Genomic DNA, 144,179 nt, shown 5'->3' on the forward strand with positions numbered 1-144,179 from the left:
AGAGAGAGAAAGAAAGTCAAACCAGGCAAAATTTGGGAGCACTGTTTATTTAGAGAGAAAGAAACCCTAACTGTACACTGTTTGTAGAGATTTTGGTACTCATTTTTAAGGCTCAAGCAAGATTTGGAAATGCAAGAAGAGGTGGTGCAGCTAATTTAGAGAATTTAGAGAGAGAAAGAAACCCTAACCGTATTCTGTTTGTAGTTGGGTACTCCTTTTTTGGGCTCGGGCAAGATTTGGAAAGGCAAGAAGAGATGGTGAGGCTGATTTTAGAGAGAGAAAAGGAAGAAGTGATTTTTTTATTATTTACAATTTGTAATTTTTCTATTTTTTATTCTTAACTATACATTTTTTTAGAAAGCATGAAAATTATTGTACACAATACAGGAAAAAAAAGTATCTTTCAAAAAAAAAATTATAGGTAAAAAAAGATACGATTTATTGGTCCCGCATTTTTAATGTTTTTCTTAAAAAACACGATTTTTTGCCAAACTTTTCAAAAGAGCGCAGTTTTTAAAGTTTATCATAAAAACTGTTTTTTTTTTTTGAAAAAAACAGCGTTTAATCGCCGATTTGCTAATTATGGAGCAACCTATTTAGACTCCTAAAGCTATACAATTCTAACGAAGCTCAGGTGCAGTTGTTACTCCAAAGCCTTAACATACTTTAATCAAAGAGTAATATTTTATCATTGATCATGTTAAAAAAGTGTATATAATCTACTAGGTTAATATAAAAGGTGTATATTGTAATCAGTGTGTATAGAGGAGGAAAGGTACAATATCTTGTATTTTATTGTAGATCTGAGCATAGTATATGTGTCTATGATTTATCTATATTATTGTCATATATAATTGTCTATTTAAGACAAGTTTTTATATTCATATTGATAAATGAACATAAAGAGTCTCTTCAAAGAAACCTAAGACTCTAACATAGTACTAAAGCAAGGTTCATCATTTCCCTACCCTAATCCATATCCTTTCACTTTGGTGAATGTTTGTTTTTGACAAAGATGGCGTCCTTGAGCAAATGTGCCCCGGAAAAGGCTATATCAACATGCCAACGGTGGATGCTTACCTTATTAAAGATCAACATCGTATGCTGCCTTTTGAAAACCGACACACTTTTATAGCATGTTTGATTCGCATGAAATTGTTTTCTAAAAAACATTTTCACATGAAAAATTTCTCTCATGTGGTAAGGTGTAGGAATATTTTTATATGAATTGATTTTAATGATGTTTTCACACCAATTAATTGATGTAAAAATATTCTCATATTTAACCGCATGAGAGTTTTTTTCATATGAAAATGTTTTTCGGAAAACAATTTCATGCGAACTAAACATGCCACTTTATAGATTATCATGAATTTTGAATTTTGTTTTTTGGATGATAGAAAAATGGGTGCGGTTTGTATAAAGCCGAGGATTTAAACAATCAAAGTAAAGCTCCTTCAAATAGTGTCAAGAAATGTGGTCTCAATATTGGAAATCTTTGTGATAACCTTAAAGTACTTTTTCATCTTTAATTCTAAAATTTAAAGCCTATAAAGCAATTTAGATCGAGCAGATCTATGAAAACTTGAAAATCTTAAAAATTGACAGTCCAAAAAGCGTTACAAGATGCACTATTTCTAAAACTTAAATTCTATTTTTTCCTATGTCCGTGCATCTTGATGTTGAGATGATCAATTTGAGGATATTTGGCAATCAAAACAACCTTTTCTAGTTAAATTTTTGAGATCGGCTCTAATATGATTGTTTGGAGCCTCGGCTCTATAGATACTTTTTCCTAAAAAATAAGTTGAATACCATTATTTTTGATAGGATCAGTTGAAAACCATCATCTTTGTTGTATCAATTTATTGAAGGTTTAGAACTTTCAGATAACGATAGCCATAACCATTAAGTCGTCCCTAAGAAGAAAAAAAAAGGGAGAAATGAAAAATCGTCAAGGCTCGTAGATCTAGAACAAAACCTGCTTTTTGACAATGTTATATATATATATATATATATATATATATATATTTATTTATTTTATTTTAATTTTTTTATTATAAAATTGGTTTTAATTACGTTAATCCTTACAATAACTGACTTATTTAGCAGTGTGCCTTATATCTGAGATAACCTATTGGTAATTTTAAGTATGTGTTCATATTTATGTAAAATTGCTTTTACTCTGTTGAAAGTAATTTGCTAAAAACCTTATATTTTTAGCCATAAATAGGTAAAAATAGCTGAAAGTAACTAAAAAATTTAAATAATTAAATAATATTACATATAATACAATATATGCACCAACAGCTAATAGACTTCTAGGTAATACTAACTTTAGATAAGCTATGCTCCCCTAGAGCATATTTTAAGAAAACTATCTTGGAAAGATTTTATTGATTCAAAATTAGGGGAACCACTTAAAATTTACTCCAATGATCATATTCAAAACAATAAAAATATGAAATTTGAGTTTTCCAGTAATATGATCTCATCCTTTATAAATTCATTGGCTTCTATTTAATCTTGAGGCATTGTTTTCTTATAAAATGTAATTTGAATCTAAAATTTGAGTTTTCCACTAAGGGCCCGTTTGGATTGACGGAAATTAAGAATCTTAGACATTTGAAATCCAAAAAACTCTATAGATTTTCAATATCAAAGATTTTTGTCATGGATTCATCAAATCTCTTAGTTTGGATAAACTATACAAAATTCATGGATTCCTTGCAAGCACTTCCATGTCCATTGTTTCGTAACTAAACTTGATACAATTTATCTTTCTAAAAATTTTATATACTCTCTCTCTCTAAAACTCAAAATTTAGGATAGTGTATCTATAAAAAATTTGAGATAGTTTCTCTCTTTAAAATTTGATATGGTTTCTCTCTCTAAAATTTAATATACTTTCTATCCAAAATTTAAAATTTGAAATTGTCAATCTAAAATTTTTGAGATAATTTATCTCTCTAAAATTTTTAGGTGCTTTACTCTCTCTAAAATTTAATATAGTTTATCTTTCTAAAATTTAATATAGTTTCTCTTTCTAAAATTTTAAGATACTCTCTCTCTCTAAAACTTAAAACTTGAGATAGTTCCCCTCTTCAATAATTTTGAGATAGTTTTTCTCTCTAAACATTTTTGAGTAGTTTCACTCTCTAAAATATGATATAGTTGTTCTCCCAAATTTTAAGGTACTTTCTCTTTTTAAAAACTAAAATTTGAGATAATTTATCTCTAAAAAATTTGTGATAGTTTCTTTTTCTAAAAATTTTTATGTACTTTCTCTCTCTAAATTTTGATATAGTTACTCTTTTAAATTTAAAGATGCTTTCTCTCTCTAAAATTTCAAGTTTGAGATAGTATCTCTCTCTAAAATTTTGAAGCAGTTTCTCTCTTGAAAATTTGATATAGTGTCTCTCTAAAATTTGATATACTTTCTCTTTCTTAGGTTTAAAAATTTGAGATACTTTCTCTCTCCAAAATTTTTGAGATAGTTTTTATCTCTAAAATTTTTTAAGTAATTTCTCTATCTAAAATTTGATATAATTTTTATCTTTACAAGTTTAATATATTTTTTTCCTAAAATTCCAAAATTGATATAGCTTTTCTCTAAACTAAAAAATTGAGATAGTTTCTCTCTCTAAAAAACGAGATATTTCTCTCTCAAAATTTTTTTTCGGCAGTTTCTCTTTCTAGATTTTATAATAATTTCTCTCTAAAAGTTTCATTATACTTTCTCTCTCTATAATTTTAAGAATACTTTCTCCTTCTAAATTTAAGACTTGATATAGTTTCTCTATCTAAAAATTATAATATGAGATTGTTTCTCTCTCTAAAACTTTTGAAATAGTTTTCTCTCTAAAAAATTGAGATAGTTTTTCTCTCTAAAAATTTACATGTACTTTCTCTCTCTAAAATATGATAGTTTCTCTTTAAAACTTAAAATCAGAGATTGCTTCTCTTTCTAAAATTTTGAGATAGTTTCTCTCTCTAAAATTTTTTGGTACTCTCTTTAAAATTTTAACATGCTTTCTCTCTCTAAATGTTAAGATTTGATATAGTTTCTTTCTCTAACATTTTGATATAGTTCAACTCTCTAAAAAAAATTAGTACTTTCTCTCTCTAAAATTTTAACATATTTTATCTCTCTAAAATTTTAACATACTTTCTCTCTCTAAAAGTTAAATTTTGAGATAGTTTTTATCTCTAAAATTTTGAGATAGTTTTTCTCTCTAAAATTTTGAGATAGTTCATTTCTATAAAAAAATTGGTACTTTCTCTATCTGAAATTTTAACATACTTTCTCTCTCTAAAAGTTAAAATTTGAGATAGTTTCTTTCTCTAAAAATTTATCTCTAAAAATTTTGAGATAGTTTCTCTCTTTAAAAATGTAGATCCTTTCTCTCTCTAAGATTTTCATACCTACCAAATACTCTATGTTTCGGGTCGAGGGAGCCAATGAATGAAATGCATGGGCTTCGGAAATGCAAAACAACCGGTTTTGGTGTGGAAATGAAAATATGGAAAAGTAGGTCATATTTTCATGATTTTGTTTTTCTTGATTTTAAGTATCCTAGTCATTAAGCAAGTCAAACGGTGAATTTTGGCAAATTTTAAGATATTAGGAATCCATACTTTAAAATCTCTTTACCCAAATAGACCCTAATTTTGATATCATCTTTTACAAATTCGTTGGTTTTTATTTAATATTGAGGCATTATTTTCTTATAGCCTGTAGGGAACGTAATTTCGAAATTCTTTTAATTGAATATAACATTGGGTTGAAGAGGATATATCCCCAAAATTTAGAGTCCAAAATGTACTCCTAGTACCGTGGGAGCATTTTTACACATTTAGTCCCTCAGGCAAAATACTAAGGAAATTTATTTGATTTGAAATTTTCAAAAACACTTAAAAGTCACTAGATGAAAATATTCAAAAGCATTTTTACACACTTACTCCTTCTAGCCAAAGACTAACTCAGGAAAGTTATTTGATCTGAAATTTCAAAAGCACTTAAAAATCATTAGATGAAATATTCAAAAGAACAAAATTTGAACTGTAGTTTTCGAACACTAAAATCTCGCCCTTCAAAAATTAAAGGGCTTCTATTTAATCTTGAGGCTTATTTTTTTACGGCCCCATAAATAATGCAATTTGGGATTTTTTTGTTTGTTAATCTCATGTACCTTGAAAGGCTATATCCCTAAAATTATTTAATTTTGATCTAGAGAGTAAATGAACACCATGATCCCTTGGTAGCAGGAAATGTTTTGTCATGAATACTGCATGGAAGTGACACGAGGTCCGTGCCCACCTGGGGCATGGATTTCCAAAGATGACCGTTGGATCAGATGCATGTTGACCGTTGATGGACCCCAATGTGACCGTTGGGATCTCAAAGATAGCCTATAAAACCTTCCACATCTCCCTCAATCAAATCCTTTCTGAAATTACTCTCAGTTTATTCGCACTCAAAGTGCGTTATTCTCTCTGCAACTCGTCTCTCCTCTCTCTCAGTTAACTTTCTCCTGGTGGCAAGGAGCTTCTCGCTACAACCAGGGAAGAGGATTCCCTTTCCCTCTCTAAAATTAATTTTGAAGGAGTGTCTCTCTCTAAAACCAGGCCATGCATGATAGGAACTGGAAATCACTTCCTATAACAGGTAATTTCTCTCTCTAAATCCCTCTTTCTTCGCTCCCATCATCTGTTTTTGTTTCTTGCCCATCTCTCTCTCTCTCCGTCAACCGATTTCTCTCCTTCTCCTCCACCGACCATTTTTTTCCCTAAATTCCTCTTTCTTCTTTTTTCTCTCCCATCGCTAATTCACTCTCTCTCTACATATACTGATCTCTCTCCCTCTTCCCCACCGATCATTTTTTTCAATTTAAATGGAGGTGGAGAATCCCTTCTGCCCCGCCCTCTCTACACCTTCCCTCTCCCTCTTCTCCTCTCTGCAGTCTCCCTTTCCCTCTCCCTCTCTCTCCTGATCTTTGAATCTGCCTCTCTCTTTCCCCCTTTTGTCTGCAACCTCTTGATCTGTCTCTCTCTACAGGAAAAGAAGCCCTAATCCCTCGCAGCCCTAAAACCAGGAAGCCCAAATATATATATATATATATATATATATATATAAAGTAATATTGATTTACCTTGTAGTTACTGAGAAAACCCTATCTTGACTCTCGACTATCCCTTTGAGTGTAGGCCATTTGGCACAATAGTTAGTGCTTTCAATTATTTGTGTTATGGTACATGGAAACAGAATATCCTAGGTTGAGCTGAAAATGAAAACTGAAGAAAACGAGATTCATATGAATATGATTTTTAATGTCAAATTGGGGGCTGTAGAATTTAAAGAAACAAGAAAATATAGAAGATTTGTGAAATCTAAGGACATAGGTGTGCATGTTAAATTTGAAATGTATTGATAAATTTTGAGAATTCCATCTTTCTATTAAGCCCAAGAATATTCCTTCCCATATATTATTATTCTCAAGAATATCCTAGGATCAACTCATGATCTCCTGCCGGTATTATGGTTGTCTTCCTAGCGTAAATTATTCCACTCTAAAGGTGAGAATTAGGGTTATTACCAGCAATAGTCATTTGAGGCCTAAGATACCCAAATATATGACATGGAAGTGAGGACTAGTGATAGGAATCTACAATTTTCAAAATCCAAGATGCATGCTGATACAAGTTTTCCCTTTCGACTTACATGATATAATGGAAACATATATGTTCTGTTTTTGTTATATGTTTATATTTGTGTCTTTTTATACTAAAAGTACCTTGGATTGTCTTTTTTTGGGTATCAGTGTTGTATTGTGTCGACACCCATGAATTAAGCATGTACAAGTATCCAATAGTGGAACTGTTGAATATACCTTTCTCAAGAAAATGTCCCTTTAGACATGTTTGATGAAGAATTAAATACTCACTAGCTCTAGGGAATGGTACCGAGTTTTGGAATTGATATCTTTTTTTTTTGAGGTAAATTTTTTATTTTGGAATTGATATCTAAAGGTGATTTCAGTGACTTAGCATGTTGTTAGGAAGCTTGTCTTGTGAACCTTTTTATTATGGTTGATGGTTTCTGCAATCATGTTAGATGAACATCTTATGGGGATGTAATTTTGGGAGACAAATTGTAAGTGAATTTTAGAATTAAACTGCCATGTTTAAAAAGCCTAAAGTGGGTATCATTCCTAAGTATTAAGCTAGGAATTATGATCCTTTTCTTGTAGTTTTATTTTTTTGAAAGCTAAGTTAAGGGAAACGGATGCACCAAGTTGCTCCCGGAGTTGCAAACAAAGGAAAGGAAGACGCATAGTACAGGAAGAAGGGGAGGTGAAATGGGAGGAGTAGTTATGCATTGGGGCAACCCCCACTCACTAGCTCTAGGGAATGGTACCAAGTTTTGGAATTGATATCTTTTTTTTTTGAGGTAATTTTTTTTCTTTGGAATTGATATTTAAAGGTGATTTCAGTGACTTAGCATGTTGTTCGGAAGCTTGTCTTGTGAACCTTTTTATTATGGTTGATGGTTTCTGCAATCATGTTAGATGAACATCTCATGGGGATGTAATTTTGGGAGACAAATTGTAAGTGAATTTTAGAATTAAACTGCTATGTTTAAAAAGCCTAAAGTTGGGTATCATTCCTAAGTATTAAGCTAGGAATTATGATCCTTTTCTTTTAGTTTTATTTTTTTGAAAGCTAAGTTAAGGGAAACGGATGCACCAAGTTGCTCCCGGAGTTGCAAACAGAGGAAAGGAAGACACTTAGTACAGGGAGAAGGGGAGGTGAAATGGGAGGAGTAGTTATGCATTGGGGCAACCCCCATGAAAAACATGTATGGGATGGCTCTAGATTTATTTATTTGAATTGTCAACTAATGCTAGGTAGAGAAGAATAAGCCCTGTAATGGGCTACATAGCTGCATTTATAAAAGGGAGACATATAGTAGATAATGTTTTGTGAGCTAAAAGTGTAAAGCTAGGGGGGAGGCAGACTTAACATCTAAAATTGATTTGGAAAAGGCCTATGTCAAGGTAGACTGGGGTGTGCTTCTGAAAGTAATTGATGCAATGGGTTTTCGGGTTAAATGGATAACTTGGATTGAGGAGTGTTTTAGTTTTGCCCATTTTTCAGTTTTGATATCAAAAGCCTTTTTCAAAGCAACAAGATGTGCAAGACATGGTGATCCACTATCCCCTTTTTTTTGTTTACCTTAATGGCTGAAATATTTAGTGTTATGCTTAGAGTGGAGGCTGGACGTAAGGAAGTTTTATCTGGGGTTACCTCTGATTGAGTCAAGGGCTCTTAGATCTAGGACCCTGTGATCCAAAGAGTATAGTTTAAGCTTGACTTATGGGAAGTTTCCTGTTAAAGTATTTGGGATTACCTCTAATTGAGTCAGGGGCTCCTAGATCCAGGACCCTGTGATCCTAAGAGTACAGTTTAAGCTTGACTTATGGAAAGCTAAATTTTTTTCCATGGGAGGGAGATTGACTTTAATTAAGTCGACTTTGTCTAACTTACCAGTTTACTATGTCTTTGTTTAGAATACCAAGAGATATTTGTTTAGAATAAATACCAAGAGATATTGCCAAGTCCGTGAAAAGTGGTTTTTGTGGGGAGAAAAAGAAAGGAAAAAAAACATCTGTTTGGTGGCTTGTGTTAAGGTTTGTATCCCTGTGAAGCTAGGTGGAACGGGTTTGAGACATGGGAAAGACCTACAACGTAATATGGTAGTTTAGGATTTAAACAAGAAAGGTATAACTCAGATTTGGAAGAGATGGGGAACAAAACAGATTCTGGCAACAGAAGTGGATGGGGGACATTTATACAAAGGTATACAGTTCCCAGCTTTGTTTGAAAAAGTGACTTCAAACAATTCAAATATTAAAGAAATGGTCACTTGATATGGATATGATGCCATCCGGAATATTACTCGCATCTACAACACGATTGTGAAAGTGGAGGTGGACCAATATTTTAGGTGTTTGCAGATGTCATAAGAGTTCAATAACTGTCCAAGAAAAAGAGATAGGATCATTTGGGAACCAAAGAAGGGGCTTTTACTGTTAGTTAGGCATATGTCTTGCTCTTTACCGATAGAAGAAGATGGACGAGGTGGGCCAATTTGGAAGTTGCCAATTCCAATGAAATTAAAATGTTTTATTTGGTAGCTTAGCATTACCAGGCTGCTGATTATTCATTTGCTTAGAAAAAGGGGGAGAATTTTAACAAATATATGTATTCTTTGTAAACAGGATGAAGAGCACAATGGCCATCTGTTTTTGCATTTGTGAGTATCATGGAAAATATGGAATTTGATATTGATGGAAGAGGTGCTACAGTAGATGTTACAGTGCATGTGTGTAATATTTTCACACAATGGCATCTTCAAGGGTGAATGAAATTCACTTTGAAAAGTCATTAAAGGGGCTCTTGTGTGGGAACTTTGGAAGGAGAGGAATTGAAGATGTTTTGAGGGGAAGGGGATGGAGTGGATGGATTCAATGGAGAACATAAGTTAGCTGAGTGGGTATCGGTTGGGTCACTGAACAATGATGAGATCTAATGTTACCATAGAGATGCTGGCATTGAAGGGGTAGTTAGGGATCGTATTGGGACAATTTTAGAGAGATATTGTGGGCTTGTGGATATTATTACAACAAATGAGGCTGAAATGAGATCAGTGTTGCAAGGGATTAAATTGGCTGAGCAATTTGGTGATAAGTAGATCATTTAGGGTGATTCCATGAATGCGATTTGTTGCTGTAAGAAGGAAATGGATCGAATGTTACCCTAGAGATGCTGGTATTGAAGGGGTAGTTAGGGATCGTATTGGGACAATTTTAGAGAGAGATTGTGGGCATGTGGATATTATTACAATAAATGAGGCTGAAATGAGATCAATATTACAAGGGATTAAATTGGCTGAGCAATTTGGTGATAAGTGGTTCATTTAGGGTGATTCCATGAATGTGATTTGTTGGTGTAAGAAGGAAATGGAGGTTCCATGGTCTCTTATGGTGCTTTGGGATAAGGTGGATCATTCTGCTGATAAAGATGTTAGGTTCATGCATGTATATAGGGAAAAAACTCAGCCGCATTTGACTAAAGATGGAGTCCAGGCGCAAGTGTTAGCAGTGACATATAGATGTGTCTGGAGTTAGGGGAAAAAAGGTAGTTTTTTTTTTTTTCTGTAATGTTGTAATGTTGTATATTATGATGGAAATTTTATAAATTGCATTACTGCTGTATTTTGTTGATATACTTTGTTATTTTGTGAATGAATGAATAATTAAATGTATAAGTTTAATAACAGGGTACACTGAGAAGTATGTTTGACACTTCTTTTATGTTTATTAAATAAGCATTAGTATGCATGTCGAACAAAATGGGCTATTACTTCATAGAATATTTTAATAAAGACAAGTGGCATCTGAAAAATTTCATGTTACCATTGTAAAAATAAAAAATAAAAAAAATAGCCCTGTAATTTGTGCGGTTAAAACCTAGTGGCATATGAAAAATTTCACTTTCGAACCTTTTTACTTAATTGTAAGTTTTGGTAGCTTTCTTTTACGAGTTTACTTGAGAAATTGAAGATGATAAATGCTCTAATTTGTTTTTTTGTTGTTTCATCAGGATGAAAGGTGCATTCTTACAACATAAATGGTTTTTGTATCTTAGCTTTTACGAATCATCATTACGCTTTGTGTTGTGCGTTCTGTATTCTTCTCTGATTTCTATTTGGTTTTAGGCTATTAGCTATCTGTTTCTGGTTCATTCAGCTTGCGTATTAAGCCTTGGCTTTTACGAATCATCATTACCCCATGTTGTGCGTTCTCTATACTCTGATTTCTATTTGGTTTTAGGCTATTAGCTATCTGTTTCTGCTTCATTCAGCTTCAACCATTTGCATATTTCCTTACTGGATTATGTTCTAGCGATACATAGTCAATTACTTACATAGTTGTTGTTTTGAGTTTACTTGAGAAATTGAATATGATAAATGCTGTAATTTTTTTTGTTGTTTCATAAGGACACAAGGTGCATTCTTACAACAGAAATGGTCTGCTGTGCCTTGGCTTTTACGAATCATCATTGCCCCGTCTTTTGTGTGTTCTCTATTCTCTGATTTCTATTTGGTTTTAGGCTATTAGCTATCTGTTTTTGCTTCATGCAGCTACAACCATTGTGTATTACCTTACTGGATTATGGTTCTAGCGGTACATATTCAATTATTTACAGTCGTTGTTTTGAGCTTTGAAAAGCAAAATCTTAGTGTTTTAATGATTCATGAACTTGATTTCAATTGACTTTTGGTGATAACCAAAAAAAGGTGACTCGGTAACTTTTTTAATGATTTGTGAACTTCATTAGGAACTTTGTCTCTCACATTTTTCTCTCACTTGGGTAACTTTCCTTCTCTCTCTCTCACCCCCTCTCTTATTTCCTTTCACCCACTCTCTTTAACCAGGTACCTATCTCCCTCTCTCTCTCTCTCTCTCTCTCTCTCTCTCTCTTTCATCCACTGTATTTGACTTGGTAATTTCCATTCACTCTCATGATGGGTTCTCTGTCGGGCATTTTACCTGATGACTTGACCTGCTCAAGTTGCTTGTTCCTTATATCTTGGGTGTCAAGAGCGTCTCAACACGGGTCCACTCTATCTTTCTCCCATTCTCCCACACCAAGAAACGTCTCCAATTTTCACCATCTCCCTCAAACATGATAACATAATTCAACTGCATGACCTCTCCCATCTCCCATAAAATCATGCTCTTCTTGGATGCCAAGAAAATCGAACATGAGGTGGGATGCAGAAATGGAATCCTTTGTACCTCGATAGATTGGTGTTATCTACCCTACAACCGACCAATCCACCCACCTTCTTCCTGTTCCTAGATCCCCGGATTCTCTTTCAAATGCTCCCATCATTGCAAATTTAAGGTGTTGGCTGAAGTGTCAGATGAGTTTGCATGGAAGCCCATTCAAGAGTACCAGCTCTTTGACTCGTCGACGGGATAGTGGAGGCGCCTTGAAGGCATGACATTCAAGAACGTGAGGTGGGTTGCAGTGTCAGATGAGTTTGCATGGAAGCCCGTTCAAGAGTACCAACTCTTTGACTCGTCGATGGGATAGTGGAGGCGCCTTGAAGGCATGACATTCAAGGACATGAGGTGGGATGCAGAAATGACTTCCTTTGTACCTTGACAGGTGGGGGTTGTCAACCCTGCAACTGGCCAATCCATCTCTTTGACTCGTCGATTGGACAGTGGAGGTGCCTTGAAGGCATGCCATTCAAGAAATTGAGGTGGGACGCAGAAATGACATCCTTTGTGCCTTGACAGGTGGGGGTTGTCAACCCTGCAACTGGCCAATCCAGCTCTTTGACTCGTCGATTGGACAGTGGAGGTGCCTTGAAGGCATGCCATTCATGAAATTGAGGTGGGATGCAGAAATGACATCCTTTGTACCTTGACAGGTGGGGTTGTCAAACTTGCATCTAGCCAAGCTAAGCCACCTGCCTTCCTATTCCTAGCCTTCCTCCTATTCCTAGATCCTCATATTCTCTTTTGACCCCTATCATTGCAAATTTAGGGGGTTGGCTGTGGTGTCGGATGAGTTTGCATGGCAGCCAAGTATACCAGCTCTTTGACTTGTTGATTGGACATTGAAGGAATGCCAAAAAATGATGATCTTTAGCTGAAGAATCTCATCATATCTATTGGCTATACATGTGATCGAGCAAGGCAACAAATTCATGGTGGGGATGACTTGACCCTGTGCCATCCCTAGCGTGACAACGAATGAAGGCCTGCCTGGCTCCTTGACATGAATTCACTAGATGTGATGGTGGGGTGGCGGTCCTGATGCTGCATTGTTGTGTCCCCGACTTGCGATGGGCCAACCACTACAGCGGATGAAGGCCCGCATCCCCCCTAGACATGATTTGCTCTAGGTGATGGTGGGGTGGCAGTCTCAAATGCTACGCCTTTGCGTCTCAGACACAACATGGCACTACGACATTCTGCATTGCGAGTTGTTTGGCTTAGACATGGTGAGAGGCAGTAGAGGTTATACTTGCGCCTTTGGAGCTCCAAAGTGGATTATGACTCTCGGTGTGGGATTTATGTTGCAGTCTTGGATTTATACTTGAGCCTTTGCAGTCTTGCGCCTTTGGAGCTCCAAAGTGGACTATGACTCTCGGTGTGGGATTTATGTTGCAGTCTTGGATTGGAATGGTCGTGTTTCTCTTGTGGCTATAGGGCCCAGTGATTTTAAAAAACAGTCAGTCGAGCGCTAGGCGGGTTTCTTGGGCTAGGTGAGTCTTGGTCCAAGCCTTCCCTTCAATTTTAGATCCATCGGAGTTAGATTTTACCACGTGGACCTTCCTTGTTGTTCTTTCTTCTTTGGCCTCCGGAAAATACACGATCTCGTCAAACGCCAGCTGTGTCTCATGGCCCACCAGGTTAGAGAGAAAAATATAGGGTGGTTTGGGTTGGAGCATCGAAAATCATCTTAGCTGCGTCCAGCTCGCGAATCATCGCACATGGTCTCCCACCGTCCACTGCTCTGGCATGCGGAAGTCTAGTAATTGCTTCATTACGAGAACCTTTCGGTTTTGTGAAGGCGTATCATATGCTTTCTTGAGGCTATCCATTATTTCTTTCACTATCCTACACACCTCATACTCTCTTGCATATGTCTCAGTCATTGTGTTCATCGCAGTGCGATTCTTAGAGACCTAGGTGGCATAGGCATCTCTAGTGGCCTGAGCGGCATTCCCATTATGACTGTGAGTGATTACAATGAGTTAGGGTTTTGGCTCTTGTTCTCTCAAAGCCTAGTTCACTCACACTGGGCAAACTAAAACACAGAGCACAATCCATTCACAAACGCCGTGGCTACAAATTTCATGAGGCATCCATATCGAGGGAACCCATAAACCTCTCGGTCTAAAGAAAAAATGGCTTCTCTCAATCGCCTCACGAGCCGGGGTTTTTGGGCTTTAACCGAATCCCCGTTCACACAAACATAATTCCAACATTTCCACTTGGCCTTTTGAGGCTTTGAGAAGAGGTAGGAGCGAAACTAGGTCTTTGAGCAATCAACATGCTCACCCAGCCGTCTGGTTGCATTCTTTTGAGAAACTTCTTTTGCGGATATGGTTATGTTCATGTAAAATGACACAACACATGGTATTACATGGTGCAACTTTATTATCTTTCTTGAGGGTATAGATCGATAAATAAAAATTGGCCTCTATGCAATTTTACTATGCTTGCTGAGTTGTGACTGTCCTTAAAGGCACTTATTGCCTTAGAGAGACTTTATTTTGGATATCAGACTACCTGGTCATGCTATCATCTAATAGTCTAAATTAGTCTTGTCACAATTCTTTCTTGTAATGATAATTGAGCGATTTGTTTAAAAGTAATGTGCCACTCCCACTGATGTAATTAGAGGTTTGAATGAAAATCATTTTTCTTTTGATAAAGAATGAAAATCATTCTTTTGATAAAAATATGAAAACAGTACTATCATGCAGAGTTCGGGAAGCATCCCCTCTTGCCTCTTCTTTTAGGGTTCTAAGTTTTGTTAGAGTTCGAACGATCCTTAGTAATGATATCTAGCCTTTTGGCTTTGTTTTCTTTCTTGTGATCCTTTATGCTTACCAAACCCTGATACCCGTATGCTCTGTGAGTGCCACTCTGAGTGGGTCCTTCAAAAGGGTTTAGGGTTTTCAAGTTTTAAGTTTAAGGTTTTGTTTTCAAAATTTGCTAGGGTTCCAGGGTGTTGCTATTATCCTAAATTTCAAGTTTTCAGTTTAGGGTTTTGTTTTCGAAAGGGTTTTCAAAAGTTAGGGTTCAGGGTGCTGCTGTTATCTTAAATTGGTATTAGAGCCTAAGGTGTAAATCCCATAGCAGAGGTGCGCAGAGGTAACTATTAAACAGCTCGAGATAACATGGAGTTAAGCAGAGAGACCTTCAACCTTATTGCCCCTTCGTCTTCCCTTCGAAGGTGGCTTGCTTTGGTTGGGTTGTTACCTTCATTTTTCTTGAATGGGAGTTGAACAAAGTATTTGGGGTTATTCCAAGGAGGATTTTGTCATTTGGTATGGAACTGTGTTTGGCATTCCGCACAGGAGGTTTTTATGATGTTAGTCTGGATATCAACAAGTAGGTAAAGGTTTGGGGTGGATGTCCAGAGAAGAAGGTGGTTGTGGTATTTCAATCCATCATCTATCCATTTGAGTATTGGGAGTAGTGAATGTAGGACATCATATCCTATCAGTAAATCTTTACTTGGTAAATGGAGAACCCTATGGTGGAATGTGAATTTTGGCAAAATTTTATGGTGATTGGTTTACGGATTTTGTTAATCATGAAGTTTTCACCATTTGCAGCTCTGAAGGTTTGGTCATAAGGCTTCCAATGGGTTGGGGGTAGAACTTCTAGATTTAATATTGATACTGCTGCTCTAGTATCGAAAAAGGCTATGGTTGGGATTGGCTTGGAATATTTCTCTGACAAGATTTGGACTTTGGATAAATGGCATTTGGTATTTGGTGGCGATTTTGATTTCTGGGTCTGGATTTGGAAGGGGTTTTAAAGCATTCAATTCTTCAAACTCAGGCTCTGAGTCTGGGTCAGATGAGTATCCAATTACAAGGAAAGAGTCTGAGTAGGTCTCATCATATAATGAAAAAATTTACTTGAGGTCTGCATTTGAATTTGACATATATTTAAGAAACTTGGTGAAGAACCTTGTTTTCTTTCGGCTTTCTGGGACAATTTGTGGCGTAATGCCCTTTCTTCTTACAGATGAAACACCTGTCATTGGTCCTTTTCTTTGCTTTTTTCTTAGGAATTTCGATCTGCATTTCCCTAGTTTCTTTTCCCTTTTGAAGTGGGATTTCTTATTTGTGGGGCATGAGCACTGAGGCTCATCTTTGCACTTAATCTGCAAATCCTTTCGAGCACAGGCATGAGCCCTAAGAGCTTTCTTGTTTTTGAATCTGCTCAAGGAATTTCTTTTGATTGCATAACTTCTTCTCAAGGGCTAGAAAAGCATTTTGGTATAGTTCTTCAAGGGATGCTGCTTGAAGGGGGATGTTTTTTGTTGCTAAGATCTTTGAAACTTCTTCTCCTAAAGGTTGTGGGACGGTTTATCTACTTGAGGTTCACATCATCATGTCCTCTTAGGGTATTGGGATATTTGCTCAGTTTGCCTTTCAAGGTCTTTCTTGGTGAAGGAGCAACATTTTGCTCTATGATATTCTTCTCTTGCTTGGGAGACAAAATGTTGGGAGTTCCCTAAGAGGTATGAATATGAGCCATAAAGGTTTCTAAGGAATCCGACTGGATCAGTTGGAGTTGTATAACGACCTAAACCCTAAACTTAAACAATTTTATAACAATAAAGCGACCCTAAACCCTAACCTAAACAATTTTAAAACAAACCCTAAACTCTAAGGAGAACGAAACCCTAACCTTTTGATGTGAAAGATCCATAAAATGACGATCACAGAGCATACGGACGTGTAAGGCAATCAACAAGAAGACATAGAGAGTGGAGAGATGAAATATCAAAGTAAAAAACCAAGAAAAGATTATGCACACAATACACATGAATATCTTATTGGTTTAGTAGAATCTGGGCCTTTATTGGTATCAGAGCTCAAGGAATTTCTTTTGATTGCATAACTTCTTCTCAAGGGCTAGAAAAGCATTTTGGTATAGTTCTTCAAGGGATGCTGCTTGAAGGGGGATGTTTTTTGTTGCTAAGATCTTTGAAACTTCTTCTCCTAAAGGTTGTGGGACGGTTTATCTACTTGAGGTTCACATCATCATGTCCTCCTAGGGTATTGGGATATTTGCTCAGTTTGCCTTTCAAGGTCTTTCTTGGTGAAGGAGCAACATTTTGCTCTATGATATTCTTCTCTTGCTTGGGAGACAAAATGTTGGGAGTTCCCTAAGAGGTATGAATATGAGCCATAAAGGTTTCTAAGGAATCCGACTGGATCAGTTGGAGTTGTATAACGACCTAAACCCTAAACTTAAACAATTTTATAACAATAAAGCGACCCTAAACCCTAACCTAAACAATTTTAAAACAAACCCTAAACTCTAAGGAGAACGAAACCCTAACCTTTTGATGTGAAAGATCCATAAAATGACGATCACAGAGCATACGGACGTGTAAGGCAATCAACAAGAAGACATAGAGAGTGGAGAGATGAAATATCAAAGTAAAAAACCAAGAAAAGATTATGCACACAATACACATGAATATCTTATTGGTTTAGTAGAATCTGGGCCTTTATTGGTATCAGAGCCAAGTAAGTCTTCCATAAGCCGAGAGTAAGTGCGTCGGGTATCTGAAAGGCTTAGGATAACAATGAGTACTAGAAGACTGTCCAATACTTCTGAATCCTTAAGCTCTACTTTCTCATTAGTTAGATCTAGTTCGGTTTCAGAATTAAAAAGCCTATACCAAATAGATCATATCCCTGAAGCCTCAACCAACACTCCCAGAATTATGCATCCTATCATATATTTAAAGGACCTTCACCATCAGTCAGCAAAACCTTACGAACGCTAATTAAAAGAAAAGCACTAGAGTCTATAAAACAATTCCTCCAAACCTTTGCTTTTGACCAGTATCCTATAACTGCTACAGGTGAAGAACAACTCTTTACCTTGACTTTGCCAGAACATCTTCCAAACCTTAAGAATGAAAAATATTCACATATCCATTTTGGAGTAGTAAGACTTGCATTAACATTTCATGGAAGAGATGGTCTTCCAGTCTCATCCAGAATAACTTTATTAGACACAAGGTTCTTGAAATATAAGCATGCTTGCATTGCCACTATTTCGGCCACCTTAAATTGTGGAACAATATTCATAAACTCTTTTCCCAAATTCCTCAATGATAGTTGCAGATCCAAGTATGCTGAAAGCTTTAAAAGTCCAAATACAAATAACCGGTACCCCAATGGTCTCAGATTCACGCATTGCAACCCTTTACCAAATGTTTTATAGAGTCTAAAACCATGCCCTAAAACTACCAATACCAAAGAAGCTTAATCCAAAATAAAGCTTTGTTCATCAATATAAGTGAAACATGAGCTCCTTGCCACACTCATATATCTAATCAAATTCCTAGGGAAGAACTATTACAACTACTTCCAAACAAAGGGGTCACTTGTTATGAAAAATTAAGATAACCTGTTGAAAAACCTATCTAAGCAACAAACCTTGTATACGTTGCAATGGACGACGGAACTGTAGAAATTAGATTTCCAACCAACCTTCCAATAAACCCTACATAATCAATATTCCCAGCACTAATTATAATAACTCCAATCATAGCCTTCAAAAATGATGGAACACCCATACATGAAGAAAAGACTAAAGCAAGACACAAACCATTTGACCCCTTGTGTAATAGTGTTGGGTGTGTTCATGACCAGTTTGATCTAATGGATGAAGATATGAACGAAACAAAAAGATCAAATAACTGAACTAAAACATACAGAAAGATATGACAATGGAGATCCCACGGTAGGAACCCTAAGTGGACCGAGAGGAAGGTATGAATATTTAGTTGAATATGGACAACCCAATCCAGTTCAACCAAACCCCGCTCTAGAAGAACGCCAAACAGCCTATCAGCCACCAGGACCATCATCACCACCTACCCTACCCTTAATGCCATACAATCAAAAGGCTCTAAAATTTATAGAGCCCCAACAAAAATTTTGAACTTAGCCCGTAGAATGTTATATGTTTGACCCCCTCCTCTTCAAAGTAATATGAGCAATTCCCTCCATTAAAAATCTTTGAAAATACAGTTGGAGTTTATAGTCATACTTGGAAAATTAGAAAAAACCTAAATGTCCATGCCCAAGGCTAAAATCAACCCTTAGCTATAGAAGCGGCTTTAAATTGGCAATATGAAAATGAGTATATGTAAAACAAAGCCTTAGTGCAAATCCTTGAAAACCAAAAATCACAAAGCACAAATCATTTTTGAATTAAAAACAAGAATTCAAAATCTTCATGACCAATTACTTGAAAAATATCATCAGCTAAATATCATGAAGATCTCCAGAAAGAAAACAAACTATTAGTTGTCAAAGAAGAAGGAAAAAGAAAACCCAAATCATTACAATATACTTCTCACAATAGTGCACTTCACATAATGGTACTATGAAATTACAGTAATGAAGATGAGAAAGGAGTAGAGAAGAGGAAGACTCTTTTTAAAACTTGATCCTTCTGAGAACCAATCTGGTTCCTCTTATAGTCTTTCTGAGGCTTTGGATTTCAAACTCGTATAATTCTGCACAATAGAAAGTTGGATGCTTTCTTATCTTTAATAGTAAAAGCAAGTTATTTTGTACTGTGTAATACTGAAAAGTTGTTTTAATAGTGAAAAGTTGATTCTTTTCGTACTGTCGGCAACACAATAAAAGTAGATTGTTGTACAATCCTTCTTCTTTTGTCTTGACACGTGCTGAAAAAAGCTGCAGTCGATCCGTCCAGTATCCTTATTTGTCTAGTAAGTTTTAGTGGCGTGGTTTCACTACGTTTCTATCCATCTATCATGTTATGAATATTGGATTCTCCAATACTATCAAAACTATAATCACTTACATCATCTTGTGGACCACGCGGTTCCCTTTCAAGATAAGCATTTTCGAAATCTTCTTCAAAAATGTCATTTGCTTCCATGATGAATTCAAGTGGCAGGTCTAGCCTGTAGGCCTTTCACATAGGGTCATAAATTCTTCTGTCTCTCTTACTTGTTTAGCAATAGGACAGCCAAAGGTGTGACAAATAATCTTCTTTTATCACTAATTTTGAAAGAATGATTATATCCCAGGGTACAAATTTCTTGGCTTAATGAAACAATATTTTTTAACATTCAGACCAGAAATTTCTTCGTATTTTACAAAAGTTTTTTCAGCAAGAGTGAAATCACTGTTTGTGGTTTCTTTTAAATACCAAATTTGATAAGGTTGATAAAATCTTTCTTTAAATCTCCAACCAATTGTGTTTATAATATAAAAAGAAAGATCTTTATTGAATTTTCAGGACTTGAAAACTTTATAGAGCATACTTCTTATAAAATTAGCGAAATGTCTAATTCGCATCCATTCTAAATGCTCTAAGGCTAATCTACCCATAATTTTGCAATCAATTGCATCATAACACCATTCTTCATGATTAATGTATATATATGATGGTTTTAATATTGTTTCGGGACTCTTTGAATAAACTAGAATAATACAGTTTTAGTAGATCCGGAATTTTGAAAGCTTGTTCAGAATTAACAAGTTTAGTTATTTTTTTGAAGACTTCAAAAGGTAAGACCGTTTTTGCATTTTCGTATAAACATATTTTTTTGATTTCTTCAAATATTGGCTCATTAGTTTGATTATCTATGAGAAAAGCAACTTCTAAACACGAATTGATTTTATAAAAAGAAAGTTCTTCATTCCAGTCCATTGTTTGAAGGGTTCAAATACCTTTTCTTTTAATTTTGAAATTCTAAACTCTAATTTGCTATTAGGTCTGACAATTTTCCCATATGCTTTCGAAATTTTGATATGTTTTCGATAATATGGTTTTTTCAGCCCTCCTTTAGTTCTTCATAAATCTCATTGGGTATTTTTGGATTTAGATAAAAACTGGAAACTTGTTTAGTTTCACTTGGAATGAATTCTTGAATCTGTTTTTTGTAGTTTTACAATGTCTTTGTAAGATAATGGTTCAGAACTTTGAGATTGAGCAAAGTGAGAATATAGAGGGGTTTCTCTAGTTTTCTCTTTTTGGCTATATCTCAAGTTTAATTCTCATTTGTTTAGGGGATTCTACATTTTTCTCTTTGCCTAGGAGTGATTTCGTACTTTTGTTCATCTGGCTAGTCTGTATTCCTGCTGAGAAAATCTTCAAGAACATCATTAGTTCCTTTAATATATTCAACCTTAAAATTATAGTGATGAATTTGATTAGACTATCAAATTTTTTTGGGATCTTCCTTTTTTGTATTTGTTAGAAAATCTTTTACCGTTTTATTATATGTTTTGATAATGAATTCTTCTGGTTCCAAATAATTGGAATCTCTTTATTCCTCTAAGAAGTGCTAGAAATTCTTTTTCATATGTGATATAATTTTTTTTCATTTGGTTTAAATTTGCCTAAATTATATCCACATATAAGTTGTTCTTTATTTACCACACCTTTCATAGTTGCGCCCCAATTTTCATTTGAAGCATCAGTTTTAAGGATAACTTTATCCCTTTCTCTAGGAATATAAACAGTTGGTATATTTTCAAGATCTGTTTTAATTTTTTTGATTCTTTATATGTCGTTAGTATCTAAGTGAATTCTTCATCTTTTTTGAGCTTCTCTAGTAAAGATTTTTCATGTTTTAGAGAGATTTGGAATAAAATTTCTTCCGTAGCAAAGAATTCCTAAGGAACTTTACAAATGTATTTTTTCCACAAGTTTGTCGGGAAATTTTTTTATTTTAGCAACAATATGCTCTGGTAAACTAATACTTTTATGGTCTAAGATTATTCCTAAAAATTCAATTGTCGTTTTTTCAAGTTCATCCTTTCTAGGGCTTAAGATAATTCCATTGTGTAGGAACTTATCGCATATTATTTTTGAATGTTTTTTATGATCTTCTAGTGTTTTAGAAAATACAAAAACATCATTATTGTAAACTACACAAAAATCTTTTATGTTTGAAAAGTTTTTGTCCATCCAGTTTTGAAAAATTTTAGGAGCATTACGCAATCCAAAAGGCGTAACCCTCCATTGGTAATGACTGTAGGGTGCACCAAAAGGAGTCAATGGCTTTGACACTTCTGTTAACATTATTTTCCAAAAACTTGATTTACAATCAAACTTACTAGGTATAAAATAGTTTGAATTCTTTGTTTGATGAATTAATACCTTTTTTCTAGGTATAAAATATTCGTTAAATTCCAGGTTTTGATTTAGTTTTGGGTAATTTATAACCATTAAAGCTTTGTCTCATTTTCTTCATTATGGTTTCTTACCATAAAAGCAGCGCTAGAATGAGGACTTGTAATTGGATCTATATGTCTTTTTTCAAAAAGTTCTTTTACTTGTACAGAAAGTTCGTCTATATCTTTTTCAGTATAGACCATAGGCTTAGCTCTAATGATCCTGTTTGGATCATAGTATCTAGGGTTTCTAACTTATGGCTTTCGGGGATTATCACTGAAATTTGGTTCAAGAGTTTTATATACCCAGTTATTTTTATTAAATTCTTTTACTTAATTGATTTTTTTGATAAAATCACCATGCTTTTGCTGCAAGAATCCTATTTGACATCGATACTTGTGTTATAGGAATTAATATATTTTCTCCTTTTTGAGTAAGGACCAATTTGTCGTCATGGATTTCTATTGGATAGTGATTTTGAAGGAAATTGTTTCCCAGAATAAAGTCACCATGTATGAATGGAAAAAAAAAAATATTTGGAACAAGAAATTTTTTATTTCCTAACCATACTCAAACATTTTTGGCTTTATACTCTATTTCGGTTGCATGTGTAGGAGTATTCATTTTTTCCCATTTTTCTAATGCTAGGGCAGTTAACTACAGACACATGTTGTTGCTCGTGTATCTATTAAAATATCTAGATGATATGGTTTATATCCTGAAAATTAAATTCATCCAATCAATGACCCTAGTTATATCTCATTATAAAGGTGTTTGGTCTAAAGAAATTTTTTTAGACTATCTAGCAGGAACATTGCAAGGAGATATATCCCTGCAATTTTTTAGAAAATAGGAGAATTCAACTAGAGGACAAGTAAAAAAATCTACTTTACTCTCAGATAAAGATAAGAAAATGGAAGATATTCTAAAAGATTTCACAAAAATCTTAAAGGAAAAATTTTGTGGACATGTTGATTTGTATAGTTTCCAAAATGATGTAGATTATACATTGTCAAAATTAAAAATCTTTAAGATTCAAGAATTCAAATCATTTGCTAAAGAATATACCAAAAGTGGTATCAAATTTTAGACGATGTTAAGACAGATTTATGGAAAAACAAATTTTCCATAAATTACCATTTCAATGGGATGAAATTTGTGGAACTGCTCTGTAAAATATGTCAGTGAAACAACATCAAAAGAAACCCTCGGAAATAGAATAAAATTTGTTTTTTTAAATTTTGAAAAACAATGTCTAAACCTAGAAGCTGCAAAGCAAGTCAAGAAAGGACTTGGCTTGAAAGACTGTAGCTGAATTCTTAAAAATAATTTTGAATTTGGCTGCGAAAAGAAATTTTTCATAAGAAAAAAATTCAAATGGAAAAAGTGGAATAAAAGAAAAAATTTCAGTCGTAAAAAACGCTATGTTGTTAAGAAAAACAACAATAAACCAAAAAGGGGTTGTCAATTGTTTTATATGTAATAGAGAAGGACATATTGCTCCTAATTGTCCTTAAAAAGGAAAAAATATCAAGAAAATGATAAAAATCCTTGAAGAAAATTACTTAGAGATTACTTTCGAAGAAGAAATCTCTAATATTGAATCAATTATATTTGCTGTAGAAATTGAATAAGAAAACAGTGATTCAGATTTAGAATTAGTCTTCATGATGAATGAAGAGAATCTAATTGAAGTTTCTAATAATGAAGAACATCGAGTTCTTAAATTAGGGGATGTAATTCATTAAGAATTTACAATCGACGAATCTAAGTTAGAATAGTTAAAGGTTCTCGAAAAAGAAGAAATATATGAGCTGTCTAAATTCCAATTCTGGAGTGGAAGACACTTTGAGCACTTTAGTGGAATCACATCTGCTAAAGCCTCAGAAAATGGCTCTGTTGAAATAGCTATTTTTGACAAAGCTAAAGTTGCAAGGATGATAAAGCAGTATCCATAACTTAGATATATGCATATTGGTGTAATTCTAATCGAAATAACGGCCTTATTTCGACACGACAAGGAATAGATACTCCAATGTTGGTTGTTTCCTTGGATAAGAGATTTAAAGATCTTATTACGGCAATAAAAGGAGGACTACAATCTAATTTAGTTACTGAAAAAGTTTGGTTTAAAATAAAACCTAATTATTTTATCTCAGTACAAGATAAAAATATCCATGATACCGTTAAAATAATCTTTCAAACAAAAAAGTTGGAATGAAAGAAGATAGTTTTGATTTTGCAATTGAATAAAAGGTAATCCATGAATTGACAAGTACTACAAAAACATCTACGAACGACAGACAATAGATTTGTAGAAGTGTTTGAACCTAATAATTTTGATACAAAGATTCAAACAAAATTAATCAATTCATGCGATCTAGAAATCTCGACAAATTGGTTGATTGAAAACATTACTATTAAAACTTGTGAAAAGGACGTACATGCTGTTACTTTCCAAGCCCCTGGAAATAGCATATATTTTAATGATCAACGATTCTTAAATAGAAGATTGAGTTTTCATAAATCTAGAAATATCATTGAAAAAAGCAGAAATCCCTAATGATCCCAAAACCCTTGGGCTTTCAAAAATATCCAAATACCTCTTTTTCCAAGATCCTCTTCAGAATATCTGAAAAATGAAACGAATGAACAGCAAGAAGAAATGCAGCAGTCTCTTACTGGTTCTAGAATATAACTCGAAGAAGATGAAAAAATTATTTTTTCTCATAACTAGAAAAGAAAAAGATATTTATTTTGGGTGAATTTAATTTTTTAAGATATAAACCGTATCATCTAGATATTTTATTAGATACAAGAACAACATGTGCCCGTAGTCCAAGTTCCCCATCAGTAAAAATAACGGAAAAATGAATACTCCTATACACGCAACTGGAATAGAGTATAAAGCCAAAAATGTTTGAGTCTGGTTAAGAAATATAAAATTTCTTGTTCCAAATGTTTTATGTTTTTCTTTCATGCATGGTTATTTTATTATGGGAAACAATTTCCTTCAAAATCGCTATCCAATAGAAATCCATGACGACAAATTAGTCCTTACTCAAAAACGAGAACTTTTAGAAAAAGGACTTATAGATCCTATTACAAGTTAACATTCTAGCGCTGCTTTTATGGTTAGAAACCATAATGCAGAAAATGAGACAAAGCCATAATGGTTATAAATTACCCAAGACTAAATCAAAACCTGGAATTTGACGAATATTTTATACCTAAAAAAAACTGTATTAATTCATTAAGCAAAGAATTCAAACTATTTCATAGCTAGTAAGTTTGATTTTAAATCAAGTTTTTGGCAAATAATGTTAACAGAAGTGTCAAAGCCATTGACTGCTTTTGGTGCACCCTATAGTCATTACCAATGGAGGGTTACGCCTTTTGGATTGTGTAATGCTCGTCAAATTTTTCAAAGATGGATGGTCAAAGTCTTTTGACCTAAAGGATTCTCTTTTGTGCAGTTTACATTGATGATGTTTTGGTATTTTCTAAAACGCTAGAAGATCATAAAAAACATCTAGGAATAATAATATGCGATAATTTCTTAAAGAATGGAATTATCTTAAGCCCTTAAAAAGATTGAAGTTAAAAAAATGACAATTGAATATTTAGGAATAATCTTAGACCAGAAAGGTATAAGATTACAAGATTATGTAGTTGCCAAAATCAAAACGTTTCCTGACAAACTTTTGGATAAAAAAACATTTGCAAAGTTTTCAAGGAATTCTTTACTACGGAAGAAATTTTAATCGAAATCTTTCTAAAAAGGAGAAACCATTACTAGAGAAGCTCAAAAAAGATAAAGAATTCACTTGGTTACTAAAGACTCAGAAATGGTTTGAAAAATTTAAGCTGATCTTGAAAATGTACCAACTGTTTATTTTCTTAGGGAAGGGGATAAATTTATCCTTGAAACTGATGCTTCAAATGAAAGTTGGGGCGCAGTTTTGAAAGCTGTGGTGGATAAAGAAGAACTTATATGCGGATATAATTCCGTAAAATGAAAAAGAACTTCTGACACTTTTTAAAGGAATAAAGAGATTTCACATATATTTGGCACCAGAAGAATTCATTATCAGAACAGATAATAAAACGGTTAAAGATTTTCTCACAAATAAAAACGGGGAAGATAATCCCAAAAAAATTCGATGGTCTAATCATATTCATCATTATAATTTTCAGGTCGAATGTATTAAAGGAACTAATAATATTCTAGCAGATTTTCTCAGTAGGAATACAGACAAGCCAGATGAACAAAAGCAAGAAGGCACTCCTAGGTAAGGAGAAAAATGAGGAATTCCCTAAGCAAACAAGAGAATTCAACTGGAGATATAGCCAAAAAGAGAAAACTAGAGAAACCCCTCTATATTCTCGCTTTGCTCAGTCTCAATGTTTTGAACCATTATCTTACAAAGATATTATAAAAATACAAAAACAGATTAGAAAATTTATTCCAGTTGAAACTAAACAAGTTTCTAATTTTTAGCAAAATCCTAAAATACCCAATGAGATTTTTGGAAAAACCATATTCTCGAAAGCAGATCAAAATTTCTAAAGCATGTGGGACAATTATTAGAACTGATAGCTAATCAGAGTTTAGAATTTTCAAAATTGAAAGAAAAGGTATTTGAGTCTTTTAAACAAATGGACTGGATTGAAGAATTTCTTTTGATAAAATCTGTTTGTTTTTAGAAGTTGCTTATCTCATAGATAATCAAACTAATAAGCCAATATTTGAAAAAATCAAAAGAATGGGTTTATACGCAAAGGCAAGAACTGTCTTACCTTTTGAAGTCTTTGAAAAAATATCTAAAATTGTTGATTCTGAACAAGCTTTCAAAATTCCGGATGTACTAAAACATTATTATCCTGATTTGTTCAAAGATTCCTGAAATAATATTAAAACCATCATATATAAATCAATCATGAAGAATGATGTTATAATGCAATTGATTGAATGGTTTCGGGAAGATTAGTCTTTGAGCATCTAAAATGGATGCGAATTAGACATTTCTCAAATTTTATAAAAAGTATGCGATATAAAGTTTTCAAGTCCTGAAAATTCAATAAATATCTTATTTTGCATATTATAAGCACAATTGGTTGGAGATCAAATTTGGCATTTGAAAGAAACCACAAACAATGATTTCATTCTTGCTAAAGAAACTTCTGTAAAAGAAGAAGAAGTTTTTGGTTTGAATGTGAAAGACTGTTATAAAAAATATTATTTCATTTAGCAATGAAATTTGTTCCCTGGCGTATGATCATTCTTTCAAAATTAGTGATGGAAGAAGATTATGTCACATCTTTGCCAACAAGCCACTATCCTACTGCTAAACAAGTAAGAGAGAAAAGAATTTATGACCTTATGTGAAAGGCCTGCAAGGCTTGACTTGCCACTCGAATTTATCATGAAAGCAAATGATATTTTTGAAGAAGAATTCGAAAATGCTTATCGTGAATGGGAAACGCGTGGTCCACAAGATGATTTTAAGTGATTATAGTTTTGATAGTATTGTAGAATCCAATATTCAGAACATAATAGAAGTGTAGTGGGACCTTGCCACAAAAACTTACTAGACAAGTAAGGGTATTGGACGGATCGACCGCAGCGTTTTTCAGCACGTGTTCATACAAAAGAAGATGATTGTATAAGAATCTACTTTTATTGTGTTGCCGACAATATGAAAACAACTTGGCACTGTTGAAACAACTTTTTAATATTCCACAGTACAAGGTAATCTGCTTTTACTATTAAAGATAAGAAATCATCCATCTTTTTGCTGTGCGGAATTAAACGAGCTTGAAATCCGAAGCCTCAGAAAGATTAAAGAAGGAACCAGATAGGTCCTTAGAAGGATCAAGTTTTAGAAACAGTCTTCCATCTTCTCTACTTCTCCTTCTTTCTCATCTTCATTATTGTAATTTCATTATACTAGTGTGTGAATTACACTATTGTGTGAAGTATACTGTAATGATTTTGGTTTTCTTCTTTCTTTTTCTTTGAGGACTAGTAGTTTGTTTGCTTTTTGGAGATCTTCATGGTATTTAGCTGATGATATTTTTCAAGTAATTGGTCATGAAGATTTTGAATTCTTGTTTTTAATTCTAAAATGATTTGTGGTTTGTGATTTTGGTTTTCAAGAATTTGCACTAAGGCTTTGTTTTAGATATACGCATTTTCATATTGCCAATTTAAAGCCGCTTCTGCAGCTAAGAGTTGGTTTTGGCCTTGGGCATGGACATTTGGGTTTTTTCTGATTTTCCAAGTATAACTATAAACTTCAACTGGATTTTCAAAGGTTTTTAATGTGAGGGAGTTGCTCATATAGTTTGAAGCGGACGGGGTCAAACATACAATGTTCTACGGGTTGAGTTTTAAATTTTTGTTGGGGCTTTTTAAATTTTAGAGCCTTTTGATAATATGGCATTATGGGTAGGGTAGGTGGTGATGATGGTCCTGGTGGCTGATAGGGTGTGGGACGTTCTTCTGTGTGAAAATGAGACCATTGGGGTACCGGTTGTTTTGTATTTGGACTTTTTAAAGCTTTCAGCATATTTGGATCTGCAAGGGTCATTGTGGAATTTGGGAAAAGATTTTATGTATTGTTCCACAATTTAAGGTGGTCGAAATAGTGGCAATGCAAGCATGCTAATATTTCAATAACCTTGTCTATTCTCGATCATACTGGAAGGCCATCTCTTCTATGAATTGTTAATGCGAGTATTACTGCTCCAAAGTTGATATGTGAATATTTTTCATTATTAAGGTTTGGAAGATTTTCTGGCAAAGTCAAGGTAAAGAGTTGTGCTTCACCTGTAGCAAGTATAGGACAGTGGTCAAAAGCAGAGGTTTGGTGGAAATGTTTTATAGACTCTAGTGCTTTTCTTTTAAATAACGTTCGTATAGTTTTGTTGACTAATGGTATTAGGAGGCGTAATTATGGGAGAGTGTTGGTTGAGGCTTCAAGGATATTACCTATTTGGTATAGGCTTTCAAATTTCAAAACAGAACTGGATCTAACTAATGAGCAAGAAGAGCTTAGGGATTCAGTCGTATTGGACAGTCTTCTGATACTCATTGTTATCTTAAGCCTTTCAGATACACGACACACTTCCTCTCGTCTTATGGAAGACTTACTTGGCTCTGATGCCAATAAAGGCGCAGATACTTCTAAACTAATAAACTAAACCGATAAGATATTCATGTGTTTTGTGTGCTTAATCTTTTCTTGGTTTTTTACTTTGATATTTCACCTCTCTACTCTCTGTGTTTTCTTGTTGATTGCCCTTACACGCCCGTATGTATGTGATCGCCATTCTATGGATCTTTCGCATCAAAAGGTTAGTGTTTTGTTCTCCTTAAAGTTGCCTAAGTTTAGGGTTTGTTTTAAAACTGTTTAGGTTTAGGGCTTAGGGTCGCTTTATTGTTTAAAAATTGTATAGGTTTAGGGTCACTTTGCAACTCTAGTTGATCCAGTCAGATTCACTAGAAGCCTTTGTGGTTCATATTCATATCTCTTAGGGAACTCCCAACATTTTGTCTCCCAAGTAAGAGAAGAATGTCATAGAGAAAAATATTGCTCCTTCACCAAGAAAGACCTTGAAAGGCATAATGAGCAAATGTCCCAATACCCTTAGAGGACATGATGATGTGAACCTTCCCAAAACCTTTAGGAGATGAAGTTTCAAAGATCTTTGCAACAAAAAACATCGCCTTTCAGGCAGCATCCCTTGAAGAATTATACCAAAATGCTTTTCTATCCTTAGAGAAGAAGCTATGCAATCAAAAGAAATTTCTTTAGCAGATTGAAAAAACAATCAAGCTCTTAGGGTTCATGCCTGTGCTCGAAAGGATTTGCAGATTAAGTGCAAAGATGAGTCTCAGTGCTCATGCCCCACAAATAAGAAATCCCACTTCAAAAGGGAAAAGATTCCTGGGAAACACAGATGGAAATGGCTCTTAAAAAAGCAAAGAAAAGGATCAATGACAGGTGTTTCATCTGTAAGAAGAAATGGCACTATGCCAAAAATTGTTCCAGAAAGCCGAAAAGAAACAAGGTTCTTCACCAAGTTTCTTAATATATGTCAAATTGAGATGCAGACCTCGAGGCAATTTTTTCATTAGATGATGAGACCTGCTCAGACTCTATCCTTGCAATTGGATACTCATTTGACCCAAACTCAGAGCTTGAGTTTGAAGAATTGTTTGCTTTAGAACTCCTTTCAAATCCAGACCCTAAATTCAAAATCGCCCCCAAATACCAATTGCCATTTATCCATATTCCATGTCTTGCCAGAGAAATATTCCAAGCCAATCCTAGCCTTAACCTTTTTCGATACTGAAGCATCAATATTAGTCTTAAATCTAGACCTTCTACCCCCAACCCTTTCGAAGCCTTATGACCAAACCTTCAGAGCCTCAAATGGTGAAAAATTCATGGATAACAAAATCAGTAAATCAGTCACCATGATATGTAATTTGACCAACCCTTTGAAACTGTCGTAAAAAAATGGCTAGCAAGATTGTAGTGGTATATTAAAAGATTGAATCGTAGCAATTGGGCCATGTAGACTACGAATTCTATATCTAGCCCCAGACTTTGAAACATTCATAGGATATGTTCATTCCCAATTTTTAGGACAAGCAGAACACCAGGTTGAAGAAGCCAGAAAATAATATCGTGCTTCGAAATGTTGCTCATTTAATAAGACTGATATTGAAATCCTTTAGAAACGAATGCTTAAATTTTTTTTCAAAATAGCCGGATTTGACAATACAAATGTCAAACAAACATTTGTAAGCTCCTTACCAAAACCCATAGTTGATGAAGTACCTAACATAATAAAATCCCTTAATCCACCCTAGAAGACACTACAATAGAACTATTCCTATCAGCCATAGAGGCCTTAAACGAGCAATGTGCTCACAAAACAACTGCAAATAGAAACAAAAATCGTAAGAAAAAATCAACATTCAAACACCTCCACAAGAAAAATAAAAAGTGGAAATTCTTTAGAAAGAAAAAATATCGCAAAAAATCCACTGATCGATGTTCTATTTGCAATAAAAAGATCATTTTGCCAAAAATTCTCTCAAGAACAAAAAAAGAAAGATCTTATGCACCAAATCTCTAAATCTATATCAGAAGATGATGCTGATATAGAATCGTTATTTTCATTAGATAATGAGATAAACGCCGAATCCATTTTACTGATGAAAAATGATTCAGATACTGAGTCAGATACTTTAGGATCAGAAATTTACAAAATGGAACCAATATTAGAAGGGCAAGCTTTCTATGCTTTCCCTACAATATAAAACTTATAAACCTCCCCTTATCCAACCGTTCATTTTGAATGGAGGGCTAAGATTTCCCTAATCACAATGTCACATCTCTACACTATTTTATTTTTAATCTATTTTCTATAAACTATTTTGACACCAAAGTTTTGACGTCTAATCCTCTATTAAACTCGCACTAGCGAAAAATATAAAAACAATATTTCCAATAAAATAAAATGACCAAAATACCCCTGAAAACAAGGATTTTGGTCATTATATTATATCGAAAAATTATTTTTAATATTTTTTATAAGTGCGCCTCAATGAGAAGATGGCACGTACCAAATTTCATATTCATGCAATTTGTATAAAAAGCACTAAATAAAGTACTTTGAGACGTCAGATCTAAGATCAAACGGTGAGTGACTCTTCTGATCAAAATTGGATGACTGGATGGTAGGGGAAGCATAGATCTTCTATGCTGTAGGGGAAGTATAGAGACCTTTCCCATAATAGAAATGAGTTTTGTGTCAATTTTTGCACCCTTAGTATCCGTCCAAATAATCTCTAGAGAAAAAGAAGAACCCATAACAATCATAGCTTTTTTTGACACAGGGGCAGCAGTAACAATATTAAACCCAGATATCCTTTCAGAAAAGTATTGGAACCCTTATTATCAAACCTTCAAGGCAACAAATGGACAATATTTTAAAATCGCAAAAATAAGTGATCCAATAGCCATAAAACTCTTCCCAGATTTCACCATCAAAACCAGAGTTTTTGGCTTCCATCTCCCAGGAAAAGATCTGCTTATAAGATATGATATCCTACATACAAACATGCCCTTGCTAGCTTGGACACAAAAAGAACTCAGTTACCGAGATAATTTGCTACCCTAGACAAAAACACCAATTCTTTTTGAAACCTTGTCTGATATCCAATATAGAATTATAATCACATTGGGTGATGGATCTCATATAGAGTTTGCACAAAAAAATGCAACCATCCATTATGAAAAAACGAGAAATTCTTCATCTACCTACCTTTTAAGAAAAAAGAAAATATAAATCCCACAAAGCCAGCCATTTAGGCATGAAACCCGACCATTTCCACCTTGTTGTACAAGAGCTGTCTCAACTAAAAGCACAAGGCCTAATAGAAGACACCAATTCTCCATGGGTACGTGAAGCATTCTATGTCAACAAAAGAGCGGAGAAAAAACCAGGAAAATCAAGAATGGTTATCAATTGTTAACCGCTCAATAAATTCCTTGAAGAAGACAAATTCCCTTTACCTCATAAAACCTCTTTATTTCAAAATCTTACCCAAGCAAAGTAATTTCAAAATTTGATTTGAAAGCTGGCTTTTTGCAATTAGGGATACACCCAGAAGAACAATACAAATAGTTTTTGTATTCCAAACCGCCATTATCAATGGACTATCATGTCATTCGGTTTAAATAATGCACCATCACAATTTCCAAAAACAATGCTTGCTATTTGTCAACCATTATTAGCTAATATATGTTAAGCTATATTGACGATATATTACTATTTTCAAAAGATAGATTCTCATGGGCACCTCCTTTTCCAGTTCCATGAGATGGTGCAAAATTATGAAAAAAGATGAATGGACAATTAGGAAAATCTGAACTTGACTTCCTTGGAATGAAAATCACCTACAACCCCATATTGCACAAACCCTTGATTTTCCTGACGTCCTAAATTCCATAAAACAAGCTCAACAATTATTTAGGAATAGTTAATACGTGTCAAATTTAATATCCAAACTTAGTGAATACACTATCAATTTATTCCCACAACTCAAAAAAGATCCATTCCGATGGACTTCATTCCAAACCAAAGTTATCCAAGAACTTAAGACTTTAGCAATGAAGCTTCCACCTCTACAAATTCCATCACATGGAATAAGAATTCTTTAGACAGATGCTAGTGATGAACAATCGACAATAGTTTTATATGAAGAGATTGATGGAGAAAGATATGTTTGTGCAGACAAGAGTAGTGTGTTCAAGCCATCGGAATAGCACTTCAATTCAACGTTCAAAGAAATTTTAGCAGTCAAAAGTGGCATTGAGAAGTTCCAATTTTACTCTGCAGGATACCATTTTAAAGTTGAAATAGGTATGTTTGCATTTCCAAGAATGCTCGAAATTAGGCAAAAGATATTACCACACAACCAATTACTCAAATGGGCCAATGGGTTTTACATAATGGTCATTTGAAGTAAAATACATCAAGGACATCAACAACTTCTTTGCACATTTCTTGTCAAGAACAAAAAAGAACTCTATCAAACCTCCTTGCAGATCTTGTCAAAGACAAAAAGCAAATTCTACTAGTTCTTTGCAAACCAAAAGCAGAAAGTCCCTTTGCTTTATCCCTTGTGTACATGTTTTCTCCAGAATCATCCAATCAAGATCCTCCACCACCCAAGCCAATAACTATGCTTGACATACCACCATATATAGAAGAAGAAACCATCCTAAAAACAGTCTTTGAAGCCAGAAAGAAAAAACATGCATATATCCATCTACGCACTACTTTTGAAAGAAATGGAATATCCTTCCCAAGAATAAAACTCCACCATGATTAGTCTTTCCTTGTCTTTCAGATACATTACCCACGAGACTTCCCTAAAGGTGCACTATAACTATTTTGGTACTGGTTAGAAAATATTGTTTAGGATTCCAATTTTATGCCTGACTTATAGCTTTGCAGTACCTTTGCGTGATAGAGTTAGGGATTCACTGACAAATCTTTCATGATATGACTCATCACTGACAAAGCTTACATGACATGACTCATGATTGACAAAGCTTACATGACATGACTCATGACTGATAAAGCTTACATGACATGACTCATCATTGACAAAGTTTACATGACTTATTACTGACAAAGCTTACATGATAGACATGAGGTGACATGACTCAACACTTACATGACATGACTCAATACTGACAAAGTAAAAGATTCATTGACATAGCATGATTCGTAGTTGACTAGTAGGTGTCTGAGAACTCGAACAATTCTTCATCCGACGAGTTGTTGCTCAAGTTTTTGAGTCTTTCATTCTTCAGATCATCTGCTGTAATAGCTGAATAAGTGTTCCTGTAACTGTTCCATTATTGGGTGCTGTATATTGTCCCAATGATTTTCGATATTATGGAGTATTAATTCTTGTGGGATAGTTCCTCGATCAATGTTGTTTGGTGATGCACATTCTAACTTTATATTCCTGAAATTCTTGTTCATGGAGGTTGTCTACCATATTATAATTTTTAAAACTGAGAACTTGCATTTGAGTGTAATGGACAAGATATTGGTTTTGTTGTTCTTCAGAGGGATGCACAAGGTTGTAAGTTATGAAGTCTGTTGGACGGTGTAGGTGAACAATATGTATTTGTTTAGATGGGGTGTTAGTAGTTCTTGCCATTGTTGTATTGTTTTGAATTTGAGGAGGATTTTGACAAGATACATTTCAGGAGGAATATTTGAAATTTGAGTGTAGCTCACAACATATTGGTAGAGGGTTAAGGCATAAGATTAGAAACGTAAATGATATTTTTCTAACCATTATACCAAAATAGGCACAATGCTTCGTGAGGGAAGTCTTGAGGGTAGTGTATCTGAAAGTGGAAGAGGAAAGGATAATCAGGGTGCAGTTTTAGTCCTGAGAAAGCACAACGCATGTTTCTTTCTTCTGGCTTCAAGGACTGTTTCTAGGATGATTTCCTGTATATTTGGTGGTATGTCAGCATATTGGTTTTCTTGGGTAGTGGAGGTTCTGGGTTTGGTGGTTCTGCTTAGAATATGTATATTAGGGGTAAGGAAAAAGGAGTTATTCGCTTTGGTTTGCTAAGGACTGCCGAGAGTTTTGCTACAAGGCTTGTTAGGTTGTTTTTTCTTTTTTGTTCTTCGCAAGAAATCTGCAAGGAAGATATTGGTCCCTTGATATGTTTTACCTCAAATGACCATTGTGTAAACCAATTGGCCCATTTGAGTAATTGACTGTTTGGTAATATGTTTTGGTTGAATTTGAGCATCCTTGGGATTGAGGCTATGTCTATTTCAATATTGAAATGGTATCTTGTGAGATGAAATTGGAACTTTTCAAAGCCTCGCTTTATTGCCAGTATTTCCTTGAATGTCGAGTGGTAATGCATTTTTTGTTGGTTTGAAAATGCCGCTCTTGTATGCACACACAAGTCTTTTACCTGCAATTTCTTCTTATAGCACTGCTGCCCACTGTTCATCACTAGCATCTATTTGAAGAATTCTGGTTCCATCTGATGGGATTTGAGAGGTGGAAGCGTTATTGTTAAAATCTTAAGTTCTTGGACAGCTTTGGTTTGGACGGAAGTCCATGGAGGGGGGTTTTTTTTGAGTTGTGGGAATAAATGGATAGTATATTGATTTAGTTTGTGTATAAAATCTGAAATGTAATTTACAATTCTTAATAATTGTTGGACATGTTTTTTGGAGTTTAGAACATCTAGGAAATCAAGTAGTGTTTGTGCAACTTGTGGTTGTAGGTGGTACTGGCCATTTGAAATTTTCATTCAAAGAAATTCAATTTCAGATTTTCCTAATTGCATCTTTTCTCGGATAACATGATCCTATAGTTTTGAACAATCTCATGGAATTGGGTAAGAAGATGACCATGGGTCTTCATATCTTTTGAAAACATAAATATGTCATCGATATAAATTAACATAATTGACAGCAAAGGTTGGAAAATAGTGACCATGGTTTATTGAAATTGTAATGGTGCATGTTTTAGGCCAAATGGCATTACAGTCCATTGACCAATTCTTCCAAACCTCTGCTTTTGACCAATATCAGATACCTGCTACAGGGGAAGAACAACTCCTTACCTTAAGTTGACTTGAACATCTACCTACCCTTGAAAATGAAAACTATTCTCATATCCACTTCGGAGCCATAAGACTTGCTTTAACATTTCATGGAAGAGATTGCCTTCCAGTCTCATCCATAATAGCTCTACTTGATACAAGATTTTTAAAATATGAACATGCCTGCATAGCTACTATTTCAACCACCTTAAATTGTGGAACAATATTCATAACTCTATTCCCAAATTTCACTATGACTCCAACATACCCAAACATGCTGAAAGTTTTAAAATTGCAAATACGGTACGCCAGAACCCGAATGGTTTCAGATTCTCATATTGAGATCCTTCAGTACCAAATGGCCTATAGGGTCCAAAACCATGCACTACAACTACGCATCCCAAAAGAACTTAACCCAAATAAAGCTCTATTTATCAATCTAAGTGAAACAGGAGCACCCTATCACACTTCTGTTCCAAAGCAAATTCCTAAAGAGGAATTGCTACAGCTTCTCCCTAAGAGAATTTGTTGAAATATATGTTGCCATGGAAGACGGATCTATAGAAATCAGATTCTTGACAAATCTCCCAATAAATCCTACACAATCAATATTCCCAACAATGATGATAACCCTAATTATAGCCTTCCAAAGTGATAGATCCCACCCCCATCTATGAAGGAAAAACAAAAGATGGCCACGAACCTTTTGCTTTTTGCGAATGCTCTAGGTGTATCCAAGACCAATTTGATTTAATGGACGAAGATATGAATAAGCCTCCAAAGAAAAATACCAAAAAGAAATCTAAGGAACAACAACTTAGGGAATGATACAAACATGGAGATCCCACTGTAGGGACTCTCAGTGAACCAACAGGAAGATATGAATTCCCAATAATATGGAAATCCCACCTCCACCCAACCAAATGGCACGACAGAAGAATGCCACCCACCCTACCAGCCACCAAAACCGCCATTAACACCTACCCCACCTTTAATATCATACTACCAAGAAGCTTTAAAATTTATTGAGCCGCAGCAAAAGATTGAAGCCCCGTAGCCCAAAGAATGTTATATGTTTGACCCCTTCTCTTCAAATTATGCAGACCAATTCCCCCCATTAAAAACTTTTGAAATTCCAGCGGGAGTCTATTTTCACACATGGAAAATTAGGAAAAATCCCAATGTAAATGGCCAAGGTCAAAACCATACATCAGCAGCCAAGGCGGCCTTAAATTGGCAATTTGAAAATGCCCACATCCAAAATAAAGCCTTAGTACAAATCCTAGAAAACTAGAAATCGCAAACCACAAAACTAGATTCTGTACAAAAAATGTTAGGTATTTCTGTCCAAAATCTTCATGAACAGTTGCTTGAAATATCATCAGCCAAATATCATGAAGACCTTCAAAAGGCAAACAAGTTGCTAGTTCTCAAAGAAGAAGACAAAAGAAATCTCGAAGCCCAATTATGAACAATAGAAAAAGGTCTAATCCCTCTACCTAAACCCGAAAAATTAGGCAGCTTTAAAACTTTCTTTAACAGTCCAACACCCGTATTACTAACATTAAATGTTCCTAAAACCAATTATATGCAACCCCTAAATCCATTAAAACCCTCTTCATCATATACACCCTTTGACCCTTCGTTTTACAAAACCATTTCATCACCAGGAAGACTGAGAACCCGACCGAAAACACCAAAAAAAACCAAAACAACAAGAAATAAAAGAAGCAGCAAAATTCCCATCATCCAGTAACCGAGAAAAGTCAACAGTCAGAACAATAGAATATGAAAACCCTATTTAGGCCTTCCTAGAAAATCATGTTACTCAAGAAAGCAAACTAGAAATAAAAATTGTTGACGGCCTATCTATGATAATTCAGGTTCTGAAGAATCACTAAATAGTTCTTCAAAGGAATCCATAGAGAGTTTTATAACAGAAACATTTACTGAATCGTCACCAACATATAATATTTTCTTAATGGATGGAAATCAGCCATATCCCCATTTCGTAGACCATAATCCCCAATTCCCGAACCCAAATCAGCAACCACTGCCAATCCCGAAAACCAGGATGAGGAAATGTTCTTCGATGAAAGTGTATATCCCATTTAAGATAAAAAGAAATTATTTACAATTGATGGCATCCTTTCAAGCCAATATAAAGAACGATTTGACGATATGTACTCTTGGTGCTAGGTAGGATTGTTTGATCAACCTCTTGAAATTGTCATAAAAAATGCCTAGCAAGATGTATTGGTATATTACGAGATTGGATAGTGGCAATTGGCCCATTCAGACAAAGAATCCTATATCAAGCCCCAGATCTTGAAACTTTCATAGGATATGTTCATTCCCAATTTCTAGGACAAGCAGAACACCAAGTAGAACAAGCCAGGAAAGAGTATCATGCTTCAAAATGTTGCTCATTCAATAAAAAAGATATCGAAATCCATTATAAACGAAGGGTGCGCGAAATATGGTTTAAATATTGGAAAGTTTTGTGATGGCCTTAAATTATATTTTTACCTTTAGTTATAAAATTTAAAGCTTCAAAAATAGTGTAGATCGAGTAGATCTATGAAAACTTGAAAATCTTGAAAATTGACGGTTCAAAAATGCTTTACAAGTTGCACTATTTCCAAAACTTGAAATCAATTTTTTTCTCATGTCCATGCATATTAATGTCGAGATGATGAATTTGATGATATTTGGGCAACAAAACAACCTCTTCTAGTGAAAGTTTTGAGGTAGGCTCTAATTTGATTGTTTAGTGCTTAAGCTCATAACTTTTCCCATCAACGAATGCTTGAAAACGTTATCAAAATAGGCGGGTTTGACAATGCAAATGTCAAGCAAACATTTGTAAGCTTCTTGTCAAAACCCATAGTTGACGAAATACCTAAAATAATAAAAGACAGTTACTCTACCCTAGAAGACACCACAGTAGGATAATTATACCAATTAGCCATAGAAGCTTCAGACCGACCATGTTCTCACAAACAGTTTATAGAAAATTTCGGAGAACTCGGCTTCAAATTTAGGATTAGCTTGCAACCTGCCAAATCTTAAAATAAAATGTTCACCTGAAAGTAGTTGAGTATTGTACTATGAAGTACTCAAAAGAATGAAACCACAAAAATGAAACCACAAACACAAGTATCGTAAGAAAAAATCAAAATTTAAAAACCTCCACAAGAAAACAAAAAATGGAAGTTTTTTCGAAAGAAAAAGTATCACAAGAAATCCAATGATCGATGTTTTATTTGCAACAAAAAAGGGGCATTTTGCCAAGAAATGCCCCAAAAAGAAGAAAAGAAAATACCTAGTACCCCAAATCTCTAAATATATGGCTGTTATTGATGCCGATATAGAATCAGTATTTTCATTAGATGATGACTTAAATTCAGAATCTAACTTATTAATGAAAGATGACTCCGATATTGTTTCAAGCCCCTCAGATTCAGAAGTCTACAGAATTGAGCCAATATTGGCCATAAATTCCTTAGAAATTACCGCACCTTTAGCTCCAGTAAAAATAATTCCTAAAGAAAAAGAAAAACCCATAACAGTCATAGCCTTTTTCGATACAGGAGTAGTAGTAACCATCATAAACCTTGATATCCTCTCAGAAAAATATTTTAACCCACATAATGAAGCCTTCAAAGCGGCAAATGTCTAGAAATTCAAAGTCGCAAAAATTAGTGATCCAATTGCCATTATGCTCTTCTCAAATTTTACCATTAAAACCCGAGTTTTAGGTTCCTATCTCCCAGGAAAGGATCTGCTTAGGATATGACGTACTGCATACAAGAATGCCCATGATAGGATGGACACAAGAAGGTCTCAAATACCAAGAAAATTTGCTATCCTGGACTCGAACACCAAATTTTTATCTTTTTGAAACCTTATCAGATATTAAGTCCAGAATCATAGGCACATCTTATGCTGAATGACACATAAAATTTGCACAGAAATGCGACCATCCTCTATGGAAAAACCAGAGATTCTTTATTTCGAAAAATGAAAATATTAACCCCTCAAAAGCCAGCCATTTAGGTATGAAGCCTGATCATCTCCACATTGCTGTACAAGAATTGTCTCAACTAAAAACACAAGGTCTGATAGAGGACACCTCCTCTCTCTGGGCATGTTAAGCATTTTATGTTAACAAAAGAGCGGAACAAAAACGAGGAAAATTAAGATTGGATATTAATTACCAACCACTAAATAAATTCCTTGAAGATTGGTTTCAAAATTTGATTTGGAAACTAGATTTTGCCAATTGGGAATACTCCCAGAAGAACAATACAAAACAACATTTTGTATTTCAAACCATCATTATCAATGGACTGTCGTGCCATTTGGCCTAAAAAATGCACCATAACAATTTCAAAAAACCATAATCACTATTTTCCAATCTTTGTTGTCAAATATGTCAATTTATATCGATGACATATTATTATTTTCAAAAGACATAAATGCCCATGGTCGTATTCTTACCAATTCTATGAGATTGCTCAAAACTATGGGATTATGTTATCCGAGAAAAAGATGCAGTAAGGAAAATCTGAAATTGAATTTCTTGGAATGAAAAATTCAAATGGCCAGTACCACCTACAACCACATGTTGCACAAACACTACTTGATTTCCCAGATGTTCTAAACTCCAAAAAACAAGTCCAACAATTCTAAGGGATTGTAAATTACATGCCATATTTCATAGATGTACTTTGTCAATACGCTATCCATTTATTCCCACAACTCAAAAAAGACCCCCTCATGGATTTTCGTCCAAACCAAAGTTGTCTAAGAACTTAAGATTTTAGCAGTCAACCTCTACAAATCCCTTCAGATGGAACCAAAATTCTTCAAACAGATGCTAATGATGAACAGTGGGCAGCAATGCTATATGAAGAAATTGAAGGTAAAAGACCTTTGCGTGAATACAAGAGCGGCATTTTCAAACCAGCACAAATGCATTAGCACCGACATTTAAGGAAATACTGGCAGTAAAACGAGGCATTGAATAGTTCTAGTTTCATCTCTTAGGATACCATTTCAATATTGAAATGGGGATGTCCTCATTCCCAAGGATGCTCGAATTCAAGCAAAAAATACTACCAAATAGCCAATTACTCAAATGGGCCATTTGGTTTACACGATGGTCATTTGAGGTAAAACATATCAAGGGCAGCAATAACTTCGTTGCATATTTCATGTCAAGAACAAAAAAGAAAACCCTATCAAACCTTGTAGCAAAACTCCTGCCAGTCCTTTACTAACCAAAACGAATAACTCCTTTTTCCTTACCCCTAGTATACATGTTCTTAGTAGGACCATCAAACCCAGAACCTTCACCACCCAAGTTGATCAATATGCTTGACATACCACCAAATATACAGGAAACCATCCTAGAAACAGTCTTTGAAGCCAGAAGAAAGAAACATGCGTTGTGCTTTCCCAGGATTAAAACTCCACCCGGATTACCCTTTCCTCTCCCTCTTTCAGATACAATACCCTCGAGAAAAATTGTGCCTATTTTGGTTTATTAGCTAGAAAAATACCATTTAGGTTTCCAATCTTATGCCTTAACCCTCTACCAGTATGTTGTGAGCTACACTCAAATTCCAAATATTCCTCTAGAAACATTGTATCTTACCAAAATCCTCCTCAAATTCAAAGCAATACAACAGTGGCAAGAAGTATTAACACCCCATCTAAACAAATATATCATGTTCACCCTATATCGTCCAACAGACTTCATAACTTACAGCCTTGTGTATTCCCTTGAAGAACAACAAAACCAACATCTTGTCCATTACACTCAAACGCAAGTTCTCACTTTTAAAAATTATAATAATGCAGACAACCTCCATGAATAAGAATTTCAAGAATACAAAGTTAGAATGAGCGTCACAAAACAACATTGATCCAGGAACATCCCACAAGAATTAATACTTTATGATATCGCAAATTATTGGGAAAATATATAGCACCCATTAATGGAACAGTTACAAGAACACTTATTCAGCTATTACCACATAATTTGTGAAGAATGAAGACTCAAAAACTTGAGAAACGACTCGTCGGATGAAGAATTGTTCGGGTTCTCAGACCCAAAAACCGACTAGTCAACTACGAGTCATGCCATGTCAGTGAATCTTTTACTTTGTTAGTATTGAAGATGTGAAGAATGTAGACTCAGGAACTTGAGAAACGACTCATCGGATGAAGAATTGTTCGAGTTCTTCCATGTCAGTGAATCTTTTACTTTGTCAATATTGAGTCATGTCATGTAAGTGTTGAGTCATGTCTTGTAAGTGTTGAGTCTTGTCATCTTTACTTTGTCAGTGTAGAGTTAGGTCATGTTAGCAATAAGTCATATCAGGTGAGCTTTGTCAGTAATAAGTCATGTAGGCTTTGTCAGTGATGCGTCATGTCATATCAGGTGAGCTTTTGTTTAATAATATGTGGTTTTCCTTCAAGCTTGGCCATATTATGGTCAGCTTCTTTAGGACCTATTTTAAAGGGTGAAGCTTTAACTTCAATTTTCTCCCTGAACATTTCTCCCTTAAGTTGTAAGCTAGTCTCAGGGGATGAATAGATTCAATTATCTCTAATCTTGTGGTTTGAAAAGTCTGAAAAGATTTTTCAACCGTATTTATTTCAAATTTTGGAATTTTTATTCCATAGTCTTTAGCTATGTATTTTAACCATTTAAAGAATTTGACATTTGCCTTATGTTTTATCATGAACCTGTTAAATTTTAAATGGAAGGCATCCCGAAGAGGTTCTTTAAACTCTTTGAAGAACCATTCTCTTATTTGCCTATTGTCTTCAGAGAAGAAATTCTTTTTGATCCATTCTTTATCAATTTTGAATTCTTCTTCCTTCTGTACCACACATATATCAAAATCAAGATCAGAAGGTGTCGGTTCTCCTAATTTAGAAGATTCTGGAGTGTCCACTCTGTAGACTGGTTGTTGAACTTGGTTTGGAGTTCTATGGAGTCTTTCAATAATAGTTTTCGTATGAGTGGATATTCTTTCATATTCAGATTGTGGAACTGAAGAGGTTGAACTTCTAGGAGGATCTCTAATATTTGAATTATCAATCCTTAGTGTAGTCTTTCTTGAAGATGGAAAATGGATTTCTATTTCTGCGTCAGTGTATTCTATTATTTGTTCTGGATCTTTATTTTCAGGAACTTTAATTTGAGTTTCAGATTGTAAAACCCAACGCTCTGGTAGTCTTACTGAGACCGTGCCACTGATTTGGGTATGACTAAATTTGATTTTTCCATATTTGTCTGGAAAAATATAGTTTGTCCTTTTAAATTCATTTGTCTGGCATTTGGGCATAAAGTATTCATTACTTTATAATAGATCCTATAAACAAATGCTAAGTTTTGAGAACTAGGGTCCATATCAAAACTTTGAGTTTTTAGGTTTAGAGTTAGGACTTTTAACAGATTTGGATCGGTTAAGGCTACAAAGAAATTTGGAAAACAATTAAAGTATATTGGGCCATTTTAGAGACTAGATTCGACTATTCTTAATAAAGAATCAATGAATCTTTTGTGTCGGCTATATCTTAAATAGAGTAGAACATAATTATTTAATCCTGTTCTCTTTAATGGTTTGACAGCTATTTGAACTAATCCAATATGCATATATTTATAATCTTTCTTTTTATGATCTTCGATCATTCTTTCTGAAAGTAATTGAAATTGGTCTTGTGTTTCCATAACATAAATACCTTTTTCAATTGTTTTTATGGAAAAACTGCTTTTGAAGTCAAAGGTCCCCTTATGGTGGGACAGTTATAAAAATGAATCCCTAAGTCCAGACAAAATAAAGATAAAACTTATACCTTCAGTTTCATCTCAAAAGAAAAAAATAGAAATAGCAGAATATGTTGCAATCTTACAGCAACAAAACCGTAAACTATCTAAAGAAGAGTTTAAAAGGAAGCTCTGGAGTGCTATAGAGGACAATGAAAAAATGTCCACCTCTACTCAGAGTGATGAACAAGAAGACTACAGTCCAATGAACGGTGATGACTGTGCAGGCATTGAATTTTCTTCAAAGTAAAGAAAATTCACAGAGGGACCTGGACGACTCCACCCATATCCAAGACACGTGTCCCTTCACCGACAAAACCGACTTTCTAGGAGGATCTCTAATATTTGACTTATCAATCCTTTGTGTAGTCCTTCTTGAAGATGGAAAACGGATTTCTATTTCTCCTCAGTGTATTCTATTATTTGTTCTGGATCTTTATTTTCAGGAACTTTAATCTTAGTTTCAGATTGTAAAACCCAACGCTCTGATAGTCTTACCTGAGACCATGCCACTGATTTGGGTATGACTAAATTTGATTTTTCCATATTTGTCTTGAAAAATATAGTTTGTCCATTTAAATCCATTTGTCTAGTATTCATTACTTTATAATAGATCCTATAAACAAATGGTAAGTTTTGAGAACTAGGGTCCATATCAAAACCTTGAGTTTTTAGGTTTAGAGTTAGGACTTTTAACAGATTTGGATCGATTAAGGCTACAGAGAAATTTGGAAAACAATAAAGTATATTGGGCCATTACAGAGACTAGATTCGACTATTCCTAATAAAGAATTAGTGAAGCTTTTGTGTCGGCTATCTGTTAAACAGAGTAGAACATAATTATTTAATTTCGTTCTTGTCAATGGTTTAACAACTATTTGAACTAATCTAATATGCAAATATTTATAATCTTTCTTTTTATGATATTCGATCATTCTTTTTGAAAGTAATTGAAATTTGTCTCGAGTTTCCATAACAGAAATACTTTTTTCAATTGTTTTTATGGAAAAACTACTTTTGAAGTCAAAAGTCCCCTTATGGTGGGACAGTTATAAAAATGAATCCCTAAGTCCAGACAAAATAAAAATGAAACTTATACCTTCAGGTTCATCTCAAAAGGAAAAAATGGAAATAGCAGAATATGTTGCAATATTACAGCAACAAACCCTAAACTATCTAAAGAAGAGCTCAAAAGGAAGCTCTGGAGTGCTCTTGAGGACATTGAAAAAATGTCCACCTCTACTCAAAGTGATGAACAAGAAGACTACAGTCCAATGAATGGTGATGACTATGCAGCCATTGAATTTTCTTCAAAGTAAAGAAAATTCACAAAGGGATCTGGACGACTCCACCCATATCCAAGACACGTGTCCCTTCACCGATAAAACCGACTTTCTACTGTAGCCACCACCGACATAATCTACTTTTTACTGTAGCCACTACAAAAAGCTGACTAAAGCAGCTGTAGCCACCACCGACAGAATCTACTTTTTACTGTAGCCCCTACAAAAAGCTGACTAAAGCAGATAAGCATCTTGAAAAAGATTGTCGGTGCGGATTTCAAAGAGATTTCAAATCCACCTAACTCCTCTAGATATAAGAAGAAGAAACCCTCTCCCATTTATCATCGGGAGTTTGAGCCTTGAAGAGCGGAGTTGTTTACTTCCAACTTGTATTATTCTTTTGTGTCCTCTTCATTTTTTCTCTCTCTCTTAGTTGATATATCTGGTGGTGTATCCAACCACTCAGTTTCTTTTCTGAAGTCTGTAATTGTGTGAGAGATTGATGAGTGCTTAAGTATATGCATGATTCCTCTTGGAGTTCAAGCAGTTAAGATTAGCAGTTAAAGTCTTGTTGTAGCATATTCTCTTCGGACCTCTGTATCTCGAAAATGTAAGTTTTTATAGTTATTCATTGTGCTGATACATTTAAAGCCTGTTCATGTTATATTTGTTTACAGTTTAAGTTTATGACAGTTTATAGTAGCCTATATTCTCATATGCTGCTTTTGCATCAAAAAGACACCCAAATGGTATCAAAATTGAAAAAAGAGAATTGTTCTTCAAAGAGTAGATATATATATATATATATATATATATATATACCATAACAACCAAGATCTATTTTCAAGCTATATTTTAGGCTATTTTAGGCAACTATTTTATACAAACTTATTAGTACATAATTTTAACGAGTAGATAAGCAGTTAAACAGGTAAGAAATAACAATAGAGATATATCAATAACAAACCAATTTATGTAAGTAGTTTTCCTAAAAATTTTAAACAAAATATCAACTTAACTTGCATAATAATAGAAATCTTACAAAGGGAAACACTTACATTAAACACTTGCAATAACTAGAGAATATTTTCCGCTCCTCTGGGCAGTAGCTCGATAGAGTGTTTAAGTTACAATCACACATATACAAAGCTTTACAATCACTCAGAAAGTATTCGGTGTGGTTAGACACACCACCCGATATACAGTAATGAGAAAGAAAATAACACAGAGTAATAGGAGTATAAGAAGGAAATAATAATAAGGGGCAGTAATATCAGAAATTTCAAAGAGCAGGAATAAAACGATGAAGAACAGAAGAGAGAGAGAAACTTAGAATAAGAGAACAGTAGATAGCAAGGAATGCATAGCAGAGAGTAGAGAGTTTTTGAGAATATTTGAGAGTATCTGAGAGTACAAAGAGATGTCTAATATAGAGAGATAAGAGAGCTTACTGACAATTGCTCAGAGCAGAGAGAAAATAGAGCCTCAAAACTTCAGTGTTCTATTGGTGAGGCGAAGAGATAGCAGAGCTGCAGGGTTTTAAAGGAGAGAAGAGAAGAAAGCAGAACTTGAGAGCTTTAGAGGAGAGAAGAGAGCAGAACTTGAGAGCTTTAAAGGAGAGAAGATTGAGAGCTTTAGAGGAGAGAAGAGAACAGAGCTTGAGAGCTTTAGAGGAGAGAAGAGAACAAAGCAGACGGCACTGGGGGAGAGCACTCGGATGCCCCCCTTCGATGAGTTGATCCTCCATTTATAGGCCGCGAGCTTTAGGGCTTAATAATTGTAGGGCCAGCTCAAAAGTAGAACACAATGTTTGGAGATGACAAAAAGGCGGCATAATGTCGGTGGCACAATATTTTGATAACATAAAGGTGGCACAGTGTCAGTGGCATAGTGAAAAGGTGTCGGTAGAGTTGACAGTGGCATCTAGCAATAGCGACAGATGTCGGTGGATCTGACAGGTGGTATCTTGCAACAATGACACATGTCAGTGGATCTGACAAGTGGTATCTAGCAACAGTGATAGATGTCGGTAGGTCTTTATTTGCTGTCAGCAGGCTTTTGGCAGTATTTATTGGGATATGTATTTTATTCGGGCCTTTTCAGGAAAAGTCGGGCCGTGGTTGTGAGAGTCCACAATCTTCAGTTTTGTGGGCGTAATCTTCACAATTTTGTGTTGATATAGACATTGCTTCTTCTTCTTCATCGAATAGTTGGAGCAGCTTGTTCTTCCACTCTTCCTTAGTAGCCATTGGATTTTGTTGTCTTATCTTATTTAAATAGTCACACATATTTTTGACTTCTATTTCTGGTGTTTGGATTGGGACTTTTCTCAATTTTATATTCTCTGGTTCAATGGTTTTATTCTCATTTTTGTCCCACCACTTTATATATACTTGTTTTCCCAGTTTGGGGATGTATTCCCTATCATCAGTATAATTATCAAATATATTGCGGGACCATTTCATGATCCAAGGTATTTGGTAAAAGGCCATAAAATACATATACAAGTCTATTTGGGCATTATTATTGTTGTATTCCACAAATTTATTTTGAGAGGCCTGTATTTTTGGTGGTAATATTTCAATTCCAGATCCCCATATTTGAAACCAATTCCTAAACCAATTAGGAAACCCTTCAATCGCTGGTATTTTTATTTGCAAAAACTAAGTATGAGAATTATTGCTATTTTGGAAAAAGAAGACTTTATGCCAGGCATCAACATATTCGGCATATCTATAGTTTTTATTATTGAATCCTTCTGCTTGTAAATTCTTGGTTTTTACAGGATCCATACCCCTATCCTTATATAATATTATCTTTTGGATTTGAAATTCGGAGTATGTAATTGTCTTTGAATTCTTTTTGAAAAAATGGACCAATGATATTGATCCAGTCTCCAAGAGGATGGTTTCATACCATTCTCGTGTCTTATTACTATTAGAAGGATGTAAATGGTTATTCAAATAAATATTTGCTATTTCTTCTGGATTTCTATCCAGATGGATATCATCTATAATTATTTCAGCTATAAAAGTAGTCTCAGTAAATCTGAATTTTCTTCTCCTGTGGTATTTATTGATATTGGTTCAGGAGAGGATATTATTTCCTAGGCTTGTCTTTTTATTACTTGATTTGGAGTTATAGGGGAAGATACTATAGATCTTTCTGATTTCCAGATGCTATAACTATTTCCATTTTTTCTTTCCTTTATTATTCCTTTATTTGGTATTGGTATTACCCTCCTGTCCCCCCTGCAAAAATTCACGGGTTAAAAAGTCAGGAAGATAGTTAGTATTGCCCTTGATATGTTCTATGTCAAATTCAAAAGAGGATAATATTGCTTGCCATCGTTCAAAAATTTGTTTTGAAACAAGAGTTTTGACATCTTTATTAAGAATATCTTTGGCTACTTTACAACCAGTTCGTATAAGGAACTTTTGGTTTAAAAGATCACTTTGGAATTTAGTAACGCAATGAACTGTAGCCAAAATTTCCTTTTTAACCGTTGAATAGTTTTGCTGAGTTTGGTTCCAAGCTTTTGAAGTGAAACGAACCAATTGTTCTTTTTCTGAAATTTTTTGTTTTAGGATTCCTCCTAATCCTATTTCGGAGGCGTCACATTCAATTATTTTAAATGCATCAGGATTTGCAAGTCTATGGCAAGGTAATTCCTTAGCCTTAGCTTTTATTTTCTTTACAGCCAAGGTATGCTCATCTGTCCATTTTGGCAGATTCTTTTTTAACATTTGAAACAAAGGTTTAGCATCAATGGCTAAATTTTTATAAAAATCGGCAATATAATTAAGACATCTTAAAAACCTTTGGAATTCAGTTTTATCCAGGATAGTATCTGGAAATTTATCAACAAATTATATTGCTGTATCAATTGGTACTATACTTCCTTGGAAGATATTATGACTAAGAAACCTTTTTTTTTTTTGGCAGACACTGATTTTCCTGACTGATACAGCTAATCCTGCTGCCTTTATTGCTTTAATGAAAACGTTTATGTGTTTGAAATGTTGTTCAATATTTTAAGAGAAAATAAGAACATCATCAATATATACAATCATAAATTTCATATAAAGATTAAATATGTCATTCATAATATTTTGGAATTCAAAAGGAGCATTTTTAAGTCCAAAAGGCATTACGTTACATTCATATTGTCCAAAGGGAACATTGAAAGCAGTTTTATATCTATTTACTTGATAGATTAACTAATCTATCAAGTAAATATTTTTTATTAGGAATATGGTATACCTTATCCATTTAAGGACTTCATTGAGAGGTTTATAATTTATTACCAACCACGGAGCTCCCCATTCCTTTTCAGAGGCTTTCTCGACGTAAAATGCTGAGCAGCTCCATGGTGATGAGCTTTTTCTGATGAGCTTTTTCTGTAATAAGTCATCAATTTATTTTTTGCATATTTCTAAATGTCTAGGATTTATTTGTATTGGCCTTGCTTTTGTAGGTATCTTATTTTCATGGAAATCTATTTGATATGGTTGAGTTACAATGTGTTTCTTTCTATTCCAGAAAACACTTGGTAATTCTGCACAAATTTCAATTTCTTTTTTTCTTTTAATTTCTTCAATAAACTTTATATTCTCAGGCAAAGAAAGCGTTTCTTCAATTCTCTTATATTTTATTTCTTCTTTTAAATGGCAAAGAAATTTTTCTTTATTGGATATAACTTGTTTAACATTACTAACTTCCCAAATTGTTGGTTTATCTACAAATTCAAATTTTACATTGTGGCCTTCTATGCTGGCTTCAATCTCTGAGCTATCTATTTTTAATGGATGTAACAAGTTCAAGAATGGAGGCTCAAGGATTACAATCTGACTTAATCCTTTTACCATAATAAATGACATTTCAAAGCAATTCCCGTTATTACATACTACAGTATTGGATAGTTTATAATTTATAACCAATCTACTACCATCTGCTGTATTTGGGTTGTTTTATTAAAGTATTTAGTTGGCACTAATCTTTCATTAATTCAATTTAAATCTGTTCTTGAGTCAATTAATGCCAAGGATTGAAAACTGTATTCTTTATGTACTATTATTCTTATTAGGGTAAACCATTTTTGAGTGATTACTTTATCAATTAGGTTTACATAGTTATCTGTTTGTATAGTACTGGAGGATGCTGGAGCTTCTTCAATCGGGGATATAGGTCTTTTATAATTATTTATAATGTTGTCAAATTCTAATTCTTCATCCGTATTTTCAGAGGTATTTTGAAGATTAGATGCTAGCTCCAAAACTTGTATTCTATTTTTTAGAATTATTAATTCATTTCGTACCTCATTTATTTCATGTTCTAATTCGGCTACAGATGGTTCCTTATAGTCATTAGTTCTATTATCGATTTTAAGAATTTTTTCAAAGCTATAATCTTCTTGAGTTTTGATAAGAGGAGGAGGTTTTTTGTTTGTTTTGGCAAGTTGAATGTATTGAACTAAGGTTTCTCTTTTTGCTTCTGGATCTGTTATTTTGTCAATTATTTCTTAAATCAAATTCTCTTCTTTTGAAAGTGTATTCCAGAAGCAACCATCTATGTGCTCCTCTAAATCAGAACTACTAAATATTAGTGTTTCTTCCTCTATTTCTCCAACAATTGGGTCTGTATTAGAACTAGTAGAATCTATATCAGATCCTTGTTCTAATTGTAATATTTGATATAATTGATTCTTGATATTTTCTTCTAATTGTAATGTATTAATCCTTTTCTTTCTTGGCATTTATTCTTATAATGCCCCACTTTTCCACAGTTATAGCAAACATGGATTTTTCTCTTCCCCCTTGATTTTTTGAAGGTATTTTTGAGATAGAATTTTTTGATAAATTTTTCTATATTACTTCTGCTATGGCTAGATTTGTATTTTTTATTCTTCTTTTTATCAGTTTTATTAGTCAAAGGTAGTGTATTATATCCAAACTGCTCATAGAAATCACCTAATTCCTTCTTGGCTGTCACTCTCTGTTTATCTAATTAACTTTTTAGTTTCAGATCAATGCATAAGGCAAGTTCTTCTGAGCATATTTCAGCATATAGTTCTCTTAATGTATAAAGACAGTACTGAATTATTCCTCCATGTTTATTCTTCAATCTCGTCTTTACTTTTTCGGCAAAACGATGAGGTAAGCCAGCTATAAATTTTTCTTTCCAATGATTAGATTTACTATCTTCTCTTGAAAGAATCCGAGAGAAGAATACATTTTTATACTATTTATAATGAGACAAAGTCAGACATCTTAGGTTTAAAAGAAGATCTTCAGATCTAGCATCAAGCAAAGTAGTAGTTCCTACAAAGTGTAGAGTTATTGTATATATTAGGGTATTTACTGCATGACTTTCACTATTAGGTACATCGTGACCAAATTCATTTTTTATTGTCCATTGTCTTGTAGCTCCTAGTATTTCTCTTTTGGTGGTCTCATCAATATGAAAGTCCCATCCTCTCAACCATCTACATACAATTGCTTTAGCTATTTCTTGATCATGATTTCCACTTATTTTGCACGCTGTTGCGTACATAGTCCTATGTTTCATTGTATCCAATATTTGATGATCTGAAATACCATCTATTTTCCAATTTACTATTGTTCTACCTTAGTATGATGCAGTATTTGAGATTAAGTCTTCTTCAAACTGGATATCTATTGGTGTAGGTCTAGGATGATACATTTTGGTCTGAGAAGTTACTCTAAATTTTTTACTATTGTCTATTCTATTTATATCAAGACTCTCTTCTTTGAAAGCTTCCTCCATTTCACATATATCATTATTGGCTACTTATTCCTTTTCTAGAACCATTGCTTGTGGTTTTATGAGCACTCTTTTTTCTTTTACACTTAGTTTAGCTAATTTATTTGCTAATTCATCAATCAATTCTTTATTCTCTTCTTTCTTCTTTATTCCATCCAGGCTAAACTGTTCTTTGTTAAGTTCTGACGGTGGTTTAAATAGAACAACCTTCCTTTCGTCAACTATTCTCTCTTTACTCTGGGTTTTATTAACTATATTTTCTATTATGGTGGTTTGTTTTCCAATAGTCTGTAGACAAAGATTTGTATAGTTATTTTGTTCAATTATGTGTGGTATAACATTTATTTTAGTAGTATGATGATTTTTTTTTCGAATTATTGTATAACGAGAGGCTTTAGTTTCTGGCTTTTCTTCTGATGATCCTTTTAGCTGGATACTTTTTTTAGGAGGGTGTATACTATATATTTCTTCTCCTTCAATAGTATGAAATGCCTAATATTTTCTATGGCATTAAGACCAAAATTCGGAATCGGAATGTCTTTTGCTTTTAGAGTAGGTCTTAACCAGTCAAAAAATCCTATCTGTTTATTTTTCTTTATAAACTTATTAAATCTTTTGTGAAGGGCATTTAGCAGTTCCTAGGGAAAATCTGCTAAGTACCAATCACGAATTTCTTTATTTTCATCAGATAAATAATCATTCTTGAGTGCTTCTATATCTATTTTAAATCTTTCTTCCTTCTGAAGGGTTAAGATATTAAAATCCAAATCTGAAAAATGTAGGTTCATTATTATCAGAAGAACTGGATTCATCTACTTTATAGATTGGTTTATGGATATTACTATTAGTTCTCATTAGACTATCTATTATAGGTTTTTTAGGTATGGATGAGGTAGAATGTCTAGAAGGTACTGTAGTTCTTGATGGGGTGTAAGCAAATCTTTCTGAAAGGTTTATTCTAACACGTCTATTAGAATTAAATTGTTTTTTTATATTTCCATCGGGATATTGAATAATTTGGTCTGGGTCTCTGTTAATTGGAGTTTTATATTGCTGGTTTTCATTTCGTAAGGACCAATTTTTAGGGAAATATATCTGGGACCAACTTATTGATTTAGGTATAACTGTATTAGATTTTTCCATATTTGTTTGAAAGAACACTGTTTTTTCTTTTGTGTCCATTTGCAGAGCATTAGGACATAAGGTATTCATAACTTTAGAACAAATTCTGTGTACTAATGCAATATTATGAGATTAGAGTAAGAACTTTTCGAAGATTAGGGCCGGCTAAGGAAACAGAGAAGTTTGGGAAGCAATTAAAGTAGATGGGTCCGTTACAAAGGCTGGATTCAATTATTCCTAATAGTGAATCTGAAACTTTATTATGTCGACTGTCACTTTAGGCAAGATAAGACAGAGTTATTCAAACCTAGCCGGGTTAACGGTTTTATTGCTATTTGTATAAGTCTTATATGAAGATATTTATGTTCTTTATCTTTACGATTCTGAACCATTTTTTCAGATAAAAGTTGGAAACTTTACTGTTCATTAGTAATGGATATATTTTGTTCTATTGTTTTTATAGCATAGCAAGACCTAAACTCAAATGTGCCCTTTTAATATATATCTGTTATAGGAACTCTTGGTATGTTCCAATTTTGTATTTGTTTTTCAATATTATCTATAATTATTTCTTCCTTATTTTTTACTCGTAATGTACTGTTTGATGAAGATGTTGTTTTATTGGATAGCGTCTTTATAAAATTTGCCATTTCAAGATAACGGATGAACACTTGAGTCAGTCGGAAACAGTCCCTGTGCCTTTTTCAGCGGCTCTTCCTGGCCTTTTTCGGCAGTACGGGTCACGACGACTTTTAAGTTTCAACTCTCGGACTTATCTTGATTGATAAATGTTATAAAGCTTTTAGCCTTTAGAACAATATCTTCAACTACAGTTCACTACTAGCTCTGATACCGTAAGTACCAAGATCTATTTTCAAGTTATATCTTAGGCTATTTTAGGCAACTATTTTATACAAACTTATGAGTAGATAATTTTAATGAGTAGATAAACAGTTAAACAGGTAAGAAATAACAATAGAGATATATCAATAACAAACCAATTTATGTAAGTAGTATTTCTAAATTTTAATTAAAATATCAACTTAACTTGCATAATAATAGAAATCTTACAAAGGGAAACACTTACATTAAACACTTGCAATAAGTAGAGAATATTTTCCACTCCTTTCGGCAGTAGCTAGGTAGAGTGTTTAAGTTACAATCACACATATACAAAGATTTACAATCACTCAGAAAGTATTCGGTGTGGCTAGACACACCACCCGATATACAGTAATGAGAAAGAAAATAACACAGAGTAATAGGAGTATAAGAAGGAAATAATAATAAGGGGCAGTAATATCAGAAATTTCAGAGAGCAGACATAAAACGAGGAAGAACAGAAGAGAGAGAGAAACTTTGAATAAGAGAACAGTAGATAGCAAGGAATGCATAGCAGAGAGTAGAGAGTTTTTGGGAATATTTGAGAGTATCTGAGAGTACAAAGAGATGTCTAATATAGATAGATAAGAGAGCTTACTGATAATTGCTCAAAGCAGAGAGAAAACAGAGCCTCAAAACTTTAGTGTTCTAAAGGAGAGGCGAAGAGAGAGCAGAGCTTCAGGGTTTTAGGGGAGAGAAGAGAAGAGAGCAGAACTTGAGAGCTTTAGAGGAGAGAAGAGAGCAGAACTCGAGAGCTTCAGAGGAGAAAAGAGAACAGAACTTGAGAGCTTTAGAGGAGAGAAGAGAACAGAGCTTGAGAGCTTTAGAGGAGAGAAGAGAACAGAACTTGAAAGCTTTAGAGGAGAGAAGAGAACAGAGCTTGAGAGCTTTAGAGGAGAGAAGAGAACAGAGCTTGAGAGCTTTAGAGGAGAGAAGAGAACAGAACTTGAGAGCTTTAGAGGAGAGAAGAGAACAGAGCTTGAGAGCTTTAGAGGAGAGAAGAGAACAGAGCTTGAGAGCTTTAGAGGAGAGAAGAGAACAGAACTTGAGAGCTTTAGAGGAGAGAAGAGAACAGAGCTTGAGAGCTTTAGAGGAGAGAAGAGAACAGAGCTTGAGAGCTTTAGAGGAGAGAAGAGAACAGAGCAGAAGGTACTGGGGGAGAGCACTCGGATGCCCCCCTTCGATGAGTTGATCCTCCATTTATAGGCCGCGAGCTTCAGGGCTTAATAAGTGCAGGGCCAGCTCAAAAGTAGAACACAGTGTTTGGAGATGACAAAAAGGCGGCATAATGTCGGTGGCACAATATTTTGATAACATAAAGGTGGCACAGTGTCGGTGGCATAGTGAAAAGGTGTCGGTAGAGTTGACATGTGGCATCTAGCAATAGCGGCAGATGTTGGTGGATCTGACAGGTGGTATCTTGCAACAGTGACAAATGTCAGTGGATCTGACAAGTGGTATCTAGCAATAGTGGTAGATGTCGGTAGGTCTTTATTTGCTGTCAGCAGGCTTTTGGCAGTATTTATTGGGATATGTATTTTATTCGGACCTTTTCAGGAAAAGTCGGGCCGTGGTTGTGAGAGTCCACAATCTTCAGTTTCGTGGGCGTAATCTTCATCATTTTGTGTTGATATAGACGTTGTTTCTTCTTCTTCATCGAATAGTTGGAGCAGCTTTTTCTTCCACTCTTCCTTAGTAGCCATTGGATTTTGTTGTCTTATCTTATTTATAATGGTATCAGAGCTTTCTAAAGGCTAAAAGCTTTATAAAATTTATCATTCAAGATAAGTCCGAGAGTTGAAACTTAAAAGTCGTCGTGACCCGTACTGCCGAAAAAAGGCCAGGAAGAGCCACTGAAAAAGGCACAGGGACTGTTTCCGACTGACTCAAGTGTTCATCCGTTATCCTGAAATGGCAAATTTTATAAGGACGCTATCCAATAGAACAACATCTTCATCAAACAGTACATTACGAATAAAAAATAAGGAAGAAATAATTATAGATAATATTGAAAACAAATACAAAATTGGAATATACCAAGAGTTCCTATAACAGATATATAGTAAAAGGGCACATTTGAGTTTAGGTCTTGCTATGCTATAAAAACAATAGAGCAAAATATATCCATTACTAATGAACAATAAAGTTTCCAACTTTTATCTGAAAAAATGGTTCAGAATCGTAAAGATAAAGAATATAAATATCTTCATATAGGACTTATACAAATAGCAATAAAACCGTTAACCCGGCTAGGTTTGAATAACTCTATCGTGTCTTGCCTAAGGGAGAGTCGTCATAATAAATTTTCAGATTCACTATTAGGAATAATTGAATCCAGCCTCTGTAACGGACCCATCTACTTTAATTGCTTCATTAAATTCTTTGTTTCCTTAGCCGACCCTAGTCTTCTAAAAGTTCTTACTTTGAATAGAAAAACTCAAGGGTTTGATATGAACCCTGGATCTCAGAATATTGCATTAGTATACAGAATTTGTTATAATGTTATGAATACCTTATGTCTTAATGCTATGCAAATGGACACAAAAGGACAAACGGTGTTCTTTCAAACAAATATGGAAAAATCTATTACAGTTATACCTAAATCAATAAGTTGGTCCCAGATAATTCTCCTTGAAAATTGGTCTTTACGAAATGAAAACCGGCTATATAAAACTCCAATTAACAGAGACCCAGACCAAATTATTCAATATCCCGATGGAGATATAAAAATACAATTTAATTCTAATAGACGTACAAGAATAAACCTTTCAGAAAGATTTGCTTACACCCCATCCAGAACTATAGTACCTTCTAGACATTCTACCTCATCCATACCTAAAAAACCTATAATAGATAGTCTAGTGAGAACTAATAGTAATATCCATAAACCAGTCTATAAAGTAGATGAATCCATTTCTTCTGATAATAATGAACCTACATTTTCAGATTTGGATTTTAATATCTTAACCCTTCAGAAGGAAGAAAGATTTAAAATAGATATAGAAGCACTCAAGAATGATTATCTATCTGATGAAAATAAAGAAATTTGTGATTGGTACTTAGCAGATTTTCCCCAGGAGCTGTTAGATGCCCTTCACAAAAGATTTAATAAGTTTATAAAGAAAAATAAACAGAATATAGGATTTTTTGACTGGTTAAGACCTACTCTAAAAGCAAAAGACATTCCGATTCCGAGTTTGGGTCTTAATGCCATAGAAAATCAATATCAGGCTTTTCATACTATTGAAGGAGAAAAAATATATAGTATACACCCTCCTGAAAAAAGTATTAGCTAAAAGGATCATTAGAAGAAAAGCCAGAAACTAAAGCCTCTCGTTATACAATAATTCGAAAAGAAAATCATCATCATACTAATAAAATAAATGTTATACTGCACATAATTGAGCAAAATAACTATACAAATCTTTGTCTACAGACTATTGGAAAACAAACCACCAGAATAGAAAATATAGTTAATAAAACTCAGAGTAAAGAGAAAATAGTTGACGAAAGAAAGGTTGTGCTATTTAAACCACCATCAGAACTGAACGAAGAACAGTTTAGCCTGGATGGAATAAAGAAGAAAGAAGAGAATAAAGAATTGATTGATGAATTAGTAAATAAATTAGCTAAACTAAGTATAAAAGGAAAAGGAGCGGGTCATAGAACCACATGCAACGGTTCTACTAAAGGAATAAATAGCCAATAATGATATACATGAAATGGAGGAAGCTTTCAAAGAAGAGAGTCTTGATATAAATAGAATAGACTATGGTAAAAAATTTAGAGTAACTTCTCAAACCAGAATGTATCATCCTAACCTACCCCTGTAGATATCTAGTTTGAAGAAGACTTAATCTCAAATACTGCATCATTCTAAGGTAGGACATTAGTAAACTGAAGAATAGATGGTATGTCAGATCATCAAATATTGGATACAATGAAACATAGGACTATGTACGCAACAGCGTGCAAAATAAGTGGAAATCATGATCAAGAAATAGCTAATGCTATTGTATGTGGCTTTACTGGATGGTTGAGAGGGATGGTGGGACTTTCATATAGACGAGACCACCAAAAGAGAAATATTAGGAGCCACAAGATAATGGACAATAAAAAATGAATTTGGTCAATATGTACCTAATAGTGAAAGTGATGCAGTAAATACCCTAATATATACAATAACTCTACAGTTTGTAGGAAGTACTGTATTGCTTGATGCTAGATCTGAAGATCTTTTAAACCTAAGATGTCCGACTTTGTCCCATTATAAATGGTATAAAGATGTGTTCTTCTCTCAGCTTCTTTCAGGAGAAGATAGTAAATCTAATCATTGGAAAGAAAAATTTATAGCTGGATTACCTCATCTTTTTGCCGAAAAAGTAAAGACGAGATTGAAGAATAAACATGGAGGAATAATTCAGTACTCTCTTTATACATTAGGAGAACTATCTGCTGAAATATGCTCAAAAGGACTTGCCTTATGTACTGATCTGAAACTAAAAAGTCAATTAGATAAACAGAGAATGACAGGCAAGAAGGAATTAGGTGATTTCTATGAGCAGTTTGGATATAATACACTGCCTTTGACTAATAGAACTGATAAAAAGAAGAATAAAAAATACAAATCTAGCCATAACAGAAGTAATAAAGAAAAATTTATCAAAAAATTTTATCCCAAAAATACCTTCAAAAAATCAAGGTGGAAGAGAAAAATCCCTGTTTGCTATAACTGTGGAAAAGTGGGGCATTATAAGAATAAATGCCAAGAAAGAAAAGGATTAATACATTACAATTAGAAGAAATATCAAGAATCAATTATATCAAATATTACAATTAGAAGAAGGATCTGATATAGATTCTACTAGTTCTAATACAGACCCAATTGTTGGAGAAATAGAGGATGAAACATTAATATTTAGTAGTTCTGATTCAGAGGAGAACATAGATGGTTGCTTTTGTAATACACTTTCAAAAGAAGAGAATTTGATTATAGAAATAATTGACAAAATAACAGATCCAGAAGCAAAAAGAGAAGCCTTAGTTCAATACATTCAACTTGCCAAATCAAACAAAAAACCTCCACCTCTTATCAAAACTCAAGAAGATTATAGCTTTGCAAAAATTCTTATAAGAATCGATAATAGAACTAATGACTATAAGGAACCATCTGTAGCCGAATTAAAACATAAATTAAATGAGGTACGAAATGAAATAATAATTCTAAAAAATAGAATACAAGTTTTGGGGCTAGCATCTAAACTTCAAAATACCCCTGAAAATACGGATGAAGAATTAGAATTGGACAACATTATAAATAAATATAAAAGACCTATATCCCCCATTGAAGAAGCTCCAGAATCCTCCACGTACTATACAAACAGATAACTATGTAAACCTAATTGATAAAGTAATCACTCAAAAATGGTTTACCCTAATAAGAATAATAGTACATAAAGAATACAGTTTTCAATCCTTGGCATTAATTGACTCAGGAGCAGATTTAAATTGTATTAATGAGGGATTAATGCCAACTAAATACTTTAATAAAACAACCCAAATATTAATTACAGCAGATGGTAGTAGATTGGTTATAAATTATAAACTATCCAATACTGTAGTATGTAATAACGAGAATTGCTTTGAAATGCCATTTATTATGGTAAACGGATTAAGTTAGGCTGTAATCCTTGGGACTCCATTCTTGAACTTGTTATATCCTTTAAAAATAGATAGCTCAACGATTGAGGCCAGTATAGAAGGCCCCAATGTAAAATTTGAATTTGTAGATAAACAAAAAATTTGGGAAGTTAATAATGTTGAAGAAGTTATATCCAATAAAGAAAAATTTCTTTGCCATTTTAAAGAAGAAATAAAATATAAGACAATTGAAGAAAAGCTTTCTTTGCCTGAGAATATAAAGTTTGTTGAAGAAATTAAAAGTAAAATAGAAATTGAAATTTGTGCAGAATTACCAAGCGTTTTTTGAAATAGAAAGAAACACATTGTAACTCTACCATATGAAATAGATTTCCATGAAAATAAGAAACCTACAAAAGCAAGGCCAATACAAATGAATCCTAGACTTTTAGAAATGTGCAAAAAGTAAATTGATGACTTATTACAGAAAAAGCTCATCAGAAAAAGTTTATCTCCATGGAGCTGCTCAGCATTTTACGTCGAGAAAGCCTGTGAAAAGGAACGGGGAGCTCCGCGGTTGGTAATAAATTATAAACCTCTCAATAAAGTCCTTAAATGGATAAGGTATACCCTATTTCTAATAAAAACTGTTTACTTGATAGATTAGTTAATGCTTGCATTTTTTCTAAATTCGATTTGAATCAGGATATTGGCAGATTCAGATTTCTAAACAAGATAGATATAAAACTGCTTTCAATGTTCCCTTTGGACAATATGAATGGAATGTAATGCCTTTTGGACTTAAAAATGCTCTTTCTGAATTCCAAAATATTATGAATGACATATTTAATCCTTATATGAAATTCATGATTGTACATATTGATGATGTTCTTAGTTTTTCTAAAAATATTGAACAACATTTCAAACACATAAATGTTTTCATTAGAGCAATAAAGGCAGCAGGAATAGTTGTATCAGTCAGGAAAATCAGCCTCTGCCAAACAAAAATAAGGTTTCTTGGTCATAATATCTTTCAAGGAAGTATAGTCCCAATTGATAGTGCAATAGAATTTGTTGATAAAATTTCCAGATATTATCCTGGATAAAACTGAACTCCAAAGGTTTTTAGGATGTCTTAATTATATTGCCGCTTTTTATAAAAATGTAGCCATTGATGCTAAACCTTTGTTTCAAAGGTTAAGAAAGAATCTGCCAAAATGGACAGATGAGCATACCTTAGCTGTAAAGAAAATAAAAGCCAAGGCTAAGGAATTACCTTGCCTTACACTTGCAAATCCTGATGCATTTAACATAATTGAATGTGACGCCTCCGAAATAGGATTAGGCGGAATCCTAAAACAAAAAATTTCAGAAAAAGAACAATTGGTTCGTTTCACTTCAAAAGCTTGGAACCAAACTCAGCAAAACTATTTAACGGTTAAAAATGAAATTTTTGCTATAGCTCATTGCGTTATTAAATTCCAACGTGATCTTTTAAACCAAAAGTTCCTTATACGAACTGATTGTAAAGCGGCCAAAGATATTCTTAATGATGATGTCAAAAATCTTGTTTCAAAACAAATTTTTGAACGATGGCAAGCAATATTATCCTCTTTTGTATTTGACATAGAACATATCAAGGGCAATACTAACTATCTTCCTGACTTTTTAACCAGTGAATTTTTGCAGGGGGGACAGGAGGGTAATACTAATACCAAATAAAGGGAGTAATAAAGGAAAAGAAAAAATCGAAATAGTTATAGCATCTGGAAAATCAGAAAGATCTATAGTATCTTCCCCTATAACTCCAAATCAAGTAAAAAAATGACAAGCCAAGGAAATAATATCCTTTTTTGAACCAGTATCAATAAATACCACAGGAGAAGAAAAATCCAGATTTATTGAGACTACTATTATAGCCGAAGTAATCATAGATGATATCCATCTGAATAGAAATCCAAAAGAAATAGCAAATATTTATTTGAATAATCATTTACATCCTTCTAATAGTAATAAGACACGAGAATGGTATGAAGCCATCCTCTTGGAGACTGGATCGATATCATTGGTCCATTTTTTCAAAAAGAATACAAATACAATTGCATATTTCAAATTTCAAATCCGAAAAATAATATCATATAAGGATTGGGGTATGGATCCTGTAAAAACCAAGAGATTACAAGCAGAAGGATTTAGTAATTAAAACTATAGATATGCCGAATATGTTGATGCCTTGCATAAAGTATTCTCTTTTCAAAATAGCAATAATTCTCGTACTTGGTTTTTGCAAATAAAAATACCAGTGATTGAAGGGTTTCCTAATTGGTTTAGGAATTGGTTTCAAATATGGGGATCTGGAATTGACTTGCATATGTATTTTATGGCCTTTGACCAAATACCTTGGATCATGAAAGGGTCCTACAATATTTCTGATAATTATACTGATGATTGAGAATATATCCCCAAACTGGGAAAACAAGTATATATAAAGTGGTGGGTCGTATATGAGAATAAAACCAATGAACCAGAGAATATAAAATTGAGAAAAGTCCCAATCCAAACACCAGAAACAGAAGTCAAAAATATGAGTGACTATATAAATAAGATAAGACAACAAAATCCAATGGCTACTAAGGAAGAGTTGAAGAAAAAACTGCTCCAACTATTCGATGATCAAGAAGAAGCAATGTCTACATCAACACAAAATGATGAAGATTACGCCCAAGAAAATGAAGATTGTGGACTCTCAGAGCCACGGCCCGATTTTTACTGAAAAGGTTCGAATAAAATACATATCCCAATAAATACTGCCAAACGCCTGCTGACAGCAAATAAAGACCTACCGACATCTATCACTGTTGCAAGATACCACTTGTCAGATCCATCGACATCTGTCACTGTTGCTATATACCACGTGTCAGATCCACCGACATCTGTCACTATTGCTAGATGCCACCTGTCAACTCTACCAACACCTTTTCACTATGCCACCGACACTGTGCCACCTTTATGTTATCAAAATATTGTGCCACCGACATTATGCCGCTTTTTTGTCATCTCCAAACACTGTGTTCTACTTTTGAGCTGGCCCTGCAATTATTAAGCCCTGAAGCTCGCGGCCTATAAATGGAGGATCAACTCATCGAAGGGGGCCATCCGAGTGCTCTCTCCCAGTGCCTTCTGCTCTGTTCTCTTCTCTCCTCTAAAGCTCTCAAGCTCTGTTCTCTTCTCTCCTCTAATGCTCTCAAGTTCTGTTCTGTTCTCTTCTCTCCTCTAAAGCTCTCAAGTTTTGTTCTCTTCTCTCCTCTAAAGCTCTCAAGTTCTGCTCTCTTCTCTTCTCTAAAGCTCTCAAGTTTTGCTCTCGTTTCTTCTCTCCTTTAAAACCCTGGAGCTCTGCCCTCTCTTCGCCTCTCCTTTAGAACACTGAAGTTTTGAGGCTCTGTTTTCTCTCTGCTCTGAGCAATTATCAGTAAGCTCTCTTATCTCTTTATATTAGACATCTCTTTGTACTCTCAGATACTTTCAAATATTCCCAAAAACTCTCTACTCTCTGCTATGCATTCCTTGCTATCTACTGTTCTCTTATTCTAAGTTTCTCTCTCTCTTCTGTTCTTCCTCGTTTTATTCCTGCTCTTTGAAATTTCTGATATTACTGTCCCTTATTATTATTTCCTTCTTATACTCCTATTACTCTGTGCTATTTTCTTTCTCATTGCTGTATATCGGGTGGTGTGTCTAGCCACATCGAATACTTTTTGAGTGATTGTAAAGCTTTGTATATGTGTGATTGTAACTTAAACACTCTACCGAGCTACTGCTTAGAGGAGTGGAAACTATTCTCTAGTTATTGCAAGTGTTTAATGTAAGTGTTTCCCTTTGTAAGATTTCTATTATTATGCAAGTTAAGTTGATATTTTGTTTAAAATTTAGGAGTACTACTTACATAAATTGGTTTGTTATTGATATATCTCTATTGTTATTTCTTACCTGTTTAACTGCTTATCTACTCGTTAAAGTTGTACTAATAAGTTTGTATAAAATAGTTGCCTAAAATAGCCTAATATATATCGTGAAAATAGATCTTGGTTGTTTATATATATATATATATATATATATATGTGTGTGTGTGTGTGTGTGTGTGTGTGTGTGTGTGTGTGTGTTTAGAATTAGGGGGAAACGGTAGGTTTTCTTCTTTTTCTTTTTTTTTTTCTGTAATGTTGTATATTGTGATGGCAATTTTTGTAAATTGCATTACGGATGTATTTTGTTGATGTATTTTATTATTTTGTGAATGAATGAATAATTAAATATATAAAGTTAATAACAGAGTACGCTGAGAAGTATGTTTGATACTTCTTTTATGTTTATTAAATAGGCATTAGTATGCATGTCGAACAAAATGGGCTATTATTTCATAGAATATTTTAATAAAGACGAGGCATCTGAAAATTTCACGTTACCATTGTAAAAAAAAAAAAAAAATAGCCCTGTAATTTTTGTATGGTTAAAACCTAGTGGCATATGAAAAATTTCACTTTCGAACCCTTTTACTTAATTGTAAGTTTTGGTAGCTTTCTGTTACGAGTTTACTTGAGAAATTGAAGATGATAAACGCTATAATTTGTTTTTTTGTTGTTTCATCTGGATATAAGTTGCATTCTTACAATAGAAATGGTTTTTGTACCTTGGCTTCTACGAATCATCATTACATTGTGTTTTGTGCGTTCTGTATTCTTCTTTGATTTCTATCTTGTTTTAGGCTATTAGCTATCTGTTTCTGGTTCATTCAGCTTGCGTATTAAGCCTAGTCTTTTACGAATCATCATTGCCCAGTATGTTGTGTGTTCTCTTTATTCTATTTTCTATTTGGTTTTAAGCTATTAGCTATCTGTTTTTCTTCATTCAGCTTCAACCATTTGCATATTACCTTGTTGGATTATAGTTCTAGTGGTGCATATTCAATTACTTACATAGTCGTTGTTTTGAGTTTACTTGAGAAATTTAATATGATAAATGCTGTAATTTTTTTTGTTGTTTCATCGGGGCACAAGGTGCATTCTTACAACATAAATGGTCTTTTGTGCCTTAGCTTTTACGAATCATCATTGCCCCATTTGTTGTGTGTTCTCTATTCTCTTATTTCTATTTGGTTTTAGGCTATAAGCTATCTATTTTGGCTTCATGCAGCTACAACCATTTGCATATTACCTTACTGGATTGTGGTTCTAGCGGTAGATATTCAATTACTTACATAGTCATCGTTTTGAGCTTTGAAAAGCAAAATCTAAGTGTTTTAATGATTCATAAACTTGATTTCAATTGACTTTTGGTGATAACCAAAAAAAGGTGACTAGGTAACTTTTTAATGATTTGTGAACTTCATTAGGAACTTTGTCTCTCACATTTTTCTCTCACTTAGGTAACTTTCCTTCTCTCTCTCACCACCACTCTTATTTCTTTTCACCCACTCTCTTTAACCATACCTATATATCCCTATCTCTCTCTTTCTCATCCACTCTATTTGACCTGGTAATTTCCATTCACTCTCATGCTGGGTTCTCTGTCTTCTTCCGATTCGCCCACGTCAAGAAACATTTTGCTTGATGACTTGACCTGCTCAAGTTGCTTGTCCCTTGTATCTTGGGTCTCAAGAGCGTCTCAACATGGGTCCACTCTATCTTCTTCCCATTCGCCCACACCAAGAAACATCTCCAATTTTCACCATCTCCCTCAACTGCATGACCTCTCCCATACAATCATGCTCTTCTTGGATGCCAAGAAAATTGAACATGAGGTGAGATGCAGAAATGGAATCCTTGAATCCTTTATACCTACAACCAACCAATCCACCCACCTTCTTCCTGTTCTTAGATCCCCGGATTCTCTTTCGATCACCCCCATCATTGCAAATTTTAGGTGTTGGCTGCAGTGTCAGATGAGTTTGCATGGAAGCCCATTCAAGAGTACCAGCTCTTTGACTCATCGATGGGATAGTGGAGGCGCCTTGAAGGCATGGCATTCAAGAACATGAGGTGAGATGCAGAAACGACATCCTTAGTACCTTGACAGGTGGGGATTGTCAACCCTGCAACTGGCCAATCCAGCTCTTTTGACTTGTTGATTGGACAGTGGGGATGCCTTGAAGGCATGCCATTTAAGAAGTCGAGGTAGGACGCAGAAATGGCATCCTTTGTACCTTGACAGGTGTGGTGTTGTCAAACCTGCATCTAGCCAAGCTAATCCACCCACCTTCCTCTTATTCGTAGCCTTCCTCTTATTCCTAGATCGTCATATTCTCTTTTGACCCCCCATCATTGCAAATTTAGGGGGTTGGCTGTGGTGTCGGATGAGTTTGCATGGCAGCCAAGTATACCAGCTCTTTGACTCGTCGATTGGACATTGAAGGAAAGCCAAAAGATGTTTATCTTTAGTTAAAGAATCTCGTCATATCTGTTGGTTATACACGTGATCTAGCAAGGCAGCAAATTCTCATGGTGGTGATGACTTGACGCTGTGCCATCCCTAGTGTGACAATGGATGAAGGCCTGCCTCCCTCCTTGACATAACTTCGCTGTCGGTGATGGTGGGGTGGCAGTCCTGATGCTGCGCTGTTGTGTCGCAGGCACAACATGGCATGTCCTAATCGAAGGCAGTGGATGATGGTGGGGGTGGAAGTCCTGATGCTGTATCGTTGCATCTAAGGCGCAACATGGCACGTCTTGATCAAAGCTAAGGCAGTGGATGACATGAATTTGCTCTCGGTGATGGTGGGGGTGGCAGTCCTGAAGCTACGCTGTTGCGTCGCAGGCACAACAAGAAGCTGATCTTTAGCTGAAGAATCTCGTCATATCTATTGGCTATACACGTGATTGAGCAAGGCAGCAAATTCATGGTGGGGATGACTTGACGCTGTGCCATCCTCAGCATGACAGCAGATGAAGGCCCGCCTCCCTCCCTAACATGAATTCACTAGAGGTAAAATGTCATATCACGATACAACACATGGTATTATATCAGATGCAACTTTATTATCTTTGTTGAGGCTATAGATCGATAAATGAAAATTGACCTCTATGCAATTTTATTATGCTTGCTGAGTTATGACCGTCCTTAAACACTCTCATTGCCTTAAAGAGAGACTTTATTTTGGATATCACACTACCTGGTCATGCTGTCATTCAGCAGTCTAAATTAGTCTTGTCATAATTCTTTCTTGTGATGACAAATGAGCGATTTGTTTAAAAGTAATGTGCCACTCCCACTGATGTAATTAAAGGTTTGAATAAAAATCATTTTTCTTTTGATAAAGAATGAAAATCATTCTTTTGATAAAAAAATGAAAACATTACTATCATGCAAAGTTTAGGAAGCATCCCCTCTTGCCTCTTCTTTTAGGGTTCTAAGTTTTGTTAAAGTCCAACTATCCTTAGTAATAATATCTAGCTTTTTGGCTTTGTGTTCTTTCTTGTGATCCTTTATGCCAACCATAGCCTGATACCTATATGCTCTGTGATTGCCACTCTGAGTGGATCCTTCACATCAAAAGGGCTTAGGGTTTTCAAGTTTTCAGTTTAAGGTTTTGTTTTCAAAAGGGTTTAGAGTTTGCTAGGGTTCAGGGTGCTGTTATTATCCTAAATTTCAAGTTTTTAGTTTAAGGTTTTATTTTCAAAAGGTAGGGTTCAGGATGCCGCTGTTATCAAAATTGGTATCAGATCCTAAGGTGTAAATCCCATAGCAGAGGTGCGCAGAGGTAAGCGTTAAACAACTCGAGATAACATGGAGTTAAGCAGAGAGACCTTCAACCTTGTTGCCCCTTCATCTTCCCTTCGAAGGTGGCTTGCTTTGGTTGGGTTTTTTTCTTTAATGAGATTTGAACAAAGTATAGGGGATTCTTGCATTTGGTAAGGAATTGTGTATGGGATTCCGCACAGGAGGTTTTTATGATGATGGTCTGGATATCAACAAGTAGGTAAAGGTTTGGGGTGGATGTCCAGGGAAGAAGGTGGTTGTGGTATTTCAATCTATCATCTATCCATTTGAGCATTGGTAGTTGTGAATGTAGGACATCATATCCTATCGGTAAATCTTTGCTTGGTAAATGGAGCCCAAAAACCCCTATGGTGGATTTTGAATTTTGGGAAAAGTTTTGTGGTGATTGGTTTACTGATTTTGTTAATCATGAATTTTTCACAATTTGCAACTCTGAAGGTTTGGTCATAAGGATTCCAATGGGTTGGGGGTAGAAGGTCTAAATTTAAGATTTATATTGCTGCTCCAATAACGAAAAGGCTCTGGCTGGGATTGGCTTAGAATATTTCTCTGGCGAGATTTGGATTTTGGATAAATAGCATTTGGTATTTGATCGCGATTTTGATTTCTGGGTCTAGATTTGGAAGGAGTTCTAAAGCAAACAATTCTTCAAACTCAAGCTCTAAGTCTGGGTCAGATGAGTATCCAATTGCAAGGATAGAGTGTGAGCAGGTCTCATCATCTAATGAAAAAATTGACTCGAGGTCGGCATCTGAATTTGACATATATTTAGAAACTTGGTGAAGAACCTTGTTTCTTTTCGGCTTTCTGGGACAATTTTTGGTGTAATGCCCTTTCTTCTTGCAGATGAAACACCTGTCATTGGTCCTTTTCTTTGTTTTTTTATGCGGAATTTCCATTTGCATTTCCCTGGTTTCTTTTCCCTTTTGAAGTAGGATTTCTTATTTGTGGGGCATGAGCATTGAGACTCATCTTTGACATAATCTGCAAATCCTTTCAAGCATAACCATGAGCTCTAAGAGCTTGCTTGTTTTTTCAATCTGCTCAAGGAATTTCTTTTGATTGCATAGCTTCTTCTCTAGGGCTAGAAAAGCATTTTGGTATAATTCTCCAAGGGATGTTGCTTGAGGGGGATGTTTTTTGTTGCCAAGATCTTACAAATCCTTTCAAGTACAGGCATGAGCTCTGAGAGCTTGCTTGTTTTTTCAATCTGCTTAAGGAATTTATTTTGATTGCATAGCTTCTTCTCTAGGGCTAGAAAGCATTTTGGTATGATTCTTTCAAATCATTTCAAGCACAGGCATGAGCTCTAAGAGCTTGCTTGTTTTTTCAATCTGCTCAAGGAATTTCTTTTGATTGCATAGCTTATTCTCTAGAGCTAGAAAAGCATTTTGGTATAATTCTCCAAGGGATGCTGCCTGAGAGGGATGTTTTTTGTTGCCAAGATCTTTGAAACTTCATCTCTTAAAGGTTTTGGGAAGGTATGTCTACTTGAGGTTCACATCATCGTGTCCTCCTAAGGTATTGGGACATTTGCTCATTATGCCTTTCAAGGTCTTTCTTGGTGAAGGAGCAACATGTTGCTCTATGATATCCTTCTCTTGCTTGGGAGACAAAATGTTGGGAGTTCCCTAAGAGGTATGAATATGAGTCATGAAGGTTTCTAGTGAATCCGACTGGATCAATTGAAGTTGTAAAGCGACCCTTAACCCTAAACCTAAACAATTTTAAAACAATAAAGCGACCCTAAACCCTAAACCCTAAACCTAAACAGTTTTAAAACAAACCCTAACTTAGGTAACTTTAAGGCAAATGAGACCCAGATCCTAACCTTTTGATGTGAAAGATCCATAGAATGGCGATCACAGAGCATACGGGCATGTAAGGGCAATCAACAAGAAAACATAGAGAGTGGAGAGATGAAATATCAAAGTGAAAAACAAAGAAAAGATTCACACAAAACACATGAATATCTTATTTGTTTAGTTTATTGGTTTAGTAGTATCTGCGCCTTTATTGGTATCAAAGCTAGGTAAGTCTTCCATAAGCCGAGAGTAAGTGCGTCGGTATTTGAAAGGCTTAAGATAACAATGAGTATCAGAAGACTATCCAATACGTTTGAATCCTTAAGCTCTTCTTGCTCATCAGTTAGATCCAGTTCTGTTTCAGAATTAGAAAGCCTATACCAAATAGATTATATCCCTGAAGCCTCAACCAACACTCTCCCAGAATTACGTCTCCTAAACCCCCTATCATATATTTAAAGGACCTTAACCGTCAGCCAACAAAACCATACGAATGCTTTTTGAAAGAAAAGCACCATTGCCGATAAACAATTCCTCCAAACGTTTGCTTTTTACCAGTATCCTATACCTACTATAGGTGAAGAACAACTTTTTACCTTGACTTTGCCAGAACATCGTCCAAACCTTAAGAATGAAAAATATTCACCAATCCATTTTGGAGCAGTAAGACTTGTATTAACATTTCATGGAAGAGATGGCTTTCCAGTCTCATCCAGAATAGCTTTATTTGACACAAGGTTCTTGAAAAATGAGCAGACTTGCATTGCCACTATTTCGACTACCTTAAATTGTGGAACAATATTCATAAACTCTTTTCCCAAATTCCACAAGGACCCTTGCAGATCCAAATATGCTGAAAGCTTTAAAAGTCCAAATACAAATAACCGGTACCAATGGTCTCAGATTCACACATTGCAACCTTTTACCAAATGGCCTATAGAGTCCAAAACCATGCCCTACAACTATTAATACGAAAGAAGCTTAATCCAAATAAAGCTTTATTCATCAATGTAAGTGAAACAGGAACTCCTTGCCACACCCATGTACCCAATCAAATTCCTAGGTAAGAACTATTACAACTACTTCCAAAAAAAGGCGTCACTTTTTATGAAAAATTAAAATAACCAGTTGAAAAACATATCCAAGCAACAAACCTATATATGTTGCAATGGACGACGGAACTGTAGAAATCAGATTTCCAACCAATCTTCCTATAAACCCTCCACACTCGATATTCCCAATACAAATGATAATAACTTTGATCATAGCTTTCAAAAATGATGGAACACTCATCCATGAAGGAAAGACCAAAGAAGGAGACAAACCATTTCACCCCTTCTGTAATAATGTTGGGTGTATTCATGACCAGTTTGATTTAATGGATGAAGATATGAACGAACCAAAAAGATCAAATGAAAAGAAATTTTCTGAACTAAAACATAAAGAAAGATATGAAAATGAGATCCCACAGTAGGAACCGTACGTGAACCAACAGGAAGCTATGAATTTTTAGTAGAATATAGAAAGCCCAATTCAATTCAACCAAACCCTACTCTAGAAGAACGCCCCACACCTTATCAGCCACGAGGACCATCATCACCACCTACCCTACCATTAATGCCATATTATCAAAAGGCTGTAAAATTTATAGAGCCCCAACAAAAATTTGAAACTCAACCCGTAGAATTTTATATGTTTGACCCCCTCCTCTTCAAACTACGATGAGCAATTCCCTCCATCAAAAACCTTTGAAAATCCAGCTGGAGTTTATAGTCATACTTGGAAAATCAGAAAAAACCCAAATGTCCATGCCCAAGGCCAAAACCAGCCCTTAGCTGCAGAAGCGGCTTTAAATTGGCAAAATGAAAATGCCAATATCCAAAACAAAGCCTTAGTGCAAATCCTTGAAAACCAAAAATCACAAACCACAAATCATTTTAGAATTAAGAACAAGAATTCAAAATCTTCATGAGCAATTACTTGGAAAAATATTATCAGCTAAATGCCTTGAAGATCTTCAGAAAGCAAACAAACTATTAATCCTCAAAGAAGAAGAAAAAATAAAACCCAAATCATTACAGTATACTTCACACAATAGTACTATGAAATTACAGTAATGAAGATGAGAAAGGAGGAGTAGAGAAGATGGAACTCTTTCTAAAACTTAATGCTTCTGAGGACCTGTCTGGTTCCTTCTATAGTCTTTCCGAGGATTCGGATTTCAAACTCGTTTAATTCCACACAATAGAAAGTTGGATGCTTTCTTATCTTTAATAGTAAAAGCAGATTATTTTGTACTGTGGAGTAGTGAAAAGTTGTTTCAACAGTGAAAAGTTGATTCTTTTCGTACTGTCAACAACATAGTAAAAGTAGATTCTTTTACAATCTTCTTTTTTTGTATGGACACGTGTGCTGAAAAAAACTGCAGTCGATCCGTCCAGTTTCCTTACTTGTCCAGTAAGTTTTAGTGGCATGGTCCCACTATGCTTTTATCCCTCCATCATGTTTTGAATATTGGATTCTCCAATATTATCAAAACTATAATCACTTAAATCTTGTGGACTACGCGCTTCCCATTCACAATAAGCATTTTCGAATTCTTCTTCAAAAATATCATTTGCTTCCATGATAAATTCAAGTGGCAGGTCTAGCCTTGCAGGCCTTTCACAAAGGGTCATAATTCTTTTATCTCTCTTACTTGTTGGGTGTATTCATGAAGGAAAGACCAAAGAAGGAGACAAACCATTTCACCCCTTCTGTAATAATGTTGGGTGTATTCATGACCAGTTTGATTTAATGGATGAAGATATGAACGAACCAAAAAGATCAAATGAAAAGAAATTTTCTGAACTAAAACATAAAGAAAGATATGAAAATGAGATCCCACAGTAGGAACCGTACGTGAACCAACAGGAAGCTATGAATTTTTAGTAGAATATGGAAAGCCCAATTCAATTCAACCAAACCCTACTCTAGAAGAACGCCCCACACCTTATCAGCCACGAGGACCATCATCACCACCTACCCTACCATTAATGCCATATTATCAAAAGGCTGTAAAATTTATAGAGCCCCAACAAAAATTTGAAACTCAACCCGTAGAATTTTATATGTTTGACCCCCTCCTCTTCAAACTACGATGAGCAATTCCCTCCATCAAAAACCTTTGAAAATCCAGCTGGAGTTTATAGTCATACTTGGAAAATCAGAAAAAACCCAAATGTCCATGCCCAAGGCCAAAACCAGCCCTTAGCTGTAGAAGCGGCTTTAAATTGGCAAAATGAAAATGCCAATATCCAAAACAAAGCCTTAGTGCAAATCCTTGAAAACCAAAAATCACAAACCACAAATCATTTTAGAATTAAGAACAAGAATTCAAAATCTTCATGAGCAATTACTTGGAAAAATATTATCAGCTAAATGCCTTGAAGATCTTCAGAAAGCAAACAAACTATTAATCCTCAAAGAAGAAGAAAAAATAAAACCCAAATCATTACAGTATACTTCACACAATAGTACTATGAAATTACAGTAATGAAGATGAGAAAGGAGGAGTAGAGAAGATGGAACTCTTTCTAAAACTTAATGCTTCTGAGGACCTGTCTGGTTCCTTCTATAGTCTTTCCGAGGATTCGGATTTCAAACTCGTTTAATTCCACACAATAGAAAGTTGGATGCTTTCTTATCTTTAATAGTAAAAGCAGATTATTTTGTACTGTGGAGTAGTGAAAAGTTGTTTCAACAGTGAAAAGTTGATTCTTTTCGTACTGTCAACAACATAGTAAAAGTAGATTCTTTTACAATCTTCTTTTTTTGTATGGACACGTGTGCTGAAAAAAACTGCAGTCGATCCGTCCAGTTTCCTTACTTGTCCAGTAAGTTTTAGTGGCATGGTCCCACTATGCTTTTATCCCTCCATCATGTTTTGAATATTGGATTCTCCAATATTATCAAAACTATAATCACTTAAATCTTGTGGACTACGCGCTTCCCATTCACAATAAGCATTTTCGAATTCTTCTTCAAAAATATCATTTGCTTCCATGATAAATTCAAGTGGCAGGTCTAGCCTTGCAGGCCTTTCACAAAGGGTCATAATTCTTTTATCTCTCTTACTTGTTTAGCTATAGGACAGTGGCTTGTTAGCAAAGATGTGACAAATAATCTTCTTCTGTCACTAATTTTACAAAATGATCTTATGACAGGAAACAAATTTCTTGGCTAAATGAAACAATATTTTTTATCGTATATTTTTTAACATTCAGGCCAAAAATTTCTTCTTTTACAGAAGTTTCTTTTGCAAGAATGAAATCATTGTTTGTGGTTTCTTTCAAATACCAAATTTCATAAGGTTGATAAAATCTTTCTCTAGATCTCCAACCAATTGTGCTTATAATATGACCAGTAAGATATTTATTAAATATTCAGGACTTGGAAACTTTATATAACATATTTATTATAAAATTTGGCAAATATCTAATTCGCATCCATTCTAGATGCTCAAAGACTAATCTTCCCATAATTCTCCAATCAATTGCATCATAACACTATTTTTCATGATTAATGTATATAATGATGGTTTTAATATTATTTCGTGAATCTTTGGACAAATCAGGATAATACTGTTTTAGTAGATCCGGAATTTTGAATGCTTGTTCGGAATCAACAATTTTAGATATTTTTTCTAAAGGTAAGAGTTCTTGCCTTTTCCTATAAACATATTTTTCTGAATTTTTGGAATACTGGCTCATTAGTTTGATTATCTATGAGATGAGCAATGTTTAAAAACAAATTGATTTTATCAAAAGAAAATTCTTCATTCCAGTCCATTTGTTTAAAGGACTTAAATACCTTTTCTTTTAATTTTGAAAATTCTAAACTGTGATTTGCTATCAAGTATGACAATTTTCCCATATGCTTTCAAAATTTTGATATGTTTTCGAGAATATGGTTTTCCATGCCTCGTTTAGTTCTATCTCATTGGGTATTTTAGGATTTTGATAAAAATTGGAAACTTGTTTAGTTTGAACTGGAATAAATTCCTGAATCTGGTTTTGTAATTTTACAATGTCTTCGTAAGATAGGTTCAAAACTTTTAGATTGAGCAAAGTGAGAATATATAGGGGTTTCTCTAGTTTTCTCTTTTTGACTGTATCTCAAGTTTAATCCTCTCATTTGTTTAGGGAATTCTTCATTTTTCCTCTTGCCTAGGAGTGCCTTCTTACTTTGTCCATCTGGCTAGTCTATATTCCTACTGAGAAAATCTGCGAGAACATTATTACTTTCTTTAATATATTTGACCTGAAAATTATAATGTTGAATTTTATTGGACCATCGATTTTTTTTGAGATCATCTTACCCTTTTTTATTTGTGAGAAAATCTTTTATTGCTTTATTATATGTTCTGATAATAAATTCTTCTGGTGCCAAATATATATAAAATCTCTTTATTCCTTTAAGAACTGTCAAAAGTTCTTTTTCATATGTGATATAATTTTTCTCATTTGGTTTAAATTTTACTGAATTATATCCACATATAAGTTCTTTATTCACCACATCTTTCAAAACTGCGCCCCAATTTTCATTTGAAGCATCAGTTTCAAAGATAAGTTTATCCTCTTCCCTAGGAAAATAAACAGTTGGTACATTTTCAAGATCAGCTTTAATTTTTCTAACTATTTGTGAGTCTATAGTATCCAAGTGAATTCCTTATCTTTTTTGAGCTTCTCTAGTAAAGGTTTCTTCTTTTTGGCGAGTTTTAGAATAAAATTTCTTTCGCAGCAAAGAATTCCTAAGAAACTTTGCAAATGTTTTTTATCCACAAGTTTGTCAGGAAAATTTTTTATTTTGGCAACAATATGCTTTTTGTAATCCTATACCTTTCAGGTCTAGATTATTCCTAAAAATTCAATTGTCGTTTTTCCAACTTTAATCTTTTTAGGGCTTAAGATAATTCCATTGTTTAGGAATTTATCGCTTATTATTTTTAGATGTTTTTTATGATCTCCTAGTGTTTTAGAAATTACCAAAACATCATCAATGTAAACTGCACAAAAATCTTTTAGGTTTGAGAAGATTTTGTCCATCCATCTTTGAAAAGTTTGAGCATTACACAATCCAAATGGCATAACCCTCCATTGGTAATGACTGTAGGGTGCACTAAAAGCAGTCAATAGCTTTGAGTCTTCTGTTAACATAATTTGTCAAAAACCTAATTTACAATCAAACTTACCATAATATTTTGAATTCTTTGTTTGATGGATTAATACATCTTTTCTAGGTACAAAATATCCGTCAAATTTCAGGTTTTGATTTAGTGTTTGGTAATTTATAACCATTATTGCTTTCTCTCTTTTTTCTTCATTGTGGTTTCTTATCGTAAAGGCAGGGCTAGAATGTGGACTTGTAGTTGGTTCTATAAGTCCTTTTTCTAAAAGTTCTTTTATCTGTATAGAAAATTCGTCTATATCTTTTTTAGTATTGATCATAGGCTTAACTCTAATAATTCTTTTTGGATCACAATATTTCGGGTTTTTGAACCATAGCTTTAGAGGATTATCACTGAAATTTAGTGAAAGAGTTTTACATACCCAATGAGTTTCATTAAGTTATTTTATTTCATTGATTTTTTGGATAAAATCACCATGCTTTTGCGACGAGAATCCTATTTGGCAACGATACTTGTGTTCTAGAAGTATAGGAATTTATACCTTTTCTTCTTGAGTAAGGACCAATTTGTCATCATAGATTTCTATTAGATAGTGATTTTGATGGAAATTGTTTCCCAGAATAAAATCACCATGCATGAAAGGAAAACATAAAATTTTTGGAACAAGAAATTTTTTATTTCCTAACAAGACTGAAACATTTTTGGCTTTATACTCTATTCCAATTGCGTATATGGAGTATTCATTTTTTCCATTTATCTAATAGAAGGGCAGTTAGACTAGAGGCACATGTTGTTGCTTCGGTATCTATTGAAATATCCAGATGATATGGTTTATATATTGAAAAATTAAATCACCAAATCAAAGACCGTAGTTATATCTCATTATAAAGGTAAGAAAATGGAAGATATTCTAGAAAAGCTGCTATGTAAGTCAAGAAAGGACTTGGCTACAAAGACTGTAGCCAAATTCTTAAAAATAATTTTGAATTTGGTCACGAAGAGAAAAACAAAAGAAATTTTTCAAAAGAAAAAAAACTCAAATGGAAAAAGTGGAATAAAAGATAAACTTTCAATCGTAAAAACTGCTATGTAGTTAAGAAAAACAACAATTAACCAAAAAAGGCTTGTCATTGTTATATATGTAATGAAGGACATATTGCTCTTAATTGTCCTTAAAAAGGAAAAAAATCAAGAAATTGATAAAAATCTTTGAAAAAATGAACTTTGAGATTTGTTTCAGAGAAGAAATATCTGATAATGAATCAATTATATTTGAAGTAGAAACTGAATATGAAAACAGTGATTCAGATTCAGAATTAGTCTTCATGATGAATGAAGAAAATCTAATTGAAGTTTCTAATGATGAAGAACATCAAGTTCTTAAATTTGGGGATGTAATTCATGAAGAATTTACAATTGACGAATCTAAATTAGAAAAATTAGAGGTTCTCAAAAGAGAAGAAATATATAAACTATCTAAATTCCAATTCTAGAATGCAAGACACTTTGAGCCCTTTAGTGGAAATACATCTCTGCTAAAGCCTCAAAAATGGCTCTGTTCAGAAAATGGCTCTCTTGAAATAGCTATTTTTGACAACGCTAAAGTTGCAAGGATGATAAAGCAATATCCAAAACTTAGATATATGTATATTGGTGAAATTCTAATTGAAATAACGGCCTTATTTCGACAAGGAATAGATACTCCAATGTTGGTTGTTGTGTTGGATAAGAGATTTAAAGATCCTATTAAGGCAATAATAGGAAGTCTACAATCTAATTTTGTTACTGAAAAAGTTTGGTTCAAAACAAAACCTAATTATTTTATCTCAGTACAAGGTTAAAATATCTAGGATACCGTTAAAATAATCATTCAAACAAAACATGTTAGAATGAAAGAAGATAGTTTTGATCTTGCAATTGCACGGAAAGCAATCCATGAATTGACAGGTACTACAAAAACATCTACAAAAGACATAGATAACAGATTTGTAGAAGTGTTTGAACCTCATAATTATGATATAGAGATTCAACTAAAATTAATCAATTAACGCGATCTAGAAATCTCAGCAAATTGGTTGCTTGAAAATTTTACTGATAAAACTTCTAAAAAGGAAGTACATTTTGTTACTTTACTGATAAAACTTCTAAAAAGAAATAACAAATTTCTTGTTCCAAAAAGTTTATGGTTTCCTTTCATGCACGATGATTTTATTCTAGGAAACAATTTCCTTCAAAATCACTATCCAATAGAAATCCATGACGACAAATTGGTCCTTACTCAAAAAGGAGAAAATGTATCAATTCTTATACTTCTATTGCACAAGTATTGTAGAAGTGTTTGAACCTCATAATTATGATATAGAGATTCAACTAAAATTAACCAATTAACGCGATCTAGAAATCTCAACAAATTGGTTGCTTGAAAATTTTACTGATAAAACTTCTAAAAAGGAAGTACATTTTGTTACTTTACTGATAAAACTTCTAAAAAGAAATAACAAATTTCTTGTTCCAAAAAGTTTATGGTTTCCTTTCATGCATGGTGATTTTATTCTAGGAAACAATTTCCTTCAAAATTACTATCCAATAGAAATCCATGACGACAAATTGGTCCTTACTCAAAAAGGAGAAAATGTATCAATTCTTATACTTCTATTGCACAAGTATCGTTGTCAAATAGGATACTCACTGTAAAAGCATGGTGATTTTATCCAAAAAATCAATAAAATAAAGAACTTAATGAAAATCACTTGGTATATAAAACTCTTGAACCAAATTTTAGTGATAATCCTCTAAAGCTATGGTCTAGAAACCCTAGATATTGTGATCCAAACATAATTATTAGAGTTAAACCTGTGGTCTATACTGAAAAAGTTATAGACAAATTTTCTAAACAAAGAGAACTTATAAAAAATGACTTATAGACCCAACATTAAGTCCATATTCTAGCCCTGCTTTTATGGTAAGAAACCATAATAAAGAAAAAGAGGCAAAACCAGAATGGTTATAAACTTTCAAAGACTAAATCAAAACCTAGAATTTGACGGATATTTTATAGTTAGAAAAGATGTATTAATCCATCAAACTAAGAATTCAAAATATTATAGTAAGTTTGATTGTAAATCAAGCTTTTGGCAAATTATGTTAAAAAAAGAGTCAAAGCCATTGATTGCTTTTAGTGCACCCTACAGTCATTACCAATGGAGGGTTACCTCTTTTGGATTGTGTAATTCTCCTCAAAATTTTCAAAGTTGGATGGACAAAATCTTTTCAGACTTAAAAGATTTTTGTGTAGTTTACATTGATGATGTTTTGATATTTTCTAAAACACTAGAAGATCATAAAAAACATGTAAAAATAATATGCGATAAATTCCTAGATAATGTAATTATCTTAAGCCCATAAAAAGACTGAAGTTGAAAAAATAACAATTGAATTTTTATGAATAATCTTAGACCAGAAAGGTATAAGATTACAAGAGCATATTGTTGGCAAAATAAAAATTTTCCTGACCAACTTGTGAATAAAAAACATTTGCAAAGTTTTCTAGGAATTCTTTACTACGGAAGAAATTTTATTCAAAATCTCTCTAAAAAGGAGAAACGTTTACTAGAGAAGCTAAACAAAGATAAAGAATTTACTTGGGCACTAAATAGCGACTCATAAATAGTCAAAAAAATTAAAGCTGATCTTAAAAATGTACCAACTGTTTATTTTCTTAGGGAAGGGTATAAACTTATCCTTGAAATTGATACTTCAAATGAAATTCAAGCGTAGTTTTGAAGGTTGTGGTGAATAAATAAGAATTTATATGTTGATATAATTCCGGCAAATTTAAACCAAATGAGAAAAATTAGCACATATGAAAAAGAATTTCTGGCAATTCTTAGCGGAATAAAGAGATTTCACATATATTTGGCACCAGAAGAATTCATTATCAGAACAGAAAATACAACGGTAAAAGATTATCTCACAAATAAAAAAAGGGAAGATAATCCCAAAAGAATTCGATGGTCTAATCAAATTCATCATTATAATTTTCAGGTTGAATATAAAAAAGGAACGAATAATGTTCTTGCAGATTTTCTCAGCAGAAATACAGACTAGTCAGATGGACAAAAGAAAGAAGACAATCCTAGACATAGAGAAAAATGAGGTATTCCCTAAACAAATGAGAAAATTAACCATGAGATATAACCAAAAAGACAAAACTAGAAAAACCCCTCTATATTCTCACTAGCTCAATCTCAAAGTTTTGAACCATTATCTTACAAAGATATTGTGAAAATACAGAAACAAATTCAGGAATTTATTCTAGTTGAAACTAAACAAGTTTCTAGTTTTTATCGATACCCTAAATTATCAAATGAGATTTATGAAGAACAAGGTATGAAAAAACGATGTTCTCAAAACAGATCAAAATTTTGAAAACATAAGGGAAAATTGTCAAATCTGATAGCAAATCAGAGTTTAGAATTTTCAAAATTAAAAGAAAAGGTTTTTGAGTCTTTTAAACAAATGGGCGAGAATGAAGAATTTTCTTTTGATAAAATCAATTCGTTTTTAGAAGTTGCTCATCTCATAGATAATCAAACTAATGAGCCAATATTTGAAAAAATCAAAAGAATATATGTTTATACGAAAAGGCAAGAACTGTCTTACCATTTGAAGTCTTTGAAAGAATATCTAAAATTGTTGATTCTGAACAAACTTTCAAAATTCTGGATCTACTAACATAGTATTATCCTGGTTTGTTAAAATATTTCTGAAATAATATTAAAACCATCATATATTCATTAAACATGAAGAATGGTGTTATGATGCAATTGATTGGAGAATTAAGGGAAGATTAATCTTTGAGCATGTAGAATGGGTGCGAATTAGACATTTCCCAAATTTTATTAAAAAGTATGTTATATAAAGTTCTCAAGTCTTGGAAATCCAATAAATATTTTACTTTTCATATTATAAGCACAATTGGTTGGAGATCTAGAGAAAGATTTTATCGACCTTATCAAATTCGGTATTTGATAGAAACTACAAACATTGTTTTCACGCTTGTTGATGAAACTTCTGTAAAAGAAAAAGAAATTTTTGTCCTAAATGTTAAAACATATGCTATAAAAAATATTGTCTCATTTAGCCAAGAAATTTGTTCCCTGGCATATGATCATTCTTTCAAAATTAGTGGTGGAAAACGATTATTTATCACACATTTGCCAAAAGCCACTGACCTACAGCTAAACAAGTAAGAGAAACAGAAGAATTTATGACTTTATGTGAAAGGCCTGCAAGGCTAGACTTGCCACTAGAATTTATCATGGAAGCAAATGCTATTTTTGAAGAAGAATTCAAAAATTCTTATCGTGAATAGGAAGCGCGTGGTCCACAAGATGATTTAAGTGATTATAGTTTTGATAGTATTGGAGAATCCAATATTCAAAACATGATGGAAGGATAGAAGCGTAGTGGGACCATGCCACTAAAACTTACTAGACAAGTAAGGATATTGGACGGATCAAATGCAGTTTTTTTCAGCGCACGTGTCCATACAAAAGATGACTGTACAATCTACTTTTACAGCGTTGTCGACAGTATGAAAAGAATGAAACTTTTCACTGTTGAAACAACTTTTAACTATTCCACGGTATAAAATAATCTGCTTTTACTATTAAAGATAAGAAAGCATCCAACTTTCTACTGTGCAAAATTAAATGAGTTTGGATCCAAAGCCTCAGAAAGACTAAAAGGAACTAAACAGGCCCTCAAAAGGATCGAGTTTTAGAAAGAGTCTTCCATCTTCTCTACTTCTCCTCCTTTCTCATCTTCATTACTGTAATTTCATAGTACTATTGTGTGAAGTGTACTATTGTGTGAAGTATACTTTAATGATATGGGTTTTGTTTTTTCTTCTTCTTTGAGGACTAATAGCTTGTTTGCTTTCTGGAGATCTTAAAGGTATGATGATATTTTTTAAGTAATTGGTCATGAACATTTTGAATTCTTTTTTTTAATTTTAAAATGATTTGTGGTTTGTGATTTTTGGATTTCAAAGATTTTCACTAAGGCTTTGTTTTGGACATGGGCATTTTCATATTGCCAATTTAAAGCCGCTTCTGCAGCTGAGGGTTGGTTTTAGCCTTGGGCATGGACATTTGGGTTTTTTTTTATTTTCCAAGTATGACAATAAACTCCAGCTGGATTTTCAAAGGTTTTTAAAGGAGGGAATTGCTCATAGTAGTAGTAGTTTGGAGAGGAGGGGGTCAAACATAGAACATTCTACAGGCTGAGCTTCAAATTTTTGTTGGGGCTCTATAATTTTTAGAGCCTTTTGATAGTATGGTGATGATGGTCCTGGTGGTTGATAGGGTGTGGGGCGTTCTTCTAGAGTGGGGTTTGGTTGAACTGGATTGGGCTTTCCATATTCTCCTAAAAATTCATTCCTTCCTGTTGGTTCATCGAGGGTTCCTACCATGGAATCTTTATTTTCATATCTTTCTCTATGTTTTAGTTCAGAAAATTTCTTTTTATTTGATCTTTTTGGTTTGTTCATATCTTCATCCATTAGATCAAACTGGTCATGAATACACCCAGCACTATTACAGAAGGGGTTAAATGCTTTGCATCTTTCTTTGGTCTTTCCTTCATGGATGCGTGCTCCATCATTTTTGGAGGCTATGATTGGAGTTATTATCATTTGTGTTGGGAATATTGATTGTGTAGGGTTATTGGAAGATTGGTTGAAAATCTGATTTCTACAATTCTATCGTCCATTGCAACATATACAGGGTTTGTTGCTTGGATATGTTTTTTAACTGGTTATCTTAATTTTTTATAACAAGTGATCCCTTTGTTTGGAAGTAGTTTTAATAGTTCTTCCCTAGTAATTTGATTGGGTATATGAGTGTGGCAAGGAGCTTTGGTTTCACTTACATTGATGAACACAGCTTTATCTGGATTAAGCTCCATTGGTACTGGTAGTTGTAGGGCATGGTTTTGGATTCTATAAGCCATTTGGTAAAGGGTTGTAATGTGTGAATCTGAAATCATTGGGGTACCAGTTATTTGTATTTGGACTTTTAAACTTTCCGCATATTTGAATCTACAAGGGTCATTGTGGAATTTGGGAAAAGAGTTTATGAATATTGTTCCACAATTTAAGGTGGTCGAAATAGTAGCAATGCAAGCATGCTCATGTTTCAAGAACCTTGTCTCTGATAAAGATATTCTGGATTAGACTGGAAGGTCATCTCTTCCCTGAAATGTTAATGCAAGTCTTATTGCTCCAAATGGATATGTGAATATTTTTCATTCTTAAGGTTTGGAAGATGTTCTGGCAATGTCAAGGTAAAGAGTTGTTCTTCACCTGTAACAGGTATAGGATACTGGTAAAAAGCAGAGGTTTGGAGGAATTGTTTTATGGACTCTGGTGCTTTTCTTTTAAATAACGTTCGTATGGTTTTGTTGATTGATCATGAAGTTCCTTTAAATAAATGATAGGGGTTTAAGAGGTGTAATTCTCGGAGAGTGTTGGTTGAGGCTTCAAGGATATAATCTATTTGGTATAAGCTTTCTAATTCTAAAACAGAACTGGATCTAACTAATGAGCAAGAAGACCTTAAGGATTCAGACGTATTGGACAGTCTTCTAGTACTCATTGTTATCTTAAGCCTTTCAGATACCCGACGCACTTACTCTCGGCTTATGGAAGACTTACTTGGCTTTGATACCAATAAAGGCGTAGATACTACTAAACCAATAAGATATTCTTGTGTTTTGTATGGTTAATATTTTCTTGCTTTCTCACTTTGATATTTCATCTCACTCTCTGTGTTTTCTTGTTGATTGCCCTTACATGTCCTTATGCTCTGAGATCGCCATTCTATGGATCTTTCACATCAAAAGGTTAGGGTTTCATTCGCCTTAAAGTTACCCAACTTTACAGTTTGTTTTAAAATTGTTTAAGTCTAGGGTCTAGGGTCGCTTTATTGTTTTAAAATTGTTTAGGTTTAGGGTTTAGGGTTTAGGGTCGCTCTATTGTTTTAACATTGTTTAGGTTTAGGGTTTAGGGTCGCTTTAAAACTCCAGTTAATCCAGTAGGAGTCACTAACTTCATGGCTTATATTCATACCTCTTAGGTAACTCCCAGCATTTTGGCTCCCAAACAAAAGAAGAATATCATAGAGCAAAATGTTGCTCCTTCACCAAGAAAGACCTTGAAAGGCATATTGAGCAAATGTCCCAATACCCTAGGAGGACATGATGTGAACCTCAAGTAGACATACCTTCCCAAAACCTTTAGGACATGAACTTTCAAAGATCTTGGCAACAAAAAACATTTTGCCTTCAAGCATCAACCCTTGGAGAATTATTCCAAAATGCTTTTCTAGCCCTAAAGAATAATCTATGTAATCAAAAGAAATTCCTTGAGCAGATTGAAAAAACAAGCAAGCTCTTAGAGCCCATGCCTGTGCTCGAAAGGATTTGCAGATTAAGTGCAAAGATGAGTGTCAGTGCTCATGCACCACAAATAAGAAATCCCACTTCAAAAGGGAAAAGAAACCAGGGAAACACAAATGGAAATTCCTCATAAAAAAGCAAAGAAAATGACCAATGACAGGTGTTTCATCTGTAAGAAAGGGTTACGCCAAATTTGTCCCAGAAAACTGAAAAGAAACAAGGTTCTTCACCAAGTTTTTAAATATATGTCCAATTCAAATGCAGACCTCAAGGCAATTTTTTTATTAGATGATGAGACCTGCTCAAACTCTCTCCTTGCAATTGGATACTCATCTGACCCAAACTCAGAACCTGAGTTTGAAGAATTGTTATCTTTAGAACCCCTTCCAAATCCCAACCCAGAAATCAAAATCGCCACAAAAAATACTAAATGCAATTTATCCAAAGTCCAAATCTTGCTAGAGAAATATTCCAAGCCAATCTCAGCCATAGCCTTTTTCGATATTGGAGCAGCAGTGTCAATCTTAAATCATGACCTTCTACCCCCGACCCATTTGAATCCTTATGACCAAACCTTCAGAGCCGCAAATGGTGAAAATTTCATGATTAACAAAATCAGTAAACCAATCACCATGATATGTATGACCAACCCCTTAAAATTGTCATAAAAAAATGCCGCAAGATTGTAGTGGTATATTAAAAAATTGGATCATAGCTATTGGGCCATTTAGACTACGAATTCTATGTCAAGCCCCAGACCTTCATAGGATATGTTCATTCCCAATTTTAGGACAAGCAGAACACCAGGTTGAAGAAGCCAGGAAATAATATCATGCTTCGAAATGTTGCTCATTTAATAAAACTGATGTTGAATTCCATTACAAACGAATGGTTAAAAACATTTTCAAAATAGGCGGATTTGACAATACAAATGTCAAACAAACATTTGTAAGCTCCTTACCAAAACCCATAATAAAATCCCATAATCCTCCCTAGAAGACGCAACAATAGGAGAACTATTTCAATCAGCCATGAAGGCCCTAAACCAGTTATGTGCTCACAAACAATTCATAGAAAATTTCTACAAAACAGCTGCAAATCTTGTGTGAGCTTGCAATTACCAAATCTAAAAATCAAATGTCCACATATATATATATATATATATATATATATATATATATATATATATATATATATAAGATTTCTTTCTTAACCGTTGAATAATTTTGCTGAGTTTTATTCCATGCTTTGGATGTAAAGCGGACTAGTTGTTCTTTCTCTTGTATTTTCTGTTTTAAAATTCCTCCTAATCTTACTTCGGAGGCATCACAATCAACTATCTTGAAGGCATCAGGATTATACAGTGCTAGGCAAGGTAATTCCTTAGCCTTATTTTTTATTTTCCTTACTGCCAAAGTATGCTCATCAGTCCACTTGGGTGGATTCTTTTTTAACCTTTCAAATAATGGTTTAGCATCCATGGCTAGATTTTCATAAAAATCTGAAATATAGTTTAGACATCCTAGAGTCTTTGGAGTTCTGTTTTATTTAGAATAATATCAGGAAATTTATTTGCAAAGTCTATTGCTCTATCAATAGGGATAATACTTCCTTGGAAAATACAGTGACCTAGGAATCTAATTTTGGTTTGGCAAAGACTAATTTTTTTAGCCGAGACTACTAAGCCCGACGCTTTGATTGCATTTATAAATACATTTATGTGCTTAAAATGTTGCTCCATGTTTTCTGAAAATATCAAGACATCATTTATGTAAACAATCATAAATTTCATATAAGGATTGAAAATATCATTCATTATATTCTGGAATTCTGAAGGAGCGTTTTTTAGCCCAAATGGCATTACGTTCTATTCATATTGTCCGAAGGGGACATTAAAAGCAGTCTTATTCCTATCCTTTTCAGATATCTGTATTTGCCAATAACCTGATTTTAAATCAAATTTAGAGAATATGCAAGTGTTTACAAGTCTATCAAGCAAATCTTTTTTATTAAGTATCGGATATCTAATCCATTTGAGTACCTGATTTAATGGTTGGCAGTTTATTACTAGTCTTGGTGCTCCTCGTTCCTTTTCTGAAACTTTCTCGACATAAAAAGCTGAACAACTCCACGGGGATGAGCTTTTCCTGATTAACTTTTTCTGGAGTAATTCATCAATTTCCGTTTTACATATTTCAAAAAGCCTTGGATTCATTTGAATAGGCCTAGCTTTAGTTGGTATTTTGTTTTCATTAAAACCTTCCTCATAAGGTAAGCTTATTATATGCTTTTTCCTATTCCAAAAGTTGTTTGGTAGATCAGCACAAATCTCTTCTTCTATTTTTCTTCTAACATTTTCAATAATCTTCTTATTCTCTGGAAATGAAAGTTTTTCATCTATTGTTCTGTACTTTACCTCTTCTTTTAGATGGCATAAAAATCTTTCTTTATTTTCTATGACTTGCTTGATGTTATTAACTTCTCTGATTTTTGGCTTGTCTATAAATTCAAATTTTACACTATGACCTTCTAGGTTTGATTCAACTCCTGTGCTATCTATTTTCAAAGGATATAGTAAATTTAGAAAAGGTGTTCCAAGTAAAACGACTTGACTTAATCCTTTCACCATAATAAAGGGTATTTCGAAACAATTACCATTATTACATATTGCAGTATTGGAAAGTTTGTATTTGATCGTTAACCTACTACCATCTGTTGTATTGAGTATCTAAGTTGTTTTACTAAAGTATTTAGTAGGTACTAATCCCTCGTTTATACAATTAAGATCCGCTCCTGAGTCTATTAGTGCAAGGGACTGAAAGCTATATTCTTTAGTTACTACTATTCTTATTAAGGTAAATCATTTCTGAGTGATGACTTTGTCCAATAGGTTTACAAAATTTTTGTTTTGCATAGAATCATCTTCTTGTTTTGAGTTGGATGATTCCGGAGTTTCTTCTATTGGGAACGATGGTTTTTTATGATTATTTATAAGGCTATCAAATTCTAATTCTTCATTTGTATCCTTATTAGAAAATTCAGCAGCCATTTCTAATATTTTTATTCTATTCTTAAGATTCTGTACTTCAGTTTTTACTTCATTCATTTCTTATTTTAGTTCAAAAATGGATGGGTCTTTCTGAGAAGTATCTTTTTTATTAGTTCTTTTTAGTATTTCGGCTAGACTATATTCTTCTTGTGTTTTTACAAGAGGGACTGGTTTCCTTTTTTATTTAGCTACTTGGATGTATTGGGTTAAGGCTTCCCTTTTGGCTTCGGGGTCACTTATCTCATCTATTAAATCTATGATTAAATTTCCTTCATTTGTGAGAGTATTAAGATTTTTGCAGAAACAATCTTCCATCTGTTTATCAGAACCTGAACTACTTAGTATTAAATTTTCATCATGTATTTCTCCATCTAGAGACTCAGAATCAGAACATGATGTGTCACTATAGTTTCCACATCAATTTGAAGTATATCAAATATTTGATTTTTAATTGCCTTTCAATCTGTAGGGCATTGACTTTCTTTTTAATCTTACATTTGTTTTTGTAATGTCCTACTTTTCCGCAATTATAACATACTGAAAATTTTCTTTTTCTCCTTTTGAGATTGGGTTTTGGGACAAACTTTCTAGTAAACTTGTCTTTAATCTTCTTTTGACTAGATTTTTTGTTTTTTCTTTTATAAGATTTGTCTGATGAAGGTACAGTATTATAGCCAAATTGTTCGCAAAAATCTCCTAATTCTTTCTTGCCCGTCATTCTCTGTTTATCGAGTTGCCTTTTTAACTTCAAATCAGTACACAGGGCAAGACTTTCTGCACAGATCTCTGCAGATAGTTCTCCTAGAGTATAAAGGGAGTATGGGATTATTCCTCCATTCTTATTCATCAATCTATTTTTCACATTTTCAGCAAACAGATAAGGTAAATCTGCTATAAATTTTTCCTTCCAATGATCTGCACTACTGTCTTCCCGGGATAGAAGGTGAAAACAGAACACGTCTTTATACCATTTGTAGTGAGATAATGTCAGACATCTTAAATTAGATAATAGGTCTTCCGATCTAGCATCTAATAACGAAGTACTTCCTACAAAGTGTGAGGTTATTGTATAGATGAGTGTATTAACTGCATCGCTTTCTCTATGAGGTATCTCTTGATTGTATTCATTTTTTACAGTCCATTGTCTTGTAGCGTTTAATATTTATTGTTTAGTGGTTTCACTCGTGAAAATCCCACAATCCTCTTAACCATCCTGTAAACCCACAGACAATAGCTTTGGCTACTTCTTGGTCATGATTACCAGCTACTTTACAAGCCGTGGCATACATGGTCATATGCTTCATGGTATCAAGTATTTGATGGTCAAACATACCATCGATATTCCAATTTACAATCGTTCTACCCGAGTAGGATACAGTAATTGAAATTAAATCCTCTTCGAACTGTATATCTACTGGGGTCGGCTTAGTATGGTACATCCTTGATTGGGCGGTAGGCCTCCATTTCCTTACATAATCTATCCTATTAATATTTGAATTAGCTTCTTTGAACGCTTCCTCTATTTTGAATATCTCATCATTATTTAATGAGTCTTCTTGAAGTACCATAGCTTCTGATTCAATTATTACCCCTTTTCCCTTTTTATCTTTTATGCTTAACGGGGATAGTTTCTTTACTAGTTCATCAACCAATTCTTTATTTTCTTCCTTTTTCTTTATCCCTTTTAGGCTGAATCTTTCTTCATTTATCTCTGGAAGGGGTTTGAATAATACTGCCTTCCTTTTATCTTGTTCTTTACTAACTTCGCCTTGAGGTTTTCCTATTATATTTTCAATCCTAGTAGTTTGTTTATCGATAGACAGTAGACAAAGGTTGGTATAATTGTTTTGCTCTATGATGTGTGGGATCATCTCTATTTTATGGCTATGCTCATTAGGAACCAACTTATACGGAGAGGCTTTCGTTTCTGGTTTATCTTTTAACATACCTTTTATTTGAAGGCTTCTTTCCGGAGGATGAATACTTTGTATTTCCTCTCTTTCTGTTGTATAAAAGGTTTGATATTGATTTTCTAATGTATTCAATTCAAAATTGGGAATAGGAATATCTTTTTCTTCTAGAGTTGATTTTAACCAGTTAAAGAATCCTATATTTTGTTTATTCTTTTTTATAAATTTATTGTATCTTTTATGAAAGGCGTCTAACAATTCTTTTGAGAACTCTGCTAGATGCCATTCTCTTATTCTTTTATTAGTTTCAGAAAGATAATCATTTTTTAATAATTGTAGGTCTACCTTGAACTTTTCTTCTTTCAGGAGAGTCAGTATATTAAAGTCAAGGTCAGAAAATGTTGGTTCACTCCCTGATGGACTAGGATCATAAGCCTTGTAAACGGGTATATTAATGTTACTCATTGTTCTTGTTAACCCTTGTATTAAGGACTTATCCTGTATTGATGAAGTAGAATATCTGGAAGGTGCAGGTATTCTTTTTAGAGGTCTTATTATATCTTCAGAAAAATTCAATCTTGCCCTTCGGCTAGAACTGAATTAGATTTCAATATTTCCATCTGGATATTCAATTATTTGATCTGGCTCATTATTAATTGGGGTTCTATACTGTTGGTTCTCATTATGAATGGACCAATTTTCTGGGAGTATTACTTGAGACCAATTTATTGATTCAGGGATGGCAGTGTTTGATTTTTCTATATTTGTTTGAAAAAATACCGTCTGTCCCCTGGTATCCACTTGTAAGACATTTGGACTTAATGTGTTCATGACTTTATAACATGTTCTGTAGATTAGAGCAATATTTTGGGAATCAGGATTCATATCGAACCCTTGTGTTTTTAGATTTAGAGTAAGGACTTTAAGAAGACTGGGGTCCATTAATGAGACCGAGTAATTGGGAAAAAATTTAAAATAAACAGGACCACTACATAAGCTAGACTCTACTACTAATAGGGAATCAGAAAACTTATTATGCCTACTATCTCTAAGACATAGTAATATAGAGTTATGTAGTCCTAATCTAGTTAGTGGTTTAACAGCTATCTGTATAAGACCTATATGTAGGTATTTATATTCCTTATTTTTATGGGCTTGAATCATTTTATTTGATAACAGCTGAAAGCTTTCCTGTTCACTATTGACTGATATACTTTGTTCTACTGTTTTTATCGCATAGCTGGTTTTAAATTCAAAAGTACCTTTTTTATAGATATCTGTAATAGGAACTTTTGGAATATTCCAGTTATGAATTTGCTTTTCTATGTTTTCAATTATTATTTCCTCTTTATTGTTTATTCTAAGTGTACTGGATGATGATGATAATGTCCTATTAGATAGCGTCCTGATAAAAATTTCCATACTGGGTAACGGATGAGTACACGGGTCAATAGATTTATGTCACAACGCCTTCCAACGGCTCTCTTGGCCTAATTCGGCGATGGACTACTACGACCTTGGTCTCAACTCTCGGGCTTACCTCTAAAGGGAAAATTTTATAAAGTTCTTAACCTCTAGGATATTATTATCAACCTTCAGTTTACCACTGATAAAAACTCTATGGCTCTAATACCAATCAACTGACCAAGATCTATTTTTCAACAGCTATTAAATAAAAAATCTAACATATCCAAGGTAAATCAGTACAGTTACCAGGATGAATAAGGAAAAAGGAGAAATATCAAGCACAATCCAATTAGTATAGGTAATATCTCTAATTTTGCATATCAAACTTTATTTGCATATCAAAGAAGTACCAGCAGATTACAAGAAAGTACTTACATATTACATATACAGAAACTGGTGAAGAGCTTCCACTCCTCAGGACAGTAAGTTGGTAAACTATTAATATTACAGTCACACATAAACTCTCATTCACTCAATTTTTCCAAGTGGTTAATGATATACCACTTGATGTACAGTACTTTTGTAGAAGATAGAGAAAGAGACAGAAGAATAAGAGCAGAGAAAAACATGAGAGGAGGAGATAGAACTGAATAATTACTAAGATGTATTAATAAACATGGAGGGAAAAACAAGAAGGCTCAGAACTTATTAAAAGAAAATTGGGAGTTCTAAAGCAAGGATATGAGAACTATTAGAATGTTTAGAATATTACCCAAGATTAGAGTGGAGTTCCAGGGTTGAGAAAAGAAGTGCTCTAAGAATTTTGAACTTGGCCTTTTGAGCAGGAATATGAGCTATAGACGAAGATAGAAGAGAGTAGAGAGGTAGATAGAACAGAGCAGAGAGAAGACCCTTTCTTCCAGGGTTCCTGAACTTATGTCAGGCATCCTCCTTTTATAGGCCTCGGATTTCAAAGAGTTATTAACTCTCCTTTATAGGTCGGTGCCACCTAAAAGTTGAAACAGTATGCTGATTGATCAAAAAGTGACGGCATTGTATTTTGAATTGGCTAAAGGCTTGAATAGTATTTTGTCGGTAGAATCTCCAATCAGTAAAAGTTGGACAGTAGTCGTCGGTGGCTTTGTCGTATTAGCTAGTGGGTATCTGGGAATATCAAGTGGCTCCAAATTGTCGGTCAGCTAGGAACAACTGGCATCTGGTGGCAGGTGGCTTTAATAATTCTGATGGTGGCAGATAGCAACTGAGATTTGTCCATCTTTATTCATCGGGCTGGATATTTGAGTTTTATTGGGCTTTTTGTTCGGGCCATTATTGAGAAAATTCAATTGTTGGTTGCACCAGGCCGCAATCTTCATTCTCAGCAGCATAGTCTTCATCATTTTGCGACGAGGTTGACATTGCTTCTCCTTCTTCTTCGAACATCTGAAGCAACTGCCTTTTTAATTCTTCTTTTGTTGGTTTAAGGTTCTGCTTCTTCATATTATTAATATATTCAACAAAGCTATTTGGATTTTCTTCTGGCATCTGAGTTGGGACCTTTTTCAGGTTAATATTTTCTGAATCAATAAGCTTGTTTTCATAAACGTCCCACCATTTAATATACATTTTCTTTCCAAGTTTCGAGATGTATTCCCAATCATTAGTAAAATTATCGGATATTGCAAAAGTCCGTTTCATAATCCAGGGGATTTGATATAATGCCATAAAGTATAGATGGTGGTCTATTTGAGGGTCATTATTATTGAGTTCTGCAAACTTGGCTTGTGAAGTTTGGATCTTAACCGGATCCTCAAATCTGGAACCAGTTTCTAAACCAGTTATGAAATTTTTTCACTATTGGCAATTTCATTTGTATAAACCAGATGTGTGAATTATTACTATTTTGGAGGGAGAAAACCTTGTGCCAGGCATCGATATATTCAGAATATTTGTAGTATTTATTATTAAATTCTGGTGCCTATAACTTTATGCTTCTCATGAGATCTAAGCCCCATTCTTTATAGGATATCACTTTTCTTATCTGGAATTTTGAATAAGCAACTATATTTGTATTTCTTTGGCAAAAATGTACTAAAGTGATGGAACCTGTTTCTAGGAGAATTGCTTCGTACCATTCCCTTGTCTTATTACCATTGGAGGGATTCAAATTATTGATCAGATATAGATTGACTATGTTTACTGGATCCAAATTCCAGTGTTCATCTTCTATTGTAATATCAGTTAAAAAAGTAGTTTCTATAAACAGGGATTTCTCTGATGTTGGAGTTCTTACAGGACTGGGTGAGGGGATAAGTTCTTGAGCTTGTCGTTTTATGAGTTGGTTTGGAGTTCCTGGGTAATTTATTATAGGCTTTCCTAAAGATGGTAATGGAACAATGTCCATTTTTTCTTTTCCCTTATTAATATTAGTATTCATTATTATCCGCCTATCTCTGCTAGCCCTATCTCTGTCCCCCTTGCAAAAATTCACGAGTTAAGAAATCAGGAAGGAAGTTAGTATTTCCTTTTAGATGTTCAATATCAAAATCAAAGGAGGAAATGATTGCTTGCCATTTGGCAAAACTTTGTTTTGAAAATAAATTTTTTACATCTTTTAACAAGATGTCCTTTGCTGCGTTACAATCACTAAATTTCTTAACTCGTGAATTTTTGCAGGGGGACCGAGATAGGGCCAGCAGAGATACGCGGGTAATAATGAATACTAATATTAATAAGGGAAAAGAAAAAATGAACATTGTTCCATTACCATCTTCAGGAAAGCCTATAATAAATTACCCAGGAACTCCAAACCAACTCATAAAACAACAAGCTCAAGAACTTATCCCCTCACCCGGTCCGGTAGAACTCCTCCAACATCAGAGAAATCCCTGTTTATAAAAACTACTTTTTTAATTGATATTATAATAGAAGATGAACACTAGAATTTGGATCCAGTAAACATTGCCAATCTATATCTGATCAATAATTTGAATCCCTCCAATGGTAATAAGACAAGGGAATGGTACGAAGCAATTCTCCTATAAACAGATTCTATCACTTTGATACATTTTTACCAAAGAAATACAAATATAGTTTTATATATACTAAAAGATATTCATGAGCAATCCTATTTACTGAATCAGCTTTAAGGAGCCCTGACCCTTTTCCACTCACTCGAACACTCTACCCACCTACAGGTTTAATTCCTCCAAAAAATTTTGGTTTTCGAGATTTAAGCTCATTTGAATATGAAAGACGTTTCCCTGAAGAAATGTTCTTTCCCCAATTGCGAAAAAAGCTAAATACTTCAATACCTAGTTCATCACAAACCTCGAAACGTAAATCATCTATTACTTCACCACCTGTAACAGTTCACCCTCATCCTAGTCCTCAAATACTTAAAAAAGAAACCCAAATGTTTTAGTATTCTGATACTGAGTCAGATGTTGTAGCCTCCTCAGTCCCAACCCAGATATTAACTTCCTCTGAGCCCTTGAACAACATGAGTTCATTCTTAAAAAACCTGACCAAATAGCCTGAAGTAAACCTTCAAACTGAAACATTCCTCTAAAGAATTGTCTGACAACTCTGAAACATTTGAAGGTAAATCTTCTCCTTCTTCTTCAAATTCTAACAATTTGCTTATGATGAACCCTCCTGAACCACCTCAAGAACCAGACCCTTTTATGGAAGAAGAATTTAGACCTCCAGACCACCAAGAACCTTAAGAACCCCCCAACCCCAACCAATCCTAACTTATGCAGATTCATCTAAAGGATTTACTATTGATGACATTCCACCTTCAAGATGGAATGACAGATTCAGAGAAATTCAAGGATGGATGCATTCAGAAATGCTTAATCTTGAAAATACCTTAGCCAGTACCATTTCTAGAGTCATTGTAAGGCTAAGAGAACGCCTTTTTTATTGGTACATAAGTCTTGGAGAATACCGACAGACTCAGTTAGGAAATAGTCAGTCCATTATTGAGTTTCTTAATTATTTGGTATCTGAATTCTCAGGCCCTATTAAACATGAACAAATTGCTGCCCGAGAAGAATTTTTTCAGCTCAAATGTTGTTCATTCAAGAGACAAGATCTTGAAAAACATTTTTCAGAAATGAACAAAAGATACCATAAAATAGGAGGAATTGATGATATAAATTTGAAACAATTTTATCTTGAATCTATACCTCCTCCTACTCTTGGTAAAGAAGCAACAAAGATAATAGAAAATCAAGGACTTACTATTCAAAACACCAATTTTGGTGAATTATATCAGTTTGTTCTCCATGCTCTTGAAAGACTTTGCAATCAAGTTGAACTTGTGAAACAAATGGAAAAGAATAAGCATTTACTTGGAAAATCTTGCGATAAACCATATCTCAAGATTAAATGTGATGCAGAAAAACAGTGTTCATGTCTACCTGCCTCGAAAGGAAAAAAGAAGTTTGACCAAAAGAGAAAAAAAAACAGATTCAAATATCTTCGACGGTCAAGATTCGAAGACACAAAAAAGGAGATAGATCTATGTCTGTGGAACGAAAGGACATTTTGCAAACGAATAAAAAAAAGATAATACATCTTTTATCGCAGGTTTTAGAAGAAGAAATCGATGATGATTTATAGTTTATGTTTTCTCATGAGGATGAACAAAGCTCAGATGCATTGATATCCATTACTTATGTTGATGATTTTGAGCTCAATGAGATAAGCAACACTAGTATTCCATAGATATTGTCTCCATAGGATGAAATTTCAGACATAAACAGTTTACCCTTTCAGCCAACCCCAATAGCCCTTGTTCAGATACTCCAAGAATACTATTCCAAACCTTTGACTCTTCCTGCCTTCTTTGATACAGGAGCATCAGCTAGTATTTTGAAACTTGATTTACTACCAAAACAGTTTTGGGAAACATGCAACCTAACTTTTCGAGCTGCTAATGGAGAAAAATTTTCCATAACCCAAATTAGCAAAGCCCATTTTGATTAAACTGTTTCTTAAAGCAGTTATCCAACATAAACTCTTAGGATCCTATTTGCCAAACAAAGACCTTTTACTTGGATTTGATATTTTACATCAAGTAAAACTTCAATGGACTTCCAAAGGATTACATTATAGAAACCTAACCTTGCCCTGGATAGCCAGTATAGATCCTCCCTATACCTTAGAAATAGTCAAACAAAAAATAATATCAGACTGTTGTGCCAATTCCCATTCTGAGTTTCTCAAAAAATGTACAAATCCATTATGGAGAAATCAGAATTTTTATGTTAAACTGCCTTTTAAGAAAAATGTTGCTTATTCAAAATTCCGGATACGAAAAGTGATATCCTATAAAGAATGGGGCTTAGATCTCATGAGAAGCATAAAGTTATAGACGCCAAAATTTAATAATAAATACTACAAATATTCTGAATATATCGATGCCTGGCACAAGGTTTTCTCCCTCCAAAATAGTAATAATTCACACACCTGGTTTATACAAATGAAATTGCCAATAGTGGAAAAATTTCATATCTGGTTCCAGATCTGGGGATCCGGAACAGAAATCCTTTCTCCTAAGATCCAAACTTCTCAAGCCAAGTTTGTAGAATTCAATAATAATGAACCCTCAAATAGACCACCATCTATACTTTATGGCATTATATCAAATCCCCTGGATTATGAAATGGACTTTTGCAATATCCGATAATTTTACTAATAATTGAGAATACATCCCGAAACTTGGAAAGAAAATATATATTAAATGGTGGGACTTTTATGAAAACAAGCTTATTGATCCAAAAAATATTAAGCTGAAAAAGGTACCAACTCAGATGCCAGAATAAAATCCAAATAGCGTTGCTGAATATATTAATAATATGAAGAAGCAGAACCCTAAAGCAACAAAAGAAGAATTAAAAAGGCAGTTGCTTCAGATGTTCGAAGAAGAAGGAGAAGCAATGTCAACCTCGTCGCAAAATGATGAAGACTATGCTGCCGAGAATGAAGATTGCGGCCTGGTGCAATCAACAATTGAATTTTCTCATTAATGGCCCGAACAAAAAGCCCAATAAAACTCAAATATCCAGCCCGATGAATAAAGATAGACAGATCTCAGTTGTTGTCTGCCACCATCAGAATTATTAAAGCCACCTGCCACCAGATGCCAGTTGTTCCTAGCTGGCCGACAATTTGGAGCCACTTGATATTCCCAGATACCCACTAGCTAATACGACAAAGCCACCGACGACTACTGTCTAACTTTTACTGATTGGAGATTCTACCGACAAAATACTATTCAAGCCTTTAGCCAATTCAAAATACAAAGCCTTCACTTTTTGATCAATCAACATACTGTTTCAACTTTTAGGTGGCACCGACCTATAAAGGAGAGTTAATAACTCTTTGAAATCCGAGGCCTATAAAAGGAGGATGCTTGACATAAGTTCAAGAACCCCAGAGGAAAGAGTCTTCTCTCTGCTCTATTCTATCTACCTCTCTACTCTCTTCTATCTTCGTCTTTAGCTCATATTCCTGCTCAAAAGGCCAAGTTCAAAATTCTTAGAGCACTTCTTTTCTCAACCCTAGAACTCCACTCTAATCTCGGGTAATATTCTAAACATTCTAATAGTTCTCATATCCTTGCTTTAGAACTCTCAATTTTCTTTTAATAAGTTCGAGCCTTCTTGTTTTTCCCGCCATGTTTATTAGTACATCTTAGTAATTATTCAGTTCTATCTCCTCTCCTGTTTTTCTCTGCTCTTATTCTTCTGTCTCTTTCTCTATCTTCTACAAAAGTATTGTATATCCAGTGGTATATCATTAACCACTTGGAAAAATTGAGTGAATGAGAGTTTATGTGTGACTGTAATATTAATAGTTTACCAACTTACTGTCCTGAGGAGTGGAAGCTCTTCATCAGTTTCTGTATATGTAATATGTAAGTTCTTTCTAATTTCTGCAAGTTCTTTCTTGTAATCTGCTGGTACTTCTTTGATATGCTAAAACAGTTTGTATTCGGTATCAAAATTAGAGATATTACTAATACTAATTAGATTGTGCTTGATATTTCTCCTTTTTCCTTATTCATCCTGATAACTGTACTGATTTACCTTGGATATGTTAGATTTCTGATTTAATAGCTGTTGAAAAATAGATCTTGGTCAGTTGATTGGAATCAGAGCCATAGAGTTTTATCAGTGGTAAACTGAAGGTTGATAATAATATCCTAGAGGTTAACAACTTAATAAAATTTTCCCTTTAGAGGTAAGCCCGAGAGTTGAGACCAAGGTCGAAGTAGTCCATCGTCGAATTAGGCCAGGAGAGCCGTTGGAAGGCATTGTGAGATAAATCTATTGACCCGTGTACTCATCCGTTACCCGATATGGAAAATTTTATCATGACGCTATCCAATAGGACATTATCATCATCATCCAGTACACTTAGAATAAACAATAAAGAGGAAATAATAATTGAAAACATAAAAAAGCAAATTCATAACTGGAATATTTCAAAAGTTCCTATTACAGATATCTATAAAAGGGTACATTTGAATTTAAGACCAGCTATGCGATAAAAACAGTAGAACAAATTATATCAGTCAATAGTGAACAGGAAAGCTTTCAGCTGTTATCATGTAAATGATTCAAACCCATAAAAATAAGGAATATAAATACGTACATATAGGTCTTATACAGATAGCTGTTAAACCACTAACTAGATTAGTACTACATAACTCTATATTACTATGTCTTAGAGATAGTAGGCATAATAAGTTTTTTGATTCCCTATTAGAAGTAGTAGAGTCTAGCTTATGTAGTAGTCCTGTTTATTTTAATTGTTTTCCCAACTATTCGGTCTCATTAATGGACCCCAATCTTCTTAAAGTCCTTACTCTAAACCTAAAACACAAGGGTTCGATATGAATCCCGGTTCCCAAAATATTGCTCTAATCTACAGAATATATTATAAAGTCATGAACACATTAAGTCCAAATGGATACCGGGGGACAGACAATATTTTTTCAAACAAATATAGAAAAATCAAACACTGTCATCCCTAAATCAATAAATTGATCTCAAGTAATACTCCCAAAAAATTGGTCTATTCATAATGAGAACCAACAGTATAGAACCCCTATTAATAATGAGCCGGATCAAATAATGAATATCCAGATAGAAATAATGAAATCAAATTCAGTTCTAGCCGAAGGGCAAGATTGAATTTTTCGGAAGATATAATAAGACCTCTAAAAAGAATGCCTGCACCTTGCAGATATTTTACTTCATCAATACAGGATAAGCCCTTAATACAAGGGTTAACAAGAACAATGAGTAACATTAATATACCCGTATACAAGGCTTATGATCCTAGTCCATCAGGGAGTGAACCAACATTTTTTGACCTTGACTTTAATATCCTGACTCTCCAGAAAGAAGAAAAGTTCAAGGTAGACCTAGAATTAATAAAAAATGATTGTCTTTCTGAAACTAATAAAGGAATAAGAGAATGGTATCTAGCAGAGTTCTCAAAAGAATTGTTAGACGCCTTTCATAAAAGATACAATAAATTTATAAAAAGGAATAAACAAAATATAGGATTCTTTGACTGGTTAAAATGAACTCTTGAAGAAAAAGATATTCCTATTCCCAATTTTGAATTGAATACATTAGAAAATCAATATCAAACCTTCTATACAACAGAAGGAGAAGAAATACTAAGTATACATCCTCCGGAAAGAAGCCTTCAAATAAAAGGTATGTTAAAAGATAAACCAGAAACGAAAGCCTCTCCCTATAAGTTGGTTCCTAATGAGCATAGCCATAAAATAGAGATGATCCCACACATCAAAGAGCAAAACAATTATACCAACCTTTGTCTACAGTCTATCGGTAAACAAACTACTAGGATTTAAAATATAATAGGAAAACCTCAAGGTGAAGTTAATAAAAAACAAGATAAAAGCAAGGCAGTATTATTCAAACCCCTTCCAGAGATAAATGAAGAAAGATTCAGCCTAGAAGGGATAAAGAAAAAGGAAGAAAATAAAGAATTGGTTGATGAACTAGTAAAGAAACTATCCTGATTAAGCATAAAAGATAAAAAGGGGAAAGGGGTAATAGTTGAATCAGAAGCTATGGTACTTCAAGAAGACTCATTAAATAATGATGAGATATTCAAAATAGAGGAAGCGTTCAAAAAAGCTCATTCAAATATTAATAGGATAGATTATGGAAGGAAAAGGAGGCCTACTGCCCAATCAAGGATGTACCATACTAGACCGACCCCAATAGATATACAGTTCGAAGAGGATTTAATTTCAAGTACTGTATCCTACTCGAGTAGAACAATTGTAAATTGGAATATCGATGGTATGTCTAACCATCAAATACTTGATACCATGAAGCATATGACCATGTATGCCATGGCTTGTAAAGTAGCTGGTAATCATGACCAAGAAGTAGCCAAAGCTATTGTCTGTGGATTTACAGGATGGTTAAGAGGATAGTGGGATTTTCACGAGTGAAACCACTAAACAACAAATATTAAACACTACAAGACAATGGACTGTAAAAAATGAATACAATCAAGAGATACCTCATAGAGAAAGCGATGCAGTTAATACACTCATCTATACAATAACCTTACACTTTGTAGGAAGTACTTCGTTATTAGATGCTAGATCGGAAGACCTATTATCTAATTTAAGATGTCCGACATTATCTCACTACAAATGGTATAAAGACATGTTCTGTTCTCACCTTCTGTTCCGGAAAGACAGTAGTGCAGACCATTGGAAGGAAAAATTTATAGCAAATTTACCTTATCTGTTTGCTGAAAATGTGAAAAATAGATTGAAGAATAAGAAAGGAGGAATAATCCCATACTCCCTTTATACTCTAGGAGAACTATCTGCAGAGATCTGTGCAGAAGGTCTTGCCCTGTGTACTGATTTGAAGTTAAAAATGCAACTCGATAAACAAAGAATGATGGGCAAGAAAGAATTAGGAAATTTTTGCAAACAATTTGGTTATAATACTGCACCTTCATCAGATAAATTTTATAAAAGAAAAAACAAAAAATCTAGTCAAAAGAAGATTAAAGACAAGTTTACTATAAAGTTTTTTCCCAAAACCCAATCTCAAAGATTTCTAGGATGTCTAAACTATATTTCGGATTTTTATGAAAATAGCCATGGGTGTTAAACCATTATTTGAAAGGTTAAAAAAGAATCCACCCAAATGGACTGATGAGCATACTATATATATATATATATATATATATATATATATATATATATGGTTCGATTTGATTGGTTCAATTTGATGGGCACAACCTCATTCATATTTTAATTTTAATTTTAATTTTAATTTTTTTTCTTCAAATCCAAATCATATAAAATTTTAGGCGTCTATTCTTCTCATTGATCAGCACTGGAAAGACTTAACTTTATTATATAATGAAATTAAGAATAATGGACATCTTGTTTCAGCAAGGAAGATCAAGCTTTTCTAGGTAAGTATCACTTTCCTAGGAAATAAAATTGATCAAGGTACCACTTTTCCAATAGAAAGAGCCATTACTTTTGCTGATAAATTTCCTGATAAAATAACTGATAAAAATTAACTTCAAAGATTTTTAGGATTCTTTAATTATGTCTCAAGCTATTATCATAATTTAGCTCAAGATAGAAAATTACTCACACTAAGATTAAGAAAAAATACTCCTGAATGGATTGACCAAATGACTAAAGCAGTCCAACAAATTAAACAAAGGGTTAAAACGCTTCCTTGTCTTGCTATCCCAAGTCCATCTGCCTTCAAAATCATTGAAACAGATGCCTCTGAGGTATATTGAAGCAAAAAATTAAAGACAGAACAATTAGTTCTATTTATTTCAAAAAACTGGAATATTTATTCATTACTACGAGTTAATCCGCTTGCACTAACAAGAATTTTGTTTATTATCATGACAACAAAGGATACAATACCTATTAATCCTGGCTAAGGAATCTCTCAATCCAAATAATTATGAAAAATTAATCATAATCATCCAGAAACGTTCTCATAGGGACCTCTATGAGAACATTGAAAAAATCATTAACAAATTATCCAAGTATAAGTGGAAGTAGGTACAAAGACTAGAGCAAATTTCCAAGCTGAAAAAACAATCAAAATGGACACCTTCAAGTGAGAGTAGGTACAAAGACTAGAGCAAATTTTCAAGCTGAAAAAAAAGTCAAAATTGACACCTTGTACAAATCACTCGCTTAAAACCAAGCCAAGTGAATATGTTACAGTCCTTTAAATAACAATTACAACCATTTCTAGCCTTGTAAAACTACTGTAAATAAACTCAAATACCAACCCCTTATGAGGCAATTACATATAAAGCAAGACTAGCTTATGAATTACACTTTCATAGCACAAATTACATAAAACTATGTCCCAAACCTTAAATACAACATACAACTGCTCCAAACAAAATCCCAGGGGAAGCCATGTGTCGAATCCCTTGTGCCGGGGTCACGTAATCGGGCCCTATAAGGACTTAATTTTGTCCTTTAGGATTGTGTAAAAGTGGTTCAATCCTACAAGAGTGTCTAATCCAAATTGGAAGTAATTACACACCTTAAAATCACTTCTTAAGATCTCAACACATTGATATTATCATCCAAAACAGTATGTAAAAGGTTTGAATCAAATTGGATCAAAATCAAGAGAGTTATGGCCAAACTACAACGGTGGTCCCTCGGACCACCCAAGCAAACTTGTATGAAAAGTTTATGAACCCCCATAAGTAAAAATGTGATGAAAACTTATGAAAATTTAGTGATGCATTGAGACTAAGATATTTGATAGATTTGAAGCAAAATAATCAAAAGATACTATGCATGATCATGGATTCTCATGCAACTCATAAAGGACCACTATGAATAAGTATGATGAAAAAGATAATCAAATGAGGATTCGAAGATCAATAAAACTTCTATAAATTCAAACCTTCAGCAACTATAGATGTTAAGAACATGTTTTTTACTAAGAGCCCCGACTACGGGGGGACTCTCGGATTTAAACCATATTGTTCTCCAACTTTATAGCGATACAAATGTTAACTTTTATCAAAAAAATAAACTTACGAGAGGAAAAAGTTCAATGGAGTTTACCTTGATGAATGCATACTATGGACTCAAACATAAGAAAGGAGGACCACCATCAAGATCACCAAATTCATCAATGGAACTCTAAAAGCTTTTGTGAAAAACATAAGGTCTCTCTCTCTTCAATTTTCTCTCACAAAGCTCTAAAAAAAAAGGGGGGTGGGGGGGGGGCATGAATTTTCCAAATTGGTTCAAGTGTTGAGTTAGTTAGGGTTTGAGATCTTATGATGTGCTTTTATAACATGGGTGCATTGTTCAAAAAAACAGACCGCCCAGCGCCTAGGCCTAGGCGGTAAAATTGGGTGGTCCGTCCCTGGGGGGCCGCCTAGGCGGTACGGAACCCACCTAGCGCCCAACATTGGGCAGCCGCCCAGGGCCTGTGCCCCTCCTAGAGGCAAAAAAAATGATTTTTTTTTTTTCGTTTTGTTTTTTGAAATATTTAAAGGTTAGGAATGATGGCTTTTAGGTTCATTTGAACCCGAAACCCACAAGAAGTCCCTTTAGACTAAAAAAAACTCAAAAAAACTACATTTCATTAGATCGATCATCGAATCATCGAAGTGTTTCTCAAAGTTTGGAGTTCAAGCAACCAAAGTAAGTGCAATTTTTAGATTGCTTGCTTTATTTTGAGATTCTTCTTCATGAGTAAGTCAGAGTGGAGATCCGGGTTGGAAATATAGATATAACCCGAATCCAAATGACAAAAATTGTGTTAGATGTAATTTTTGTGAAAAAGATACAAAAGGAGGCATAAACCAGTTTAAGAAACATCTTGTCAGTATTAAGGGGGATGTTGCCCCTTGTAAAAATATTCCTGAAGCTGTCAGAGAGGAAATTAAGCAACTTTTAAGTTGTGTTAAACAAAAACAAGAAAAAAATCCTTGTCATAGATCTATTTTTTCTACTTCTAAAAAAAGTCATCCGGGTTGGAAGTATGGATATAACCCAAAACTAAATGATAAAAATTGTATAAGGTGTAATTTTTGTGAAAAATATACCAATGGGGGTATTAGCCGATTCAAAAAACACCTTACTAGTGTTAGAGGTAATGTTGTTTCTTGTACAAAGGTTCCTAAAGCAGTTCGAGATGATATTAGACATCTTTTGAATTTTGAAGAACTAAAAAGGATGAAAATATTAAGCCTTGTTCTATGGAAGTATCTTCTCCAGCTTTTAGTCGTCGGAGTGGTGATCCAGGTTGGAAGTATGGTTATATCCCGAATCCAAGTGATAAAAATCGTATTAAATGTAATTATTGTGGAAAGGATACTAATGGGGGCATTTATCGGTTTAAAAAACACCTTGCCGGTATTACTGGGGATGTTGCCCTATGTAAAAATGTTCTTGAGGCTACCAAGGAGGAAATTATACAATATTTGAGTTCAGAGAAGCACAAAAAGAAGGTTACAGTAGCCAAGACTCCTAGGCCCTCATCTGCACAGACTACACATACTAGTAAGAGGAAGGTAGAAGAAGAGGAGGAGGAAGAGGCAGATTAAGAAGAAACAGAGGAGGACAAGCGTTATATTGAAGAGGGAGATGACTCTGATGATGATGGCCTGGACACTAATGCATATGATGAGGCTTGCGCTATTGATATTCCTTCTGATGATGATGATTGAAGACTCTTGCCTCTTGGTATTGAGTGTTGAGTGTTGAGTCTGTTGACTGTTGTGTAACTTGTGTTGGGTGTTCACTTTTATATCCCTTGTGTATGGTTTTACAGTTTACTATTTTAACAATATGGATTATCAAAATTCTCTTCTTGACTTCTATTTTTCTTTTTTCTTTTTTTTCAAGTTGGATTGTTGGAATATGATATATTGGGATTTTTTCTTTTTTGTCAATTGGGCAGCTACCCAGGTTTTGGGCATCCGCCTAGGCGCTAGGCGGCCTGGACCCCCCAGACCGCTTAGGATCCGCGTAGCGCTTTTTGATACACTGCATGGGTGTAACCTTGAATTCAATGAACACCATGCACAAATCCAAAGGCACATGGGAGGCTAATATACTTAGCCACCCATCCCCTTCCAACCACTAGGATGAAGAGATGGGACTAACCCTAAGTTATCATTCACACTAACCCCAAGTTATGCCACTTTACCACTTTGTCTTTGACCCATGTTTTTATTCCAATTGAATCCAATATGCTCTTACAAAAACACCCTTAGTTTTTTTTAAATAATGTATTAGAGCAGAGAACTACCAAGGATAATGAGCAAAGAAGTAATTGGCAAAGCTCACACATGTGAAGAGATTCTACCTTATACATCTAAAATTTCAAACCAATCTATTCAAAGATAATGTCACCTTTACACGTGTGTGAAGATATTTTTCAACTCAAATTTGAAAATCAATTTTCTCTTTAATATTATTAAATAATTGAATTAAACTTCACACATGCCATGTATGGCCTATGTGTGAGTTAATTAAAATATGTGATAAAAAAGGGCCCTTTAGTTATAACACTATATAATAAAATATAACAATATATAACAAGACACCATAACACAACCCCTTATAAAACAAACAATCAAATGTCAAATTGTTGCCCCTGCCTAGGGATCAACGCCCAGCTGGGTAGTGGGGTACCACGTGGCAGCCCTATGCCCACTCAGATGCCACGTGGCACTACCAGATCTGGACTAAAGTAGAATTTGAGCCAAACAACTTGAAAAACCTCATTTTTGAGCAAATAAAAATTCTGAAAAATTCTTTAAAAATCACAATAAACATTTAAAGTATATGCGAGCAATTATTAGGTTTTTAATTACAAAATCGGACAAAAGGTATAGTGAGATCTCAGGCTTATAATTTTAGGTATCAGAGTACTCCATTGGGCTAGTCCGAATGATGTTCTGCCGAGTCTCAGATTGACCCAATGGACCTATGTTCCACGGTCTAAAGCAGAAACACATATTGGCCGCATCAAAGCCGTTGAGCTCGAACTATGATCATCCGACTCTCAATGGATTACAGGTGTGTACCCCTATGGGACATGATCTAACTCAATTATAGGGTCCTCTCAAAGCACATGTGCACCAGCTCTTCCAAATTCGGATAATGCATTTGGAAGAGTGGCTCATCATATGAAACAAAGATGCACATGTCATGGAATGATCTCGTGTTAGGATACAGACTTATGTCCAATAAGTCTTGACCATTCTATACAGGGCGAATACTCAATAAGTACTCGGACTCTATTTTTATCATTTGGATTCTCCAAGCCCTGATCAATCGCAGCTAAACATGAGGCTAACCTATAAAATCCTGGCTAGGAGGTGACCCTTACACCTCTTTGAGAAATTGCTTTCTCAACACGTGAACTCTCAATGCTTAATGCGTACTCGGGGTAAAAAAATCTGGGCCCCATTTCGCAAGGCGCTCAGATTTCAATCTCTCAATCACTCCCACTAAATGAGAGACTACTGGAATTTAGGCCTTGAAAGGCCATATTTCCAACATGAGGATATCTCCTTGCTTGGAAAAATAAAAAGACTTACTAAGGACTTGGCCGATATTATTCTCACAGATGAATTTGGAAAAGGTCAAGACTAATGTTATGCTAACAATATTTTGTGCACAAGAATCTTTCGACCATCTTGCAGATTCTCTAGGATGGCCCTAGGAAGAGAATAAAAAAAGCTAAAAGAAAACAGGAGAAAGAGATAAACAAAACTATTTCTAAATCATGACAGGTATAGTAACTATTTCTAAACAAAACTATTTAAAAAGCATGACAGGTGGCTTCGGGAATCGTCCTAGAGCAAGTGGCTGGTGAGGTGCATAGTTATCCTTAAGGATCTTCTTTCTTTTTGAACAGGTGGCATGACAGGTAGCTCTAACATCTTCAAAACGGATTTTTTAAGTGGTATGGGAATCTTCGAGTAGTGGCATAGTTCTTCACCAAATGGTAGGGCAGTACCTTCATGGCTTTTATTTTTTATTTTTTAAACAGGTGTGATAAGTGGTAGCATCCTTTCTAACAGAAAGCTTGAATAGGTGGCAGGGTAGGCTGAGATCAGATAATCTTTTGCTGAAGTCATCTGGCTGAGAAATATCTCAGCTTCTATTCTTTAAGAGTAATTAAGGCTGATAAGCTTTTTTAGGGCTGATAAGCAATTTTTTCATACATAAGCCTGAGTCCAGTCGTCACCCTGACTCCAGTGTTCAGAGCTGGACACCTTGTCTTCCGTTTCTGGGTCCTCCATGTCTTCATCAAGATCTATATTGCTCAATATTGTGCTTCTCATACCATCTTCCTTCTATTATTTTGGCCAAAATAGGAGGATCTGTTTCATTATCAATTTCAAACTTCCATTTGATTATCCGTGAGATATGTTTCTTCATTATAAAATCAGCCATTGACTTATCATCCACTTTCACATAAAAGTGATCTAAGAGTCTTCTTGGTAAAATTTCTCATTTCACCCCAAATGTTTCCACCAAATTGAGAACCAATTCGGGAAAGATTCTTGGGCGCAACTTTCACAACTCCAAATCATCTATGTGTGGGTATAACCCCAATTTTGGTAATATAAGACAGTATTCCAGGCATCCATATAATCAAAATAATTCATTTTTAAATATGCTGAAAAAAATAATCTATTAGAATTTTCTCCTTCTATAAGATCTTTCCAGAAATACATTGGGTGTAACTGGCATTAAACTCTTCGGGCGATAATATTTTTATTATTCAGAGCTTTGAATAAGCAATTTCTGTCATAGATCTGTATTCATGCTTTATAGAAGCACTATTAGTTTGAATCAGAATTTTCTCATAATATTCTCCATCTTTTTTAAAGGTTTTGACTGGAAAATAAGCCTTTCGTCCCATGTATTTTTTGGCAAGTTCAATAGGGGTTATTGACGGATCTTTGCCTTCGACTGTTAAGACTTTTTGAAGAGAGTTATTTTCTGGTCATGAGAGGAATGTCCCATGGTTGCTCGCTTATCAGCATATTCTGTAGCCTTTCCCTTAGGGTTGATCCAAGCCAATTATGCAAGAATTCACGAGTTAGATTTGTAAGTAGTGATTTTGCGAATTATTTTTTAATATTTTTAATTAGGTGCGACTTGATGAGAAGAATAAACGTCTAAAATTTCAAGTGATTTGGATTTGTAAAATAAGAAATAAAAATTCAAATACGAAATGAGGTTATAACCATCAGATTGGCCCAGATTGATTCAATCTGGGCCGTTGGCTGACACTGTAATAGCTGTGAAATGTCACTAGACGGGTTGCTATCCTGAATTATCTTTATTAGTTTATTATGATATATGTTTATAAATGAGGTTATTTTATGTTCATTGCAATGAGTTAGTTTCTCTTCCTCGCTTGTTTTTTTGCACTCTCTTCCATCTACTTCTTACATATGTCAAACTCTTATCCCCTCTTTGTCATCTCTTTATATCACCATGCAATTTTTTGTAAGTTTGAAATCAAAATTTTGTTTTACTTATAATTTTTCGCTATATCCAACATTTTAGAATTAACAAACTAATGGCCCTTGGCTGGTTTAAATTTTAGTAGGTTTCTCCTTTTCTCTCTTCAATTAGAGCACTGCCTCCTTCACTTAGCACTAACATGCTCATCTGCATCTGTTAGAATTAACAAACTGATGATCCTGTTGGTCTAAATTTTAGAGTAGGGGTTTCTTAAGTTTCTGGTACTCCAATGAAATTATATTTATGCATGCTTTGTCAACATCTTGTATATCTTTTGGTTCAACATCAGCCCAACTTCCATAGGTTTCTTTCCTGATATTTTCAGTTTTAATATTAGAGACACCAGTATCCTCATCATCATGCTTCTCAATTCCAAGATTGACATCTCATTTGTTTATGTTTACAATTAGAGCATGTTTGTTTGGGGGAAGGATTGTCTCCAGAAGACAAACTTTCTCCATTACTTTAGCATGGAAGTGCTAAAGTACATCCTACACACGAGTTCTTCCTCCAAAATGGTAACAATTTTCGACGGGGTGCGCAATCCCTACCTTTCTTCCTTGTCACTCAACTTTTTTTCCCTGCCATATGAGAGCTAAAACCAGGTACCCCGATCTTTCTCCCTCGCCAGGTGAGAACTAAAACCAGGTACCCCAACCTTTCTTCCTCGCCAGGTGAGAGCTAAAACCAGGTACCTCCCCTCCTCTTTTCTCTCTATCTCTCCCGTGTTCTCTCTGTCTGCTCTCTCTCTCTCTTCTCATTTCTCCCTCTCTCTCCATCTTGGTTATCTCTCCTCTCTCCCCTATTCTCTATGCGCTCTTTCCCTTTGTCTCTCCCTCTCTCTCTATCTCGGTTATCTCTTTTCTCTCTCCCTTGTTCTCTCTGCACTCTCTATCTCTTTACCTCTCTCCCTCTCTCTCTATCTCTGTTTTTTCTTCTTTTTCATCTGCTCTCCTCTCCCTCTCCCCTGTTCTCCCTCACAGAGACCTAAGGGAGAAAGATCTAGAGAGAAAAAGTGAGAGAGAGAGGGGGTTTGGCCTCATAAAGGGTATTCACATTGTGGGCTTCTTGATTGCATGATCTGATAGCAGGGACAGAGATGTTTACATTTAGGGTTGAATGGAGTTGCATAAAGAGGAGATGATCTTCTTTTGTGAGGTGAAGAGGTGGTGAAAGAGAGAGAGAATGATGAGAGAGGGGGTTTGGCCTCATAAAGGGTATTCACATTGTGGGCTTCTTGATTGCATGATCTGATAGCAGGGACAGAGATGTTTACATTTAGGGTTGAATGGAGTTGCATAAAGAGGAGATGATCTTCTTTTGTGAGGTGAAGAGGTGGTGAAAGAGAGAGAGAATGATGCATTTAGTGGCCCACATAGGTTGGCCTCAGCAGCGGTATGAAGAAGGTTGTTGCATGGTTGCAGGATAACTTCCCCTCTCATTTATCTCTATTATGTAGCTTTTTTCTCCCTCTTTGCCTTCTTTTTTTCTATCCTTTTTAAGTGCTATGAATGCGGAAGGATGGGAATGTGGGTCGATGGTTTTGATCATCGCTTTACTCTCATGTTGTCATAGCTGATGCTGACTTTGTTGTATTCTTCTCATCTATCATGGAAGGCAATTACTTGGCATTGAGAACATTGCCCTGAATCTGTTGCTACTACGGGTTTAGAAGGCATTTTCTTGTGTTTATTCATTTGTTCCTGTTGGTTGTTTTCATATGATCTTTCCATCTCTATTTCACTCCATTCTTGCTCTTCTTCCTTAATGTTGATGGTTTTGATTTGGTTTGAGAGAAATTATGTGGGGTCTTCCTTTTGAGATGCTATAATTTAACATCATTATATGATGGGAAAATCCCTCATGAGCTTTCATCATCTAGTCTTACATGGACAATATGTTGCTTATATTTAGTGATCTAATGCTACAAGAACAGTATGGTGATGGCTTGTCAATTTCTAGATCATTAATGTGCCATCGTTTTGAAATGGGTATGTATCTAATGCAAATATTTTATATCCTCCTCTCAATATTTTAAGATATGAAAGGTAAACACTCCTTTGCCTACCTGTTGTTTCCTGAAGCTATTGTCTCTATTGGATTGTGATTCATTTTATATCTGAATAAGAACCCAAGACCTTTCTATGACCTTTCTGAATCAACTAAATGAAGTGTTCCATTGTGGTTACTATTGAATTGTGCTCACTAAGTGCATTTATTTTCTCCTGGATTTCCTTTTATTAGGAGGCGATTTGGCCTCTGATGTTTTTCTTATTGCCATATTGTAAATGTCTTGTCCTAAAATAAGTTAACGTATTAAATGTATGAGATCACTGTTTTATGTACTATTTTCATGAATAATGTTGTCTTTTTTAAAAAAATAATTTTCATCACCAATACCAATGAGGAGGTCACAGTTAGACCCAAGATCCACCTAACAATGCATAACTTCAATCTCCTATCACAATTGTCATTAATATCTGTGAAGTGCACACACAATGCAACAACATTAAGGAGAACCGTAGTTCCACAAAGTTTAAGGTTTCAGACAAGTGCCACAAAGCTATGGTTTATTCATAGATATAATCTTGCTGGGTCTTCAGGGTAGTTTGAGTGAATGATCAAATTTTCAAAAAATCTTCCAAATTTTTTATGGCTAAATAATGCAATATGATTTGCCATAAAAAAGAAAAAGTTGATTCATATATAAAAGTGGAGAAATGTTATTTCTCCTTCGTAAACAGGTATAACAGATCCATAAGGAAGCCAGATCCTACTAGATGCCCTGACCAGCCATTCCATTATAGATTAAATAAATTTTTATTGGGTATTTAGTTGATATTATCAACATGGAAGAATTTCAAATGTATTGTGGATTTGAAACCTTATTGAGCTAAACCAAAATCTGCCTCATCTACATGGATTGCAACACCACCCATAAGGATAATATAAGTTAAATTTATTTTATTTTTTTGAATGAATGTTACCTCACCCACAAGGATAGTGTTCTATCAAGAAAACTGGCTGAATTGCACAAGTATTTCTTTTTCACATGAAATCAAAGTTTTCAACTAGAAATAAGGGTTAACAACTTTCCGAATATAGCATCTAGCTCAAATGTATCTAATCAAACAAATCCAAGTTTCCATCTCCCCCTTCCTCCCCTGATCACCTTCATACTCTTACATTTCTCATCCCTTTCATCTTCCAAGGAATATACCCTAAAAAAATTGGAAAGAATGGAAATGGAACTAAATTCATCTGAATGAGACGCAAAGTAGAATAAAGAGAAAAACACCATTGACCTCGACAGTGGATTTCACTCATGGCTCTCTTTCAGTCAGCAGACTACCATTTCCAATTGCCACTTAACAGTAAGCATGCTGACAACATTCAATGGTGATCTAGTCTTTACAGAAGTTCACGTTATACTGTGTATCAACTTTTTTCCTTTGCTTTTCTCGCAAAGGGAAATTTTGTCCAATTTTTTCCCTTCATCCTCCAAAGTCGTTAGTTTGTGCCATACTAGTAGTTAGATTTTTTTTAGGTGTATGATGTGGTTACTAGAGTTCAACAACATAGATTTTCAAAAACTATCATTGATAGGGCGTGGATCAAAGTGCAATTGATCTTAAAGGGTTTTTCCCTCTGTCTCTCAGATCTAATGTTAATCATGGATCAGCATTTGAATTATAGTTGATAAATGTTGAGAAACAAAACAGAAAAGAAAAGGATCAGGCTAGTTTGATGGTGGTTCATTATATACAAAATCCACCTTGGTCTCACTGATTTGCAACATCAATTGCCTAATCATATTAACGTAGCTTGGGTTTCTTCAAATTTTTTATTTCCAATAACTATTCATCCTCGAGTAAAAGCAAACTTTCAGCCCTATATTATGTTTCACGAACTTTCAATAGAATACTTCTAGTTGGACAGATAATTATCAAGTAGGAAGGATATCTATAAGCATGAAAAACAACCCAAGTACAACCCAAAAAAGTAAACGAAAAAATATATACACAAGATAAAAAGAGAAAGAAAGATATAGGAAAAGCAAGATAAAAGGTCAGGGAGAAATAATCCCCTGTCAAGAAGTGGGAGCCTCTTCGAATTGCATATTTTTGTTACTTAATTTGGTGCAAAAAAGAGGCAAATTATTTGTAGAATATGACTTGAATCTGGTTTCCACTATCAACATAAAAATAAACCAAGTGCACATTAACTGAAAATAGCACTTGCTCAGAAGAGTTTAAGAAAATGACTTCCACCAAGAGAGTCCAAAAATAGTTTGGCTAGTTACTTCAAGATGTCATCTATGATAAGGCAAAGCCCAACCACTCTCCTATTCTTTGTGGGAAAAACATTGTTCATTTTTATGGCTTAATCTAATAAAGCCAAAAGAATACAACGGAGTATCAGCACAATTGTACAACTGGTAAGTAGAAAGTACAAACTGAAAAGGAGCACCCAACTCCTTCCTTTAACACCTTATCACCACCACAAAGCACATCACAGTCAAAGCCGACAAAACTCGATTATTGCCACGAAGTGATCAACTCTCAAGGTGGATTCACACTTCATTGTTATCCATGCTCCATTTAAAGATAAGCTTTCTATGTGACCCCACCCGCATATATGGTATATGTGACTCTTGCTAGTCTCAACTGTCATATCTGAATAAATGGCTGAAATGCTGGTCTCAACCGTCAGATCTGAATAAATGGCTGAAATGGCTTGAGTTACAATATCAAAAGCTAGCTCTTAACTATCATATCTTGATCATTTGCTCATAGTTTTTTATTTTTAAATTTTATTCTACAAATAATTTTGAAGCAAAAATTGAGTTGTGTATAGATCTAATTGGGGCAAACATGATAACAAAGAAAAAAAAAATTGATGATAAAAAATTACCAAAATACCCTTAAAATTGCATGGGCATTTTGGTCACTTATTTTTATTACAGAAAATATTTTTTTATTTTTCCAAGTTCGCCTTAATTTTATGATGGGACACCCAAAATTTCATCCAAAAATGTTATGTGGAAATAAAATGAAAAATAAAACAGTGTTTGTCGTGACATTGTGGTCTAAACAATCATAGCCGTTTGATCTGAATCAAACGGATGAGAAGTGGAGGTCACATATGATTTATATTGTTGGGGTCATGTAGAAACATTTCCCCAATTTAAATGTATAGTAGGTAAGTCTTATGTGGCCATTTATGAGGAAATGGAAAGTGCGATTAAACAAATTCAGAAGCTGATTCCAAATATTTTATCTTGACTACTACAATTCCAAACCTTTTTCAGAAATGACTGTGGATATCTAATATAATCACGACTCCAAAATGAGAAATTTTAGTATGACGTGTTTCATCCGATAGCTTCCAAAAGTTACAAATTTAATCTCACTGACAAACACTGGAAACTAACTATCCTCTTGGTCATGAAGAACCCAAACAACAGTTCAGATTTGATATCTGCGACAGCAAATACAGCAATAGTAAAATTCGCAGAAATTGTGGCAAACAAGCAATTCGAAATTCAGAATTCAAGACCGTGCTCCCGAGCGGCATCAGCAAGCGCTTCTACCCGACCATGGTAAGGAAAACCTCCCCGATCAAAAGCCACTTTTGTGATCCCCTTTTCTAAACAAGCTTTGGCAATGGCTTCGCCAATTTTTTTTGCAACTTCCTGTTGCAAGAAATGAGAAAAGTTCAATGCTTTTCGCTAAAAGACTCAAAACAAAGCACATAAAAGAAACAGAAGAACTGAAAAATCCCAAATGCACATTGAAGGTATATTTGATAATTAAGATATTTTAATATTTTATAACATTCAAATTTTTATAACTAATAAGCTAGAAAATGTGTTTGATAACACCAAACCCCAACTAGAAAAATTTGAATCATCATCATCATAGCTTTTTTCCAATTAATTAAGATCGTCCACACAAATTCCAATCCGCCATTCAGGATTCATGACACTTTTTGGCAAAATTCTGCCATTCTAGATTCATGACACTTTTTGGCAAAATTCCGTCATTCAGGATTCATGACACTTTCTGGCAAAATTTTATGTTTGACTGCTTACTTAACACAACCCAACCTTTTTACTCGGGCATGGGACGGGTTAAGAGAGAGTTTAAAGTCATCACCTTTTCTTAGACCAACTAGAAAATTTTGAAGAGGACCCTTAAATCACAATACTTCAAAAAACAAGTTCCACTTGAATTGTAAACGGTACAGAGAAACGTTAACTCTGTCATGCAATGTCGTGAGATTGGATCTTCACATCTCTCACCCTGCCAAAGCTTTTATCCTATGTCATCAGAGACTTCCTCCATTCTCTCTAAAACCTCTCAAAATGCCACTCTAGTCTGGCCAAAGTTTGCCCATGTTTTCTCTCTCTCTCTCTCAGCACACACATGCACACGCACGGCCCTTTAGCAGAAAGTCACATGGAGCTCTAAATACTCATTGCCCTTGTAAAGGACCATGTAATCATGGATCACCCATTACCATTATAAGGGCTCCAAACTCTTTAGAGCCCTTTAGCCTCACATGGAGCTCTAAATACTCAGTGCCCTTGTAGCTTTTAAGGACCATGTAAGCGTGGATCACCCATCACCATTATGAGGGCTCCAAATGGGCAGCCCCAAATAAGTAAAAGGGTTATATTGCAATCTCTGCTTGAATCATCTCTTACCCTATGTCAATTTGGGGCTTCTTTCAATGACGGTACGTTTCTAGGTTGTTATCCTTTAACTTGGGGTATGATTACAAGTGTGCTCGAATTTGGAAAATCACTTGCAATTTATGGGTTTTCTGTCACCTTATTTTTGTGAGATTTTGTCAATTGTGCCTCTCATGGTGGAATTTTGCAGGTTCTCATGATTTAGCGTTGTTTGCGGTAAGTGCCATGTTCTCATCAGATTGTAACCTTTGTTTGAGATTAAAAACCTTCACTTTGAGCTAGAACACTTGTTTCTAGTTGATTGCCGCTCCTCTTGAGTGGCGTCAAGATCTGCCTAGAGATATGTGACATCACGCTCAAGTTGAACATTGTCATACAGGACAGCATTTTGAGAGGCTAGTTGCCTCTTCCTGTGCTTATTCAGCAGCTGCTAACTTCTCTCTAAACACCTCTCACTTAATTTTTCTCCATTTCGTGTCAACTCTTTATAACGCATAAGCTTTTTGCAATGGCTTCTCTGCTTGTCAATGCAGCAGATAGTTGGCCCTCAAGCATACCGTTCCTTTTCTTTGCAAAGCAACAAGCTTACTTTCACACTCTTAGTGAGTATTTGCAGCGAAACAGTATCCATATCCAATATACTGAATGTATCACCATTCTTTGATTGTGAATTTACACTCATTTTACTATGGAGGTTTCTGGAATTCTCATGTTCTAATGCCCCAATCATCTTTAGGCCATTGTTTAGTGGCCAGAGTAGCAGCCCGATTCTGGTTATTTTGGTCTTATTTTCAGCAGCATACTTGTAAATATCCTAAGCAGAGTCTATACATTCCAAGTTTTGTTGATGAAATTAAAGGATCAATAGCTAAAAGCATGCCAACAGATCTTAAAAAGAACCACCACAAAGAATTGATTATTTGATGTAGTCAGTATATTTTGAAAAGAATTTCATGGAGACGATTCTCTGTTTGATGCTCTCTATAGAAAGAGAGACTACAAGTTAGGAATAGAAAAAGATTCCTAAATTCTGATTTTGTGAGCCAAATAGTCAAAAAGGCTTGTGGTGTTTGAATCCACAGAACTGCATTGCGAGGAGCCTAATGATCTAAACCATGTTGGTGGGGAGCCTAACAATGTAAGCAATGTTAGAGGAAATGCAATGTTAGAGGAAAGGTGATACTTTGCTAGAATGAAAAGGTTCATTATATAAACTCTAGTTTTGTAAATTTGTGCATTTACTAGTGTATGACCAATTTGTAGTTTTGAATCTTTTGATGAATGGGTGTCAATCATTTAGAGAGAGAGAGATAGCAAGCTAGATAAAAATTCAACATGTGCCTTAAAGGAAAAAAAATCAGTAAATACTGCAAAGAGCCAAAAATTTCAAATTTATGAAAATTCTAAATACACAAGTTGCTTATCCAAACAGGCACGAAAGAAACAAAAATTTGGATGATATATAATCTAAATATATGGAAAGCAAGTAATACCTTTAATCAGGTTTCTAAAATTTTAAACATTGAAAAATTGGTTTGGTCAAACATTCCTCAAAGTAATAAAAAGGTAAAAAAAAGAAGCATAAAATATGCTCTAAAAAAACTACTTAAGATATCCATAATCACTAAAAGATTGAGATTCTATAACAAAGCACAGCAAGGAAACAGAAAGTTGGAAAACATCCATCGCATGCCCTAGAAATCATAAATGGAGAAAAACTACAAAACTGTAAAAAGATATTCTCTATACATTAATCCACATATCTACATACAAGAATGAATGAAAGGCTAAAGCCCTTTTTTAAAAAATGTGATAAACAGAATAAAACATGAAAGATTTTAACGCAATCTAGATCAGTGTTCAAGGACTCGGCTGAGTCCAAGTCCGAGGCCACTCGGACTGGGCAAGTTACTCAGGCGGCTATGTCCCTAGGCGAGGATGGGTGTACACACTCATACTCACCAAGCTCTTGATTTCTTCAACATTTTGCAACCAAAATTGCTGATTTTTTGTTCTATTTGAAGCTTATTTGATCCTCTACATGCTCCAAACAGCAATTTCAGGGATCAAAGCTGTGCTTTTGAGAAATCTGCCCTGAAATATATCAGTTTCTAGAGACAAGTATCAAATCTTCAACAACTGATAACCAATAACCAAATTTGTTGAAATTTGATTTTTTTTTTAAGGTTATTTGATCCTCTGCAAGATACCCATTGTGGAATGAAAGCTCTGTTTTTTTTTTTTTTTGGGAAAGATTATGCCCCAAAATATGTTGGTTTTTTTTTGAAAATTTCCAGTTTTGTTTGAAACCCTACCCAATCTGCCAAGCCCTTAATTTCTTCCTTGTTTTGCAACCAAATTTGTTGAAGTTTGGTTCTGTTTGAAGTTGATTTGATCCTCTACAAGATCCCCATAGAAATTTGTGGAATCAAAATTTTGGGAGATATACCTAAAATTTCTCTGTATTTTTTTATTTTTCAATTTAGCTCCACCAGGGTCCGAGTCCCGAGCCCCGAATTTTCAAACCTTGGTCTAGATAAGTCACCACAGAAAAAGAAAACCAGACACACTCCAATGTCTACCAAAAAAAAAACTTTACAAAAGCTAAAAAACGAATATACCAAAATAAACTGATAAGCAAATCAACAACAAATACAATCCAAATAACGAGAATTCGAACAATATATAGGGAAGAAAATATGAAGAGAAGAACAAAGCGGCCCAACAAAAGTAAAAAACCCAAGCAATTTTAATTTATTAAACTCACAATAGTGGGTCCTGAAGAGAAGTCTATTTCATCCCTGAGTGGTTTCTGCATTGTCGAAGCAGCGGCAAGTGTGTGCATCTTTGAGTCATCAATAACCTGGACGTACATATGCTTGTTCGACCGGAAGACGCATAGTCTTGGCCTCTCAGGGCTGCCCTCTACCTTATTATCCAGAAACACAAAGATTACAAAACCAGCAATTGTATCATTCAACGAAAAAAACCAAAAAATGAACATTTGTTGCATTGTACTTGAATGAGAGAGACAGAGAGGGAGAGAGAGAAAATCCATAGGAAAGAGGGGTAAATTTCAAACATCTGGTTTTTCTTGTGAGTTACATAGAGAGACGAATAGTTGTGGAGGACGGAGAGGTAAATTATGCTCTTACTGGATAAAGATCTAGAGAGAAGAAAACAAAACCTGCATGAAGTGCGTTCTAGAGAGAACACAAAACCCAGAAACCCCTCATTAGGAGAAAATAGAAAAAAAAAAAATTGAATGCCTTCTAGAGAGAGAAAGAGAGATTCAAAATTCTAGAGAGAGAAAGAGAGATTCAAAATTCAGATGATGGTGCAGGTGCAAAGAGAAGAACACTACCTTCTTTCTGATGCGCTCATGGCGAGCCACCCTATTCTCCCTTCGCGTTGCGGCCTTCGCATCAATTCTAAGCAATGGGGTTCTCTTTAGAGCGAACAATGGGGTTCTCTTTAGAGAGAGAGAGTGAGAAGAAGATGAAGGTGAGGTTGTGAAGAGGAAGGAGAGAGAAGAAGAGGATGCCATGGTCGCCATGGATGACTACTGGTTTTACAGTGGGAGTGTGACCCAACCCTATCCTTTAATGGAACAAAATCAAACTGCCGTTTGGCCGGACTATTTAATAAGTCCATTCACTAGCCCAATAAGTCCGTTTGTCATCACAATATCATACATATTGTAATAATCTAATTGTTTGAATTTGATACTCGGGAAAGATTATTTTTATTATTATTATCATTTTTATACTATTTCAAAAGAGTGTTAAATCCATATTGTCAAGAAACAAGTAGGTGTTCCATCTAAGAACAATTAAAACTAATCGTCCAAATGTTTTCTAACTAAAATTATTATTTTTAATTTTTAAAATTTATTTGTCTTTTCATATTAATGATCTCCAAGTTAGATATTAAGTCTTAAAACAATCTTAAAAATAGATTTATTAAGAGGTCAGCATTTCTACATACGTGGGCTTGACCGCTTCTCAAAACTAGATTTATTAAGAGGCCGGCATTTCTACGTTTGACCGTATAAAAATCGAGTCCTTAAATAAATTGTGTGGAAACACCATAAATTTATTTCCATAATTAAGGATACATCATTATTTATACTATTTATACTACATTATTAAGCAAGAGTAAAATGGTGGAAACATGTCGCATAAATATAAAAAAAACCATAACACTATAGAGGTTACAAAGTACTTGATTTATTTTTAAGTCACAATCTCATCTTTAGGGGTTGAGGGAGAGAGATTTATTTTTAAAGAAGAGATAGACTTGGAGAGGATATCGATTAGAGAAAGAAAACGTACAGAGGAAATTAGGAGAGAAAGTGACAGAGAGAAAATCATGGAAATAGATTGGCTTCAATCTTAGTTCCCATATTAAGGGAGGGAAGGAGCGAATCCTTTTATAAAAAATTTATGTAGGAGAAAGACGTATTTTTAAGGAAGAGATACAGTTTGGAGACGATATTGATTAGAGTATGAGACGATATTGATTAGAGTATGAAAACGTAGACAGGAAATTAATGAGAAAGTGACAGAGAGAAAATCATGGAGATAGATTGGCTTCCATCTTCATTCTCCATTCATAAAGAGGGAGGGAGAGGATCCGTTTTTTAGGAATTAAAGAGGGAGGGAGAGGATCCATTTTTTAGGAAATTTATGTATTTATAGTAAGGAAAGGAAAGTGAATTGGGGGAGAGAGACCTTTATAAATAGAGGCACATGAGAGCCAAAATGATAGGGAGATACAATCAATTAAAATCTAAATAAATATCTTATAGTAGATCGGGTGGAAATTACATAATATATAGTAAGAGATTAATTGAGAGGCGTGAGAGAAAATGGTTGAGAGAAGCATGAGAGACCTCTTCCATCATATATATATATATATATATATATGATGCCGTAAAAATGGTTAAAATCAATTAGATTTATAAACATATGAAAATCTTGAAAATAGACGGTATAGATAATATGTTGCAAAATACATTATTTTTTAAACTTAAAATATTTTTATTTTTCATGGTCAAACATCTCGATGTCGAATTGGTTTTCCAACATCAAAGCTATCTTTTCCGATAGATTTTTGAAGTGCACCAGTAGATATAGAGGTAAGGTTGTAACCTTATATAAACCTATTCCTTATATCAAAGATATATAATTTTGTAATGTACAGTTCCAAAACAAGAAACACTTCTCCCAATGCAACTTTTTTGGGGTTTGGTTTGTACTAGTTGAATTATTGCACGTATGCAATTCCTTATAGTAGATTGGCTAAATATTTAATGATAAAAAATATTTATTAATAAAAAAATTGATAAATCATAAATTACCTTTTAGATAATAATTTTTTTTAACTACACATCATTTTATGAAAATAAATTCTACTCTTGGTTGAAATTTATTAATAAAAAATTTGATAAATCATAAATCACCTTTTAGATAATAATTTTTTTTTAATTACATATCATTTTTATTAAAATAAAGTTTACTAAAACCTTTGTTTTTTAAATTCATGTTTTAAGATATTCATTCTCAACAAATTACATAATAATATGAATTATGTTAAAGTTATATAATAAAAATTTAAATAAATAAACAAAATTTTTGACATACTTTAAAGTCCTTTAGAATTGTTTATAGCATCATTAAGCATAAGGAATTCAATATCAATACCTGCACAATAATAAATAAATAATAAATAAATAAAAACACTTATGAGAATAAATAAATCAGTAAAAAAAAAAAACTATTAAAATATCCAACACAAATAAATAAATATAACAGTCGTCCTCATTAAGGGGAGTGTAATCTTCAGAATCTTCACTTTGGGTGGACATGTTGTCATTAGTAACTTCGAGGGCTTCCCAGAGTTTGAGTTTAAGATCTTCTTTGGTCATGGTTGGGTTTTGCTGCTGAAGGAGTACCACATAGTGGAAAATATCCATTTGTGGAGGTGGTGGGGAAGAGATAAACTTCATTTTGATTTTATTAGGAGATAAATAATCATTCTTGTAACTGTCCCACCACTTAATGGAGATTTGGCGGTGTAATGTAGGGAGATAATCATATCGGTCCATATCGTCCAATGAGATTTGGTATTCCCATTTTAAGATCTATGGGATCTGATAAAGGGCCATAAAATATAAATGAAAGATTCTTTTTAAACTTTGCTTATTAAAATCAGATAATTTTCTCTAAGATATTTGGTTTATAATAGTTGCATTGGCAATTTTCTTTTTCTTTGTCTGGGTCATCTCCAGAATCAGAATCTGAATTAGAGCTACTGAAAATGATATCTTCATCATTGATTTCTCCAATTAGCATTTTTTCTTCTGACTCTGAAAAGTCTGAAGTTTCATTTTCAATCTGGAGTATCTCAAATATTTGCCTTTTAATATGGCCATCTAATTCTAAAGAATTAATTTTTTTTGGACTCTGCATTTGTTTTTATAATGGGCAACCTTGCCACAGTTGTAACAAACAGGGATTTTCCTTTTTCCCTTGTATTTGAATGATGGTTTGTCTTTTAAAAAAAATTTGGAGAATTTTTCTTTTGCCTTTTAATAAGGTTTGAATTTCTTTCTTCTGATATCATGTTTTTTCTGAGTAAAAGGCTTTGAAGGGGGTAAAGTATTAAATCCAAATTTTATCTGAGCTTCTGGGTTCAGGAGTTATTTTTATATTTTATTTCTTCTTTTAGATGGAACTAAAAATTTTCTTTAGAAGAAATTGTATCTCTGATTTTGTTATCTAATCTTAGGTGCCCAACATTGTCTCATTATAAGTGGTACAAGGATGTGTTTTTTTCACGACTACTGTCAAGAGAAGATAGTAAATCAAACCATTGGAAAGAAGAATTTATAGCTGGTTTACCACATTTATTTGCTGAAAAGGTAAAAACCAGGCTAAAAAACAAACATGGGGGACTCATTCCTTATTCTTTGTATACCTTAGGCGAGTTATCAGCAGAAATTTATGCTGAAGGTCTGGCATTATGTATAGACTTAAAACTCCGAAGGCAATTAGAAAAGCAAAGAATAACGCGGAGGAAAGAGCTAGGAGATTTTTGTAAACAATTTGGATTTAATACTTTATCCCCTTCAAAGCCTTTTACTCAGAAAAAACATGATATCAAAAGAAGGAAATTCAAACCTTATCAAAAGGCAAAAGAAAAATTCTCTAAAAAATTTTTAAAAGATAAACCATCCTTCAAATACAAGGGAAGAAGAAAAATCCTTGTTTATTACAACTGTGGCAAGGTTGGCCATTATAAAAATAAATGCAGAGTCCAAAAGAAAATTAATTCTTTAGAATTAGATGGCCATATTAAAAGGCAAATATTTGAGATACTCCAGGTTGAAAATGAAACTTCAGACTTTTCTGAGTCAGAAGAAGAAATGCTAATTGGAGAAATCAATGATGAAGATATCATTTTCAGTAGCTTTGATTCAAATTCTGATTCTGCAGATGACCCAGACAAAGAAATTGAAAATTGCCAATGCCACTATTATAAGGCAATAATAGATATGAATGGATTGAATATCAATACCCTTACAAAAGAAGAAGATTTAATTATAGACCTTATTGACAAAATAATAGACCCTGAGGCTAAAAAAGAAGCTTTAATAAAATATATCAATATGTGAAAAGCGCCATCAAGAAAACCAAATTCTTCCCTTGTCCCTACAAAAGAAGACTATAGCTTTCAAGATATTTTGAAAAGAGTATAAAATAAAACCCATACAGAGAAAGAACCTTCAATATCTGAGCTAAGATATGAAATCAATGAAATCAGAAATGAATTGATAGCCTTGAAATCAATATTCCAATATTTAGAATTAGCTCAGGATCCAATCCGAAAAACAATTGAAGAAGAAAATATAGAAGAAGAGTTTGATCAGCTGATAATTGAGCACAATATTCCCATATCACCAGAAGTTGAAGATATCCTTCCAAAGCTTGAAACTTCTAAAGCTGGTATGAATATAATAGAAAAGGTTCAAACTTGCAAATATATAAACCTAGTAGATAAAATTATAACTAAAAAATGGTTTACGAATATCACAATTATAGTACAAAACGAATACAGTTTCCAAACTACCGCACTAATAGATTCAGGTGCAGATTTAAACTTTATTAATGAAGGATTGGTACCAACCAAATATTTTAGTAAAACTACCCAAATCCTTAATACAGCAGATGGCAGTAAGATGCTGATAAACTACATGTTAACTGATACTGCGGTTTGCAGTAATGGTGTTTGCTTCAACTTTCCATTTATAATGGTGAAAGGTTTAAGCCAACCTGTTATCCTAGAGACTCCATTTCTGAATATGCTCTATTCTATAAAAATAGATGATACAGGAATAGAAACTAGCATTGAAGGGCATAAGGTAAAATTTACCTTTATTGAAAAGCCTAGAGTCCATGAGATTAACAAAATCAGAGACACAATTTATTCTAAAAAAAAAATTTGTTCCATCTAAAGAAGAAATAAAATATAAAAATATAGAAGAGAAATTGTCTCTTATGGAAACACAAAACAAAATCAAATCTTTAAAAATGAATATGGAAAATGATATATGTGCAAAAATCCCTAATGCTTTTTGGAATAAGAAGCAACACATAGTAAAATTACCATATGAACCAGACTTTAGGGAAAGCAAGATTCCCACTAAGGCAAGACCCATTCAAATGAATAATAGGTTACTTGAAATATGCAAAAAGGAAATACAAGAATTATTAGAAGAAAAAACTAATAAGGAAAAGCTCATCACCTTGGAGCTGTTCGACCTTTTAAGTAGAAAAGGCCTCAGAAATTGAAAGATGAACTCCTAGATTGGTAATAAACTATAAACCACTAAACAAAGTCTTGAGATGGATTATATATCCAATGCCAAACAAAATGGATCTTTTAGATAGACTAGTTAATGCTTGTATATTCTCTAAATTTGATATAAAGTCCGGCTATTGGCAGATCCAAATTGTTGAAGAAGATAAATATAAAACTGCCTTTAATGTTCATTTTGGGCAATTTTAATGGAATGTCATGCCATTCGGATTAAAAAATGCACCTTCTGAATTCCAAAATATCATGAATGAAATCTTTAATCCTTATATTAAATTTATGATTGTCTATATTGATGATGTGCTTGTTTTTTCAGAATCAATTGAGCAACATTGGAAACATCTAAATGGCTTTTCAAATGCAATAAAAGATGTTGGCTTAGTAGTCTATGTGAGAAAAATAAATATTTGCCAGACCAAAATCAAGTTTCTTGTTCATAATATATTCCAAGGAAGGATCATCCCTATAGACAGAGCGATAGAATTTGCATCTTCTGGATATAATTTTAGACAGAACTGAGTTACAACGATTTTTGGGTTGCTTAAACTATATCTCAGATTTTTACAAAGATTTAGCAATTGATGCAAAACTTCTATTTCAAAGGTCAAAAAGGAATCCTCCAGCATGGACTGATGACCATACTAATGCTGTAAAGAAAATCAAAATCAAAACCAAAGAATTACCATGTTTGGCACTTTCTACTCCTACGGCATTCAAAATAGTAGAAACAGATGCTTCTAAATACGAATTTGGTGCTATACTAAAATAAAGGGTGCATAACCAAGAACACTTGGTGAGATTCACGTCCAAAACCTGGAACCCTGCTCAATAAAACTACTCCACAGTAAAAAAAGAAATACTCATCATTGTTCATGCTATTACTAATGTTCAAAGTGATTTGCTTAATCAATCATTTCTTTTGAGAACTGACTGTAAAGCAGCTAAAGACATTCTCTACAAAGATGCAAAAAATCTGATTTCCAAGCAAATCTTTGCACGATGGCAAGGTATTCTTTCTGCATTCGAATTTACTATCGAACATATCAGTGGACAAAATAACTTTTTGCCTGACTTCTTGACTCGTGAATTTTTGCAGGGCGGACAACAGAAGCAACCAAAACCAGAAACAAGCGATGGACATCGTTCTTAGTCCAGGAGCATCCCCGGCATCCCCATCAACACAAAAATCCTTAATAAGAAAACAAATACAAGATATTGATTTATCCCCCTCTCAAAATCAATTTGCACTCAAACTACTAGTGCAAAATCTATCTACCTTGACACAACATATATACCATTGCTGGTCATTGAAAATGAACATCAGTCTAAATCTCCGACTAAAATTGCCGCCTTATATCTCAGGCAACATATACATCCAAATAATGGGGATAGATGCAGGGATTGGTATGAATGCATCTTAATAGAAACACAGTCTGTTTTATTGTTCACCATTCACGAAACAATGATACTGAGATAGCCTATTCCAAATTTCAAATAAAAAAGATTCTCACCTACAAAGACTGGAGACTGGACCCTTTAAAACCCAGAATTATCAAAGCAAAAGGATTTAAAATCAAATCCTACCATTATTTTGAATGTATGAAAGCTTGGGATGAAGTCTTTGCGTACCAAAATATAAAAAATTCCCACAGTTGGTACATACAGTTTAAAATAATTGATCCAAATGATATCCCGAACTGGTTTAAAAATTGGTTCTCCATATGGGGATCCACAAGCCAAATACTTCCAACAGAATACCAAATATCTCAGAGAAAATTCTCTTATTTTAATAAACAAAGTTTTAAAAAAGACTTTCATTTATATTTTATGGCCCTTTATCAGATCCCATGGATCTTAAAATGGGAATACCAAATCTCATTGGACGATATGGACCGATATGATTATCTCCCAACATTACACCGCCAAATCTCCATTAAGTGGTGGAACAATTATAATAACGACTCTTTATCTCCTAATAAAATCAAAATGAAGTTTATCTCTTCCCCACCACCTCCACAAATGGATATTTCCTATTACGTGGCACTCCTCCAGTAGCAAAATCTAGCCATGACCAAAGAAGATCTTAAACTCAAGCTCTAGGAAGCTCTCAAAGTTACTGATGACAACATGTCCACCCAAAGTGAAGATCCTGAAGACTACACTCTCCTTAATGAGGATGACTGTTACGGCAACAAATTTCCTTGAAAATAAAGCAAATTTAGAGGGGGAAGGACGATTCCAAACTTTATCCAGGACACATACCCCCGAAAAGCCACCGACAATCACTGTAGCAAAATCATTGTAGCAAAATAACTGTAGCATGTCACTGTAGCAGAGTGCGGTTACTGTAGCCACCGACAGTCACTGTAGCGGATTCGAAACGTTTGAAGTCCGTAAAAGTCTATAAAAGGGGAGGAGCTCAACCCATTCGAGTGTCTTGGAGTTTCCTCAGCCTCTCTACTTAGCCTCTCTGCTCAGCCTCTTTGCTCAGCCTCTATGCTCAGCCTCTTTGCTTAGCCTCTCTGCTCAGCATCTCTGCTTAGCCTCTCTGCTCAGCCTCGCTGCTTAGCCTCTCTACTTAGCCTCATTGCTTAGCATCTTTGCTTAGCCTCTCTACTTAGCCTCTCTGCTTAGCTTCTCTGCTCGGCTCTCTGTTATTTGAAAGTACTCTATGTTCTCTGCTCTGCTCTCTACTCTTTGTCTTCTCAACAACTCTCTATAGTATTCTCTCTACTTTTTAAGTTTTTTCTCTGTATATCTGGTGGTGTATCAAGCCACCTAGTATAGTGAGTGTAAAAGTGTGCTATGTGTGATTGTTTTTGGGACGAGGTTCCTGCTTACATCCCGGAACAATTAAGGCTTTTTACAAGTTTATGTATTTGTCAAATGTAAGTACCTCTGTCTTCTGTTATAAGATTGTTGTATGATTTCTGTTATTGATATTATCAGGTTCGTTATCTATCGTATTTGAATTTTCTGTTATCTGTTATCAGTTTTATTACTCTTGGGTGCAAATGGTATCAGAGCCATGTTTCATACAGTGGTATAACTGTAGTACTAATAGAACCTGAACTATTATAAGATTCTAATAACAGTTTGCAGTAGTAAGTTCAAAGTCGTTGTGACCCAAAGATCACTAAGGCCAAGGAAGAACCAAGAAAGTGTAAGGACTGTTTCCGTTTGACTCGAACTATGATGGCAAACTTTATTAGAACTCTAGCTAATAGGTCAGCTACTACTAGTAGTACATTATGTGTGAATAACCGTGAGGAAATATATATATATATATATATATATATAGAGAGAGAGAGAGAGAGAGAGAGAGAGAGAGAGTATGCATTGTTTATTGTTATATTTATTTATTTGTGTTGGATATTTTAAGAGTTTTTTTTTTTTACTGATTTATCTATTCTCATAAGTGTTTTTATTTATTTATTATTGTGCAGGTATTGATACTGAATTCCTTATGCTTAATGATGCTATAAACAATTCTAAAGGACTTTAAAGTATGTCAAAATTTTTGTTTATTTATTTAATTTTTTATTATATAACTTTAACATAATGCACATTATTATGTAATTTGTTGAGAATGAATATCTTAAAACATGAATTTAGAAACAAAGGTTTTAGTAAACTTTATTTTCATAAAAATGATATGTAATTAAAAAAATAATAATATCTAAGAGGTGATTTATGATTTATCAATTTTTTTATTAATAAATTTCAACCAAGGTTTGAGTAGAATTTATTTTCATAAAAATGACGTGTAGTTAAAAAAAATTATTATCTAAAAGGTGATTTATGATTTATCAATTTTTTTATTAATAAATATTTAGCCAATCTGCTATAAGTAATTGCATACGTGCAATAATTCAACTAGTACAAACGAAACCCCAAAAAAGTTGCATTGGGAGAAGTGTTTCTAGTTTTGGGACTGTACATTACAAAATTATATATCTTTAATATAAAGAATAGGTTTATATAAGGTTACAACCTTACCTTTATATGTACGGATGCACTTCAAAAATCTATCGGAAAAGATAGCTTTAATGTTGAAAAACCAAATCGACATCGAGATGTTTGACCATGAAAAATAAAAAGATTTTAAGTTCTAAAAATAATGCATTTTACAACATATTATCTACACCGTCCATTTTCAAGATTTTCATATGTTTATAAATCTACTTGATTTTAACCATTTTTTAAATTTAAACTTTTATAATTAGATATAAAAATAGATTTTGAGATAATCCTAATAACATTTTACATCAAAATTATATACCATGATAAAATTTGTAGGTGCACTTTACCTCTACAACTACGGATGCATCTGTATGCCAACTGCACCCTTAGTATAAACAGGTTCTAATCACTTATATCTATTCGACGTAAAATCCAAGATATGTATTTAAGTTTGGATATTTTTCTTCTAGACTTTGAGTTAAAATCAATTTAACAATAAATGGTATCCTACGTATTTTTTTAAGTCTTAAGCCTAGTTTGGACATCTAGATAATATTCACTTGCTTTTTTTACAAGGCAGCCATAAAAGAAACACTCTTACATTGGTAACAAACATATGGTATTCGAGATTTTATTGATATGTTTAGAACAACTTTTTATTATTAGCAAAACGTCATTATTAAGAACAATTGTTTCATGCGGGCTGGACTCCATTTCTACAATATGCGATCCAGAAGTATAAAACGTACATCTTTAATATGGATACAAATAAGTGGTCCATCTAAAAACAAGTGCAACTAACAATTCAAATATTTTCTTAATATAATTATTATTTATAGTTTTTTTTTTTTGGTCATATTCATGATCTCAATTTTAAAGATTATACATTCTTTAAAATTAAGATCAAATTATATTTAAAATATATATTAATGTTTTTTGTCCATATCTCACTATTAATGCTTTTTGTCGATAAAGCTTCTGCCCCTAAATTTCTGCTTGCGAAGAATAAGGCACACGACCCATCTAGGTCCAACTTTACATAAAGCTCGTTTTTATCGTCGAATAAGGCACATCCAAACAGAACCTTAAGGGTGCATGAAGTGTGAGCCGAGCGGCTAAAGTTTTAATGAACAGTAGTTAACCAAGCTAGGACGTTCATCAACTTTAAAAAAATTGATGAACAAACCAACGCTTAGTGCAAAAAATTTGTGCCACCACACAAAGCCTTATGTTATTATTTACCCAAAAAAAAAAAAAAAAGGTGAGGTTTAGACAATCAAAATAAAGTACACTTTCAAATAGTATCGAGAAATGTGGTTTCCATATTGGAAATCTTTGTGATAGCCTTAAAATATATTTTTATCTTTAATTATAAAATTTAAAATTCCAAAAATAGCGTCAATCAAGCAGATCTATGAAAACTTGAAAATATTGAAAATTGACGACCCAAAAATGTGTTATAAGATACATTATTTCCAAAACTTGAAATCCATTTGTTTCTCATGTCAATGCATTTTGATGCCGAGATGATCAATTTGAGGATATTTGGGCATCAAAACAACCTCTTCTAGTTAAATTTTTGAGGTGGGCTCTAATTTGATTGTTTATAGCCTTTACTCTATATGAACTTTCTCCAAAAAAAAAAAAAAAAAACCTCATGTTAAGAAAATGCCACCAAGGTAGCCACAACCCAATGTAAAATACTTTTCGCTAGCACATTTGGCACATGTGAAAAAACTTTTATAAAAGTAATTTCACATGAAAAAATGCTTTTATGTGATTAGATAGGGGAGTTTTTTCACACCCATTAGTTCCGGTGCATTTTTTCACACCAACCAACAAAAAAACTCGTACTTCCCTACATGAGGGAGTTTTTAACGCGTTCACGAGTACGAAACAAGCCCTTATTTCCTATAGCGAACCAATGCTTTACCAAAGTGTTCAATATCGTTTCTTAGCAGAAAAAACTTATTGTTCATGTTATGTGCAAATTGATCTTAATGGTTCGTCCATATGAGGTAGCAAATGCAAAATGCAAACAAACCTTTGTTTGAATTTTGTGAGTGAACCTCTCTTCCTCTCTCCAACTTGATAGTCTTTTATTTGTTAGTAAAATTGATGGAGCACACCAAATTCGAGATCAGAGAGGGGTGTGCCGTGAGATTGATAATCGCAGAGCCAATATTTAATTAGGAACAACCCAATAGAGAGAGAAATTAAGATTTTTAGAGGCTCTGTAATTTTTTCGTGTATTTATTGTGTCTTCTTCTCTCTGGTTTCCAATATGTATAGGGAGAAGATGAGCCAATGTTCCTTTTTCTCCAATGGGTCTCTGATAAAACTACTTCCATAATCTAATGGATACTCATCCATATGAACATATGAATAATCTAAAATAAAACATGGGATTCCGGCCATAAAATAGTGAATCCTACAGTTACAGGCACATAAAGCCTCATCGCCACGTGTTAGCATATAGATATCTCGTGTTAGTATTGATATACACCATTACTGATACATATCAGTATAGATATAGATATCTCGTGTTAGTATTGATATACATCATTATGGATATATATCAGTACATATATCTATCTGTATGGGTATATATATCTTGATAAGATTAAGTGTCTAGACAAGATTAGTTAGTAATTATCAATAATTGTTGATATCTATCCAGAACTGTTATTAGCCGTATATTTATACTAATCTTGTATATTTGTATATCATACACAGAGAGTTCTCTACAGTATTATGAGTTTCTGACACCACACCTACCAACATTATTAAAAACAAACATCCATTGAGCAAATAGTTTAATTAGTCATGACTAGCCAAAATAGTTTAATTAGTCATGAATAGCCCTTTTTTGAGTTATTTGAAAATGAGGGACAAGTATTTTTTTCCTAGGGGTCTGAGCAAGAGGCATCTCTAAGCATACAAATACCATGACCATATCCTTGAACATCAGAGCCACAAAGCTAAACATAAATATTTGTTAACAATGTTCCTTCCAAATTGAGCTTTCTGAGACAATTTGCTCTTTTTAAATATTGGAATTTTAGTAACTAGAAAGCATTTGATGAGCACAATTACCCTTTTGTAGCGAATTTCACAGTAACTCCGGAGTCAATTATCAACAACATACGGTCTAGTGTGTCTCTTGTCCACTCAAAATCTGTTTTGATAATCCGAGTAAAAGGGACGACACTTTGTTGTCATCTGACAATTGAGAGGCGATATGAAGTTTCCCGCATGACTTTCACCCCTAGGTAATTCTCCTCACAGTTTAGATGGATTTTATACAATGTTAGTATTAGTTTTCTGCATTTCTTAAGTGCCATTTGAGGAAATTACAGAGAAATGACACACCAGATTTGGAACTTCTTGATGTTAGAAGGATGAGGTCGTGCTAGTAAACTAGTTGAAAACCTAAATGTTATCATAAAATACACTGTCCTAATTACAAACCCCGAGTAACATACTACAAGGTGCAAGTTAAAGAAATCCACAAGGGGATCTCGAAATGGTGCCCGGAAAGGACTGAGCATTAGTTGAGGGCAACTTGAAATTTTAAGACAGGAGGAACCTGAACTCAAGAAGGGGGTCCAAGCCTAGACCAGAAAGAGGGGCCTGACCAAGAAAAATACTAGACCCAAGCTCAAGGCAACTCGAGAGTCCATCCCAACCTGCAGTCCAACCAAGATGTAGGACTGTAGCAAATACATGAAGCACGAAGATGATGGTGATGCTGTCTCCAGAGCTTCCATCCATCGAACTCCCTTCTTAGGTGAGAGTTATATGCTCTCATTTGAGGGAATGATACCCCGGCAATGGAAACGCTGGACTAAAAGAAGATGCGAGGCACGAAGATGATGAGGATGCTATCTCCCAAGCTTCTGCACATCCACAAACTCCCTCCTCGGATGAGGGTTTGATGTTATGTCACTACGCAACTAACCATTGCACCCATTCTCATTAGTAAGCTAGGTATAGACCCATAAACATAGCCCCGTAATTTTCTTTCCCTAAGAAAGTGTTGCATCTGAAAATACAACAAACCGTAAATTATTCTATCAAGATGCACTAAGATAACAACACTCTTTGTATTGTAACATAGATTCCATGAAAGAGAATAATATATGCCAAATATGCAACTGGGGTTGAAATCAAGGTATATGATTAAGATAAACATGAATTTAAAAAATAAATTATTTTCAGAAAATATGGAAAACAAACCTATAGTTCAGTAAGGCAAGTGAATTTAGGTGTGGTGTTTATGCTTATTGATAAGGATCTAGCCTCGTCCAGGTCTCATAGTCTTCTTAACTGCTTTGAGTAGTTCGCCTTCTCTCTAATGAAGTAGGGTGCGGAGGTACATCCTTAGTCTTCACTGAGACTGACTTCTAATAGTTTGTTTGCCCTTTCATCTTATCAGCAGTAGCCTTAGCTACTGCAAAGTGGTGGATAGTACAAAGAAATAGCCGATAAGCAATTGATCTAGGAGTTCAGTCGCATAGTGATCCAATCCGATATTCAAGAAAGAGAAAAGCGGTTCTTTCTATTCCCACTCAAACAAGCAAGTATAATATACAATGGGCTAAGCAAAAACGAAAGTAATGGATGACCATAACCAAAGTCAGATGGAAGAGACAATATGAGAATGAAAAAAGAAAGAATATATATAAGAGGAGCATATAGTAGAAAATTGAGAGAACAAAAAAGTATAAAATATTTCACAAGGTTTCAAGGAAAGACCGTCGGACAAGGTTTTACTTTTCAGGGATGAAGAAAGACATCAAAGAGGGTTTTAGGAAAAAAATAGTTTAAGGATCAAGGTAGAAAAATTGGATGGACAAAGGGGCTAATTGAGCTTCACATATTTGACCATTCGCGAGTAGAAATAGCTAAGATGATGAATATTTTTGTTGCTCAAATCTTGCTTGGATACTTGTTCCACAGGTGCTCTAATACATGATAGATTTAGAGAAATTATTAGAAAATATACCTTCTCTTAGACTATTAGAAATAAACACCAATTTTTTTATAACCTCATCCATACCTATTTTTTCCACTATTTATATTTTTTGACAAAAAATACTTTTCACAGTAGTCTTAGATTTGTGAAGGCATCACGGTCGACTCAGAACCGTGATGGTCATGGTGGGTTCTAAGCCAATCTATATTGGGTTAAGCTTTGAAGCTTCACAATACTTAAAAACCGTCATGGATTTCTAGACTATCATGACTCTAAATTAACCGTTGTTGTATTATGTATTAATCACGGTTCTAAAAGAACTGTGGTAACTTAAGCATCATGGTGATAAAATAATTGTCATGATTTCTGAACCACTCACTTCATTCCCGCCCCTTTTCCCCTTCCGCTCTTTTCTCCTTCTCAAAACCCACCCATCCGTCTCTCTCTAACAGTAATAACCCCACCTCTCTCTACCTTAGCCCCCCTTTCTCTCTCTCATTCATTTGTTATCTTCTGCTTGTATTTCTCAATCTCTCAACAGGGTTCCCGAGAACTATTTCCTAATTCGTAAGTGTCAAATATACATACCAACTCCATTTTATAGGTATGTCCTAAAAATCTTCAAACTTATATATATATATATATATATAGAAGATGCTAGGGTGCGCCCACTAGCTCACAAGAAAAAATGAGCCCAATAGGTCAGATTGAATTTAAGTCGATCTGACGATCACAGATGTCCGGTAATATTAGAATTTTAATTTTTTTTTCTACAAATCTAAATCACTTGAAATTTGGAGCGTATATACATCAAAAATAGATGAATCTTTGAAAAATATCAAAAAAATATTTTACATGAAATAAATTGACCAAAATACCCCTAAAACTTTTAGGAGGTGTTTTTGTTAATGTTTTTTTGTAAATTATTTTTTTTATATTTTTATTAGGTATGGATTGGTGGGAAGAATACATGCCTAAAATTTTAAATGATTTGAATTTGTAGAAAAAAAATTAAAATTTAAATACTGTCAGACAACCGTGTTCGTCAGATCGGCCCAGATTCAATCTGAACCGTTGGGCTTATACTATTCCATGAGCTAGTGGGCTCACCCAAGCTTTTTCCTATATATATATATATATATATATATATATATATATGGAAGATACTATAAAACGCTTATAGGTAAAAATGAATAATGATTGTGCCTACCCTCATCACCGTTCAAAGTTCATCATACGGCCATGATTGTCCGGTAGTGTTTTATTTTTTATTTTTTTAAAAAAATTGGAATGATCTGAAATTTAGAGCGTGTGTTCATAAAAAATAGGCGAATGTACAAAAAATATCAAAAAAATATTTTACGTAAATAAATTGACAAAAATACCCCCGAAAAGTCTTAGGGGTATTTGAGTCAATTTTTTTTGGATTTTTTATATTTTTATTAAGTGCACTTCACTAAGATGTACACAATCTCCAAATTTCAGATCCTTTCGATTTGTAGGGAAAAAAAAAATAAACACTATCGGACAATTGTGACTGTGCAATGAACTTTAGATGGTGATGATGGTAGGCGAAATCACTGTTCATTTTCACCTATATGCATTAGGAAAAATTTTCCATATATATATATATATATATATATATATATATATATATATATATATATATATATATATATATATATATATATATATATATATATTCCCTTGGATGTGTGATAACATTTCATATGAAATATTATGCGATTACATTTCGTATGAAATGTTATGTATACTTTTTTTCCACAATAGTTCATGCAGTTGGGTTGGTCAGGATTTTTTTTTGTTTAAACTATTGCATAAGTAAGTTTTAGATTTGTATTTACAGTGTAGTATCTGTATTTCAGATACTACACTTGTCCCTCTTGTAATTCTTTCTCATTATTATGTATAGATTTTTTGAAACCTTTCTGTCTGCATTACTATCATCTAATGTGTTATCGATCTCAAACATTCATTTCATACTTGTTTCCATCTGGGAAATTTCATCCATGCATTGTTTCTATCTACTTATAGGATTCCATATCCCCACTCCTCTCCTCTCCTCTTCTACATGTGACCCAACTGGCTCCACCTCATCCCTACCCATCTGGAAAATTTCATCCCTGCATTGCTTCTATTTGCTTATAGAACTCCCTATCCCCACTCCTCTCCTCTTCTACATACGACTCAACTGGCTCCACCTCATCCCTACCCATCTCTTCAACTTCTTGAGGACCTCTCTTGAGGTAGTATAACCTCAATGTTTGTAATGCTTCCCCAATTAGGCCCCAATTTCTTGAGGTGTGACCGTCATGTATAAGTTGTGTCGTATAGCTGATGTCCCTTGGCTACATCAAGTCATCTGAGAATAGACCAATGAGAGTTCTAAAATCAAAGGCCCCATAAAAATAAATCAATATGAGACATTTCAATACTTAATACATGGTGAATTTAAAGGGGCGATCTTACCATTTTATTCTCATCGTGATAACATCACGGCGTGAATTTTGAGGGACATAGTCTATGCGGATTATGGATTACGAGCTTAGTCAGTGGCGTATACTTAGCAAGTCTCCATTAAAAAACTTCAAGTTTTTCAAAAGATCTTCAAGAAATTATTTTTTTAAGGGAACTGATATAAATCCGTATATCATTTTTTCAAAAGAACTTTTCAGAAAAAACTTGTTCCCCATAAATTTATTTCTTCATTAACTTAATATTGTTGAATTTTGATTTAAGATAAACACATAAGTAAATTAAGAATATTGATTTAACAAAAAATTCTATCAAAGTTTTTACCAATAAGTTCATTTAAAAAAAGTGTACAAAAAATACAAGCAATATATTCTCCCAAAAAACTACTATAATCGTATATCTCACAATAATAGGTATAGTTAGAAGAATAGTAACTCAATGAAAAATCTTTCTTCTTTTTCCTTAATATCTAGTACGTCCTTATAAATAGCAAGAAAGAAATTCAATGATTGTGAAGATTTAGGCAGCTAATAATTCAATGTGAGATTTAAATTTGCTTAATCATTTTGTTGCTTTTTTTATGCATAAAGAAGTTTGATTAATTTTTTCTTTTTTTATTTTTCATTCCATTGGTGTATATAACATGGTATTTTGAATGGAACACTATTTTATATATTTGGATGTTTTTGTTTTATTTTTAGTTAACTACAATTCTATATTTTGGGTCTTTTCTATTTTTTATGGACAATTTATACCTTAATTTACAGTTCTTGTTATTTACTAATGTAGTTCTTGTTCTTAGTTTTGACATTGTTGTTGTTTATTTTATGCCCCTAATAAATCTATTATATGTTTTGTATTGCGACAAATAGTAAGCATTGTTGTCGGATTTATTGAGAATTTCGACAAAAATTACCCAGTATTATTCTCATGGCACTAAGTAAGGGCATAGCTACAAATCATAATCCTATGTTGTGTCATTTTTACATATCCAATTTTTTCATTCGGTTTTATTTAGCCAAGTCTAAAATATTCATGAATTAACTTACCTTATTTTTGGGCAATATGTATTTTTACCCAATTTTTTATCTTCGCCTTTTTTAAATAAAATCGATTTATTATCGATGTTTTGGTTTGCCGATATGCTATTATTCCCCGACTTGCTAACTATGGTACCAATCGATATACTCCTATGTCGGCTTCCCATTAAACACATCCTCTTCTGTCTCACGTATGTAAACTAGCCTGCTCTGCCACATCTCTCTACCTGAGCTCGAAGCTAGTCTAGTCAGATGTCAAGCTTCTTCCCCTTTCTCTACCTCTTCTCCCACTACAAGGGATTTGCCGGTATCCCTTGGTGGAGTTCAAACTGCCAGAGCACACCATCTGGCACGTACCCCTCACAAATGTGTTCACATATGAGGGATGTGCAACACAAGGCAGTTGAACATGAATGACACACGCTCAGTCCTCCAAAGTTTCCTCTCCTAAATCAAGGAATTTATCATACGGGGTCTATATGACCTATCACAAAAAAAAAGTGAGGAAAACTTAGAGTAAATAACATGTACCAAAAAATTATAGAAATTTAAATAAACAAGGTTAGTGAAGATATTTTTTATACTAACACAATTTATATGTGTTTATCGGTCCTCTAATGCCCCACGAGATGGAAGTTGTGAGCATTATCCCTTTATCTAAGCAAGCCCTACTTGATGGCTCTAGGCATTCCGACCTGGATGTCTTTGGGATTTGGGCCTAATAATTTGAAGTGCTCGTACGTCCAACATTGGAATGCATACATATCAGTCAAATATTATAAAAAAAATAGTATTACAACAAAATATCTATCAAAACCTTAAAATATCTATCAAAACCTTTAAATAGTCGTATTACTAGCTAAAGAGTAGTTGATCCACTTAAGCGTTGGTGATCAAGACAAACAATCTTTTGATAGAGATCGGAACAAATAAGCTAGGGCGGCTGCAGCCCATGCATACTGACCAACATCATCAATATCCTCAAAAAGATACAATTATAATGTAGGCACCGTACGGTCCATGGAATCCTCAAAGATTATGGAGTCAACCAGATATAAGAAGTGTGCACGAGTGTGTCATACCAGGATGCACCAGTAATAGTTGCGTGGCAGTTGACTAAACTTCGTCCTCAATCATGTAAGCCGAATAACGATATAATTAGTACCTTAAGGTAGCTCACATAGTATTTGGACTATATGGTCCCCATTGTTGTCCACTCTCTTAAAGTTATAGGTGTATGTGCTACCCTTAATTGGAGAATTCTCCATGCATCTTCAAGAGTAGGTATCATCTCTTCGAGGTTTACGTTGCCCGTTGTTTGTCTTTGCGCATCACCTCTCAATAATAACAACCAGTGTGCAACTATCCTTGTCATTATTATAACCAGGGTTAGAGGACCCAATACTTGATCTCATGACCAAGTCTATTTGAGCATTGTTAGTTAAAGGCCATAATCTTAGTGCACCGGCCTTCTCATCAATCTCGAGGGCATCAGTTCGTTCTTGAAATGGAAATTGTGATTTTAAATGTTAAGCCAAATAAATTGATTAACAAATATGATAGACAAACAATATAATTTTGAACATGTGTACATACCTGCCCTTCCCAGACCTTCTATGATATATGGTTATTTTGTCATATGAGTATTATAGAAATCTCAGGCCCTCCAAACTCGCGTACTCCTTAAGCCATGGTCCTTATTAAAAATCAATCAAAAAGCATGCAATTGAGCCCTATTACAACTAATAACACAAAAAACATGCCCTAAAAAAACATTCACCAGTTCCTATAGTAACATATTACTAAAAATGTGAGAGCCTCATGCTTTCATGATACTAATAGGAAATTCTAGAGCATGGGAACCAAAAATACAAAATCCAAACAAATAAAAAATCTCTTAATAAAATGTTTCAAGAAGAAACAAAAAATGCAAAATCATCAAGCACACTCTTTAATAAGGTGTTTGGGATTAAATTTGATCTATTATTTAGGAACCAAAATCAAAATGGTAATAATAATAATAAAAGTTACAAAGCTACTTACATTATCACAATAAATCTTCTTGTCTTTGACTACGAAAATCTCATAATCCATTACAAAATGAAATTTCTTAAATGACATATCAAACAATAGCAAATAATAGTCTGAGAAGGAACAAACCAATAATAAATATTTAGGGTATGAAAATTGTCTCAGAAGGAACTAAACAGAAAGTTTCCTAAAAAAAACAAATTGTTCAGCAACCAATAGCAAATAATTTAGGTGCTTGGGATTAAATGTTTCAAGATGAAACCAAAATGATGCTGCGAAGATTTGAGGACTTTCATCTATCATTTAGGAACCATAATCAAATTGGTAATAATAATAAACAAATTACAGAGCTACTTGCATTATTAAAAAAAATACTAAAATGATGAGCCAAAGATTTGGCGATTTACATCAATGATGCTAAAAATAACAAAATGATGCTAAAAAAATTTACAGAGCTACTTACTTTATCACATAGGAACCAAAACAAAAAAATATTATCAAAAAAAAAAAAAAAAACAAACACATGATTATCAAGCAAAGTAAGTTATTACATCAATGATGATGCTAAAACGAATTGGGCGAATGAGTTCTTACCTTAATGAAAAATGTCCAATGTGGCAGATGGTGCTACGACAGATGAAGCTACGGCACACAGTTAGTGAGAGGGAGGGAGAGGGAACCCCAGTGAGAGAGAGCGCGAGTGAGGAAGAACAGTTAGGGTTTCAAAATAGAAAGGGGGTTTATTGTGATGGATGAGAGATTTTCGTGAAGGATATCACGGTAGTACTGTGATAGTTCTAATGTTGCCCCATTGTCATTGTCCCAATAGAACTGTGATGACTTAAGCCCCACACCAACAACATTTGAACCCTCAATGACCATCACGGTTGACTGGCTTCACGAATCTAAGACTACCGTTAAGGGTATTTTTAAAAAAAATATAAACAGTGGAAAAAAGCATATGGATGAGGTTTTGGAAAATTAGGGATTTATTAAATGTAATTTTTTATAGTTTTCCAAAATTTTATAGAAGTGGAGAAATGTAACCTTTTGTGAATTCTCATCAACCTTGATTGAAACCCTAACATAGCCATATACGGTTTAGACCAAATTAAACCCATATTGATATATAGTGACACCATAGGAAAATTGATGTACATACAAAATTGTAAAGACTATTAGCTTTCCTCCTTTATTCTTTCCCCACCCACAGTGTCCAAACAATTCCCCTCACAATAATAGTATACCTAATTTCTCTATCTATCATAATCATTTTCTCTCTTTTTATTACTTCTGTGGCAATTCTATATTAAGGGAGGTAAAGATAGGGTTTACATATTATGCTCCCGAGGGATGTAATATATGCTTACTCCCTTGGGCACAATACTAATCTAGGAAGATCGGAACAACTAAAAATCACTAGATGATCTTATCCAAAAAAAAAAAAGAGAGAGGGAATTTTGAGTTTTTGAACACTTAGATCTCACCCGTAAAAAATTAGATTGTATCTATTTAATCATGAGGCATTATTTGTTTTAGAGAAAGTATATAATGAGACAATTTACCCTTGTTACACGGTGTCAGACAATTAACTTTGACCATTGGATGTGAAATTAGATGGCTGCATTTATTGCATTGACCAAGCTCAAAGTATATAATGAGGCATTATTTATTTTAAGGAAAGTATATGATGAGACAATTTACCCTTGTTACACGGTGGTCAGACAAATAATTTTGACCATTGGATGTGAAATTAGGTGGCTGCATTTATTGCATTGACCAAGCTCAAAGTTTAAAGAAATTTTTCGAACTTTGTGTCACACCAAAGCTATTAAATTTCACATCGGGTGATTGTAAGTAATTTTCACCTCTCTATACCATAGGTAAATGGTCTCATTGTACACAATCATTTTTTTGTAAGCCTATAGAGAATGCAATTTACAAAGTTTTCTCTCTCTGAATATAGCATATGGGTTGAAATGGTTATATTGCCAAAATTTAAGATCCTAAAAATACTCCTTGATTGAGATTTGCCCAAGGGAATAAATAGACAATGGACTTCCCTAGGAGCAAGAAATCATTATGCATTAATAAATAAACTACTTATGTGGGAAATGTGTCGCCGCCCCACCTTGAAGATGACCGGATATGATGCATGGACCCGCAAAGATGACCGTTGGGAGTTGGGACCTCAACCCTATAAAAAAACCCCACTCGTTCTTTCAATCCCTTCTCATTTTACTCTCCCTCTAAGTTTACTCTCTCTCTCTCACTCTCTCTCTCTCATTCTCTAAGTTTACTATCTCTTTGTGGCGCTTAGCCTTAGACTCGAACCTATTTGGACGTAGCTGGGCTTAATCTTGAACATGGCAAAACCTCGATTAGATACAAGTTAAATCAAGGCCTAGACCTGGGGTGAACCCTACTTGGACTTATGGGCAGACTTAAGTTCAGACCCAGGGTGTGGACCTGAGTCGAGAGCTGGGTTTAACTGGGTGTGAGCCCTGACCTAGATTTAGATCGACTGGCATATTGAGGCTTGAATTAATTGGGGATGAGCTCTACCCTAGACTTAGGAAGACCTGGATTCAGACCTGGGTGTGGACCTGGACCTAGACAATGGTTAAACAACTGTGGGCCCTGACTTAGACTTAAAGGGGCCTCGATTCAGACCCGAGTGTGGACGTAGGCCAATTTTTGGGCTAGACTAGGTGTGAGCCCTGACATAGACCTAAAGGAGAAAAGGGGTTGGAACCAGGTGCAGACCCGGACCTAAACTCAAGTTAAGCAGGCATGGCCCCTGACTCAAGCCTAGGGGTGGATCTAAGTTTGGATCAGAGCATGAACTCTGACCCTGACCTAGACTCAAATTACTATATCCCAATCTAAACACAACAATGCACAAAAACAGATTTGAAGTAAATTTGACTTAGACTATGGGTATGCCAAGCTTGATGGTGCTCATAGCTATTGAAAAACCCAAAATTTGGCTAGGCTGAATTGGGTCCGCATGTAGGCCTTGGCCACCTGTTAAAGGGATCAACCAAGTCCTATTGTGTGTGGGGTTACTTTGAGGCTGAGAATTGCAGAAGAGTGATCACAGTTAACGCTATGTTGCCCCAACAATCCCTATTCTCCAGGCTAGGTGATCCTCACGATGTTAATACTGATTTTGAGGGTTTTCTATGCCAAGTAAGATGTGCTTTTGAGTCGATAGTAAACCGATCAATAGCCCAGTTAAGGTGAGGGGTGCAAGGGACCCGTAAGAAGGTATGAAGCTAAGATGGTGAGCACAAGGCACAACCCCTGTCTAGTGAGGTGTGCCCCTAGTCGATAGTGATTCGATTAAGGGGAGTTAGAGCGAGGGTGTAGGAGACCTTTGAGAGTTATTTATATGTATATTTTTTATTTTAATTTCTTTTTTTAAAATATTATAGGTAGAAGGGAGATTATGAAATACTGAATCACTGGTGGAAATGAAAGTATAATTATTAGAATGAAGAGTAGTACATGTACTAAGATAAAATCTCTTTTTATTTATTTATTTATCTCTTAACTTCATAAACCAAAAAATGGGCAACGTGGGCATGGGGTATAGATTGGGGGTGTTTACGATGCAAATTAGAGAGATCTCCAGAGGAAGATCCCTCAGATCTGAACACCACAAACTAATTTTTTAAAAGAGTGATAGAGAGTGGGACAATCAAATTCTGATTTGAGGCCAGATCTACTCAGAAGTGAGCAGATCTGCTTTCAGATTAGTGGTAGAGCCAGTAATGATTTGAAATATGAAATACAACATAAAATGCAATAAAACTAATTTAATTCTAATAATAAAAAAAAAACATGGGAAAGAGTAAAAATGTACCAGATCGGCTTAGTTGGCCCGGGGCTCCCGAGGCTTCGAGGCCCCGCCCGTATCAGTATCGGCTGAGTTTTACGTCGTATGTCCTCTTTTTCTCTTCACGTTTTTTACTAGGCCTTGCCTTGCTTGAATGGATCTCTTAATATATGGGCTGCAAGTAACCTAAAGCTAAGGTTTTCCTATGTTTAAGTTTCTCAGGTCTCACAATCTCTCGATTTTCTCTAGGCCACAAGCTAATAAGGTTTTAAGAGCTCTCACACAAAATGATCATGAAATGACCATTTTATAAGTTGAAAATCATCTAGAATAGATGACATACCATAACCAGAAGATTTCCTGGCCCAGACTTCCATTTTGTGGGTCCAAGGCTATGGTGACATTGCGAGGGTTGTCTAGACCAAAATGGTCGAGGTTCATTGAACCTGGCCAAAAATGATCTCGGAGATGTTGGCATGCAGAAACTGCCAATTTGGGGGCTGTTTGGTCTCAACGACATTGGGAGGATCGCCCAAACCAAATAGGCTCGAAATTGGCATATTACAGTTTTGGGGGGGATCTACGGGCTCTTATGATGCAAGTTACCAAAATTTGGGTCAAAACGAGATGTTCTGCTATTTTTAAAGTGTTTTTTATTAAACAGGGCATTTTGCATGATTTGGGTCAGCCTGGGCTGGGCGACACTTGGAGCGTCACCCAAAACAAATCTGCCTAAAATAGGAAAATTCCAGTTTTGGGGAGATCTAAGGGCTCTTGTGATGTTGCCTGTCAAAATTTGGATTAAAACGAGATGTCTTGCTATTTTTAATAATTTTTTACAAAAATAGGGTATACTGCATGATTTGGGTCATTATAGGCTGGGTGACATTAGAAGTGTTGCCCTGAACAAATCTGCCCAAAGTCGCAAAATTCCAGTTCTATGGAGATTTTGGGGTTGTCAGGATGCTGCCTGCCAGAATTTGGGTCAAAATGAGATGTTTTGCTATTTTTAATGACTTTTTACTAAAACAGGGCATTTTGCATGATTCTATATTACAAGGCAGGCATTATGGACTATGGTAATCTATGGTTTGGGGGTTTACTGATATAGTGTGATCCTAAAGGTTCAGGAATATCACAAAATTTGCCAGTTTTAAAAAAGGGGTGTCTACAGAGGGTTAGTAGCAAAATTTCTAGGACCCCTGATACGGACGACACAAATCATGTCGTTTAGCCCTTTTGACCTAGACAACGCAAACTGCATCGTTTCAGTCGGGGATCTAGTCAAGCTAGTGGTCCCAGATCAAAGCCTTGTCACTATTTCATGACTTCTGAAGTAATAAAACATGGAAAAGAGGAACATAAGAAAACATATTTTGGCATAAGAACTAGCTTGATGGCTCCATGGTAGATGCAAAACTGTTTACAATGCAATGTTGAGAGATTTTGAAGTAAAAATCCCCCCAATCTGACACTACAAATTAGTAAGTTAAAACAGGTAGATGTGTTGTGGAGGTCAAGTCAAATTATGATTTAGGGGATGATGCATCTGGTTGACGAATCTTTCCTTAGATCGTTAGTAGAACCGACATAGCCAATGTGTGAAAACAACAACAAATGCAAATAGATGTATGCTTAACCAATTGATCAAAATAGAGGAAAAGATGGAGAGTTACCTGCCTGAAGCCCAGAGCTTCACCTGTATTAGGACTATGGCTACATTTACACCGTTATCTCTTTTTCTTCTCTTTAGGATTGACCAAGCATTAGCATTGGTTGGAATTATTTTCTTAGATTTCTTAGTTAGGGTTTAGGATTTTCCTAATTCTGAGTTATTTAAATGATCAACCCTCAAGAGGTCAAACTTCAGTTCTGTTATAGACTTCTGGGTGGTTGGAAAGAAGTTCGAGATGCTTATCTAGTCGGTTCAACTCAAAATTTCAAAATTTTGGCGGTCAAAAGGTTCAAACGACACATATGGTGTCATTTATCTAGGTAAACGAAATCCAGATGACACGATACATGTTGCCCATGCTCAGTGCGTCCCATGCACACAACCTTGGGACTGGATGACCTAGACGACATGAGATATGTCATCTTGATTAGTTTGGGCTAGACGACATGAGTTGTGTCGTCCAAGCCTTGTATGTCCCAAACATAGTTTTGTCACTGAATGGTTTAGATGACACGATATGTGTCGTCTATGACTTTTTGGCTGAGAAGACACGATTCATGACGTCTAGGCCGTGTATGATCTAGACAATATGTGTCGTGTCGTTTTGGTGAAATCCACTGTCTATGTCAAAGACGACCAGAATCTCGAGATTTTAGTTCT

At 34.3% G+C, this 144,179-nt stretch overlaps 1 protein-coding gene and 2 long non-coding RNA genes across 6 annotated transcripts; 2 read left to right on the top strand and 1 right to left on the bottom strand.

Annotated features, from left to right (window-relative positions):
- Window positions 1-5,453: 5,453 nt before the first annotated feature.
- LOC110007626 (uncharacterized) lies at window positions 5,454-109,558 on the top strand. 4 transcript variants are annotated; one of them, XR_016056800.1, is made up of 3 exons: window positions 5,454-5,668; window positions 10,781-10,858; window positions 108,550-109,558. It is a non-coding gene; the product is annotated as an uncharacterized LOC110007626 (long non-coding RNA). The 4 variants fall into 4 exon arrangements; XR_016056799.1 differs by lacking the exon at window positions 10,781-10,858 and adding an exon at window positions 11,063-11,138; XR_016056802.1 differs by lacking the exons at window positions 5,454-5,668; window positions 10,781-10,858 and adding exons at window positions 63,886-65,784; window positions 66,079-66,727.
- A 3,663-nt stretch (window positions 109,559-113,221) lies between these two features.
- LOC18438134 (large ribosomal subunit protein uL18c) lies at window positions 113,222-118,227 on the bottom strand. Its single transcript, XM_006848323.4, has 3 exons — window positions 117,980-118,227; window positions 117,383-117,544; window positions 113,222-113,613 (listed from the first exon to the last, which is right to left on the bottom strand). Exons 1-3 carry the CDS (start codon window positions 118,169-118,171, stop codon window positions 113,464-113,466), a joined length of 504 nt encoding a protein of 167 aa, XP_006848386.2. The 5' UTR covers window positions 118,172-118,227; the 3' UTR covers window positions 113,222-113,463.
- Window positions 114,109-115,891, top strand: LOC148781570 (uncharacterized). Its single transcript, XR_016056803.1, has 2 exons — window positions 114,109-114,659; window positions 114,806-115,891. It is a non-coding gene; the product is annotated as an uncharacterized LOC148781570 (long non-coding RNA).
- Window positions 118,228-144,179: the final 25,952 nt, after the last annotated feature.

This window comes from Amborella trichopoda, chromosome 6 (genome assembly GCF_054954075.1).
Source record: "Amborella trichopoda isolate Santa Cruz 75 chromosome 6, AtrichopodaSantaCruz75HAP2 v2.0, whole genome shotgun sequence".
Classification (NCBI taxonomy): Eukaryota; Viridiplantae; Streptophyta; class Magnoliopsida; order Amborellales; family Amborellaceae; genus Amborella; species Amborella trichopoda.

Coding starts and splice junctions, on each gene's coding strand:
- LOC18438134 (XM_006848323.4), bottom strand. CDS start 118,171: ATGGCGACCATGGCATCCTCTTCTTCTCTCTCCTTCCTCTTCACAACC. Junction 117,545..117,979: donor ATGAGCGCATCAGAAAGAAG/GTAGTGTTCTTC, acceptor CTGGATAATAAG/GTAGAGGGCAGCCCTGAGAG. Junction 113,614..117,382: donor TCTCTTCAGGACCCACTATT/GTGAGTTTAATA, acceptor TTCTTGCAACAG/GAAGTTGCAAAAAAAATTGG.